Raw genomic sequence first — 144,179 nt, forward strand, 5'->3', positions numbered from 1 at the left:
TCTGATTTGTGGAAGATGTTACGGCACCAATCAACAACCAGTGCTTGGCCCGCACACAAGCCCATAATTTTTAAAAATTTTATTCACCACATACTGGCAAAGCAAATGCTTTGGATAAGGTCAAGGGAGATCTCGACTTGAGCTTGGAAATCGACTCTGCTGATCCATCTGAACCATTCGAGTCCTTGACCAAGGCAAAGAGCCAACCATATCAACATCACAAAGAAAAAAAAGACTTCATGTGATAGATAAACATAATGAAAATATATTTTTTATTAACTAAAAATTTATTTATAGAAGTTCGTCAAGGAGAATGCGCCAAAGACAAATACAAAAAGGATGAAGAATTAGTCTTCATCTGAAAAAATGCCCTAACCTCCTCATAATGTTTCTGGGGTAGAAGCATCTCAGGTCCATCTTTCAGACCTTCAGATGCATCTTACATCCTCGAAGTCCTGGATAAACCCAGCCAAGATGCCTCGATAAGCTCTTCTTCAAAGCTCGTCAAGGTCTTGTACTCATTGATGCATATGTACCTAACCATGATGGGAACCTTCACAGTAGCCTTAATGGACACCCCACTACCCTCGAGTAAAGGAGGGCTTCCCCGAGGCCTTGCCGACCCTCCAAAGGGAGGCGGGTCCTAGTTCGATGGAAAAGGAGCTTGAAGCGACTCCAATGCAGCAACTTGTAGCCTCTTGGCCATGGCCAACTCAATCCCTGCTAGGGACTGTAACAAGCCAGTCAAGGATGAAAAGCTCCGATTGGGTACTCCTCGCCCTCTTGGATAAGGACTTCCCACCTGAGGAGCTTATCTTGTTTTTCACTGCCGACTTGATGGATGACAATGACGGCTTTATGACTACAAGATAAAAAAAAAGAATCTATCTCTAAAGACTACTGTGATAAAAGAGCGACTGACAGTTAGATGGTAGGAAACCCCACTGGGTGGATAGTCCATTTATACTAACCATTGACAGTGTGGATTTGACCAACGAATTGTAAGATCTTGCCATTTGGCCAGCCCTAAAGTGGCAAACCATGAGCCTTTCATCGCCCCCTTGTCTGATCAAGCCGCATAAGGCAACTCATGAAGTGTGCCTCAAAACTTATCATGGCTTGCCATGTGATGGGGCCTCGATGAGTCTAGGGGCAATCTCTAGATTTCTTCCCTTAAGAGTGTCATTTTATGACTTCTCGAGCTCCTTTCCTAATAAAGATAGCATGAGTGTGAAACAATGCATCATTAATCCCCAAAAAAATTTCTCAAAAGTAATAACACAAGCATGTCCAAGAGAGAACCAGGTTAGCGATTCAACTACCAAGGTAGTTACTCCCTTTGCTCGAAGCCTAAAGGCCACTTCGAACTCAGGAGTAGGGGGGCATATGTGGCAGGATGGATTCACTGACCAGGATCAATCCTCCATTAAGGTGCACTCAAGATAATGTAGTGAGGTCGCCCCAGTTGTGGCTCCAGGACCAATTCGGCTAGCCACATGGGTGAAGCCTGCACTTGATATCCACGACTAACAATCTTGATTCAGAGAAAATGAAAGATATTCCTCTATCAATGAATGGCCAGAACATGACCTAACGATTTACAATACTAGACCTAACAAACTCACAAATTTTGGCTAGTGGCCTACGGGCTCAACCTCCATACAAAAGATGTATGAAAGGGACCCTCAAGTATGGAACAAGCAAGCAAGCAAAACTAAAACATGAGAGAGCAGGGCAAGTCCTGGTGGGAGGAGGAAGGAGAACTTCCTCCACTCTCCCAAATCTATTTATCTTCTCTCTATTGTTCCCAAAGCTCCGGTTAACATAAGCATTGGAGGATCTCCATTAGAACACCCCCAGTGAGTGTGGACTTTCTTTGCAGGTACCACCCATATCAGCACCTCCCTAGAGCTCTGCGGTAATAGGGTGGTAATTATACCATGTCAGGTCACATACCATACAGATCAAATCAAATGCATGTTTAATAAAAAATTATAATTTGAACCTGAATTATTTCATAAATAGATCAATATTTGAAACCCAAACCTGTTATTCTTAATAAGTAACCTAATCCGACTTGCTTAATTTGTTTAATAAATAGGTCTTATCATTTAGCTTATCGATAAATGTATCAAAATTTCCATCCACCATCTCAAAAAAATCCCCCAAATAAATCAAGAAACCATGCAAAGAACTAAGAAACTGATCAAGTTCTTTGATTTCAGACATTTAGGGAGAAAACATGAAGAGAATAAGCAAAAGAGGAAAAAAAGCTTACAAGGAGATACAGAATATAATCCATGATGTGCATAACATCTTCAAGAATGATCCGATTTTGCTCTCCAACCATATCTTTCTTCTAGATTGGAGCTTTAAATTGTTGTTCGAGGTTGGGATCTTGATGGAAGAAAGAGAACTCCTTAGATCAGAGAAGTGGGTCAAAATAAAAAATATTAAAAAAAGAATCTCAATGGATAAGAGTGGTGAGGGCCTGCTTGACCCACTCCCCTTCCATATCCAGACCGGCATGTTGGTCATCATCAATCATCATGCATTGAGCCAATTCAATAATGACAAGGTGGCATGGTTCTAGTGGTGGGGGTGGAGCTGGAGGCCCTTGTGGAGACTACAATATTGGAAGGAGCTGAGCTGGGTAGTGTGGTAGCACATGCACATTCCGTGTTGTGAGAGGTAGTGATTGACGATGGCAAGGGAGCAGTCAAGGAAGATAGGGTGATAGCATTGGTTGAGGGAGAAGCGAATAGAGGGGATAGGAGCGGCATCCTAGAGAAATCCAATGGAGTGGAAGCTGAGGTTGATGGGCATGGAGGTGGAGGAGAGAGATCATGCTTATGCTTATGGCCAAGTGAGTGTGGGAGCAAGAGAGTTAGAGAGGATGACATGGTGGTGCTGGAGATGCCCTAATCCTAAAAACACAAAATTGAGTGAAATGGGGAGATCTGCCAAAAGGCCAAATAAAATGGGTAGTGGGGCTTAGGCATCAGTAGATATAACAGATTCACATCCAACTCAACCTCATTAACACTTAAAAGGTTAAACAGATTATATTTATGGAACAAAAATCATATGGGGTGAGCACTATAGAATATCATATGGGACAGCTTCATAATGTGCCATGTTTATCTTAATACTAATCTTAAAGAATAAGTTTAAAAGTCAAATACTTTTTTATTGACAGAGCTATTAATTTGATGATTAAAATATTTTCTTATACAGTGATATATACTATATGACCATATAATACATACTAAATATATAACTAGGTATACATACTATAAATTTTTTTGATACATACCCAGCAACAACCTAATACACACCTATGGTTAAATTAATAGATAGTTTACCAAATTTAATATTCACCAGTACACAGTATATGACTAGTTAACACATACCTAGCAAAACATTCATCTAACATCCCAATACATACTTCTAGGTAAACGATACACAATCTTCAAAATATAGCATTCATTAATATACAGTACATGCATGAGCAAATGATGCGTACTAGATAGCTTATTGATACATACCATAAGTTTTTTTGATACATACCCAGTAACGATCTAATACACACCTCGAGCCTCTCTTTCTTCTTCCAAATTCTTTTTCTTTTTAAGATCTTTGCATATAAAAGTTCACGAAAACTATATATCAATTTATTTAGAGGTGTGTATTGAAATATTGGATGAATATTTTAGTAAATATATATTAACTGACTATATACTGTATATAAATGAATACTAAATTTGGTAAACTATGTATCAATGATCTGTAGGTATGTGTTGAATCGTTATTGGGTGTGTATCAAAAAAATTTACAATATGTATCAATAAACCATCTAATGTGTATTATTTGCTCATGTGCTATGTACTGATGAACGCTATATTTTGAAAACTATATATTACTTTATCTAGAGGTGTGTATTAGGATGTTAGATAAATATTTTGTTAGATGTACATCAACTAGTCATAGACTATGTACTGATAAAACTGAGTTTGATAAACTATTTATCAATTTAGCTGTAGCGTATTGGATCGTTCTGGATGCATATCAAAAAAGTTTATAGTATGTATCACCTAGCTCTATATTTAGTGTATTATATGGTATATAATATGTATCGCTATATACTGAAAATAAGAAAGAAAGAAAATACTTTAATCATGGACTAATAACTCCGTTAATGGCAATAGTCTTTGATTTTTAAATTTATTCTTTAAGATTGATATTAAAAAAATATGGTACACTGTGAAGGCTGCCCCATATGATGTTTTATAGTGCACGCCTCATATGATTTTTGTTCATATATATGGGTTATGTTGTTGGAACCAAAATTAAATCTATTTGATAAACAGATCAAAATGGGTCAACTCGTTTAAGATCCGAATCTTGTTAGACCAAAATAAATATGTTTATTACTAGTCAAGTATGAGTCACATAGATCGGTTTAGATCGCTTTTAGCCAGCTCTGTTTTTATCCCTTACCTTTTTAAAAAAAAAATCATTATAAAAAAGATTAATATCTTATTTGGATTGAGAGAAAAGAAAATGAGAAGAAAAATCTAATATTTTTGTTTGGTTAGAAAATAAAGAAAATGCTGGAGAGAGAAGCAGAGAATTTGAGGGAAATCACCTTTTCGTCTCCTAGAATTTTTTTTTCTTTTGATCACCTCGTAGAGAATAATGAGACATCCAAAATTGACATTCCTCCTCTGCTTCAAAACCTAACGCTCCAGAATATGGTTCTTTTCGCCTCTCTTCTCTTCGTCATCCTATCCAATAATTAGAGTTTGAGACTTCACTCGCAGCGACACGTATCCACGAGATGGTGAGCTATCATTGCAGCTGCATTGCTTTCCCACTGACTGAGTTGGACCCACCAGACGCAATTATACAACCAACTCCCATCTTTGCTTCTTACCTCTCTAAATTAAAAATACCATCGTTTTCATCCTTCTTGCGCCGTCTCTTCTTGTCTCCACTATTCTTTCCGAATTTCTCCGTTTGGAGAGCGATGGGTGTCAAGGAAGACAAGAGACGGGGTCCCAGCTGCGGCAGGAGGAATCAGCCGCGGGTCGTATTATATTTATTATTCCGTTTCTTTTCTCTCTCTAGCTTGTTGAAACGCCAGCAAAAATCTCCGCCCGTTGTCCGTTTCTCGTCTTCCTTTAAGCGGAACCTCTCAATGGCTATAACCATACAATTACGAAGCCAATAAAATGACGCCATGATTTCTCTTCCTCAGTCTTTTTCATACGTGACATCTCTCTGATCTGACAAGCTCATTTTTTGATCTCCAACTGGATTACTCTCTTGTGCAGGTAGTATTGTATTCTTTCCTTATCTCATCCCTCCTCTATATCTTTTCCAGTTACACCACCCATCTCTTCTCTGCTCTACCTCCTCTCAAGATTAACTCCCCGGTTAGCCTCCTCTCTCTCTCTCTCTCTCTCTCTTTCTGGCTCTCTCGCTCACTCTTGCAGCTGACTACTATACAATAAAGTAATACTGGATACAAAACTTTGCTTTGCAGATTCAGATTCTCTACGTCTTTCTAATTCTCTATGATAAAAGAGATCATTATCTTCTCTTTTGTAAATATTTTTTGCTTAAAGCATATCATATGCTACACATGCGTGATCGCTAACTTTGTTATATAATAGTTTTTCTTGCTTTAGTAAAAATGCAATAATATAATACAGACATGTGCTGGTTGTTGGATAATATATAACAGTATCCTAGATTGTTCCTTTTTGGGGGGGGGAATAAATGAGTCTCAGCATTGAATTTACTTATATTCTATATATATTTCTCAATAATTGCTTCTTTCATTGAAAGGGAGCTATATTTCTCAATAATTGCCTCCAGGTCTTTGCAGCAAAGACATGTTATTGTGATTAGCAAGAAAGACCACTTCTTGGAAGGCATATCGTGGAGAATATCGGTTAGTGTATCACATAATTCATGTGTTTAGCTGAAGACGAAACATTATAAAGGAGGTATCATGACTGGATCTCTGTTTCTCTATGTTAACAGTAGATTTTCTGGTGGCTTGTACCAAAAAAAAAAAAAAAACAAAGACAACTTCAAGAACTAGGGTTTTTTGCTAAAAAGTAATTAAGGTTTAAAATCTTGCACTCACTATTTTTTGTTATGATTCTCTTGTTGGTAAATAGTCCAAAACTGGATTGGCTAACGACTGTAGTTAGTCTTTTGTACTAGTTAGATACTAACATGAATGATATCATTTTTAGAAAAACTAGTTAGCATGCAATTAAGAAAAAGGAATCAAGATGTTTTTAAGTCCATCAATTGAAGCTCTACCGATATCATGGTATTAAAACCAACCAGATGCAATAATTTAGGTAAGGAACAAATGATAGACACTGGGTATCTTTGTGGCCCCAGTGCAATTATGTCCACCACTGGCCAGCATAGCGATACAGGGTTGCAGGAAATCTTTGTAAGTCGGTTGATAAAATTGCAGCAGTGTAACAGCAGATCTGCAGAAGCTAAAATGACCTCCCCCGGTTACATCTGACCAATCTTAAAGATGCCACCATTTGGAAAGTATATGAATTTATAATGAAAGAATACAAAAAGGTTCCATCAAATGAGCTCACAGGAGTGTTTCAACAGGACCTTTTTGTTCCTCTACAAGAATTTCTGAGGGTGGATCCAAGCTCAAGCATTCTGATTCTTTACTCTAAAGAAAGGTATTCAGCAGCAGAGGAGGAAGGAGAAGAAACAAAAGATGGGGTTCTGGTCCCTGTTTATTGTGGCATCCATGCCAAACTTGCAGTTCTTGCTTGTAGGCCTGCTTGGAGCCTTTCTGGCATCTGGGTATATTAATATCCTGTCTACCAATGCGCTAAGGGATATGAACAAGGTTTTCAGAGGAAATAATTTGGGTTCTTTAAAACTCTTTGACATGATTTTTTTGCTTCTTGTTGTTAATATGCATTCAATATACAGATCGTGTTTGTCGTGTTCTCACCAGCCCTCGTGTTTGCGAGCCTAGCTGAAACTGTAACTCTCCAAGATATCCTTTCTTGGTAAGTCATCTGATTCTTAATCTCCCATATAACAATTTGTTCCAAATAACTCAATTTTCTGACCTTCTAAGGTGGTTCATGCCCATTAATATTGGCCTCACATTCTTGATTGGAGGAATCCTTGGATGGATAGTGGTGAAGATCTTGAAACCTGAGCATCATCTTGAAGGCCTTGTAATTGCTAGCTGCTCAGCGGGTATATAGTTATCATTTTATGACTGAAAATTTGATGATCAAGTCTGCAGTCTTGGTCATTTGCAGATAAAATCTTAGTCCTCTAGCATCCAAATGCAGGCAACCTGGGCAATCTGCCCTTGATCATTATCCCGGCAATCTGCAATGAAGATGAAAATCCATTTGGGGAGTCCAGTGAATGCAAAACCATTGGACTCTCCTACGTGTCTTTTTCCATGGCGGTAAAGTCTTCTGCACTTTGTAGCAAATAGCCATGAAATGGTACTTAGTTCAGTGATAAGATAATAACAACAATTTCAAAAACAACCAAGATTACCCAAAGACTACTATTTCCAACAATCTTTCTCTCAAGAATTGAAGACAATTTACTCTTGTTCGTGCAGCTAGCGGCTTTCTTTATATGGTCACATACCTACAGTCTTATGCGGAAATCAAGTGCTCTTTATGAACAAATCCATGGTGAAAATGCGACAATAAAACTTCCTGAAAATGATTCAGGGAGAAGTGGGGAAGCTCAAAACCAATACAAAGAAGGCTATAGGGATCAAGAAGCTTTGCTTCTGCCATCAACAAAACCTACCGATAGAGCTGCAGAACATCAAATTGTAAGTACTATGTAATAGATCTCCGTGTCCTGGATTTCATAAGTAAGATAACAATTTTAATTCATCTCTTATTAAATTTTAATTCTCTGCATAAACATAACCAGTGACTGGGATAAAAATCTTCATAGCATAAAAAGTAAATGATGGATCTTATTATGTTCAAGAGATGGTGATGATTATGATGAACAGAAAGAAACAAGCAAATCCAATTGATTGAATTATCTTTGAGATGTTTCACCATGCAGATTGCCCCACTGTTATCCAAAGGAGAGGGTAGCAAAAATAAGCCACATTTCTGGACGAGCCCAAAAGCAACGCTTACCTGGATTGCAGAGGAATTCCTAGCACCACCAACTATTGCAGCAGTAAAATGATTACATCCACAGAAAAAAGATGAAACATTATTCATCTCTTGAGAACTTAAGTAGAGGTCATTTCATCAATGTTAGTATAAAACTCGTCTTGATTAACAATATTTTTCACAGATTTTTGGCATCGTCATTGGCATTACACCCTGGTTAAAATCACTCATCATAGGAGCCACTGCTCCACTCAGGGTGATTCAGGACTCCATCTCACTACTAGGGTAAGTGCTCCCCTGTTTCATTACTATCTAAAGAATCTCAACACTTGTTCTTGGCTTCCTCTCAACTCATGCAGGCTTTCCATGCGTTCTTATCTTATATTGTGGATACTTGGTTGCAGGGATGGTTTGATACCTTGTGTCACTCTAATTCTTGGAGGCAACCTAACCCCAGGTAAGCTTTTCTTTAGTGAAGGCTCAAGAAACTTCCATCTTGCTTTTGCTTGGAAGTTAAAGAATTCTTTAATTTGTACTCCAAACATATACCGATCTTCCTTAATAAACATAAATAGGGCTCCGTGGATCAGCAGTAAAGCCTGCGGTAATTGTAGCAATTATTGGTGTGAGGTATGTGATCCTTCCCCTCTTCGGGATTGCCGTGGTAAAAGCAGCAGGTGTACTTGGGTTCCTGCCACCATCTCCCCTCTTCGAATTCGTGTTACTGATACAATTCACTCTGCCACCTGCCATGGCTATTGGTATTTTTGTTTAAATCCGCTAGTCTTCTTGCAGTAGTAAATTTTACAGCATATAAATGTTTTGACAATCTAATCAGAAGAACAGAAATGTCACTAATTTCTGATTATGAGACTAAAGATTGGAATTGGAATGCAGGTACCATGGCTCAGTTGTTTGATGTTGGTAAGGAAGAGTGCTCTGTCATCTTCCTGTGGACCTACTTGGTTGCTGCCCTTGCACTGACAATTTGGTCGACAATCTTTATGTGGATCTTGTCTTAAAGTTGATACATTGTTAACCAATGGGAACTGATAATATTATGCCCCAGCAGCTCGTGTTCCATTGAAGAATTCTTCTCCTGAAGTAATTCAGCCCTTCCTCTTTCACTATAACAATATCCCTCTCTCTCTCTCTCTCTCTCTCTCTTCTAACACACACACACACACACAGAGGGTGAGGGTAGCTTCAATCATTGAGGCATCATAATCCAGCTCTCGCAATGTCAATAGCAGTCACATCAAGTACGGTAGAAGACAAAATGATATAGATTTCTCGAAGTGGTGACCCGAAGGGCTGTCAGGGTATGGTTGTGTAGAAATTATCTCAAGAGCACAAGATGCCCTCACAACCCTAAATATTAGTGAGAGATAAAAGTTGCCAAAGTATCTAGAGAGAAGACAGCTTGAGAGCCAACAGGTCATAAAAAATTGCTAAAAGTGGTAGGACGCAACAGAATCACACTTTGAGGTACGAAGACAAAGTCAATCTAAAACTCAATATGAAACCTATGGAAAAGACACGGAAAGAGAGGACCCTTTCTCTGTTTTTCTGCCAATTCTTCCCTTTCAAAGAAGAAATACTTATATTGAGGAAAAATGAACACCTTACATTCATTCATTTATTGGTATGAATATACGTACAAGTTACATATCTAGAAAGATTAGATTACCAAATCTTGTAAACTAACTTAGGATCTCAACAAAAATTTAAAATCTGCTAAACTAACTTAGATTACAATAAGAATTTGAAATCTCCTAAACTAAAATTGAATCATAACAAATAGTCATGCTAGTTGTGTAAGCTTTAGGAATATGTGTTATCTATTAGAAAGTGCACGTGGAAGTCAACAACTCCCTATAAGATGGTGGTTTCATCAGAAACACTGATCTTGGACTACAAAAGATGAAACCGTTGTCATAGTAGTGGCTTTACAAGAGTATCTGTCAATCGATCTATGGTGGAGACATAAGAAATCCAAAGCAAATCTTTAGAAACTTTATCCCGAACAAATTGAAAATCAAGTGCGACATGCCTCATATGGGAGTGAAAAACAGGATAAGAGCATAGATAAGTGGCCCCAACATTATCACAAAAGATTACTAGAACTTTGGATAGTGAAATGTGGAGTTCATGTAGAAGAGATTGCACCCAAGCAACTTCAGTAGTGGTAGAGGCAACAGTGCGATATTCCACCTCAGTGGAAGACCGAGCAACTGATTCTTACTTCCAAGAGGACCATGAAATTGTATTACTATAGCTGTGATATCCGGCTCCAAAATCCCCCTTGCATGAATCTTAGGACATGAAAAAAAAAAAAAGAAAGAAACAAAGAAATGGAAAAAAAAGAAAAAAGATAAAAAAGACATTGAAGGCTCCCAATAGGAGCCTTCTTCCACTCGGATTCATCGGAGAGGAAGCCGATTCTGAGGAAGATTCGGCCTCCCCTCTCCTTTATAAAACTCCCCTCCCCCTCCTAAGCAAGCCACGTCGAACACCGGTCCTCCTCCCTCTTCTTTCTCCCTGTGTTCTTCTCGTTAAAGCCGTAGATACCCTCTTCATACCCATCAAAAATCGAGGCCAGAGACGCCATCGAAGTCAAGGTAAAAGCCTCTCCCCTCTTCCTCATTTTCTTCCCCTCTTCCCTGTACCATCGCACATGGCCGTCGGCTGTTGGGTTCACCGAAAAACCAACCAAGAATGGATGCTCTATTTGGTCGGACCCTATTTCTCTTTTCGGCCATCGATGCTGTCGTTTGTAGTGCCTCAGCCATGGGTCATCACCCCCACCTCCTTAGCTTCGTTCTTTGGAGGTTTGGCCATCGATGATTGGCCGATGATTGGAAAAATCAAAGAAAAGGGGGTGGTCCTCTGTTTATCTGAGTTTTCTTATTTTCTTTTGTTGCCCGGCTACTTGCCACCAGCCATCCCTTGCTCCACCACCGTCGGCCATCTATGTCACCGTTAGACTCCCAGCCACAAGTCATCGGCCTTTGTTCTCTTGATCGGTTAAGAAAAAAAGAAAGGAAAAGAAAAGAAGAAGAAGAAAAAAAGAGAGAGAAAAAGAGAGAAAATGCTTTTTCTCTCTCTTATCTCTCTCCTCTAAGGTTTTCTCTCTCTACCCTCTCTCTTTCTCTCTCTATCTGACCCATGGACCCAACTATGAATCTGATATGATCTTTTCAGAGAAATTTGGATTCGTTTTAATATTTGTGTAATTTATCGATCCAAGTCTGACCCTTATCATATATTTATAGATCTGATCACCGTTAATCCCTATGGAGTTACCATGATATGATGCTTGATGATCTTGATCATAAATTTTTTTTTTTCAGAAATATGAAGATTCTCTCTTTATTTTCTCTCTCTTTACCCACTTTCGCTCTCTAAGAATACCTATGGACCCCTATCGAGTCATGTCTTTTTTTTCTAAAAATCTATATTGACTCTGACCAGATGACCTAAAACTGCTTTGACATTTATGCCATATGTCAAACCCATGCCGGGCCTGTCTAATATCTTTGAATCCTACTATTGATGAACTCTATTGATCAATCTTGATCTTGATACAATCCATGCTCTATGATTCTTTGATCAGAGTTGCTTAGATTGGATCCTCAGCTAGGAGGTCCTGAATTGTTCTGATGTTCGAACAGCCTATCAGATCGACCATCCAATCAACAACCATTTTTATTATTTAATTTTATTAAATTTATTAAAAAAATTAATTATGATTTAATATTTTAAATAGAATTAGCTGATTCTTCTAACGAAGTCTGAAGATTTAAGACGAACAAGGTAAGTGAATCTTACACTCCTTATATATTTTTAAATAATCATATTTTCTATGCAAAAAATTATTTTTAATAAAATTATGCTTTTCATAAAATAAGGATCAACATATGTGATATGAAAAAGTATATTTTATTATAAGCATTGATTCCATGAATATGTTTTATAAAAATAGTATGGTTATGAAATATGAATTTTATGATTTTTTCACCTATATATATGTATGTTTTAAGAAAAAGATGTAAAGATGTCAAAGGCTCTCAGATAGCTATAAACGGATCTCTTTGGAAAGGTCGACATCTGGAGCTAGCATCCTCACGAAATATGACCCCGTCAATAAGTATAAAGTTGGCATACAAAATAAGAACTCTGTCGATTAAGAAATATGATCCTATCATAGATATAATAGTAATCTTAGTATGAATGTCTGTGAGCAATATTTTTAAATATGACATGAATACATGACAAGAATTATTTATGATTCATATTTATAAAATATTTATGATTTATACAAGCATGATTTGGTTTATAACTTATTTTATTATATGCTCTATGAAATATTTATTTTTATAATATTTATTATTTTTAAATATTATATTATTATGAAAAAACTTATTCTTGATCTGATAAGAAAGCATCGAATCTACTTACTGGGCTAGTATAGCTCATATTCTTTTTCTTTTCTTTTTTTTCTTGTATAGAGGAATATGGTTGGGACCAACGAAGAGAATGCAAACTTGGAGATCTGCGAAGCAAGTTTAAAAATTTTGTAGTAAAAGTTTAGTTTATTTTATAATCATAGATTTGCAGTTATTTAATTATGAATCTTGAGACTTGGATTGATATTTACTTTTAGATTTAGATGCTCTGAACCAATTTTGGTTTAATTAAGTATTTGAATTGAACTTTATTATTACTTTTATTTATGATACATCTGTTATTATATTTAAGAAGATGAATATTGGCTTCATGTTATCATGGGCTATTTTTCTTGATAGCATGGCCGTGTTATGTCCCAGATTTGGGGCATGACAATAGTAAGAAGATACACATGGTAATGGGTTAGAAACCAGAATAGTAAAAAAAGAAGGATCAAGTGCAACACATGACAAAGCAATAAAAGACTCGGGTGTAAATTGATTGAGTGAAGAGGCATGAGTAAGTGCAATCGAAGGAAAAATAGTCTCATAAAAATTAACTGTCACGTCTCAAATTCGAGACATAATACGGCCATATTATCAAGAGGTACTACCCTCAATAATATGAAGCCTATCAATCATAATCAGTCAAAATCTATTATAAATAATATATAATAAAAGATCCAATTCTATTATTTATCAAGCAAATAAACTAAAATTAGTTTAGAGCAACTAAATCTAAAATATAATGCCAAATCCATATCTCAAAATCCATCCATAGTTGACTACAAGTCCATCATTATTTAATAAACTATGATTCAACCGTCAAATCTTCAAGTTCGCTATCATAGATCCTCAAGTCTGAATAATCCTTCATTCCTAACTTTATTCATCTGGATAAAAAAAGAAAAAGAAAAAGATATGAGCTATATTAGCTCAATAAGTAAATCTTATACTATCTTATCCAGATCAGGCATAAGTTTATACATGGATCAATAAAGTATTTAGAGAAGATGATTTTACTTGAAACATAAAATTTTCATAATAACAATATATCATAAATAAATCATACTCTTACATATGCATAAATCATGCAATTTACATAAATATAGTTTTCAATATATAGCATCAATAAATTCATAAATTATATTAACTTTGTATATAAAGTCATAAATCGTTTATCATTTTATCATATCATGATTCTTAATAGTTCTCTCAGACTAAATACTAAGGTTGCTATTATATCCATGATAGGGCCATAATCATGTACCAACTACTTTATCCGTTGGTAGGATCGTATACCAACTATTATTATCTATTGACAGGATCGTATACCAACTACTATTATCTATTAGCAGGGTCATATGTCGATTATTATTATCCACTGACAAGATTATATGCCAATTATTATTATCCATTGGTAGGATCGTACATAGCTATTTAAGAACCTTTTATTATATTTCTTAAAATAAGCATTCTTAAATCATATTTTATTGAATCATATTTTCTTAAATCATGCATAAATAGGATACTAAATAATTTCATAAAATTTATAATCTATAAATAATTTTTAATAATAAAATAATCATTAAATCATTTTTTTTCATAACAAAGCATACATTTCATAAATATGGAGTTCATATTTCATAAAAAATCATTCATATTAAAATATTCATAAATTATTATTTTATGATAAATCATGAATTTTATAATACATACTCGATCTTTATTTTATAAAAATATAAAATAATTTTTTTATGATAAAATAGTTGATAATTCTAAAAATAAGTAAGAAGTGTCGGGATTACTTAGCTCTTCCGCTTTAGCCCTTCAAACTTTGCTAGATGAATTTATCGAACTTATTTAATATATTAAAAATATAATTAATTTTTATTCAATAAATTCAATCATAAAAAAAAATTGTAAATTGGGTGGTCTGTTCGATAGGTTATCCAGACAATAGGACAATTCAATATCTCCTAGTCAAGGATCAGATCTAAATGACTCGATCAAGAAATCATGAAGCATGAATTAGAATCAAGGCCAAGATCGATCAACAGATTCATCAATAGCAGATTTCAAGAGTATTCGATATGACTGTGGTGGAATCCGATATATTGCATGAATATCAAAGTAATTCTGGACTTCTTTGGGTACATCTTCTCAAGTTCATAAGATCCATAGATCAGATAGAGAGAGAAAGAGAGAGGCTGGAGAGAAAAAAATCGAGAGAGAGAAGGAGAGAAAGAGACAAGAGAGAGAGAGAGAGAGAGAATTTTTTTTTCTTTCTTTTTTCTTTTTCTCTTTTTTTTCCCTTCTTTTTCTTCTCTTCTTCTTCTTTTCTTCTTTCCTTTTCTTTGCCGAATAGAGGAGAGACATGGGGGCTGGTTGCTCGTGCTATGATGAGGTGCGGTAGCATAGTCGGAGTTCCAGCAACGATGGCAGATGATCGTGGGGCAAGGCGGCGCTACATGGGTGGTCGGCAATAAGGACCAATTAGTGAAAAATCATGAAAAAAATATCCAAAAATAAGAGATTATTTTTTATAGTATTTTTTGGCCAAATCGATGGCTGACGGGGAGACTTGGGGTCATGGGGAGAAAGGGAAGAGGGAGAGGAAGAAGGGTTGGAGCTTATCTCAAGCTCCAATGGCAACTTCGGCTCCAATTTTTGATGGACACAATAAAAGGGATCTAATAGAAATCAAGAGGAAGAGGGAGGAAAACTTAATGATCTTTGGTGGAGGCTCATAGAAGAGAGAGAGGGGTATATATATATAGATGATCTCCTAGGATTTTGGCAACCCTAGGAGCCCTATTCCATGGTGGACTCGATGGAGAAGAAGACTCCCTTTAAGAGTCTTCATCTTAGCCTTGTTTTTCTTTTTTTTTTTGTGTTTCTCTTTACTGCTTTGAGAGTCGTGTGGCCCTCCTTTTTTTTAATCAGGTTATCACATTCTATCCACTTTAAAAAAGTTTTGTCCTTAAAACTTAGCATTTCTTAACTCTTTTACAATTAAGAACACTTAATCTTCAATCGGTACTCCACCATACTTTCATTGCACTACTTCGATCTAAATCAACTCTTCTATACTCATCCTTTGCCTAATCCTATGAATCATAAATCTACGCTTAAGTTCTATCAATGATTAAACATATTGCTAGACTTTAAGTTCTATCCATGATCAAATCTATTACTCTGATACCATAAAAAGTCATGCCCCAAATCTGAAACATAACACGGTCATGCTATCAAGGGATACTATCCTTAATAACACAAAGTCTATCAATTATAAGCAACTAAAATGCATCATAAATGATGCATAATAAAAGATCCAATTCTATTATTCAACAAGCAAATAAACTCAAATTGGTTCAAAGCGATTAAATCCAAAATATAATACGAAATCCATGTCTCAAAATCCATCCGTAGTTGACTACAAGTTCAGCATTATTCAATAAACTAAGATTCAACCATCAAATCTTCAAATTCGCAATCATAGATCCTCAAGTCTGAATGATCCTTCATTCCTAACTTTATTTATCTGGATAGAAAAAGAAAAAGAGAAAAATATGATTTATTCTAGCTCAGTAAGTAAATCTTACACTAGCTTATTCAGATTAGGCATAAATTTATACATGCATCAATAAAGCATTTAGAGAAGATGATTTTATTAGAAACATAAAATTTTCATAATAACAGTATATCATAAATAAATCATGCTCTTGCATATGTATAAATCATGTAATTTACATAAATATAATTTTTAATACATAGCATAAATAAATTCATAAATCATATTAACTTTATATATAAAGTCATAAATCATCTATCATTTTGTCATATCATAATTCTTAATAGTTTTCTCAGACTAAATATTAAGGTCACTATTATATCCATGATAGGCCATAATCATATACGAACTACTTTTTTCGTTGGCAAAGAAATATACCAACTATTATTATCCATTGGCAGGGTCACATACCAACTACTATTATCCATTGACAGGAACATATGTCAATTACTATTTTTTATTGGAAGAATCATATGTTAATTACTATTATCCATTGGCAAGATCGTATATAGCTATTTGAGAGCCTTTTATCATATTTCTTAAAATAAATATTCTAAAATTATATTTCATCGAATCATATTTTTTTAAATCATGTATAAATAAGATAGATAATTTTATAAAGTTTATTATCCATAAATAATTTTTAATAGAAAAATAATCATAAAATCATTCTTTTCCTAACAAGGCATATATTTCATAAATATGGAGTTCATATTTTATAAAAAATTATTCATATTAAAATATTTATAAATTACTATTTTATAATAAATCATAAATGTTATAATGCATATGCTTGACCCTTATTTTATAAAAATATAAAATATTTTTTTTATGATAAAATAATCGATAATTTCAAAAGCAAGTAAAAAGTATCAGAATTACTTATCTCTTTCGCTTTAGCCCTTCAAACTTTACTAGATGAATTTTTCGAACTTATTTAATATATTAAAAATATAATTAATTTTTATTCAATAAATTCAATCATAAAAAAAGAAGATTATAAATTGGATGGTCGGTTCAATAGGTTGTCCGAACAGTGAGGTTATTTAATATTTTTTAGTCGAAGATCAAATCTAAATGATTCGATCAAGAAATCATGAAGCATGAATTAAAATCAAGATCAAGATCGATCAACAGGTTCATCAATAGCAGATTTCAAGGATATTCGACATGACTGGGATGGGATCCGATATCTTGCATGAATATCGAAGTGATTCTGGATTTCTTTGGATACATCATCTCAAGTTCATTAGATCCATGGATTAGATAGAGAGAGAAAGAGAGAGGGTGGAGAGAGAAAAATTGAGAGAGAGAAGGAGAGAAAGAGACAAGAGAGAGGAACCACCCTTTTTCTCTTTTTTTTTTCCTGCTTTTTCTTCTCTTCTTCTTCTTTTCTTCTTTCCTTTTCTTTGTCAAACAGAGGAGGGACATGGGGGCTGGTGGCTTGTGCTCTAGTGAGGTGGGATGGCACAGTCGGTGTTCCAACATTAGCAGTTGATGATCATGGGGCAAGGCGGTGATGCATGGGTGGCCAACAGCAAGGACCAATTACTGAAAAATCATGAAAAAAATATCCAAAAAAAGAAGATTATTCTTTGTAGTATTTTCCAGCCAAACCAGTGGCTGACGATGAGACCTGGGATCATGGGGAGAAAGGGAAGGGAGAGGGGAAGAAGGGTCGGGGCTTACCTCGAGCTTTGATGGCATCTTCGGCTCCAATTTTTGGTGGACACAATAAAAGAGATCTGACGGAAATCAAGAGGAAGAGGGAGGAAAACTTAATGATCTTTGGTGGAGGCTCATAGAAGAGGGAGAGGGGTATATATAAATGATCTCCTAGGGTTTTGGCAACCATAGGAGTCCTATTCCATGATGGACTTGATGGAGAAGAAGACTCCCTCTTCATCTTAGCCTTTTTGTCTTTTTTTCTGTGTTTCTCTTTATTGCTTTGAGATTCATGCAGCCTCCTTTTTTTCTGATCAGGTTATCACATTAACATGATGAGAAATATAAAGTTTTTGAGCAGCTGGACCATCACATTTATTGCACTTTGTGAAAGTGAGTATCTAGGAAAAATGAAAGATCTAGATCATGGTTCAGATATGTTATGATTGTAGGTCCTCAACCATGGTTAATAAAGATAGCCAGAAACTCTCAATTTGATAATTAAGTGTTTCATGAAAAAGGGCCTCAAATGATAATTTTAGATGTAGCGCTGGTGTAGCTAGCTTGTTAATTAAATATGTGGCATATTAAAATGCATGAGACCAAAAAGTAAAAGGAAGAGAAGCTTGATGCAACAAAGTGAAACCGATCTCAACAATATACCTGCGATGGCATTCTGCATTTGCGTTATGTTGACATGTATGAGGTGGTATTGTGAAATGAGTAATACCATATGAAGCAAAAAGATTTTTTAACTTTTTATTCACCAGCACCATCAGAATAAATAGAAATAATAGATGTACAAAAAAAGTTTTCAACAAGAGCCTTAAATTTTGGAAATAAAATAAAGACAACATATTTATTCTTTAGAGGGTAAAACTAAATATATTTTATGAAATGGTTTATAAAAATAATATACTAGCAAAAACCATCACTCGAAATAACTGGAGCAAGACCTTATATATCTGTATAGATTAAATCAAGAGGTCTACGACTCTTTTAAGACTCGACTTATCAAAAGGAAGCCTATGACTCTTATAACATCTGCAAGAATCATAAAAAGAAACCGAACCTAAAGATGAACATGACAATGAAAATTTATAAAATAAATATTGAAGGATACGAGAAGAGGGATAACCAAGCTGCCTATGCCAATCTTGGATAATTGCAACAATGCAGATAAATGTAGATGGAGAAGCCTGAGGAACTTGAACATGTGTAGGCAAGGGATAAACATCATTTTTACTTGGACCATAGGTGAGTATCGCTCACATGCATAGATTCTTTATCAAGAAATGAAATAAAAAAAATTCAACAGAGACCTGATTGGATTTGCAAAACTTTATAATAGAGATTAAGTTTTGTTTAATAGATATAACACAAAGGATATTATTCAAAGAAAATGACTAAGAGGATGATTGAAGTTTAGTAGAGCCAACATGGGTTTAGCCAAACCTAACCAATCACCAACTATAAGCTCATCGGGTCTATTGTAATTGGAGTGGACAAAAAAATTGGAAAGGTCTGATGTAACATGATGAGAGGCCATCAAGTCAATCAACCAGCTTTGATCACCACTATGAGAGAATAAAACATAGTTGGCTATAGGTGACAAATAAAGAAACTGCCTGAGTTTATAGCAATGCTTAGCAGTATGCTCCGATGGATGACAAAAGATTTGTGGATTAGATTGATTGAAGCGACGGTGCTATAATTGAGGAAAAGTTTTGATTAAAAAAGTCATTATGAGGATAACCTTGGTTGGTGCCACCTCTTTCTTGTGTAGAGTTCCAACCTTGGTGTGAGTTGTAATCTTTACCTGACCGATTGCCTATAGAGTTTTGGGCATAGTTGGTAGTAACAATAGCAGCATCTTTTGCGGATTCATCTTGTTTAAGGATTTCTTCAAAATCAACAAGCTTGTTATGGAGCTCCTTAAAGGTAATAGGAATTTTATGTTCTCTAATGGTAACTAAAAAAGGCTTGAACTCTGGCCCAAGACCATTCAAGACATGAATGACCAAATCATCTTCATCAATCTATGAGTTGATAATCACTAGTTCATCGGATATGGCTTTGAGGGCTTGAAGATACTCAACAACTAGTTTGCCATTATGAGTGATATTGGATAATTTGTTCTTGAGATGCATCACTCAAGATCTAGAGCGATTTGCAAACAAACATCCAAGTTTGCACCATGCTTCCTGAGATATCGTAGAGGAAGCAATGAGAGAGATGATTGACTCAGAAATTGAGACAATAATTGCATTGAATAGTAATTGATCATGATGAATCCATTGTGAATAGGCTGGATTGATAGTTTCTTTACCATCTTTGGAGATGATTTATGTGGACAAAGATAGGAGCCATAAGCATACCCCATTAGATCATAACCAATCAAGATAGAATTAATTTAGGCATGCCAACCTAGAATTTGAGGTAATAAGTTTTAGTGGAAGCTGACCAACAAGATTGATAGAAATCAAATTGGACATATTTGATGGTGAGTTAACTGGGATAAGCTGAGAGGTGGTGGTAGGTATAATTGGATAGAAAACTTTGGGATCAATGCTTGTTTAAGCAAGATGCTCTGATACCATGAAGAAAAAATAATAATACTAATATTGAGAGAAAATGAACACTTTACATTCATGCATTCATTGGTATGAGTATATATATATAAGTTACAAGTCTAGAAGGATAAAATTACAAAACCTCCTAAACTAACTTAGGATCTCAACAAAAATTTAAAATCTACTAAATTAACTTAGATTACAACCAAAATTTGAAACCTCCTAAACTAACATTAGATCATAACAAATAGTCAAGTTAGTTGCCTAAATTATAGGGATATGTGTTATCTATTAGGAAGTTCATATGGAAATCCTTGACTCCCAATACCTTCGATCCCAAACTGCCAGCCAAAAGGAAAGTCCAAAGATCTCGTAGCCTCCTTTCAAACTTTGTCAGGGGTCCCTAATTAGCTCCACCAACCTATCGGCTCGAGAAGCATGCCACCTTTTTGTCTTCTTTCTATCTCTTCCTAATTAGTCTTTCCTTTGCAAATTATCATGCCTCATCCCACTAGTATAAACAAGCACATGATAGATGGCGGCACGCCCACAAGATGTGACCCCTAGGACAAGCAAGACCAAATATATGTGTGCGTATGTATCTATGATGTAGGTAACTAAAATATTAGTCTTTTTTAAAATGATAAATATTCACATGAAATAAGGTCCTACATTATTTTCAAATTCAATCTATATTGTAGAGTATATATCATGTTATTACCAAAGAAGAATTGATTCTAAGTCCTAATCATCTTGCTCATAGCCCAAAATCCCATCCGCATTAATTATCAACATCTAAAATTTGTAAAAGAAAAAAAAAGTGAGCTTAAAAGCTTTGTAAGTCATCTCTATCTCTAGTTCAATTAAGTAAAATATGCACAGAATATCAATTCTCAAAATATAAAAGTTTCAGTTATAATTAAAAACATATAGAAGAATGTGAAATATATTTGAAATTATTTAATATATCTAATCAAAGGATAAAATTCTAAGTTAATTTATTTAACCATTCATATTCTAACCAACCTTTATGACTATGGACATAATTAGTTTGTGATAGGTTCAGAAGAGACTAGCTGTTGACTAAAATATGCCGTCCAATGATCAGCATGCACCAATGATCGCTCTACTAGAGTTTCGAAAGAAGACCAGCTTTGAAATCATATGGAAAACTATATTTTATAATAGCATGTGCCAACAATCACCCCACTCGCATGGCTCAAAAGGAAATAAGCTCCTAATTATAATATGCCAACAATTAGGATGCCCTAGTGATTGCCCCACTGGACATCCAAAAAGAAATGAGATCTCGACCCATGTGATCATAGTTTGGCTAGAGAGAAAATCATCATACAAATAAAAATGATAATATGCTGATGCAATAATAATGCAAATTAATACCTAAATTTCATATTTATGTAGACAATACGTAACATATAATATATTAATGCATGAATAATATTCAGAGTTAAATTTCAATATATATAAAGTAAATTATGTATATGATAAGATACTATAGTAGAGGTATAGCTTAACTTATAAGGGACAGGAAACTCCCTTATCAGATTATATATGGCACATACAAAAGTATTCCTCGATGGTTAGATTCTCCTTTAAAGCAAAAGATATTGTTTAAAAAAAATTTGGCATATAGATGATAGATCCTTAGGTTTGTGAACTGGTAATTGCCTTGGAGTAGGATCTAATCTACATCTACACCACCAAATCTAACCTAACATCTAAGGGGTCTTGATCCCCCCTTAGATATAATGATTAATTATAATCTATTACTAACATATGTATTTCTCAATAAGATAAAGTTTGTCATTACTTGAATATGAAGGGATTGCCCTGATCATGCCTCCTGACTATCTGGCTCCTAATTTCCATCGAATTAAATTGAGATTCTTGGATTAGATCTAATTACATAATTAAAACTAAGCTAAATAAATAGGATTAGGCTCGATCTGGATCCAAATCAGGGTTGTGTTCTCAGATGACCTCCTATGGTCACCAAGAGGGTGCGAGGAGAGATGTAGAGAGAGAAATGTGAATGAAAGGAGAGAGAATCGAAGAAGGGAAGAATGGGTTCGAATAAGAAAACTACTATTGAACTAGAGAAAAAGATGAAAGGGAAAATGAGTCTGATGGTGGTCAAATGCTAGCTTATGGGTGATAGTGTTAGATTTGTGCCCTAGAAGTCAATTGTTGGCTAACATATTTTGTAATTTGAAGATTTAAACTTATGCTTATAATCTTTTTATTATCAATAAAGAGTTTTTTCATTCCAATCATGTTTATGTGTTCATGATTTATCCTAAAAATTAACAAAGATGATTTTTATATATTCTTAAAGTGTTAAGAATTTGAGATATACATTAATTAGTGGTTAATTTCTAAATACTCCTGATCAAAGGAACGTCACAGAAGACAGTGATCAATCCATTTGAGATCGGTGCACGATTCACCTCCCTAATAGGCAGATGAGTCTTGGGTCTATAGTGTAGGGACATTGGGGTAAGGGTGCAGGTGGTTGTTAAAGAACAACTTACACTGAGTGTGATTAATATGAGAACCATATGGATGTCTACTCACTCGTCAGTGATCTTTTCGATGCTGCAGTGGTGTGAGTGATCCTTTAACCTACGGTGTCATTGGCTATTCGCAATATGGCTACTGAGTTTGACTACATATTCTTTTGATTTCTAGCCATTCGAATCCTTACTGTGTATGTTGATTTCAGTAGATTCAGATTCGCTGTTTGGAATAGGATGTACCTAGAAGGAATCTATCGACTTTGATAGAAAAAGAGAAGTCTTATGCGATTTGCGAGACTAAGTTCGGAAAATTTTTGATCAAAGTAAATATAAATACTGAAAAATAGTTTTCATAGAATTCACAAGTGAACTCGAGCTGAGCTAATCTAGCATATGACTGACAATGAGGTATGATGAGTTCTCCATAAACTCTGTCAAGTCGAAACTCACGATAGAAGGACTGAATCATATGATAACTGCATCTAGAGATTTATATTTTTATTCTATTAGATTGCCACTACACACTGCTAGGTGTCACTTATGGATTATGGGACTCATCGGACATCGTCTTGATGATCGATGATCCTCGAAGGATAGAATTAAAAATATTTCAATCCATCAAAAAGAGTTTCGATGATATTATGATGAAGATCACAATATATCTCACTGTCAGATAGAATGAAACCTATGGGATCACACATTAAGAGATTTAACCTTGAATTTATCAATTGGACTTATAAAGTTCTAATTGGGTTCAGATTTATTGAAATCTTATTAGGTTTAAAAAAATTATGCAAGCACATGATTAAACCTAATTCTTCTCAGGACTTTGATTGGATCAAGTCATAGCCTTAACCTAACCTAAATTTATTTGAATTTAATTAGACTTTTAATTGTAAGCCCAAGAGGATTGGATTGTATCAATGAGTTGGTATAAATTATCTCCTCATTATTTTTACATTATCTCCTAATTATCTCTAAGTGTGTGTGTGGAATAGATGGAAGGAATGGGTGGCACCTACCTCCCTTTTTGGTAGGACCATGGGCACCGACCCTTGGATAATGTGAGAGGGACCCCCTCTTATGGCTTGATATGGAGGAGAGAGAGAGAGAGAGAGGGGCCATGCCCCCTCTCTTGAGCAAAACCCTAGAGTGGCCCCTCTCTCTCTCTCTCCTCAACAAAACCCTAGAGTGGGGCGCCAAGGGTTGACGCCCCAACTACCTGCCTTATGTGAGATGGGGCACCCCATATACTTGCCTAAAGGGGCTGGTTACATACCAATTAAGTCTGATTTTATTAAGAAAAAATTAGATTAAAAAAGTAAAGTTTTTTATGAGATAAGGATGTACCTTTTTAAGTTAATTGGATTTCTCTTTTGAGTCAAGATAGAGCCTATATAAAGAGAAGGTCTCTTAAGATTTCTAGTTAGTTGAATTTTATGAAACAAAAACTCTCTCTCTCCCTTCTCCATGCCTCCCCTCCTCCCTGTTCTCTTTCCCACATCCATGGTTTGGGCGTCCCACTCTTCTACATGCCAAAGGTGGAGGTGATCTTCTTCCAGAGTGAAGAAGAAGGCTGCAGATCAAGGAGTTGATTCTAAAGTCTAGATCAAGGAGTTGATCAAGATTCTAAAGGCTATGATTCTATTTGAAAAAAAAGAACTACTATGAGAAGAACGATTCGAGATTGATCCTAGTGGATATCCGTAGAGACCAGACACATGTGCGGTTTGAGGACCTTCAAACGTAAGATCATCGATAACGGTGAATCTCTACCCACACTAAGATATTAAGATTTGATCTCATACTTATTTTAATTTTCAGATCATATGTATATTTTTTTCTGAGCTTGGGTAGGATTAGATAAGATCTAATACATATAGGGTTAAAAGATTTAACCAATTTCTTTTCCACTGCAATCAAAAAGAGTTTTGATATCTACACATACATCCTACCTGATTTGCTAACAGATAGTGGGTCAATGGCCAACAAATGATGAACAGCATAAAAGAGGCAAAACAAAGAAGAAAAGGTGGTGAAACAAGATTTTGGCTAGTTGAAAATCAAGGGGATAAGGCTTGAACTTAGAGATGAAAAGAAAAGGATGAGAGAGGGGCTCATCGATAGGTGATGAAGGTGGCGAATCCCAACCAATGATGGCAGATTATGGTGATTAGATCTTGGACAAGGAAAACAAAGCAAATAAGTGGTTTAAGATAGGAAATTGGGGTTTTTTATCGCAGCACTCGATTGTGGTAGTATGATGGCCATCAAAGATGAAGGAGAAGGGAGAGTTGGTGGATATGGAGAGGAAGAGTGGGGTGGCAAGTGTTCTATAGTTCAAAATAGGAAAATAAAATCAGGACATCATTCTTCCCCGTAAGTGGAGGAGGAAAAAGGGTAAGGGAGGGTGAGATCCACTCCTCGATTGGCTTCGACATGCAAGGAAGGAGGGGGCTCCTTCTCTATTGGGTTGAGCAAAATAAGAAAAATGGAGGGTGAGACTTCATCTGGAATCAGTCAATTTGGAAGGAGACCCAAGGCTTCGGTCTCCTCTCTTGCTGGCAACCAACATTGGCATGTTAGGGAGAAAATGGAAGAAAGAAATGGGAGGAAGCCTGACCCTCCACTATTTTAGGTTGTCACACCATAACCCCTTAAAGGTATATACTTTCAAAAAATTTAGGATATCTAGACTGCATCTCATCTTCAAGCTTTCAAATAGCCACTCTCTCAGTATGGTTGCTCTACTAAACTTTCATATATGGTATAGTGCACCACCTTAAAACCTTATCCTTTCTATCCACAAGCTTAATAGGTTGCTCTTCATAAGAGAGATGCTTGTTAAGCTATAGGGTTTTGATCCTGACTACATGATTAGAATCTAATATATACTTTCTCAATATAAAAATATGGAATATATTATGCATCCTTACTGAAGTTGATAGGAGAGCTAAATGATAGGCCATCTCTTTAACCTTATCTCAAACTCAATTTTTCTCGGACTCCAAATATTGTTATACCCTTCATAATAGATACTTTGAGAAACATATGATCTCTTCTTTAAAATTTTGTTCTCCCCTTTTATTATTGACATGACTCTTTTATCTACTCAAAACAATGAAGAGCTGCTTCTAGATGAGTTGGATCTTATCCACCATTTGCTAAATAATCTCTAGGCCAAAAAGTTTCTCTCACTAATAATATTCTAATAAATTAGAGATCCATATTTCATAGAACTTCAAGAGGAGCCACTGGATGCTAGCCTGAGTAAACTATATAAAAGACAAGCAACCATCCCAAGAATCCTTCAAATCGAGCACATAAGCTCTTTATATATCCTCTAGAATTTGAATTGTCTTTTTTGACTGCCCATTTATTTGAAGATGGGAGGCTGTGCTGAATTCTAATTTGGTCCTTATGGTCAAATGAAAATTTTTCTAGTATTCAAAGATGAACCTAGAATTTGATAAAATATTGTGGATAATAGAGCACCATGAATTCTCATAATCTCATTAATATATAGCTTGGCTGGCCTTTCGAGTAAGAAGCCAATCCAAATGGGCAAAAACCATAATCACCCAAATTACATCATTATGTAGGAATAAAGGAAGATAGAGTGGATAAAGTCCAAAATACAAAATTTTAATCAGGTTAAGATCTTGCGGACTGCTATGAAAGGTTTGCGAACCCTCAAGATAGCATCAGCTCGAGGAGTTGACCTCTACTTGCTTATATAGCTAAGAAAGTACTTTATCAAAGTTCCTTCTATATGCATTCACAAAAAAATATCCCCCATGTATGAAAGCTTGTCTAACAAGCATTCATAACCAGCATACCCTTAAATAGGGGCTAACAAGGGAGGTTAATGGTCTTCTAGGATCTATAGAGTTTACCATTAATCTAAGAGTACTTTGGGAGATTCCTACAAGAGTAATCAATGGGTTTTGAATGTTACTTTGTCCTCTAAAAATTTTGTCAAAAAATATTGAATATGGATATGAACTAATGGAAAGATAAAGGGAGATTTATTAAAAAGCATGTTACTGGACAAAAATCTCCATTATGGAGCACAAGGGAATTAAAACAACAACTACAAATCAAATGGTAAAGAAATTATATCAGACAATAAGTAATTTTTGAAGAATAATATGAAAAATAATAGCTAAATATTGGATTAGGTCAAATATATACTGTGGATGTGGAAAAGACCCCTGAGAGTCCCTCTTAGTTTGTTGATGTAGCTCTTCTTGCTTCTCTCATTGAAACCTACATTGGATAGTGGATGAAGTGAGAATGGGTGAAAATGAAGGTAAGGGGTACATAGGTGCTAGATCTAGAGATCTATGTGGCTTCGAAAGAAATCAAGCCTCTTAGTTTGAGGTAGAAAATGGTGAAAAAGTGTAGAAGAAGGCCATTTGATCAATGTTTTCACCTATTTCCATCAATTTGTCTGTAAGTTATAACCTATTTTTCTTGACCTTTAGCAGTTCTATAAAGGAGGGTAACAGCAAATAAGAGAGTTTTTAGTGTTCATTTGATCCAATGGTTCTGAGATGTCGCATAATCAGAACTGATTCAAGTTGAATCCAAACCACTAACAAGTGTAGACATGATGGATAGAATTAGCAAAAATCAACTTCGATGGATAAATGCCTTGAATAGCCAAGATGTCCAAAGATAGCACACTTCTACCAAAGGGTTAAAAATGGATATGGCAGTAGCTGAAGTGGTAGATGTGAGTATTCTAGTTACATTTTGTGGTGGAGTACATGATGCTACCATATGTAAGTTTTGTTGTAACCTTCCAATTAGTCCTTATTTTGATATTGTCTTTTGGCTCGAGGATAGTTAGGTTGGGATGAAATTTTAGGTGTAAGTTTCTTTATGGATTTAGGTATACCTTGAACAAGATCAAATGGAGGCCAACATAGGTGAAAATTGATCAAAACATTGGCTATATTTAGTGTCAAACAATAAAACCATATAAATAGGTTGAAATCAATGTTTGTAGGGTTCAAGTACGCCCATACAAGTTACTAATTAGAATGGTCATAGCCTTAACTAGGTTTTTCTTGGTTGGAATAGGAAGGAATGATAGGACAATGGCTATAATCGAAGAAACGGGGTTTACCTCTTTAATTGACAATAAAATTGGAAACAAGAACGAGTTCAAAGGGTAACAAGCAGGTGCATTTTGTACCTATTTTTATGTTCTACTAATGCATTTTGAGAATTATGTATCACATACAATGAGCTCCACATGCCATGAAGGAATGACATGCATTATTAATGACACCAGCGTGCAGCAAGAATTAATAGTTCTGCTACACAATTAATCAATATTGCTTCCCCACCACAGGTGAGTGTGATCATGGATGATCGTCATACTTGACAACAAGCATTTATTGTTACATCTACTCATCTTGTATCCTGCAGCTTGGATATGCAACAAGAGAATGCTTTATAATATATTTTGCTAGGCCAAAGAAGAGGAATGATGATAAGCACACAGATTGATGGTGCACATGATAATTCTTTTCTCTAACTATCAAAGCTGTAATTTTGTGTATGCAATCAATTGGTTATATTGTATATATTTATGAGATACACCTTTGTGCCAAAATATTAATAAATCATTAGCACTTTTTCGGGTAGTTAATATGTCATTAGCTCTTTAATGTATGAACCAACTTCTTTGTCTCCCTTCCACTCTTTAGATTTTCCGACACACTCCCACCCCACTTTTGCATTCAGAGAATCGTGGCTTTCTCTCTATTTATTTTACCGCTAGTCAGAAGGCAAAGCAAGCAATTCCCAACTGAAGCACCGGTGTTTCCAGCCTTGGCTGTAGCTAGCTGTATTCTATGTCTACCAACCACAATCCTCACTCCTCTTTCACAAAATTTTGAGTAACCAGCTCACTCTGGTCTTTATCTAGATGGGGAAACTTCTCTCTTAAATGCCTTTAGCACGTGATATTTTTTTTGTCTGAAAATGCCATTAGCTTTCTGACAATCCTATACTGTGGATTTTCTTCTTTTTTTTGTATTCATATAATATTCTTTTCTACTCATTTGCCTCTTCTCTCTCCATGGTAAAATTTAGTTGAATCAGATCCACTACTGAGTTGGTGGACCAGTCCACCTACAAATCAACATGCCAACCAGGTCCGCTACCAAGTTAGTGGATCAAGCCAACAATGAAGCAACATGAACGAATATGCAAATTTTTTTGTCTATCTTTGTGCGTCTTTTTCATATTTAGATTGGTCCACTAGCTTAATGGTAGACCCAATCCAACAAAAAATTTCTCCTCTCTATTCTAGACCACCACTTATTCACTCCTTTGTACCTACTTAAGATTAGCTTCTAGGTCAACCTCTCTCTCTCTCTTATACACATTTTACTGACGTTTGAATGTTATCCAAGAGTCATTTCTCGTGAGACTATCGAGATTTCTATTTCCTATTACTTTCAATGGCTAGAAACTATACATCATACAACATGCTTTCAGTGGCTAGAAACTATACATCATGCAACATGCTAAAGTCTTTCTTCCTCTTCTTCTTCTTCCTCTTCTTTACTTTTCCCTTTTTTTCCCCATCGAGAACAAAAGTTTGGAGTTTCTGTTTGGATGGTTCAGCATTAATTTTTTTTTACAGCATTGCGTTTGGCCAATGAATCCTCAAAATATGACCACTCTGGTAAATTTCTATGTAAAAAAAGTCACAAAGTCATGAAGATTGTAGAGGGAGATGACCATGTGCTGTACAATAAAATTTTTCATGTTTTAGGTTCTTTCTAAATTGACAAACCACATCAACTAACCCCATGAATATGATGGAATAACAGTTATTGTATTTGTAGAACCATTTGGACTCTAAAATATATAAGCTTGGTTGTTCAATATATCTACATGTGCTGGTCTTCTTGATTAACCCTCTTTTTATGATGTTAAAAGAGGTTCTTTTTCCTCTAAAATTATCACATGCTTTATATAGCAGTTTCCAATATTTTTATGCTATAGCTTTTCTTATTTTAATAAGAAAATCTTGGTGTAATTCAGGAATGTGCTAATTGTTAAATTCCTAGTGTTGCGGTCAAATGCACGTGGCTCGAATGGATTGGTCTTCGCTCTCGCATACATAAGCTATTGTCCGCTTCGGCCTCTAGTCACTATGGCACAGAATCTTATAATTTTGCCTTTCAAAATGCACCTTATAGGGGAGAAAAGATCGCATGAGATATAAACCAAAGTCTCTCTTGACTCACAATCAATGTAGGACTAATGATACCCTCCCTCTTACACCACAACATAGCCTCCAGTCAAAAAGGACTCTGGGTAAGATTGTCGGAGATGCATCATAGTTCATCGGAGGCACATCGACCCCTACCTGGCACACCAATGTTGGATCAAGAGCTTATGGCTTGAGCAGATCAGTCTCCACTCTTATGTACATGAGATATTATCTACTTCGGCCTCTAGCCACTATGGTACAAGGCATCACGATTTTTGTCCTTCAAAAGTACCTCACGAAGGAAAGAAGGTTTCACTCCATATAAGCTAGAGTCCCTCTTGATTCACAACTAATGTAAGACTAATGATGCTCTCCCTCCTATATCATAAAATCTAATAATTATATCTCTATTTTATTTTATTTTATTTTTATTTTATTTTATCAGTCTTACTGACCTTTTACATATTTCTCTCTATGATGGTTTCTTACGGTGAAAACATGGTATCGTCACCAAGAAGCATTCTTGGAAAGACATATCCCAAAGGATGGAGTTCTGGTCAGTGCTTGTACACTCCAATTTTCTTTCTTTCCCTAATCAATAAGGCATTATGAATTATTTTATTCCTACTATACTCTCTCTCTCCCTTTCTCTCTCTCACAAACCCTCAGCTATTTAGGTTGCAATAATTTTAATTGTTAAAGTTTTTATACAAAAAATTTTAAGTTATCAAGGACTATTTAAGCTTGAAGGATTAAATCTTAAAATCTTGTAAGCAGTAGCTTTCTTATGATTTAATCACATATCATAGTGCAAAAGATGGCTATATATTTTTTTTATTACTATATTGTTGAAAAGTACATAGCCCTAACATAATTAAGAAATGAATTGCTTGATCCATTAGTTGGTGCATTTTCATCAATATGATAGATATCAGCCATTTACCGATATGATCAAGTTATTTAGATGTGTGCAAAATCGAAGGTCATTAACTAATACTGGAGTTTAATGAAAAAAATCATTAACATTTAACATGAGGTTTGCATTTACAAACATGATTTTGTTAATATCAGCTAAGTTCTCAGTTGGCCAGCAAGTGGAGGCCAATAGCTCAAGCTTCAAATAGGTAGGTTACAGTAGATTTTGTACAGCCTAGTTGATGGCATCTAGATGGAGAGAACTTAGATTATCATATGACTCAAATGCGTACTTTAAATGAACCAGCTAGCTTGGTGTCTCAACAGGATCTTCCAGTTCCTCCATTATAATTTCTTGAGGGTGGAGAAAAACTGAAGCAATCGAGTTGTGCTTCTCACAAGCACAAGAATAGAAGAAGATAGGTTTCTAGTCATGTTGGGGTGATTCAACCGACTCTCCGATTTTGATCCTCGATCGGTCTGATAAGCATGACTTGCCGACTATCAATCAGTTGGCCGACTGACAGTCGGCTATCTGCAAAGTTGATTGGCTCCAACTATGATGACTCGACTAATTTCAGACCGATGATGTCGGCATATCAAAGTTACCGATCAATGGTCATTCAAACTTCCACAACTACCGACATATCTTGATTACCGATATATAGTCGGCTTACCTAAAATTGCTAGCATAAAAAGTGCATAATGATCAAAACATGATTAATGATGGATGTAACCACCCATTCTACGATCATATAATGCTGAAATATATGGAACCCACGTGTCTAATCGTTACAAATGGTTACCAACTACTCATCTATAAAAAGAGATAATGAACAGCATTTGGTAAGGCAATTCTGAGCTGATACTCTGCCATTCTAAATACTTATCTTCTGTTCGTCACTCTTCATCGACTTAAGCATTGAAGGGCTCCACCGAACATAATTTTGATCAGTGTGGACTTTATTTTGTAGGTGCTCTTCACCGACGATAGGTGCAACAGGAGATTGGCTACAATAGATTGGCACGCCAAGTAGAGAAAGAAATATGAGCAACCATGGCTAAGACTAGAGCTTAGCATTCAACAGGATCCATGAGGCAATCTTTCTGTCGGAAAGATATTCCTCCTCCTCTCCCATTGACAGAGCCCAGCTCTTCACCTCCTGTAATCACTACGGACACACAAATTGCTGTCTTGATGCAGCAAATGAAGGTGTTAATGGAGGCAATTCACAGCCTCCAACAGCAACAAACACAACAACAGCAGCGACCATCGATGGAGGAGCCGGTGGCTCATTCAGTGACGTCTAGGCACAGCCACCATTTCTTAGATTCTTTTTTTTATATTGCTATAAAAATACCTATTGACAGTCGCTACCCTGTCCATCCATGCCTGATGAAGCTCGACGATCTTTCGATATCCACTCTCTAAAGCATACATATCATGCGCCCACTGAAAGGAAAAGACAAGTCAGATCAAAAAAAAAAAGAGGAAAAGAACGTTGGAAACTTATCCGAAGCATCACCGGGTAAAATGATGAAAATATTTCGAACACTGTCCGATTTCTCCTATTCTCCCTATCAGTCAGGAGAAGTGCAGCTTTGATGAATTGTCTGACCAAGGACGGATTAGCCAAGGCTGACTCACCAGCAGGGATACGAATGTCAAAGAGGGTGGGGAGGCCCGCAGACGACTCATGATCAACAGAAGTAGCCGATGCCTTTCCTCGATCTCCAGTCGGCAGTCGTGCACTTGAGACCGCCATAAAATCAGTACTTGATTGCGCCCGAGACCGCTTCGCTGGAGGAACAGCTGGCATAGTAGCAAATTGTTTGGGTTCGATCGTGACTTCTGACTCAACCCGAACCCCCTTTGATGGAGCCGCTGATGGTTCTGTCGCGATATCTTCGTCTCTAGCCATCCTGACTCCAGCAAATGGCACTTCAGTCGGAGGAAGCGTTGTTGGAGCCGACAATGCAATAATCGACTCAGGAACTATCATCGATGAAATGTTGGGTTTTCTTGCCAGTACCGATTGGGAATCAACTCGACTTTTTCTCGATGGTCGGAAGAATCCAGCACCGATTGCCGCCCTCTTCTTGGCAGTATGCAAATGAATATCGACAGTCAAAACACGTGCCCTTGTCTGCATAGCTACAATCAAAAAATAAAGTTCAGTACAAAATTCAGAAATAAACAAAGAAAAAAATGATGTGACCGACTATGCTATATCTAAAGAAGTTACCGAGCTAAGTCCGACATCATAAAGAGTCTGTTCAGTCATCAGCTCTCGTTGTGGTGGAACTTTTATATCTTTTAGTCTGAGAAAGTCTTTTCGATCGATGATATTAACCCAACTATGCTCGTTGGGGCTGGTTCTCGGATCACCCCAACATAAAGCAAAGCCCCAAGGGGGTGAAAAAGAAGCAAAAAAAATTGGTTCTTCCATCCATGAATGGACGATGGAAAACTGGAGATAAAAAAAAATCCTTCCTTGGGTTGAAAAGCCATCAACCCTTGGCCTTGGGATGAGAACGAAGAACAAAGAAAATCTGAAAAAGAGAAGGACGAGGGTTGGTCGGGATAAGATGACACAATAAAGCGAAGCTGATAATCAACCGGATAGAGTTCGAAGCCAGCTAAGCAGGACAAAGTTGATAATAATCAAAAAGATTCCAGACAAACTCCGGAATCGAAAATCGAAGACCGGTCCGAAGGTCCTCGACATAGAATACAACCTAGTCCGGAGGAGGAGAATTCACCTGACCGTCCGGACCAGGAGCAGAAAGCTGATATTGCTTCAGGATACAATACTATTTTCGGAGCCATTCAATATTGGGCCCGGACAAAGAAGAGACTTCCATCTCCGGATCTGAAAGAGAATCATCGATCAAATTCTCCGACCGACAATCTCGAGAAGATGAAGCTTTCGTTTTTCTATTTGCCATTGAAAATGAAAAAGAACAAAAACCTAAGGAGTGGAAACTCAACCTGGAACTATGAATGACATGAAGAACAGAGAAACTTGAAAAGCTCCTAACACATAAAAACTCCTAACACTAGGGTAGAACCTTCTGTTGCAGAGGAGAATGACAAGTACAAAAGCAGAAAATCTAAATAAAAGTGACTTTATATATATAGGATCCCTCAACGATCCGGATAAAATCATTCAAATCAAGATTTTCTCAGATGTCGATACTTGGCTACATCAAAATCAATCATTAATCGGACAGTTCAACACACCTACTCTCAGATCACGCCACCTCACCATTATCCACGTGAATGGCACAAAGCCAATGACATTTAGATACGTGGTCAAAATCTACTAGTCATAATCAAATCGTCCAGATTCTCCGGATATTGAATTATCTTCTCAAAATGACATCTCAATGATGATCTCACAGATATCGAAACAACAAAATGGCTAGAGACTTTTCGTATTTCGAAAAATCATTAATACCTACAATCGAATCGGGGCTCGAGACAACACGTGACAACTTTTTTCGTCCAACGTGACAGACCACGTGACAACATGCATGTCAGACTACTTTAGACTTGGGAGTGGGGGGCAACTGTTGAGGCGATTCAGCCGACTCTCCGATTCTGATCCTCGATCGGCCTGATAAGCACGACTTGCCGACTATCAATCGATTGGTCGACTGACAGTCGGCTATCCGTAAAGTTGATAAGCTCCAACTATGATGACTCGACTGATTTCAGACCAATGACGTCGACATATCAGAGTTACCGACCGATGGTCATTCGGATTTCCACAACTACCGATATATCTTGATTACTGATATATAGTCGGCTTATCTAAAACTGCCAACGCAGAAAATGCATAATGATCAGAATATGATCAGTGACGGATGTAACCACCCACCCCACGATCACATAATGTCAGAACATGCGAGACCCACATGTCTAACCGTTACAAATGGTTACCAACTATTCGCCTATAAAATGAGGTAATGAACAGCATTTGGTAAGGCAATTCTGAGCTGATACTCTGCCATTTTAAATACTTATCTGCTGTTCACTACTCACCACTGACTTAAGCATTGGAGGGTCTCCATCGGACATAATTTCAGCCAGTGTGGACTTCATTTTATCAGTGCTCTTCATCGGTAACAGGAGCAATAGGGGATTGACCGCAACAGGTCCCTCTTTATGGTGGCTTCCTTGCCAATCCAGTTATCCAATGTTTGGAGAGACATGAACAAGGTTTATGAAAAATAACTTGCTTCAGCATTCGCTTTTGAACTCTGTCTCCTCTTAATAAACATTTTGATATGCAGATCGTGTTTGCTGCATTTGCTCCAGCCCTTGTGTTTGCAAGCCTACCAAAAATTGTTACCCTTCATGATATCATCTCTTGGTGAGCCATCTCATTCCTATTCTTGGTAGGGGTCACTGATTTATGGTGACATGATAGTATGATACTTTGACCTCCTAAGGTGGTTTATGCCAGTGAACGTTGGGAGTATGTTCTTAACCAGGGGATTTCTTGGGTGGGTTGCAGGGAAGATCCTGAAACCAGAAAAGCACCTCAGAGGCCTTGTTACTGCTAACTGCTCAGCCGGTAACATTGTCATCCAAAGATGTTTCAAATTTAGTAGTTGCTTCCATGGTGTGGGGTATGTCCATATAATCATTGGTTCACAACATGCCAAGTAGGTAAATTGGGCAATTTGCTTGTCATCATTTTCCCGGTGATCTGCAATGAGGATGGCAGTCCATTTGTGGAGCCAAGTGAATGAAATGCCCATGGACTCTCCTATGTGTCTTTTTCTATGGCAGGAAGTAGACATGAATATTGCACTTTAATCAATCAGTAAGACAGCAACATAAAGTGAGAGTGGGGAATTGAGCTTCCACAATTATTTCAAGATGTAGAACAAGTAAGAATAGCCAATTAGAGCTACTCTCTCTATCTACCTTTCAGAATCCGTTTTATTTTTAAATCTTGAAAATGCAGCTAGGCAGTATCTTCATATTTTAAATCTTGAAAATGCAGCTAGGCAGTATCTTCATATGGATACACACATAAAGGCTTTTTATGTAACAAAATCCTTAATAGAAATGGGTCACCAAAGATAACTAACAAGGATTCAGAGTCAAGTGGGAAAGTTAATGTCCTAGGTATGCAATGTGAAGAAGGCTTCAATGATCACAAGGCTTCACTTTTGCCATCGTTTAAACCTACTCATAGAGCTGAAGAGCATCAAATTGTAAGTGCTGGTAATCGTGGACCTCGAATTTAATATCAATACAAATCTTTTCTTCTTCTAAATCCACGATAAAAGCTGTCAATGGTAATGCATGTTCCCTCAAAGGAAAAAGAAAAAGTTAATCAATGTCATTCATAGACTTCAACTCTCTACATGATAATGACTTGTCAAAGAGACAATCATCAATATTTTAGCACAGAAGTAGTTAAATGGTTGACTGAACTTTAGAAAGATGATGATTTTTTTTTTTTTTTTTAATGATGTGCAAGGAAAAAAGATGATGATGTTAATTATAAAGAAATAGAAGGAATCCAACAAATGGTATTTGTTAGACTAACTTGTGCTGATATTTGGCAAAGCATACCATGCCACTGTTATCCAATAGAAAGCTGGAGGAGAATTTCTGGGAAAAACTGAAGCAAACTCTTACATCAAATTGCAGATGAAATACTCTCCCCCGCAACTATTGTTGCTGTAGTAGCTGTAGCATGCACAGCCATGACTGAATTTGGGTCATGAACAAAGAACAGATCATATTACATCCGTATCTATACAGATTTTCACTTGATCAATAGTGTTCCTAGTTTGTCATGGATTCGTGGCTTTCTTCTCGGTGCAATACCTTGGTCATAGGAGCAATGGTCCAACTTGGAGTGATCCAAGAATCAGTCACATTGCTAAGGTTCATCTTATCCTGTTTTTGATCTAGCTGATTTTCTTCTCAGTATATGTTACAGCTGTAAGTTACATATTGGCTAAATTTCCTCCTCTACTTATCTTTCGTGTACTTCTACTGCCGAGATGGTGCAATACAATGTGTTACACTTATTCTGGGAGGAAACCCCACACAAGGTAGGCCTTTTCTAGTAGAGCCTTATGAAACCCAGTTACAATCTTGTGGGAAGTTAAGCCCTATATCCATCTTCCTCGAGCACAAGCAGGGCTTGGCAAGTCAGTGTTAAATCCTTTGGTAATCATCGCAATCATCTGTGCTCAGTACGTACTTCTTCCAATACTGAGGATAGCAGCGAGGTTAAGGCGGCAGGTGAACTTGGATTCCTGCCAAGATCTCCATTGTATCACTACGTGCTGGTGATACAATTCACTCTTCCACCTGCCATGAGTATTGATATGGAACGCCAATATTCTTTTCATCTTTTAGTAGTGACTTGTTTTGGTCTATGGGTGCAAATGTACTATTTATATGCCTTTCCATCTAATACTTGCAACAATTATTTCTCTAATCTATGCTTGGACTAAAGATGGATCGGAATGCCGGTACAATGGCTCAGTTGTTCGAAATAGGTCAGGAAGTGTGTTTCTTTCTGTGGAGCTCCTTGGTTGCTGCCCTTGCACTTACAGTTTGGTCTCATGCAGATTTTATCCTAGCATTTTAGATCATATTTCACCAATGATATTTCATGCCGAAATTCCCTCCGACTTGATTGAAGAATTTCATCCTTGGGGTTAGCTAGCCTTTCCAACTGTTACAAGTGTTTATGGATGTCAAAGGAATAGAGGACAATCTGTTTTTCAGTTGGAATTCTGTACCAAAAACTCTGGAAAGAAGGTAAAAGGTTCAGCATGGGATGCTCGCAGAAAACTTGGCTTGATAGATAGGAACCTTTCCCACCGCAGGAGTAAATCTATAGAGACAAGGGCAACATGTAGATTTTTCTAAAAAGGATATAGGATTGAAAAACGTCGATGAGAATAAATCATTAAACCAAGATGTAGATGATGAATAAGATCTTGGTGCTTTTAAACTGCCGCTTTAAACTTCTCCGGTGATACTTTTTTCAATCAGTAACTTGATGGAGTTCTACGCTCCCACGAAGTTAGTTCTTGTTAGTGGTGGTAAGTACTGAGAATTAGAATCCTTTCCACTTTGCGGTTGATCTGGAAGATGTTAAGTCTCTATCACGGCCGCCCGTATATCACACAATAGCCATCATTGAGAGACCCACCAAAGGATACCAATATCATTAGCGTGAAGGATTTGAGTCAAACATTGTCAGACCCATACCCAATCTTGGTCATTGCAAGCCTTTTATTAAGAATCAATCCCCAATAGACCTGATCTAACCTCTAAAACCTAATAGTATAGGAAAATGAAAAACCACTTGAAATATATATACATATCCAAAATCGTTACTCAACCTAATCTTAAACCGTATCTAAAACTTTGACCCTACCCGACAATAACTAGAAAAAACTTGAACAAGGCCAGCCCAAATAAGGTCCAATCAGGATTTGACGTCCGATCAATTTTTGCCACCCATAGACCCACATCATAACCCCACAACACATGGGACGGTGGTTGCATGTTACCACTCTGATATTGAACCCCCTCCCCCTGCACAAATGGCAAGAGAAGAAATTTTATCCAATTAAGCACTCGGTGGTACGAGCTTGTATCTTAGTCTTTGACAATAAGAGTATTGCATTACATCCACCTTAACATTGATCCTCATTTCGAAACTAGCCACAAAATAGTGTAGCAAGAATTATAGTAATAAAAGAACATGCCAAATAAGAAGTTGCTCTTCTTTCTCTTCTTATATTTAATTTTATTGGCAGACTAGTAGAAGCTAATCCAAACCTTTTCCACCCTGCATCCGCCCCACCTTAGAGAGCTAACTTCAGCTGGAACTGAATCCCCGTCCCATTTCCCCAGAGGCAAGGGATCATCACATGAAGCACTCGGTAGTATGAGCTTGTATCTCTGCCCTTTCACCGTAAGGGTTTTGCATTACATCCACCTCAACAATCCTACATGTTTCTCATTTCAAAACTAGTCATAGAACGGTATCGATAAGAATAATAGGAATAGAAGAGCGTTCCAAATAGGAAGCAAAGTGCAGCATAATTCAGCGAGCATAAATCTGAACATTGACAGCAACGAGACTAGATTTCATTAATATTATGGCACATATCCTTTCTTATAAAATCAAAATCTTACAACCACCTGAACAAATACCCTTGCCAATAAATTTAAAAAAAAAAAAAAAAAAATGCTAGAACACATGCGAAAGGAGTAATGTAACATGTACCCCTACATAAGTGTGAGTTCAAGCTTTGGTCTGTTCGGGTGAGGTTCCACCACTTCCATGTGAATCCTCACGGTCTGCAAGATCCCATGACTGACGTTTGTCCCCGTCCTCGTCACTCTTTGATGCACCTCATCTACCATCCAATCACCTCCTTTCTCTCCCCTTGGCATCAAGTATACCGGCCCCTCTATACCAAACCTGGAAAATGTCACGCCAAATTTAGTACCAAATTTCGCCATATTAATCAGCTACATTTGCTTCATACGCCATATCGTACATTCGTAATTATTTTTGTCAAAGGAAACTTATGAAAGCATCAAGTGTAATATTGATTTACAGAAGGAAACTAAACTAGTACAGCGTAAACTAAGTTAAAACCACACCCAATAAGAGCAGCCTGGTCAACTTATTGGCCAAACAGCTAATCTTCATGCGACAAATAGAATATAGAGAACCTAGTTGGAATCATTTGATAAATTTCCATCTGGAAGTTGTAAAAATACATTCCACGAACAGCAATGATTTGAACTCCGTTTGCCAGGTGAACTCATGGTCGTCTTCTTCAAGTAAGATTTCTAAAAGCAATTAAAATGGAAAGAGAAACCTTTGCTGTCATATGATTTAATATTGCTCGAAAGTGGGGAAGATAAATCAGCATGAGTGTCCAGTAACAATATTTGAGTAAGATTAAGATTAATTCGATAAATAACCAAGATTAAAAGAAAATAAGAAGCAATAGCAATGACATTACTATCACAAAAAGTATAAGCCCATGAGGAACAAAACATGTACGCACAACCCAAAAAAAAAAAAAAAGAAAAGAAAAGAAAAGAAAGGAAGAAAAAAGAGAGACAGGGTACTTCTAACCATGAACAGACCAAAGTCCATGGAAATTGAAGTCAACTGAATATCAGTTATTAAGAATCTCAGAAAGTTCATCTAATTATAGCAGCATGTCATTATCATATTATGCAGTTCCTTGAACATATGGACGGATAAGAGATCCAGAAAAACATACTTGGGAATGAAAACTATAAAACCATTGGACTTTATCTTCACTATCCTGGCTTCCGTGTTGGTTGGCCTGCAACAGAAAATGTACATGTTTTATAGAAGCATTTGAAGAGGAGATAAATAGTAGTTTTGAAGCAAGAATATTACCGTTTTCTGAAATATATTAGTGTGTGGAGCTCAACTGAGGCTCGGCTTGCCATCTGGGCATTTCGGTGACGGTAATTCAAATCTAAAAATCACAATATTCAAAAATTAGGAAGCAATAAATAAATTATACAACAAGAAAGGATAGGATTAGTAATTAAATACATACCGTCAGCAATGCTTGTAAGTTGCGGACCATTCATAAAAATTGGTGGAAGCTTGGCAATTCCTAGCGCTGCAGCTAATAATCTGTGAACAATGACATCTACAAGAAATAATTTAACAGTATTAGTATATACATTTTCAAACTTTGATTATGAAAACTGTCATTCCTCAACAAAGATGGAGGTTAATCACCCAAGTATTTTATTAAGGAATAAGGGATTTTAATGGAGAAATAATCTTGCAGAATAACAAAATCAATATGCTGCCTTGTCATTGATTCAGCAGATGAGCAATGCTAACCTAAGAATTGATTTTGATGATGCCAAAATATTAAAATATGTTTAATACTAATGCAAACTTGAGAGCATGCTTGTAGGAGAAATTCTTGATGCTCATAGCTTGCACAAACAATCAAAAAAATGTCTTTCAAAACTAGTTAAGGAGAAGTTGCTTAAGATGCTCAACAAAGAACAAAGGATAAAAGTCGATCTTGATATACGAAAGCCAGCTCTGGCACACTCAAAATGAAATGTGCACAATCTAAAAGTCGACCCAAAAAATCATGAGTCGACTCCTCTAGACAAGTCCATCCCATTAGAACAAGAGTCAACTCCGAAATGGTCTCAGGATGCCAAACAGAGAGCAGTAGAAAAAGATGTCCTAAACATAAGCCGACTCCAGAAATTTACATGTCGACTCTACTAGAAGAGTTGATCCAACTAAAACATGAGTCAGCTTTAGAATGATCTAAAGCTACAGACAGAAAGTAGTGAAAATTGAGCACAACTCGAGCCGACTCCAGAAAAAATCATAAGCCAACTCCACTAGAACTTGAGTCGACCCCAATAAAAGCCAAGTCAACCTCAAGATTGATCACAGTCAAAAGATAGAGAGCTATACTTAGATACTTTACAAGTCGACCCTTGAAAAACTGAGTCGACTCTTGAAGAAACCAAGTCGACTCCTGAAGATTACTCCTCTGCATTTGACAACCATAATGGCTAGTTTTGCAAAAATTCTCCAATGGCTAGAAAAGTCCTCTCACGGCTGCTTTGAGTCCTTCAACGGTCATTTTTCCTTAGCTGGCCATTTTTGGAGATATTTAAAGTGGGAAATTAATTTGAAAAAAATAGAAAAAAAATAATAATAGAGTGAAAAAAAAAAAAGAATACTCAAGAGAGAATTCAAGTCCATCTTCCAATGACTTAATTCAATTGAAGAGAGCTTGAAAGCATTGATTGTGTGATCTACTAGCTAGAGCATCTTCTTCAAGCATTTAATCAAGCTTCTCTTAAACATTTGAAGAAGTCATTACATTCAAGAGACATCTACATCAACTTCCTTGGACTCTAAAGAGTTCATTTCTCGAACTTTAAAATTGTTACTCATTATATTCTTGAGTTTGTAACAAATTTCTTAGATATAAAAACTTAGAGATATAGACTGGTCCAAGCCCGTAATTAAATGGTTGTATTTGACTAAGTTAAAGAGGGGCTTAGTTGGAAAGATTTTGGCTAGTGAATCTATACAAAACCAATTAGGTTGTTTGTGATCCTGAGAAAATAATCAACCTGTAATCAAAAGGATTATAGTAAAATTTTTAAGTAGAGAGACTGAGTGGACATAGGTGTTGGATTTGGCACCAAACTACCATAAATCTATTGTGTTTGTGATTGTATGATTGTCTATTTTTAGTTTTTGCCACTTATCATATCTCTCTTCTTGCATTTCACAAGCACATTTTTTAATTGATAATTAGTGCGCATGTTTTAATTATGAGATTTTTGAAAAACTCAATTCACCCTCCCTCAATTCAACAGCCCCCCCCCCTCTTTGATTGTCTGTTTTTAGTTTTCACCACCTATCATCTCTCTTCTTATGCTTCACAAGCATACTTTTAAATTGATAGTTAGTACATATGTTTTAATTATGAATTTTTTTTGAAAAACCCAATTCACCCTCCCTCAATTCACACCCCCCCTCCTCTAAGGTTGCCCCTTCTAGGCAACAAGGAAAAAATTACATTCTATTTGAGTCATGTAGGAGTGCACTTCCAACAGTAGATATGCACATCCTGTAGAACTATCAAGAACTTCATAAATAAGAGACAAAAAGAGGATTCCTCAAAAATTATTATCAATATCCCTCTCTATCTGCTTCACCTATTTCTACAAAGATTCATGTCCACCATGATCTCATATCCCATTTATAACAACATAACAAAGACAAGCAGAAAGAAAAATAACATCTAAAAGCATTTGCAAAGTCGATCAAAGAAAAGGATGATATGATCAAAAAGATGCATTTAAATGAAATCTTCTTTATATCTGACAAATTCTTTTCTTAACAAGAGATCACTGGTATACATAATGAGATGTTGAAATTCTAAATATCACCATACAAAGATGATAGAATGCTGATGCCCAGAAGGAAAATTCAAGGGAATAAAAAATACCCACAGAAACATCTGCAGATTCCAACTTTTACCATTACCTAAGATTAAGAAAGAGAAACTCTAAGCAATAATTTTCCGATCTCTCCACAGGTGTTCAGGAAATACAGTCAGGAAAGGTGGCAAACCAAGGAAGTAGAAATGAATGATCTTCATTGCTCTATCATCATGAGTAAGGTAATTACACATATTAACTTCTCTGTAGACCTTTTTAATGTATAAAAACATCCTTTTCTCTTTCCACATTGGGGATTCTCTCCCATCTTTTTCTAAGAAAAATGAGGTTTCTTTTCAAGATCATTCCTTTTTTTTTTTTTTAACCAACACCATCGAGTTGATTGGTTGATAAAAAAATCTGAATACATTGACTAACTACTAGTAAAACCATAATCATTATGGATTATCTCATTATCATTGGTTATTCAGATAACGTAAGGGGAAGTTCATAAATAATTAAATATTATAATACAAAGAAGTAATAACCCCTTAACTTGCATATCTGTGAAAGGGAGGAGTCAGACGGATATAGAAAAAGCCAATAACAGCGACATACACAATCAGTTGCGGGAACATTTGTTATTATTCTTTAATCATAAACCTAATCTGCTGGCTACAAAGTACTAGAAATTTCAAGTACTCAACCGTTCATTGAGCCATAATCAACTTGTGTGCTCTGACTGTCCAAACGTGGTCATTCAAATACTTAAAAGGGAAAAGATTCATAATTTTTTAGACAGGCATAGGACAAAAAGCAAGCCATACTCAACTAACCTGCATATCTGCGAATAGGAGAAGTGAAATGAGTATAAAGAGCTGCTGCAAGTCCATAATGGTGATATTCAGAGGGGCTTAAATCTCCACTACAGAAGTAGACTGCCTATATAATTTAAGCACAATTTCATATTAAAAATTCATAGTCAAAGATAAATTTTCAGCAACAACATTACTTTTCAAAATCCAGTTAATGCACCTGAGTCATGCATCTAGTAGCTAGAATCCTGATCAGCTTATTGAAGTATGGATCATCACCCTGCAGATCAATTAACAGCAAATTTCAAGATGAACACCTAACTCAAAGCAAATAATTCTGTTTCAAAAGTTACCAACTTGCAAAGACATGCACTATAAACAATACGAATCACAAAAGAGACATACTAAGACATCACCAAAAGTACTGAATTAGGGAATCCTTACTACTGCATGATCAAGTGAATCAGCAAGTGCTTTTGAAGATGAAACATCCAAATCCAGGCCAACAGCAGCAGCTGTGCGCAATAATGGTTCAAGCATCTCTTTGGTTGGGGTAGGATGGCGCCTGATTTTGTAATCAAAAGTTAAGAAACGTAGATAATGTCAATACTTAAAATTGATTAGAAAATTGCATAAAAATATTTTGACAGTAGTTTCCTACTGTGACAAAAATGTACAGACCTTGAAGCATACAGCTAATACCATGGTTTGCCGTACCGAGCCGAACCGTCCGGTATGGGACGTACCGAGCCGGACCGATACCTTACCGGTCCGGTTCGGGCCTGTTTTTCGAAAAACGACCCCGAACCGCCCGGTTCGGTGCAGTTCGGGCCCATACCGCCTGGAACCGGACAGTATATCTCGGTTCGCCGTCGGTTCGGGGTGAACCGAACCATACCGCCCAGGGGTTCATATGGGGGAGGGGGAAAGGTGGGGGCCTTTTCACGTGGTTGGGAGGAGGGGGGAGAGAAATGGGCGTGGCCCACTTCACATGGGGGGAGGGCCTGGTGCTTTAATAAGCACTAGGCCTTCGGTGTTCTTTAAGAGTTCTCAGAGAACACCCATGGCCGTGGGCAACTTAATCGTTGAGACCTCCAAAAAATTAGAAAAGAAGGCAAAATTTTGTGAAATTGGAGTGATTTGAGAAGAGGCTGATCTTTGACCGGAGGTAAGATAATCTGTTATTTTGTTAGTAAATATTTTTTTTTTGTTTTTGTTGTTAGAAATAGGATAAAAATGAGGTAAAATAAAAATAGGAGAAAATAAATAAATATATGTTTGAAATTTTGGATCAAAAATCTTTGTACCGCAACCTAACTCCAAATTGAACCCAAATATGTCAATAATATGCAATATAATACCATATTGAGGTTGTATTTATCAATTATTAACTTCAAAAATCTAAAAAAAAAAAATTGAAAATCGAAAAAAATATTGTGTACCGGTACCGGACCGGTACGCCTAGGCATACCGTATGCCGGTACGGTATGGTACCGGTACCGTACCATACCGGTCCGGCACCGGCACGCCGTCCGGTACCGGTACAGCGAACCTTGGCTAATACAAAAGCCATCTAACAACTGGTATCTAATAATGCATCATAAGATGCAATGTAGTTTAGAGGCATTCTTCCAGCTAACTTAAATAGTTCAAGAATCACAAACTAGTGCAAATTTAAACAATGACTAGAGATGAGCACTCGATCATGAGGCATTGGGAATCAATAATAATTATGGATTATCTCACTATCAAATTAGTTATTTGGATAGTGTACCAGAAAAGTCCATAAATAATTAAATGTTATCCATATCAAGAAGTAATAACCCCTTAACTGCATATCTGCGAAGGAGAGGAGTCAGAGGAATATAGAAAGGCGTAGCAAGCCAGTAATGGTGATGTTCTCAAACAGACGCATGAACATTTTAGATATGAACATAACATTATGCGCCACTAGGACCATTTCAGGGGTGCATTTAATATTATGATACTGTTCATCTTGTGCAAACAGTTTTTTTCATGTATGATCAAAGTAAAATATTTTCAATATGTTTTTTAACTTTAACCAAGCCTTCTCCAATCTCAATGTGGTCATCCTAAAAGATCAGAGTATGATCGCTTAAGGTTGAGATCATTTCACAATCAACATACTACCTAACGCCACCTGCTACCCATTGGTGTCTGGTTCCTGGTTGAGGCAATCTTCAGAAAGACTCTAAAGGACTTGTGTGATACCTAATAGGCCTCTCAGAAGTATGGAAACCAATTATACTAGTTCAAGCTGATATTACCTTGCATTATACTAGATAAAGAGCAAAGAAGGCAAGATTTGATATTTGGAACCACATATGTTTCCTTGCAAGATAATAATAATCAAGAGACAAATAAACATCTAACATTTGACTATGCCAAAACTAACATAGTCCACAAAGAAGCATGGTTATTTCACAAGAAATCCATAACAAATGAATCCATATGATTGCAGCATGGGCTTGTCTTTGTTTCGCCTCAACATATTGTTTTGAAATTTTTAAGGATGCTATGTGAATCTAGTAAGATAGAGATAAAAATAAACTAATATATGAAATCATCAGAATTATAAGAGATTCTTTGCATAGATTCTGAGTTTTTTATTCCATAAAACTGGAATTTTTCAGTAGGCAAAGTCAAAAAGCATCATAAACAGCCAATAGGCATGCTGTTGATACATTTCCAACATTAATACCTAACTCGGGTGGAAGAATCCAGTTTCCAGGTTTATGATCTATCCACATTATGGTCTACCAGTTAAATCACCTTTTGGAAACTAATCATGGCGTAACACACATCAATATCACATCAGCTTTACCGAATTTTTCTCTATAATATAATCACTGTAGTCAATTCATGCACCTGTTTTAAAATCTTTACAGGCCATTCCTCAATCGTTCATTACTTAAATGATGTTGTGTTCTCAAGAATGCTCCAGGCCCTTGCCTAGATGCTTGGGTAATGTAAAGTACCAACATAGAAGTGCCTCAGCATACTCCAAGCAAGGAATGCTTCATAAGGCAATGCCTAGGGTAGAAGGCATAATCATACTGAACTGCCAGATTCTAGGCATACAGATGGTGGACCAAGACGGTTCCAGCAATGAAATCAAGAAACTGGTGGAGGGGGAGAGTGGGGAGGAAAGACAGGATAGAGAGAGGGGGGAGGAGGAAGAGAGAGGAAAGGTCAAACGACCAATGGAGGGTGACAAAGGATCAGGGGGCCGGGAAGCCACACAAAGGAGCGGAGGATGGGCTCCGCCTCCGATACCCTTGTTTCAAATGTCCTTCCTCCACCCCTCCACCACCATCTCCCTCTCTCCCTCCTTTCCTCCCTCTCCCTTCCTCCCTCTCTTTCCCTCTCTTTCCTTCTCTCCTCCCTCCCTTTGCTTCTCTCTCCCCCCTTCCTCCTCTCCCACTCTCTCTCTCTCTCTCCCCCTTGCTCCCTCTCGCTCTCTCTCCCTCCCTCACTCTCTCTTTTTTCCTCTCTCTTATTGTCCCACTCCCCCTCCCTTGCCGGTTTCCCTTTGTCGGCTCATGCTGGAATGGCATGGCATAATACCATACCGCCGACCTACTAGCATGAGCACTAGTTCCAATACGTGGACCAAGAAATGCCGTACCAGACCGAACCGCCCGATACGGGGGTACCGAGCCGGACCAGCGGCCAGCCGATCCGATTCGGCCCTTTTCTCCGAAAAACAGCTCCGAACCGCACCGAACCAGGTGGTTCGGCACGATTCGGCGCCATACCACCCAAAACTGGGCGGTATGGACCGGTATGGTTCGGTTCGGCATTGAACCGAACCGTACCGACACCTTCACGTGGGAGGAGTGGGCGGGTGTGGGGTGGGGCCTGAGCTATCTTTTAGTGACAGCCCAGGTGGGTTGTCTGATTGAGAGACTCGAGAGCTCTCTCAGAGAACTTCCGAGAGAGCTACCCTTGCCTGAGACTCACGAGACGCTGAAAAATTAGAAAAAAAGAATTCCGTCAAATTGCAGCACTGGCTCGAGGAGACGCTGATTTTTGATCGGAAGGTAATGTATTATTCTTTTAATAAATATTTTATTTTTATATTTTTGTTGTTAAAAAATGAATAAGAATGAAGTATGAAAATAAGAAGAAATCATGTCAAAATTTTGTGATTTTGGTATGATTTGATCATATGTGATAGATCTTTGAAAGATCTATATGATGATACTAAAATCGTTAATTTTTATTAATTATATATTTTTTAAATATTTATATATATTTATTTATAAAAAAATATTTAAAAAATAAATTAAAAAATTAAAAAATTAAAATTTCAAAATCATATTTAGAATGATTCAAGCTACTTAAATCTAACCTCGAACTTTTTTTAAAATTAAAAAATATTTTTATAATTATTTAAATAAAAAAATATGGTCAAATAAAAAATATTTAAAAATAGTGTTATATTACAGTTAATTCAAAAATATTATTTGAAGTATATAATATTTTTTTATTTATGAGTTTTAAAATTATTATTGAAATTTTTTGAATTTATATATAATATTTTTTTAATAATTATTAAGCTATCGTGTTTTGTTATACTTGCAGAAATGAGTAAGAAGAAAGATTCAGAGCATGACATTGGTTGGAATCATGATGAGATGCTCTCGACTCAGCATCATTGGAGATGCAAATGGTGCAACATAGAGTTCAAGAAAGAAAAGGTGACTAAGTTGAAGCAGCACCTGACTGGTGGTTATCCTGATATGTCCATGTGTCGAAAATACCCACAAGAGGTCTGACAGTTGATGAAAAAGCACTTCGCTGATTCGAAAGCAGCGAAAGAAAGGGCAAAGCAGAAAAAGACGGAAGTGAACCATCGAGTTGCAGAGCCACCTTATCACTCTAGAGAGTCAGAAGAGGCTTTCGCTCTAAATGATGAGAAGGCACAGATTGAGACTGCCATTCAAGCGAGCTTGACTGATCAGTACCGGTAGGAGGAAATAGTCAGGTATAAAGAGCGATTTGAACTATCATGCTACGAATCGGGATCTGGATCAGCGACCGGTGAGGGAGAATTCGAGTTCAGAAAAACTACCTCAGTCAAAGAACCCGATGGTAGAGGGAGCAAACACAGCATGTCATCTTTGTTAGAAGCTTTTGGCAGTAGAAGAAAATCCTCCAGAGATATTCCAGCAGGAACCACCATCCATGATTTGGATCCACATGCTTTTCTCAGCAAGAATTCAGAGCAGTAGAGAATTGACACTATGATAAAAAAAGATAAGAAGAAGATATGTGGCGAGCTATTGGATCATGGTTTTATTTCAGCCATATTCCAGCAGATGCAGCAGGCAATCCTTACTATCGATCTGCCATTTCAACCATAAAGGCTACGATCAGGGTGTAGATCCGTCAGAACCTAAGAACATCTATGGTCAGCTTCTTGACAGTAACAAAGAGGATCTGCAGAGATGGATTGCTTCTTACAAAAATAAATGACCTACATACGGACTGACAATGATGTGTGATGGTTGGACCGGTCCTACTAGATGGAGCATCATTAATTTTGACATACTGTGATGGAAAAATATTTTTTCACAAATCAATTGATGCTTCAGATATGATACACGATACCACATATATCCTTGGTCTGATGGAGGAGGTGATTGATTCAGTGGGTGAGCAGTATGTCATGCAGGTCATCACAGATAATGGACAACAATGTAAGACTGCCGGAGAGTAGCTGATGGAGCAGCAACCGCAGATATACTGGACCCCATATGCTGCACATTGCATTGATCTTATATTGATGAATATTGAGAAGATTCGTAGGATGCCGCAAGTAGTGGAGATTGCCCAGACTATTACTAAATTCATCTACAATCACACACGGGTTTTTTCATTGATGCGGACGTATACTGAGGGAAAGATTTTAAGACCGGATATCACACGATTTGTTACCAACTACATAGCACTTGATAGTCTTCTTCAAAAGAAAGCAGCTTTATGTCAAATGTTTGTCAGTGCCGAATGACAGAAGAACTGATATGCGAGGGCCGATACTGATGAAAGTCATGTGGAGAACTTGATGATGAGTCAGTCATTCTGGCAGCGGGCTGAGAAAGTAGTGAAGGCTATTAAGCCATTATATGAGGTGCTTTGCATCATGGATAGTGAAAGATACCCCCAGATGGGCTTCTTATATTACATGATAGAGAAAGCAAAGAAACAGATCAATAAGAATGATCCGAAGCATGCTCAAGAATTCATTAACATCATTGAGCGCCGTTGAGACTCAGATGGGTAGAGATTTGCATCTAGTCGGTAAACACGGATTCAAGAATATTTTAAAATATTTTTTTCTTATACTTGTAAAAGTGTACTTAATCAATTATGAAATTTATCTGTAACTTATTATTTGAATCTGAGATTCCAATATACCATTCTTGGGATAGATATGGATAACAAACTTCTTACTGTTTTCGTAATGTGATATATAAGATGGTGTCCGATCCAGAAATCACATTATTGTGTCTGCAAAAGATATGCTAGTTTAAAATAGATGTAATTATTCCACTGAATTCGATCTGTACTCAACGATATATTTATAAATTTAATAAATATATTTTTTTACAGACAAAATAATTTAGAAAGGGATCAGATAGCTTTGAAGTCTCATCAGCTGTCGTAAGCAAAAAACAGATGAATCCAGATAAATTACATATCAATAATGAACAGCATAGATTGATATACAATTTTGTTTAATAATATCATAAAATTTGATATATAATTTTGCTTTTACAGCTGAATGATGGATTCATTTTGAAATATCCGCAGAATATTTGAGAGGTATGGTTGTCCACATTCTTTTTCAGACGGTCTCTGCCAGTGGCTGTGAGCGCAATTGGTCAATTTTCGTCCTTATCCACAGCAAACAGAGAAATTGTTTGACACAAAAACACCTCAATGATCTTGTATATGTTCACTATAATCTAAGGTTAAGACTAAAATACATTCAGAAAGAAGTACAACTGAAGTATACTGATCCGACACTAGATGATTATGCTGACGAGGATGACGATCCGATCATCAGATGACTTACAGGTCAGCAGCAGGAGCCAGAGCTTGATGAGCCGGAGTCCCCTCCACGACCCGTCAGTGTGGTAGCTAAGGAGATCAAGGTGGATCCAGGGCAATAAGCAAAAAAAAATATTCCACATAAGGTTCCAGCTAATCAGCCACAGCCTGAGACCCAGGGAATTCATTCATCACATGACTCGATTTTCAATACATCCTCACAAAGATTGACCAACAGATGTTGAGACGAGATCGGCAGTCAGCAAGAAGACATCCATCCTCTCAATCACAAGAAACTCAGTCACAGAAGGACACAAGAGGAAAAAAGAAAAGATAGTTGCATGTGCACCACTCTCAAGAGTACAAAAGCTATCTGACTCAGATTCGGAGATCAGAGAGAGTGATGATGATACTGGTAGTGCTACTCATGGATCTGATGATCAGGAAGGAACTGAAGAACAGGAGACCATTGCTTATAAGACACAGCCGCAGGGTGATTCAATTCATCGATGAGTCCCAGTTTACACATGCCACAAAAGATAGGGACCATGGTGGACGAGTCGGTAGAGACCGTAGGGAGCTAATTTCATATAGACGATGGGCTCCTAGAGATCATCCAGCATACGATGCAGCTGTAGACGATCTTGCACGTGGAGTAGGATCCATGGATGTATCTGGATTATCTTCGCATTATGAATCCTATTATCCGCAGCCACCTTATGATCCATATGGATATGGTGCATCCGAAGCATCGTTTTATAGTGGTTACTACCCTATGCAGCCTGGAGCATCTTACGGATCAGATTTTGCTACTGGCATATTCAGATGGGCTCCTCCACAGCCATACCATCATCCCGAGGATACTTCTCAAAGCAAAAATTTGAGTAAGAGATCTGAAATATCTTACAATCCAAAGAGGATGCCTTATGGAATGAATATTCAGGAGTACAGTGCATCTTGATTAGAGGATTGGACTGATATTCCTCCAGATTATGCTAATGATCCAGATATCTACGAGTGTCACAAACACTCAAGGTGATATTAAATGCAAAGCACATCTTGAGGTTAGTATATCATTTTTTGTGCTTTGTACTTTAAAAGTTTAGATATATTTTAATGCATATTTATATATTTTTTTTTAATTTTAAGATGATATAGTTGTAATATAATGTAAATAAATATATATTTGAAATTTTGGATCAAGAGTCTCTGTACCGCTACCGAACTCAAAAATTGAACCTAAATATGTCAATAATATGCAATATAATGTAATTTTGAGGTTGTATTTATGAATTAATAACTTGAAAACCCAAAAACAAAACAAAACAAAAAAATTTATATCGGTACTAAACCGGTACACTGGAGTGTACCATATGTCGGTACGGTACGGTATCGGTACCATACCATACTGATCGGGCACCGGTACATGCTCCGATACGATACAGTGGACCTTGCCGTGGACCTTGATTTATACCATTACCATTTATGACACATTAACCTCAGTATGCTATTTGTTGATGCTTGCATTGTTTTCCAATAAAATATGCTATTTGTTTCTCAAATTTCCACATGTTAGCTTCCAAAATCTTATTTACATTATTAATCTTACAACTTTTTAAATCTGCATATCGATTCCTACTGCTGTATAACCTATTGCATATAGGTTCTTCGAGTGTAGGTAACCACAATTGGAAGAAATATTCGTAGAAAACCACTTAAACAGGCAGTTTTTAATGATCTTTGCATATGAGTCTCTAAAATCTTCTTGATTTTGTATGTTAGTCCCATATTTGTCTAGACACATAGTTATATAACTCATTGCATATTTAACTCTGGTTGCTACAGTGAATATTCCTATTCTTAATTTCTCTCCACTGCCTGATGGCCCTGATCTGATGTTTCATATTCAAATGATTGAATTTTTTTCAATTTTAAATTCTGTTAAGCAAAAACAAATCTTCCATTTGTACCTCTCTTGTTAAAATGTTCATCAGTAGGGACTAAGAGTGTAATCACTGGAGGTTTCTAGAAAGACAGAAGACAAGACAAAGGTTGAGAAAAGATAGATGGAAAACGAGGATGGGAAACCATAAGTCACAACCAGAAGTTCTCGGAGAGGACTTAACCTTGTGTTGTCTCTTCACCTAAAGGACAAGCAAGAGCATTTGGGTCGTTTGACCACCTGAATTGAGATAGATAAGAAGAAAGACTAATATGCCCAACTAGTGTAATTTTAGGGATTAATACAAAAATTTTAGGAAAAAAAGGATTAATATGCAAAGAAGGAAGATCTTAGGGATCAATACACAAAAAGCCCTTATTTGTAGAGAACAAATTAGCGCTTCATTTTCTTATGCAAGTGCCTTGCCTTAGGCCACAGAGGGTCACAGGCCTAACAGGTGCCTTTAGCCTTTGACAATCTTGACTGCATCAAATAAACCTAGATGCTAATGAATAAAATCATGTACATACCTTAACAAGGAGCACAAAGGAAAATGTTTCAAAATCTTTTCTGCAACTGAAACATTGGCAGCAAGCATAAACTCCTCGATCATTTGATTTGCCTCTCGAATTTGATACATGCCTGCCACCATAATTTAAAAATTCAGTTTAAAATTTAGCCTAGTTCTGAGGTATTTAGTAATTGTATAACAATATACCAATGTCTAGAGGATCATGAGTTTCAGTATCAATTTGGAATTTGACTTCTGCGGAAGCAAGAGTAAGAGCTCCTCTTTCAATACGCCGGTGTCTCATAACCTGTATGATTGCATGATGAATGATAAAACAAGCTTAGATGATATAGGAGGAACTTCTTATCCGCATCAAATTAGACCAAAGTTATAACACCAAAAAAAGGATGAAGGCATCATACTACGAATGCTAACCTTTGCTAACGAGTTCAAATTTCTCAGATCGGTGGTTAATGGATCCATCAAACGACTACAAGTTATATATGAGTAAATCATTTGCTTAAGCTTAAAGATAGAAATAATAGAGCATCTCACATAAAGAGAAAAACTGAAAAAGCATAAGACCACACAATAAGTTTCACAATGAAATGCAGATATAAATAGGGATGGCAATTTTTGACCCGACCAATTTACCTGATCCGAATGACTAACTGAGCTAACCCAAATAGTTGGGTTGGTGGGTCAAGTATGGGTCAGCCAATTACAACCCACTAGCAGGTCAGGTTGGGTTCAAGTCAAGATCTCTCGACCCATTATGTCAAGGGGGTATATAATAATTACTATTTTAATATATTATATATAAATTTACTTAAATTTTCAATGGTTGTGGGGTGAATGTCAATCATTGGATCTATGATTCAATGGCTTAAAACACGAGGGACTCACTTGTAAGCAGCAAATACAAACCCTCATAGAATCTTTCTTCTCCATTGCATTCTCCCCATGACTCAAGCGGCATCACAATGCCACACCACAAATGGCGCCACCTCATCTTGCCACCACAACTGACGCCGTCGGTGCCAAACCGCTGCCTCATCTCCTCAACTCCTCTCTCTCCACTCTATCCCTCTCTTCTACTGCCACCACCTCCTTCCCCACCATTCTCTTCTTCCACCACTACCTCCTCTCCCACCACCGTCACCTCTCCATCATCTTCACCATTGGCACCTTCACTCTCCCCAACCCTCCACCAAGTGAGCACTGGACAAGCCTCTCTTCCCACGCCTCCACCAAAGCAACCACTAGACAAGCCCTCTGCATATTTTGAAGAGAGGCCCCACTGTGTCACTGTCCACCAATTTTCAGGTACATGCAGTCTGCCCTCTCTGCTCTTTTTTTCATTTTTCTATACAATGATGTATGTTTTTTTCAATAGGATTGTGCATAATTATGTATTAGGGTCATGTCCATAACTATATTGGCCATTGTTTTGTTTTGATTTTATGATCTATTAATGATGTCAATATATTTTTGACATTTTTCTACCAAATAACTGATAATGTATTTTAGAATTTTTTTAAAATAGCTACTGCTGATGCTATTATTGATATTGATATCAATCACGATCATGAAATTGATGATGATGATGATGATATGGATGAAAAAAGAAGATGTTATGGAATCTGGCGTCCAATCAAGTATTGGTCGTGCACTCTGAAGCAATGAAGCATTGAAAAGATTTGTTGGTCCTGATGGAAAATGCCAAGCTAAATGTGGGAAAAAAAAATTTGTTCCCAAGTATTATATTGCCGCTTCAAGGCATGAAAAAGCAAAATTTGAAATGTCATATAGATAGTCATGAGAAACCAAACAACAAAAATGTGAGTCAAATGATTTTCTCTCAATCCATTAGTTTGGGATAAGTGACAAATAGAGAATATAAGTATGATGAAGAATCTTTTCAGAATGCAATATGGCCATGGCAATAGTGAGTCATGACTATCCATTTTCCATTGTGACCATGAGGATCTTAGACATTGTTTTGAACTGCTTAATCCCGACTTCAAACCTACTTCACATAACACTGGAAAGGCGGACGTCCCTAAAAAATATCTCAAGGGCAGGGAGAACCATTTTGGATATTTGCAAACAACTCCTCAAAGGTTCAGCCTGACCACTGGCTTATGGACTTCATTGACCAATGATAGTTATCTGTGTCACTGAACACTTTATTTGTGAAGATTGGACATTGCAAAAAAGAACCTGAATTTTTAGACACATGCCTCCACCCCCTACTGGGTCGGCCCTCATGGTTATGATTTCTAACCTATTGATAAAGTGGAAAATTGAGAATAGGTCATCTACATTGACAGTGGATAACGTTTCAAGTAATGACACTTTGAAATCTACAAGGGAGAACCAGATATAAGGAAAGCACTTCCAGTTCATAGTCAATTTTTTCATTGTCGGTGCTATGCACATATCATAATTTAATCATTCAAGAAGGTCTAAAATGAATTGATAGTAGCAATTAGAAAATTTTGAATAGTGTCAAATACTTGAAAAGAACTCAAGTCAAGTAAAATTTGCTAAACATGTGGAACAATTGAGCTTAGACATAGAATAAGGACTGTGTCAAGATGTTCCTATAGATATTCTACTTTTCTAATGCTCGACAGTTCACATACTTATTAAAATACCTTCAATAATTTGATGATACATGGTTTTAATTACGAAGACTGTCCAAATGATGGTGAATGGGCCAAGACTGCAAGATGTCAAAATTCTTTTGAAGTCTTTTATGGTGCTTCAAATGTTTTCTTGGGTAAATCTTATCCCACATCCAGTTTGTATTTTCATGGGATGGTGATTGGGCCAAGACTGCAAGATGTCATAAATTTTTTAAAGTCTTTTATGATGCTTCAAATGTTTTCTTGGGTAAATCTTATCCCACATCCAGTTTGTATTTTCATGGGGTGTGGAAGATATAATGATGTTTTCCAAGTGATGGTGAATGGGCCAAGACTGCAAGATGCCATAAATTTTTTAAAGTCTTTTATGATGCTTCAAATGTTTTCTTGGGTAGATCTTATCCCACATCCAGTTGGTATTTTCATGGGGTGGTGAATGGGCCAAGACTGCAAGATGCCATAAATTTTCACACACATACAGATACATACATACATACATACATACATACATACATCATGCATGCATGCATGCATGTATGTATGTGTATGTACGTACGTACGTACGTACATACATACATACATATACGTACATATATAAACATATATACATATATACATGCATAGATACATATATACAGGCATATATACATATATATACATATATACATACATAGATACATATATACATATACATATATATACATATATACATATATGTATATGTATATGTATCTGTGTGTGTATATATACATATACATATATGTATATATGTATATACATATATGTATATATGTATATACATATATACACACACACACATATACATATACATATGTATATATGTATCTATGCATGTATATATGTATATACGCATGTATATATGTATCTATGTATGTATATATGTATGTATGTATGTATGTATGTATAGATACACAAGTACACACATATATAAATATATGTATATGTGTGTGTGTGTGTGTGTGTGTGTATATATATATATATATGGGGGTAAACTTGGGTAAGGTCGACTGCATTTGGGTTCAGATCCAATCAGGTCAAAATTGAATAATGGGGATCCTACATCAATGGTCCAAGCTGTTGGATGTGATCTACTACCCTAAAACTACTTGCACACCAAAAATCATATGATTTGAAAACCTCAAGCCTATACATCAAGTAGTCAAAAATTGAATAGCCTAAATAAAATTGACTACTTGATGCATAGACTAGGGGTGTCTCCAAATCATATGATTTTTTATGTGCAAATAGTTTTGAGATAGTAGATTATATTCAACGGCTTGGATCATTGATGTAGAACCTCTATTATAGAATTTTGACCAGACTAGATCTGAGTCCAAATCTGATCGACCTGATTCTAGTCATATATATATATATATACACACACACACACATATACATGTAAATGCATGTATAATGTATGTATATATATGTACATATATATATACACACACACATACATACATACATACATGCATGCATGTATATGTGTGTACATATATATACATACATGTATGCATGTATACATACATATATGCATGTATATGTGTACGTGTATGTATGTGTGTGTGTATATATATACGTGTACACACACGTACGTACATACGTACATATTTACGTATGTACGTATATATGTACATACGTACATATTTACGTATATATGTATATATGCATATATATATATATGTGTGTGTGTGTGTGTGTGTGTACATATATATGTATGTATATGTACACACACATATATATGTATGTGTGTGTGTATCTATCTCTATATCTATATATATGTGTGTGTGTGTATACATACACATACATACATATATCTATATATATATATATATACACACATATACACACATATACATATACACACACACACACACACACACACATCATACACACACACACACACATAAATACATACACACACACACACACACACACACATATATATATATGTATGTATGTATGTATGTATGTATGTATGTATTTATGTATGTATATATCATTTTAGAAAATAGAAACCATAAGTTTTAATTTGTTAATATGCATTTAATGTAGGATATGACACTATCTCTAGTCATAGTTCTCTTGTTCAAGTAATTTAGTCTCAACTAGACATGTATTTGGACGAGACTCGTGCAGATAGAAAACAACCTCTAGATATTTTAGCTTGGTGATGAGCTAATGGATTCAAATTTTTTGAACTTGTTCAAATGGCTCTAGATATTATTGCTATCCCTGTCTCAACATTGCTTTAGAATCTGCTTTTAGTGCAACATGAAGAGTGCTGGATCAATTTAGGAGTACTCTTAAGGCAGAAATTGTTGAAGCTATTATGTGCCTTCGGGATTGGGTACTTCAGTTACAACATCAATTCATTATAATACCTCTATGTAGATCTTTTGTGGAAAGCATGTCAATTTTCTGACATTAGTTTCATCTTTATAGATAAAGTGAAGGAGGATGATAGAGGAGGAAGAATTGGTTGTTGATCTCTCTTCACTAACTATTTTGAAGACTCAAATGAAAATTGAAGTATAGGCACATTTTCATTTGTGTCATATGTCTTGGTCTCCATAGCACATCTCCTTCTTATTCTTCTTATTCTTTTCTTAAGCTTTGCTTCACAGGGAAGCATCACAAATTTTCAGATTATGTCATTCAAGGGATTATATGCGGCTTCCTTGTGTTTTGAATGGCAGATGTGTCTTCAACTAGCTGCAAATTTTCAGAGATCTACATGAGTTCTAGATTTAGTTTGGACATGTAAAATCAGACAAATAAAGAAATACTAATTTGAATACTATATCGGATCCAATATAAGAATAAATAAGCAACAAAAAAAGAAGCAGCTTTCATTTATAAAATTGAAATAGAGGTATGAACAGAAAGAAGGCAAAGTAGAGCACCAATCATCCATCCTGGCTTGAGCTTCTACATAAGATAATGCAGCACAGGATTTTATTACACTCTTGGTGTATCTTGTAGATATAATTTCTGCTTCAGGTGTCATTTCCTGTCATTCAGAGAAAACAGGATATCAACTATGAATTTTGGCAGAAAGTAATCCACCCAAATGACTCAAGTAGGTTCTGTTAGATTGTTTTGTCCACGATAAACTGCCATGACATCCCAGATTACACAAACTTCTGATATATGTGAAATAAACTGGAGACTTAAACCCCACCCCCCCACCCCCCACAAAAAAAAAAAAAAAAGGAAGCACCAAGTATAAATTGAATGAGCCACATGCATTCCATGCTGTTAAACTGACTTACAATGATATGGTTAGTATGATAAGTATCCCATAGTGACTTTGTATACAGGTGTCAAACACTACAAATCCCTAAAATCTGGACATTTACACACATGGTGTGTACATCTACATGCATGGAGATGTATGTTTTGTATGTGGTTAATATATTTAGAATCAAATGTCCTAGCATTGCTGGACAAATGGATTTGTTAGAAATGCATCTCAGACATTGCAACAAAAACATACATGCCCACCAAATCACAGCATTTCATTAGCATTAATTGCTAATATAGTGTAAATAGTATAGCAATAATGCAAAAAATTAGTGAAGTTGACAGTGAAATATGTTTCATGAGTTCTATTATTTCATGAACATTTTTTTTGAATTTCTTATTTCTGAACTTCAAATATATTTTCTTGTTTCTGCTTCTCTGCATAGAACCAGATGAAAGCTTCTTTAAATCCTAATAATGAACCTACAACATTACGAGAAATTACAACAATCAAAAATCAAACAAATCTAATGGAGGCGCAGAGGTACCCAAATGTGTTTAATCAAATATAATCTAAGCAATGATTAATTTTTTTTCCATATGAAAGAATAAACTCTACAACAATATTGTATTGGAACATATGAGGCTTCTTATAATAATGGAATGTTTGTGGTGTGCCTGTCAACTTAGACCTGAAACACAAAAGGTTGACCTTAATGTATTACACGTACTGCAATCTTAATATATATATATATATATAAACTGACATCTGAGTTTCAAATTGATGCATTTTAAGATTTCCAGACAGCTGGGCAGAAGAAAATTCAATTCATTGATGCAAAAGCTACATAATTCTGCATTTAAGGCCACTTTGCTAAGAATTATGATTGCAGAGAGGTCATTAAATCAAAAATTTATTTTAAGAAGGAAACATACTCACCCAGATGACAGAAAATGCCAGCCTTTCCACATCAGAACGAAGAGAACAAATGTCTGCAAACAACAGAATACAGGAGAACAACTTTGTCTTATCACAATAAAGTCAACAAACAATTAATGTGTATCTTTAAGCATCCACTTGACCATGAAAAGACTTTTGAGTCGTACTACGTGATGGACACGTGGAGAAACTTTAGCAAAAGGTGTACCTTCAGTAAGAGGCTTGGGAAGCATGTCAATCCGCCGCTCAACAAGATAAACGGATGTACCCCTCTGTGAAGCCTCATCATCAAGAGGAGTACCAGGAAGAACAAAATTTGTAACATCAGCAATATCTGATGCAAAATTATTAAGGGTTTGCACTTCAAGAAGATCATAGCCTCAAACCATGGTACAGAAGAACCAAAAATACAATTTCAACACGATAAAAGATCACATACATGCATCTCAAAAGGAAGATGCAAGCACAAATGTTCCTTTGGAATTATGTATCAGAAAGAAGATAATAATGTTGCCGAAAGTCACAACAAGAATATAAACTTTTATGCAATAAATTGTCTGAACTCAGGCAGACACATAAAACTTCCTGATATTTATAGATGATCCAAGCTGGAAGGTCAGAAGTCACACAGCAGACTTCATAATTCCTTCTGATGGAATTTCTGGTGAAAAATTTGGAAGACACAGAGAACATGACATGAATAATGCATTCCAGATAAGCAGACAAATATAATTTACAAAATTCCTACTGATTTTAGTGGTAAAATTTCAGGAGTGCATCCCATGTTGTGCTCATTCCACACTACAGTAGCACCAGGCATCATATTTAGGGAAGATGACTGTTTGTAAGAAAGCAAAGCTTAAATGATTCAATCTCCTCACGAACATAGAGAGAAGCAATTGCTGTTACATTTTTGGTATTTATCCAACATTTGATTTTGCATGCAAGTAGGTGGTTACCTGAAGTCACAATGCCACATGACTAAAGGCAATCATGGAAAGGCTCAGTTAACAAAAATGTGACCCAGAGCAACAGAAACCAATGAACATGTCAACCCATCAAATGTCCAATCTAACGAACAGTGGATACAACCTTAGTCACATGATCATATCAACGTCAACAGAACAACCAGAACTTGTTATGTAAGTACTCCTATATGGGCAAGCTGCTATCGAAAATAAAGCAGCAAGACATCACAAAATATGACACATTCAACCACAAAAGCTTAGGATAAATTTACTGGCTCTGCCAAGATGTCATTAGTGTTAACAACAGTTCAAAGATGGAGACAAGACGTCTGTCATCCCTTGAAGTTCTAACTCCCCATTGACATTCAGAGATATGGACTGGCATTCATACCCATATCTGTTATAATGTCTATAATAAAACTTTGCATGAAGATTTTAAAATGCTATTTGTACCTGACCTGGCAGTCGTGGTAGAGGAAACAAGATTGAACATGTCTAGATGCTAAGAACTGCAATATATGAAGCATGGACACCAATATGACTTATGAACCCAACACAATATGGACACGATAATGCATCCAATCTTGAGAAAATAGAATAAGATGAAGTTGGGATATGGCAACAAATTATATAATAGATGTGTCTGCACATGCATATGTGCGTGTGCGTGTGTTTGTGTGCATGGGTGCATGTCTTTATGTATACAAAACCATAAATCATGATGGTTTGTCACAATTACATAGGTCATACTTCAAACAATAACATCAGCATCCACAAACTCCATCATCTAATCATCGTTCAAAATTATAGACTAGAATTCATATTCCACATAATAACATCAGCATATCCATTACTAGAAGGTCAACATTCATCATAAGGAAAAAAGAAAGCCTTCTAAGACATCTTTAGAGGTATCTGGCACATATCCCTAGTATATTGGGAAGCATCTGGAGCATATGATAGAGAACTCAGAATAAATATCTAACACATATTGGGAAGCATCTGGAGCATATGATAGAGAACTTAGAATAAATATCTAACACATATCCTAGCTATCCATAAGTATCCAGTATCAGAAATGGTGATAGAAGAAAACTTGAAGTATCTATGCTTACTAGGTTCCATCAGAAAGTCTTCAAAACTTTTGCAAAGTAATGTCTTTTTTTTTTTTTTGGTGAAAATGCAAAGCAATGTCATTTAAGTAACTTCAATTGCTTCAACATTATTACTTTGAAGAGCAGGTGAGCAAAGTTCTTATGCTACAGCAGACCAACATCAAGTTTGTGCTAGGGGAGAAGGAATCCTTCATGGGAAAGCCATGTACAAATCATTCAGTCCCTTATAAAGCAAGAAGGAAGAGACACCGGATTGTTGACCGATCCAACAACCGACTTGCCAGCTCACCACAAAAAAAAAAATTCTTTTCTTGGAATTAAAAAACTGCACAAATTTTGAGAGCCTCAAGAACTGGACTGTAGAACTTCAGCAACTCCCAGAAAAGATTATGGCAACACCATCTCAGCAGGGCAAGCCAGCAAAAACAAATCAGGCCTATCATGGTTTCAAATTCACTGAAGTGCATACAACCTTGTTGCGTCAAAGAAAAAAAATTGTTGTTTCTGACAACAGATTCTATATGTATATACTGCCACCAAAATGCAAAGCAGCATTATTATCCGAACAATTAAATGACCACTTAGACAGCCAACCACAGATATATTTACTGACCTCAAAAATATGTCAATAGTCTTGTATTATATCACAGCAACGTAAAAAGATCTCTACAGTCCTTAATCTAGTGAGCGAGATAGTCTTCGAGCCATGATCTCAAAGTACCAAATAACCTTGATTCCTTGTCGATCATCTAATATATGCACCAGATCAGGTACTGGCAGCCTTTAAGAAAAAATGTCTTCCAGTTAGGCTTTTCAAAATGTATCTGTTAAAACTATGGGGAACATTGAATAATGTAAATGACTTTAGTAAAACAGCAGAAAAACAAATATGACTTAAAGTATCTATTTATGAAGACTGATGAGTTGCATTCATATTTCAATTCCATGTTTCATGCAGACTTTTCTCATTCAGGTAATTCCAACTAGATTCAGCAGCAGCACCTGATGCAATGTGCTCATGCAGCATCATATTAAAGGGGAGGTTAAGCCCTTTACAAGGAACCAACATATAAACTGAGCTATTCTTTTACAGAGATCTTTTAGACTATCTGTCTCATCAACATCCAATTTTACATGTCAACATCTACAAAAAGGTGGTTAACCTAAGACGGAAAGCCAATAATGACCTAAGACCTTAAAATCCAGAACAGTAATGTTTATATGATCACTCACCTAATTAATTTTGCAGTTGTAAACAATTAGAGCAAATCAAGCCTATCAGGTAACCAAAACCAACTGCATGGACAGTCTGGGTTTACCATGAAACAATTTGAAACATTTTATTATCATATTGCTACTTCTATGTTGGTAAGTGAAACCTGAAGCAAAGCAGCATGATCATATCAGATGTAAGACCCTGCTTGATCAGTCAGACACAGAATGTCTAGGATTCAACAGGCTACACATAAAAGCATTACTCACAGCATAGACTAGTCCCAGCAAGGATATTAAAGATATAAGGTTTACTAAATTGGTTTTGGAGCATCTTCACCAAACGATAGAGGGAAAAGTGTTCATCATTTTGTTTTTGTTTCAGAAGGCTCGGGATGGAAAGCCAGCCAAAACCGGAAAGATGATATATGGATATTTCAAAGAAAAGGGAATCATCACAGGGTTCATACCCATCAAGTGATAGTTAGTACAATCTACTTTCTGGGTCAACTTCTGTATTCCTTCAAAATACTTGTGCACAAAAAGAGCTGAAATAGGCCAAATGCAGGTGGGCATTTCATCTTTGCCTCTCATTTCAGTAGAGCAAATTTCAAAACATATCAGATGAAACACATTCAGCCAAACCATGATAAGACGAAGCAAGTCCCAAATAAAATGAAACAAAAAAGCAGCTTTAGAAAACAATAAAGATCATTCGTACAGCATGCATAGGTATATCACAATGAACAATTTTTCTTTTTTTTTGCGCAGCTCAGAAATTTAGGCATAAGCAGTGAAGGACGGAACTTCACGGGTCACATGACAGCAACAACAACAGCGATGTGGTGAAGATGGAGAAGTTACAAAATACAAAAAAACATTTGGACTTAACAAATCCTCTCTTGAATTACCAAAGCTCAGAAAATATTCTAACAAGTTGTTTTACTCACATTGCAAAATGCCACCAAGCCAACTTAAAATCATAAGCATAAGGCCAGGGCAGCACTGTAATGCCTACAACTAGATCAAATCTAGCTTAGACAAGTGCCGTTCAGAAACAAGCAAACCCAGGACTTTTAAAACTTGAATTACCTTTTAGCTTGTTCTAATTTTAGTTGAGTTGACAAGTAATAATTAGGGAAAGCTAAGAACATAATGTCAATAGTTTTTTCAGGGCATGCAAACTCGCAAAGATAAACTTCTTTCACTCATGAAGTTACAAAAAGCAGATCAAGGATACGAACTCCCACTTCAAAATTTCCATTTGGAAGAGATGTGCAATGTAATGCATCATCAATATCCTTGCATCCTGAAACAATCACAGGACCATAAAAACCATATGACTATCTGAGTTTGACAGGTAACATAGAATTATCTGAGTTCAGTAACATACCAGGAGGGTCCACACTAAAGACCCTTACATGCCGCAAATCCTGTCTATTAGGATTAGCCAAATCTTCAGACGATAATGTCCATGGTAAAGGCGGTAAGCAAGCAAGAACTTGTGCAGAAAAAGGTCTTGAATTTATGTCATTCTCAATCAACAACACCTGTTTCATGCATGAAAATTATTGTCAATAAAACTAAAAGTCATGCATAATTGTTCTATCATCTGCATGACATATGATAGTGGCAGCCCAATCCATAAAAGGAACAATGAGCACATATTGCAGACTAATCTTAAAAATGATGTAAAATTGAAATTGCTATTATTTAATATAAGTCCAAAAGCCTCACATCACTTTCAGTATCTCGATCACCAATCTCTCCTATGGTCCGCACATAGTGTCCTGATGGATATCGAGACAAACAATCCCAAGAATCAACAGCAACAACAATCCTTTTATCCAGAAGATTCCCAAGCTGTCTAGTCTGAATCCGAATCTTCGGAATTCTGCGATCTTTGGAAACAAATAAAGCATGGGCTATACCACCATTACCCGCAGGCATCGGCATTGGCTCCAAGGATCCACAATAACTGCAAAGGGTGTAAGGTTAGGTAGAAGAGAGAAACCATAATGACAGGTAATGTGAACGCGCATGCACACGCATATATATACACATGCACAATCCAACAAAGTCTTGATAGATGTCACTACAACTGAATGAAAGAAGAAATCAGATAAATCAAGTTCATTGACACATAAACCTACTCATTTTTTGGCTCCACAATTTCCATTGCAATTGGCTCTACTATGTAACTATGTAGATTAACACCACACAAACCACCTCTCCATGGAGAAATGTAACCTGTTACAATTTTAACCTCTTCACCATAGAATTATTGTGAAGACTTTTTCATTCCATGTACGCTAGGAAAGAGAGCCCCGCCTCTTCCTCTTCATAAGCTGGCTTGACGTCATGCACCACCATCTTCTATTGTCAAGACAGGCTCTTATGTGTCTAGAGAACGGGCCTTCTTCCTACTTGTTACGGTGGTACCGTGGATACCTCAGATCAGTGTGTTATCATGGATATCTTAGGCCAGCAAGCTATTTTCATGATTGCCGACCCAACCATCGAGCTGAGATATGTGAAGCTGAGCTATTTATATCCAGTCTGATGTGCGGCCCATCAAACATGTGAGCTTCCTACATTATCTCGGACAGCCAGTTTCCTAACACGTGCAGTAGCTGTTCATCCTGAGTGGATAAGTCCGGACGTAACTAACTCCCCACATCTCCCGAGAGCAGATAAGGGCTAGAATATCTCGCTCACTAACAGCATGTCCAACAGCTCGACAACCTCGAAACCGCACGTTCCCACTGTTGTTCAACCATATCCTTTATAAATAACTAAAAGCCCCAAGGACCAAAGTAAGTAACTCCTCTCAGAGAACCAGTTGCTGCTTCCATTGTTCTCTAATTCCTGACTTGAGCATCGGAGGGCCCTCTTGAAGCAAAAACCTCCGGTCCGGACTTTATTTTGCAGGTCACTCCATTACCACTACGCAAGGCCTAGTTGCTCGTCTTCCGACCTCGGCAGAAACAAACAGTAACAGATAGAGAAGTAACAGATAGAGAAAGGACATGATCTTCACATCATGCCACTAAAGCGAGTCTCGTCCCGTCTCACCAATGCCACCACCTCTCGCCAGGCGGGGAACCAGGCCAACAGCCAGGTGCAGCCATCGATGATAGAGACACCTCTGCTAACCCATCCCGTGCTGGTCATGGCAGATCAATTCAACCTGCTCTTCCAACAGGTCTAAACTTTGACAGCCGCCGTTCCTACGGTCCAAACTATTCTTGCACCTCCGCTAACGATGCCGCAGCCTGATCAGGCTGCTCCTGCACCCCCTTCAGCGATGCCATTAGTACTTCCCTCGGCGGCGCCACCAGCGCCTCCTGCGGCAGCACCCCCACTAAATCCGGCTTTCCGCCCACCACCACAACCTGAGCAGCCACGGATGCTTCCTCAAAGTCCAGAGAGGAGGCAGACCCACCAGAGCCATCTTAGAGCCCAACAACTAGCAAGGTGGCGATCTCCTAGCCCGCAATCAGGACATGATTCAACTCCTAATTGCCATTCTCCCCAGCATTCAAAAGCCTGCGCCGTCCGGGATCTTGCCATAGAGAGAAGGTTCCAGGCACTCGATAAAAAGATCAAAAATGCTCTCAATAATACCTCCTCGATGCAGCCTTATGAAAGGTTCAACAGCGAGCCGCCCTTTGCGCCGAGGATAATGCAAGAGCCACTCCCTCGGCACTTTAAGGTGCCCCGATTTGAGACCTACGATGGGACTGCCGATCCCGTCGATCATCTGGAGACTTTTAAGGCGGCACTGCTCTTTCAAGGAGCGACAGATGGCATCCTCTATCAAGCGTTCCCTACAACCCTCAAAGGGGCAGCTCGGAAGTGGTACTCAAGTTTGAAACTAGCCCCAATCCACTCTTTTGAAAAGCTACGCCGGTCTTTTGTTGGCCACTTTGTCAGTAGCCGGCGACAGCAGAAGCAGTCCGACTATCTCCACACCATCAAGCAGAAGGGGAAGAGTTGATCCACGCTTTTGTCAGCATTTTAATGCGGCGACCCTGGAGGTTTGCGACCTGGACTAGTTGGTCGCAATGTCCACTATGATAGGCGGACTATTGAAGAACGACCTTAAAAACTCATTGATAAAGACTTTTCCTTAGGATTATCCTGATATGCCTGCCCATGCAAAGAAGTATGCCCGTACAGAGGAGGTTTTCGCAGAAGAGACCCCTGCCAGTTCTGTTGTGGTAGAACAGAATAAGGAACACTCTCCAAGGTGGGAGGGGAGAACCCGTTAGCGCTCCCGATCCCCATTCCAAAGATGAAAAAATGAGGACTCTTGAAATCGTCGATCTCGGAGTCCTTAGAGAAGGGATTGACAACTCTTGCCTCCGAGGCATTATACTAATTATATGCCTTTGAATGTTTTCAAGGATGAGGTATTGATGGAGGTGCGAGCCGAACTGCCTCAGCCTCCGAGGATGCGGACAAAACCTGAGCACCGCGATCCAAATAAGTACTGCTTCTATCATCATGACCACGATCACGATACCGAAGATTGCCTCCAACTCTGAGACGAGATTGAGAGGCTCATCACGCAGGGGAGATTGAACCGTTTCATCCGAGAGAGAGCATCTCTGCGATGACCCCCTCCAAGGGCTCAGTAGCCACTCTTTTGCCTCATAGCCATTCCCTTTGCCTCAGCCGCAGCCAGCACCAGCACAGCCAGAGAGACAAGGAGGATAGGTGATAGCAAAAAATCGACCCATATAAAAAGAAATCCATATGATAACTGGAGGGTCGTCTGGATCGATGGAGCTTCCAGAGACGTAGAGGCCAAAGAGGCCGAGGCTTGAGGATGGACTCGAGGATGCCATTCTATTCACCGAGCAAGACGCAGAGGGTGTGCAAGCCCCGCACAATGATGCGGTGGTTGTAACTACTAATACTGCTGATTATAATATACACCACGTATTTATTGATAATGGAAGCTCGATCGATGTTTTGTGTTACTGTCTTCTCCCAAATGAGATTTACTCTAGATCAATTGAGTAGGTTCGATACCCCAATTCAAGGTTTCTCCGGAGGCTCGATGATTTCGGAGGGGATGATTAGGCTACCTGTTACAGTGGGCACTCCACCGCAACGAACGACAATCCAAATCGATTTTTTGATGGTTAAACTTCCTTCAGCCTACAATGCAATCTTTGGCCGTCCGAGTATATGGACTTTAAAAGCCACAATGTCGAGCTATCACTTGATGGTGAAGTTTCCAACAAAAAATGGAGTAGGACAAATCCGAGGCAACCAGGCTCTGGCTCGACAATATTTTGCTGTCAAGCTTTGAGCAGAACGCCAGCCATCCCAAGCAGAGGCCCAATCCAAACTTTCAATAGGGCTGGATGCCCAAGATGATCTAGTCGACGAACGTGCCAAGCCATCTGAGGACCTCCTAGAGGTCCCGCTGAGGAAAGAGAATCCCAACCAGATGGTGAAAATCGGCTTACACCTTGACGAGGTAACAAAAGATCGACTAACTGCTCTTTTGCAGAAAAATACGGATCTCTTTGCCTAGTTGGCTGCAGACATGCCAGGCATAGACCCGAAGATGATGTCCCACTACTTGAAAATGGACTCAACTTGTCGTCCGATAAAGCAATAGAAGTGAAGCTTCACCACGGAGCACCAGAAAGCTATAGCCTAGGAGGTGGACAAGCTAGTTAAGACTGGCTTTATCAGAGAAGCAAAGTACCCAGACTGGTTGGCGAACGTCGTCTTAGTCAAGAAGGCAAATGAGAAATGGTGCATGTGCATTGACTTCACCGACTTGAATAAAGCCTGTCCCAAGAACAGCTATCCCTTGCCTCAGATCGACCAGCTGGTGGATGCAACTTCAGGACATAAGCTCCTCATCTTTATGAATACCTTCTCCAGTTACAATCAAATCCAGATGGCGCCTGAAGATGAGGAGAAAACAGCCTTTATTACTGATCGTGGACTTTTTTGTTATAGAATGATGCCTTTTAGCTTAAAGAATGCAGAGGCTACCTATCAACGATTGGTGAACAAGATGTTCAAAGATCAAATCAGCCGCAACATGGAGGTATATATAAATGACATGTTGGTCAAGAGCCGAGCTACTCCAGATCATATTGTTGACCTCCAAAAAACTTTCAACATCCTCCACCGATTCCAGATGAAGCTGAATCCAGCAAAGTGCGCCTTCGGAGTTACCTCAAGCAAGTTTCTCAGATTTATGATCTCGCGAAAAGACATTGAGGCAAATCTCGAGAAGATCAAGACAATCCTTGAGATGACAACCAAGAACTGTTAAACAAATGCAGCGTCTGACTAGCAAGATTGCTTCGCTCAATCGTTTCGTCTCCAGATCGGTCGAGAGATATCTTCCTTTTTTCCAGATCCTCAAGCAGCCAAAAGACTTCCAGTAGACTACTGAGTGCCAGAAAGCGTTTGAGGAGTTGAAACAATATCTCAACTTTCCACCATTGCTCACTAAGCCTCAGCCTAGTGAGGAGCTACTGCTATATGCCACTGTTTCTTCAGTGGTAATTAGCTCAGTCCTTGTACGAGAAGAAGGATGGATTCAAAAGCCCATAAACTACACCAACAAAATCCTTCATGATGCAGAGACCAAATACTCCAAGCTGGAGAAGCTGATTTTTGCGCTAGTCGTCATGGCGAGGAAACTTCAGCCTTATTTCCAGGCTTATACCATTGTGTTGCTTACTGATCAACCGATCAAGATCGTTCTCCATCATCCGAATACCTCGGGAACGATTGCAAAGTGGGCTCTAGAACTCTCAGAGTTAGATGTACAGTATCGTCCGAGGCCTTCCATTAAAGTCCAAGTGTTAGCGGACTTCATCCTTGAATGCACCATTCCGAACGAACAGAACTCAGAGTGGAGAGGGCTCAAAAAATGGAGAGCTCAAAAACTGGGAAAAGCTCGAGAAATAAAGTAGTGCGGGAGCTAACCTTGAGGAGTTATGGATCCTGCATGTCGATGGCTCGTCAAATTCATTAGGGTCAGGGGCCGGGCTTATCTAACCAGTCTTGAAGGTGATATGGTGGAGTATGCTCTACGCTTCGAATTCTCAGTCACCAACAATGAAGTGGAGTATGAAGCTCTGATTGCTGGCATAAAAGTCGTGAAAGAAGCAGGGGCTCAACACCTGAAGGTCTTCAGCGACTCCCAATTGGTAGTTGGACAAATCAAAGGCGGATACGAGGCCCGAGAGGAAAACATGAAGAGATACCTTCAAAAGGTAAAGGATTTAACCTTATTCTTTTTGAGTTTTGATATTCAACGGATCCCCAGAACGAAAAATGCCAGAGCAGACGCATTATCAAAGCTAGCGGCCCTATTACCCACTGACTTAGAAAAAGGGACCTATTTCGAGGTATTAAAGACCTCAGCCTCGAAAAGCCTCTTATTGTCCAGCAAGTTAATAGGAATCCAGCTGGATTGATCCTCTGCTCAAGTATTTAAAGTCGGATGAGTTACCGTTTGATCCCAAGAAGGCTCAGAAGATAAGGAAGCAGGCCGCTCGCTATATTTTGTATGATGATAAGCTGTACAAGCAATCATTTTCTCTGCCTCTCCTAAAATGCTTGCGCCCGTCTGAGGCTGATTACGTGCTATGGGAGGTTCACGAAGGGATCTGCGGAAGTCACTTAGGGGGCAGATCCCTATCTTATAAGATCCTTCGGTAGGACTACTATTGGTCCACCATGCAACAAAATGCAAACAGTTTCGTCAGAAAGTGCGATTGGTACCAGAGAAATTCCAATATTCAGCATCAGCCAACAGCACTTCTAACTCCCATCAGCGCTCCTTGGTCATTTGCTCAATGGAAAATGGACATTCTTAATCCTTTTCCTCAAGCATCGGATCAGCACAAGTTTCTTTTAATGGCTATCGATTATTTTACAGTGGGTCGAAGCCGAGCCTCTGGCCCGTATAATCGAGGCCAGAGTAAAGGATTTTATTTGAAAATCTATTATCCGCCGGGATGATCTTCCCAAAGTGCTGATCACAGACAACGACAGACAATTCAACGGTGCTCGACTCTGCGAATTTTGTGAAAGCCATGGAATAGAACATCGCTTCACACCGGTAGGCCACCCACAGGCAAATGAAGAGATGGAAGTGACCAATAGAACTCTCCTACAGGACTTAAAGGCCAGATTAGATCGGACAGAAGAGGTCACGGACGGATGAGCTTCATCATGTATTGTAGGCTTACCGGACCACCCAGAGGATCCCAACTGGCGAGACTCCTTTCAATCTCGCATTTGGGACTGAAGCGATCATACCTATAGAATTTGGACTCCCATTCCTCAGAGTTGAGGAGTACAATGAAGATACCAACTTAGTGTGGCTCCGAGCTAACCTCGACTTGATCGAAGAAAGCAGGGAACGTACTGCCGTGAGAATGGCTGCCTATCGATACTAAGTGGCTCAGTATTATAACATCCGGATCAAGGCCAAAGAATTTCGAGCTGACGACCTGGTGTTGCGGTGAGTTGAAGTTTCGCAGCCCACTGAGCAAAGGAAGCTACACCCAACTGGGAGGGTCCCTATCAGGTGGATGAAGTGGTACGTTCGGAGACCTATCAGCTGAAGCAACTCGATGGTACTCCACTCCCCAGGCCATGGAATTCGACCAACCTGCATATGAATTATCAATGATGTTGTAACATCATGTTATTATATATATGAATTTGTAGATTCATCAACTCATGTTTGCATATAAAAGTGGCATGAAAAATTGAAACTCCTGTCCGACGAGCTCTATAAAGATTCCTTTGATCGGAATCGTCTCAACAAAAGTTCTTTTGATCGAAACTGACTTTTCAAAGATTCTTCTGATTGGAATCATCTCAACAAAAATTCCTTTGATCGGAACTGACCTTACAGAAGTTTCTTTGATCAAAACTAACTTTTCAAGGATTCTTCTGATCGAAATCGTCTCACAAAAGTTCTTTTGATCGAAACCGATCTCACAAAAGTTTCTTTGATCGGAACTGACCTCACAGAAGTTCCTTTGATCGAAATTGACTTTTTAAGGATTCCTCTGATTGAAATCGTCTCAACATAAGTTTCTTTGATCAAAACTGACCTTACAGAAGTTTCTTTAATCGGAACTGACTTTTCAAAGATTCCTTTGATCGGAATCATCTCAACGGAAGTTTCTTTGATGGAAACTGACCTCACAAAAATTTCTTTGATCGGAACTGACCTTTCAAGGATTTCTTTGATCCGAATCATCTCAACAGAAATTTCTTTGATCGGAACTAACCTTTTAGAGGTTCCTTTGATCAAAATTGACCTCACAGAGGTTTTTTTTATCAGAACTGACCTTATAGAAGTTCCTTTGATCGGAACTGACTTTACAAAGATTCTTTTGATCAAAATCGTCTCTATAGAAGTTCCTTTGATTGGAACAGACCCTATAGAAGTTTCTTTGTTCAAAACCAGAGTTCCTTTGGTCAGAACTGTTTTTATCAAAGTTCCTTCATTCGGAACAGTTCTATCTCCCTTAAGTTGGAACAGATTCATCTATATTTCTAAGATCAAAATTGAATCAGGTTGCGATAATTCTAAGTTCCTTAGATCGAAGCTAGTCTCTACATGCTGAATAAAAATATGCGAGCATAAATGAAATGCGGAGGGTATGAAGAAAAATAAGCTTCATTCATTTTTTCAAAATTTTTACAATAACCTTGAAAGATCCAAGTACAAAAAAAAAAAGAAACGGAAAGCCTAAGGGGCAGCATCTAGTGCGAAAATATCCATCGTGGGTGCGTCGACTGCAGTGGGTTCCCAAACTTCATCCAAAAAATTCAGATTTAATTCTGGATACTTGGCAGCAACCCTATCCCGGACCAACTGCTTCCCACCGATATAAGCGTCAGCGGCAAACTCGATTTTCTTGTCATGGTACTTCTCTAATGCTCGAAAATCTTCAACGGCCTTTGAGATAGCCTCTGCTATCTTCTCCTCTGCTGCCTCGGCCGCAGCTTTATTCTTTTCCAACATAGCCTCAAGCTTCTTTATTCGCACTACCTGTGCCTCTTAGATGCCTAACAGTCGGGAGTTTTTCTCAATAGCTCCTCTCAAGGCCGCTTCGGCATCTTCAACTCGTCTTGTAGCAGCATCGGCCCTCATGGAGGCTTCTCCAGCCTCCTCAGCCTTATCCTTCGTCACTTTGAGCATCTCGGTATCGGTCTTGTGTTTCCTTGCCTCCGCCGAAAGCTCGCGGGAGTGCTCCATGTATCCATTCAAATAATGGGCGAGCTGTTGAAAAACCTCTTATCAGTAAATAAGCGTATTCTTAGAATAAATAAAATATTGCAGGAGCTTCAGCTTATCCGAATGAAGCATTCCATAGCTCCTTTCCTCACCTCCCCACATGATGTAGGCAGCAGCTCGTTTGCATCGGTCGGAAGGAGCATCCCGGTAAACAGCTTGTGCGCCAACTTGTAATCCTTCAAGGCCGAAGCCTGGAGCTTTAGACCGGCCAGCACAGTTCCAGAAGTCCCGACCGCCTCGACTGGCATGTCTTTTAGGGAAAAATCAATTTGAGGGGTCGGCAAGCTCAGAATTACTTCTTCGAAAACTCGACCTGTTTGGCTTCTTCGATCCCCATCAGAAGCCGACGCAGACGAGCCGGATTGAACTCTCACAACTCTAAAGTCCTCAACGCGAAGAGATTCAGATCCTTCTAACCCAGAAGCCAATGGCGCGGAGGGGGTTTTAATCCTGATGCGGGTGCTCTGGCCACCCGCAGGCTCTGCTGCCCTTTTTTGGTGGGCCTTCTGCTCCAATTTTTTCAGCAAATTCGGATCCATCTCTGCAACCAAAGCAATCAAGTGGTTGACATAAAGGTAAAGTAAAAATCGGAGAACACAAAGCTCTAAGGTAGGCGACCCATGCACACCTTGGGGACCGGCCTAGCTGATGCCGACATTAAATGTTTGCGCCGATAGGAGCTCCTTCAGCGTCAGGATCTTAAAGCTACGCAAGATTTTCGCCTCCTGCCTCAAGTGCTGATCCAATGACGGCTCCTTCAACACGACCTCTTGAGGTTCATCCTAGGCGACAAGCCCCTAATCCTCGCCTGACGTCTGAGAGACAAAAAGAAAACACTCTTTCCAGTCGTAGACAGTGGAAGGAGCATCCTGGATCAACGGGCGAATATTCTTCTTCTTTTGTGGTGTTCATACCACCACCCGCGTAATCCAGGATGCCTCTTGAGCTGAAAAAAGAATGAAAAAATGTGATGCTGGGATCAGCGTTCTCAGAACCATCCCAATTCGGGGCATGCCGAACCGGACCGATGGGAAATCGAGATGGTTTCGGCATAAAAAACGGCAAACATCGATGCTGGAAAAGAAAGAGAGAGAAAGAGAGGGAGAGAAAGAGAGGGGGAGTGTCGACGTCGTGTCGGGGGCTATCGATGGCCTATTGTGGCCGTCGGAGGGCCGCGGAAGCATCCGCATGGCTCATTGGTTCACCTGATAGGGCTTTGAAATGAGCGAGAAAGAGAGCAGAGATCATCAGAGATGGGAGCGGCGACGTCGCGGTCACGGATGCGGGCTTCGTCGGGGACGGGAGAGGGGGTGGCGGAAGCGACGCGGATGACATCGCGGTCGTGGAACCAGGGCTGTCGCCTCCGTTCACGCAACCCCTTTTTTTAAAATCAAAAAACTTAAGTGAAGCTGGCAAACCATTTACCGACTTCACTGTTTAAAATATTTTTTAAAAAAAAATTAAATCAATGAAGTCAACAATCCGATTGTCGACTTCATTGATTTTAATTTTTTTTTTAAAAGCTTTTAAATAGTGAAGCCGATAAATAGTTTGCCAGCTTCACTTAACTTTTAGTTTTAAAAAAGAAAAACCGTGAAACAGGGGCGCCACCTCTGTTTCACACCTGCGAAGCTGCGCACATGGACTGTGCCATCCAACAGCCACGACGATCCGCTGGAGGCCGTTCGTCGGCCCCACCGACCCCTTCCCCTCCCTCCTTTTCTTTCTTCCTTCCTCTCTCTCTATCTCTCTTTTCCTTCTCTCGATTTGGGTGCGCTTGCTTTCGTCGGTTTGCCACGATTCAGTATGGTTCGAAACCATACCGAACCATACCACCGACCGACCGATACGACCGCCGGTATCAGTTCCGCAATCCTTGGTTGGAATTAATCCCAACCAATATGCACACTGCGGTAAAATCAAAGATACGCCGCCATGAATTCGAAACTATCGAACTCGACGACATCTCAAGAAATTGAAAAAGAGCTACAAAAAAAGGATGAAGGGAAAGCCTCAGTCCAGCCCGAAAATATTCCTCATAGAGGCTCATCCAACCTGGGGGTGGTTGATAGAATCAATCGTTCGACCTCAGGATTTTCAGTTGGAACGTCGGAGGGATCTGAAACTGCTCATAGAGCAGTACCACATCCCTCTCCATTAGCTCGAACTGAAATTCCAGCGAGACAAAGTCGGAGTCTCCAGAACTCATTCCCTTCGTAGTAAAAGAAAGCTCTAAAGTGAAAGACAAAGAAGAGGAACCTACGGCAAAAGAAAAGAATGGTTGAAAACCCTAGAAGCCTGTCTCGTCTGGGGTTTAAATAAATCCAAACTCAGAAGATCTCCAAACGACACTCTCTCAGAGCATTAATGACAGGAGGCGTGACCGACAAGATTTGAACGGATGCTTGATGCATGACAGTCACCAATTGGGTATAGTTCCTGCCGTCGATATGGAAGTTAATGCCAGTGGCAGGCAAATCATGCCCTGCACTATTTTCGAAGGGGCATGAAGAGACATGCGATGGTACCTGCCACGTGGAAGTGATTTGAATTCCTATCCTTTCAAAACTTACATGACAGGTATAAGTCATATAGCTCGGATTATAGCTTAGATTATGGCTTATGATTTAAACCATAACTAAATTCTTAGTATGGATTGGAATTCAGCCAATATAGCTCGGAATATGATTTGCACTCATCTATTCAAACATAGTGAACATTAATGACAAAAATGAATTTTATTCATTTGCATCAAAATGATTACAAAGTTCATATTACAAAAAAAAAATACATCATTGCCTCAGAGTGCTATCATGGTGATTCACTTCAGCACAGCCCTCCTCAATGCCAGCAATCTCTTCTGTCTGGGCAGCCGCATCGACTTTGTTTGTCTCAATAATGCATCGAGATATTTTTGCGAACCTCACTGTACTGTCTTCTGTCACGACTTTCAGACTTTCATCTAGGAAGCTGACTTGCGGAAGCTCGACACTGCCAGCAGGAAGGTGCACCAGAGCTATTATCTTACACCTCTCGAAGCCTGTGGAGAATACTGTCTTGCAAGTCTGGTTTATAATCTCGACTCCTCTTCTCGCCAACCGATCTATCCTCTTAAGAGCGTTCACAGTTAAAAACTCCTGATCCAAGAGTCGGCGATGGAGGAAAGTCTGGCCCTCTCTCCTCCTTCAGCTTCTCCTTCAGGCACTCTACATTTGTCAGGGCCTTCTGAAGTTCACTCCGAGGTGCAGACGGCTCCCGAGTCATCCGAATCCCCTTGGAGGTGGAGCCTTCATCCCTCTGAGGTATTTTTCCTTTGCAGCTTGCTCTATCCGATGTTCTGGCCCTTTTAGCTGAGCTCCTGCTGGGGCTCCTTTGGGAACGAACCTTGGGAGGGGTAGAGTCTCGACCCCTTCTTCCTTCGAGCGTCTCCTTATGTGCTTTATATCGTTGCGGGCTCGACGGCAGTCTCTCTCAGCTCCAGATATTTGCCTCTCGAGATCTTCAATCTTCATCTCAACCTTCCTTAACTCGTCATCTCAACGATTGATCATTTTTCAGGCTTCTCGGAGGGCATCCTTAGAAGAGTTGACTTTCTTAGTCAACTCGGTTGACTTCCTTAGTCAACTCGACGGTAGCCGATTGTTCCTACTCCAAAAGATACTTCAACCAGTCTATTTCTTCCTTTGCTGCTGTAAGCTCTAATGCTGAGCTTCAAAGATGGAGCCGACGAAGCTGGCCAGATAATGCCCAACCTATATACCAAAACTATTAAATACAGCAAACTGCAGGAGATCAAAAGGAAAGATCCAAAGACTCCTTACCTGAGCAAGAGATCTAAAGGCACCCATCATCCGCTGTTGAGCCCCTTGTTCGTCCAGATACTGTTTTTCAGCAGGAGAAAGAAAATTTCTCAAAAATTCCACCACGATCTTGAGATTCCCCATCGCGGACAGAACAGAGGGCACCGATTGTGAAGGACTTGCTTGGAAAATGATCGGAGGAAGGTATTTGATAGGAGCCATATGCTCCAAAGACTCCCTAATCTCCACCGCCACCGTCGGAACTTCTTCAAGATGACTGACTGCGTTCGTCGCCTGTGCCTTCTCCGTCGGAGTCTCCTTTGTCAAAATCCCCTCTGGTAAAGCTTTCACCACAGCCTCCAATGGGGAAACCACGGACTCAGCAATCAAAAAGGAATTTTCATCTCCCACAGCCATGGTAATTGATTCAATGGCTGGAACCTTGACATCCCCACCCACTGGGGCCAGAGGATCAGCGGACTAAACTTTGGCCTACCTTTTTCGGGCCGATACCAGTTCGAGCTTTCTCAAGAACTCTAGATTCATCCCGTCTCTGAGAGTCGCAGCGAGAATCTAGAACGAAGGGGGATTGCAATCGCCTCAATATACTCGAAAAGCATATTTAAAAGAGGACGAAGAAGAAGACAGAGCCACCGTCAGAAAAATTAAATTCTCGAGAAAATCGCCATATGAGTGGTTCCATCAATCGCGACCATTCACAACAGATAGCCCTACCCATCAGGCTAACGTCATCAATTTTAAATGCTAGGGACACATGTAAAAGCATGAGAGCACGCCTCCCCAGATCCGAGGTACGACTTTAGAAGTACTCCTTTCGTCTGATTCTCAGACTCAGAAATAGGGAGTAGTGTTACGATGGTACCGTGGATACCTTGGATCGGTGTGTTATCATGGATATCTCATGCCAGCGAGCTATCTTCGTGGTCGTCAACCCAACCATCGAGCTAAGATATGTGGAGTTGAGCTATTTATATCTAGTTTGATATGCGGCCTATCTAGCACGTGAGCTTCCTCCGTTACCTCGGACAGTCAGTTTCCTAGCACGTGTAGTAGCTGTTCACCCTGAGTGGATAAGTCCGGACGTAACTAACTCCCCACATCTCGTGGGAGCAAATAAGAGCTTAGAATATCTCGCTCACTAACAGCATGTCCAACAGTCCGACAACTTTGGAACCACACGTTCCCACAATTGTTTAGCCATATCCTTTATAAATAACTAAAGTCCCGAGGACCAAAGTAACTCCTCTCAGAGAATCAGTTGCTGCTTCCATTATTCTCTGATTCCTGACTTGAGCATCGGAGTCCCTCGCCAGAGCGAAAACCTCCGACCTGGACATTGTTTTGCAGGTCACTCCAGCACCACTGCGCAAGGTCCAGTTGCTCGTCTTCCGACCTCAGCCGAAACAAGCAGCAACACTCCTTATTCTTCATTGCTGCATATCCTCTTCCTTGCTTTTTCTGTGATCGTTTGTTTAATACATCCTATCAGATTTCCAGCTTTACTATTCAATAATTTCCTTTTCTTCAGAAATTGTAGCATCAACTGTCATTTTCATTTTGCATCTTTAATGTTTTTATTATTCTAAGATTTACAGGGTTTTTTTCCTCTTTCCAAGTGTAACAAAGGATTATAAGGTTTTCTATACTTGAAAACTATAACATGATTAATATAACATGCTTATGAGCACATCCTAATCTCCTATTAAAAACTATTTTTTGGGTCCCTCAAAGCCTAGAGTAGGATTTTGCTTTCCACACAGCTTTCTACCCATGTACCTTCTATCAAGTACCTAACTTGCTTCCTATGAATACACACTGCTTTTCATTCATTACATAATTCACTATTGAAGTATTAATAATTTAAATGTTGAAGCAACAATATTCCTTCTCCTCCACTTATTCTCTAATTCATTCACTCATAATCTGCTTCAAACTTTTGATTTTATTAGGCATATATAACAGTTATTATTTCCTCCTTGTCCTCCAGGACTGTGTGACTGCTTTAGTATGCATTTCTAAAGCAATGCAATGCAATAATGTGCATACTCCCACCACCGGACATTCTGGTGCTGCTGGCAAACATAGACTACGATTATGGTTACTTCAGTCCTCATCCCAATCACAATATGCAGTTCTGTCATAGCATTTGACAGCTTATCACAAAAAAATATATGATAAATATACTTCCATAATCTTAAAAAAACATGTAGATTTTGTAATGGGAAATATCAATCTTTTCTCATAAAGGGAAATCACAACAAGAAAGAATTTTCAGAAAGGTAGAACGCTAAAATGGAATACTTTTGTATCATGGCACAAGCATATTGTCAGCCTTGATGCAACAGTCTGTCCAACTAAACAAAGGAGAAACTTTTTCAGCTCGTTTCCAGTGACCTTTTGGTTATTTCCCTCTAAATCAAGCAAGGGCATCAGAGGTCAGAACAAGTTAAATATAACACAGAAAGTAACAGCTTCCCTATGCTAGTCTTGGCAAAGTTATTTTGTCACATCCAAAGCCACCAGGCTAAATCTTAGAATATCTCAAACAACATTTCAACCGTCCAACATATGCTAGCAATTATGTGGTTGTGACCTTTAAACTACTCACTTGTCGCATGATGCAAGACATGTACCAAGAACAGACTTGCCAAGGAATACCCCTCTTCGCAGTAAAACTTGGACAATACTTTATCATTTGAACAATGTATTCCTTCAAAAGATCATCTCAACCATGCATTTTACATATCCAGTATCCAGATTGCTTGTAGCATTAATTAAGCCCTAAATAGACAGCATCCCAACTAATGAAGCTATATAGTCCAACAGTGCAATTGAAGGACATAAAACAAGAACTATTCCAGCACTTTTTGAACAAAAAAAGGACAAGGAAAAGCATTAAGCATGTAAGAACATCAAGGATAATATGCTTGTTTTGACTTACGAGTGCCAATTGCGCTTTATAATGCCAACAACACGGCCAGCTGGACGACTAGAACTAGAAGCTGTGGATGCACCAGCAGCAGGCTGTACTAGATTTGTATTCCGTGGAGCATCGTCGGCACTACTTGGAACCAAGTGGACATCTTCTTCCTCATCATCTTCTGAAAGGAAGATATTCAAATAAATTACATAATAGCACATGTATTTATTTAAAAAAAAAGGATTAAGTCCCATGAAGCAAACCATCATCAGCAAGGATCAAGGACTTCTGCCCATGCCACTGGACTTGAGGCAAGAGCTCCACAGCAACTATGTCTCCATCAAAAGCCCTATTCATGTTTGCCCGGCCATGTACAACTATTTCATCACCAATGCTCTCACTCCCCACATAAGCCTCAAAAGGATTGTATCTATTAACCCGAAGTTTTCCTTGATGGTATATCCCACGAAGCAGACCAGAAGTAATTTCTGACATAGGTTTGTGCTGCATCAAAGTGAAAAGTATGTTATAATTAAAACTATATACTAATGATGCAGAATAAAGGAGAAAGAATATTGAATATGCCAGATATTTTCAATGTTAACATATAATTTGTAGAAGGTTAACAAACCTCACTGTAGATAACTTTTCTCTTAGATGGTCTCAGATCCTCAACCTCCATACCAACATCTTCAGAGGTTGGAAGAGCAACCAAGTCAAGCAAATTTGGTTGTCCGAGTGATTTTACATATGATTCAACTGAAACCAGACACATCTCCATCACTAAACTCCAAGAAAAATTGCAAAAGTTTTATCAACTAGATGTTGATTTTCTCTGGTAAAAAAAAGAGTACCTGTCTCTGCAGAAAGACCCTCCTCAATGGCTTTTCTCTTATTCTCTTTGTCATTGGTAATAAGTAAAACCTGTATGCTTCCACCCAAATGACTTTGATACCAACGTGCAGCCACTCGAATTGCTGAATCAATAAAAAGAGTTAGCAGTAAAAACATGAGTAGGTTAAAATCAAAGAGCTTTTAGCTAAAAGAAAGCTGGATTACAAAAACATTCATGTTCATTATGGACAAAATGGGTCATATACCAGTAAATTGATTAGAATATATGTAACTTCATATCATAAACAACAGTAATTGGCTTGGTAAGGAAGAAAGCAAAAGGGCATACCAGATACAAAACTCTAACATGTCTAAAATATGTGGCACAAACCATAAATATCCACTACACAATACTCACCAATTTGATAACAAGACTGATAATCAAGGTCATAAATGATATTACAAGAAAGTGATAGATTAGGAGGTCAGGAATGATATTTCGTACACAAGAAAGTGACAGACTAGATGCATAAGATATTTGATAACTGGATTGATTATGGAGGTCAGGAATGATATTAGGTACATCAGAAACTAATAGATTATGTATTAAAAGATAACCATTCTTCAATGAGAGAAGATGAGGATTGCTAACGGCTAACCTACTCAGTGCTCACCCAAGTAGGTGAACATGGCATTCAACTAGGAAAATCACTCCAAGCAGCAAAAAATCTAATTCTAACTAGTCAATTGAAGAGAATCATTAAAATTGTTCTCTCCTCTTTCCCCCACCATGTGCCATTCCCTTTCTCACCTCAATTAGCTTCCATGCCATTATCACCATCTGGCCAACTTCCTCAACCAGACAAAGTTTTCTTACCTCTTCTCTCTTTCTCTCTATCTCCCCCCCCCCCCTCTCCTTTTAAAGTTGTCATGTTAGAAGTGGAAAGCTTGACCCCAACCTCGCACAAAAAAGCATTATGTGCATCCTATTGCACTGTATCCCATTGAATTTGTGTCTGGTCCAACATAAGGATGAGATAAATATCCCCAGCCATCCACCTTCCTTCTTTTCCATCTTCCCATTGTCACATCTTGGCTCCATTCCTCTCTACTTCTCTCCTCTATCCTTCTTTTCATTCATAGCCTCCATTCCCAGACCCACTGGACATAGACTGCCTCACTTGTCCCATTGCTTGCACATACAAAGAAAAAGAAAGAAAGATAACCTCCACTCCCACACCCAACGAACATAGCCCTTCTCACCTTCTCTATTCTTCTTTTCATTCGTAGCCTCCACTTCCTCCACTCCTGGATCCAAGGAACATGGCCCTTAGATAGATAGATAGCCTCCACTCCTAGAACCAAGGAAAATAGCCCTTCTCTCTATCCTTCTTTTCATTCATAGCCCTCCACTTCCAAACCCAAGGAACATAGCCCTAACACGCTTATCCTATTGCTTGCACATACACACAGAGAAAGATAGCCTCCACTCCCAGACCCAGGGAACATAGCCCTCCTCTCCTTCTCTATCCTTCTTTTCTTTCATAACTTCCACTCCCAGACCCAAGGAACATAGACTGAAGGAAGGGAGGAAGATACATAGACAGATAGATGGATAGACAGAATCACATAAGAACCAAGACCAAGATACCCACCACTGACCTAACCATTGCTACCTCCTGCCACAAAGGTGTGCTTCTGTCAAGCACTCACCATCAACTGACCCAACAATTACTACTTCCTACACAAAGATCTGATTCCGTCAAGCGCGCACCATTGGTAGCTCCACGCAGCCAGCCAAATACTACTTTCTATGCACTGCCACTGCTATTCACCATTCATAACTAACTTGTATGGTCACCTTTATTCCCTCTCTCACAAGGAACTGCACTCATGCACATGCAGCCACATACGTGGATGCTGCCCATGATTGCACCGCATCGCCTACATGCAGTTATTACGTAAATCAGACCATATATGAGCTGAAAGGGTGATCCACTTGGCCTTGTGCAGCTGCATATGAGGCTTGCTTAGCATCATCCTGCTGCATGTGCATCTCATTTGGCATTGAGTGTCATATATATGGCCCACTGTTGTGTGAGCCCATGTAGATGGAGTTGGTTCGGTTTTTAATGGTTAGGGTGGCTGTGGATTTTGAACGAGCTGGATACAGGCATTATCAATATGTTAAATATGCTATAACTATAGCTGTTAGGTATTATGTACTTAGTAGGAATTACTAATTGTTAGCTATCATGTTACTAATCTTGCTATTATTTATCCCAAAAATAGGTAAGAAGCATCATTGTTTTTTCTATTTTATTTATTTTTACATGGTTAAAAAACTTATGCACTATGAGTATACAGTCCCTTGACCACCACACTAGGACGTTGCTCACAATAACAGTAGAACATTCAAGAATTTGCATCACCCATTGACTGGTCAAGGGCATTGGCCAAACGAAGGGCAGGAGTGAGGTTGGGCAGAGCAAGGGCAAAGCAACAGATTTAAGAGTTAAATGAAACTCCATCATTAATTGATTGGAATAAATGCACACTTCACCAATAATGATATCCTATTTTTGTGCCACATGCAGGACCTAAAGCATATTTTGGTGGATCTCACCTATGCAAGAAAGCAGGACTAGCACCACTTGAAGAATAGCAATTTAGGGTAATATTTCATATGCAATTTGATTACTTTAGAGAAAGAGAAGTGCAAAATGAAGAAAAATCATGACCACACAGATATTTCTTTAATTTTTTGACTTTAACTCTTCGAGTATTAGCAAATGAGAAATCAATACTTGTTTTCTAAGTGAGGACTTTGAATATAGAAGAACTTTAAAATATAAAGAAGTAGCAACCCTCATTTTTTGGTGCGTGTGGGGCGTCAATCTTGCAGCGGCTACCACCCTAAGCAGCTGGGAAAACCTTACGAGTTGAATTTTGCTACTAACATATTCGGATGGGCCCCTTTACAAAAGTATTATCAGACAGGCGATATTTCGCAGAGCTAAAGCTTCAGTGAGAAATTTGAGACCAATTATAACCTTGAGCAAATACCAAGGATCGCTGTGCCTGTATCGGTGCCTGCACCAATTGCCCGACGACACTATTTGGTATGCCCCTGTATCGTTCCATGCTAGGCCATACCAACTGAGCAAAGAGGATGAGGGAGAGTGACTATGAGAGAGAGGAAGAGAGAGAGATAGAGAGGGAGAAGGCCAGCAAAGTGCGGCTCAATAAGACAAAGAGGGCAGGGGGAAGGAGAATGGGCGAGGAAAAGAGAGAGAGGGAGGAGGAGAGGGAGAGAGAAGGAGGTTGGACGATGGCCGATGGAGGGGCAAAAGGAGGCTCCGCCCTTCAATTCCTATGTTTCACTCGAAATAAGGGTCCCATGGGACGGGGAGCTTTTTTATTTTGAAGAATTTAATTGATGTCAGCAACCCCCATGCCAACTTCACTTAATTTTTTTCAAAGCTCTTCAAAATAAAAAAGGGCCCCTCCCCCCTCCAAGACCCTTGTTTCAAACGAAATAGGAAAACCAGATATTGGAGCCCCTCCTCCGCCCTGGCCCTCCACCAACCGTCTACCACCCTCCCTCTCCCTACCTCCCCCTCTCTCTTCTTCCTCTCTTTCCTTCTCCCTCTTCCGTTCCTCCACTGGTTTCTCAATTATGGTCTATTTAGCATCAAGAAGCATCATTTAAAGTGTACCAGATGATAAATTCATCAAATTAGGACTTTAACCTTAATAAAAACATCGAAAGACATCAAAAAACATCAAATTAGAATAAAATAATTCAAAAATCTAAAAAAACTTGATTACATTTCATTTAATGTTAAAAAATTGAAAAAAAATAAAAAAACTCCATCTGTTGATACGGTATTGAACTGATAACATACTAAATCGGTGGCTGATTAGTACAGATACCAGTATCAAATTCAACCTACCCTGGTTTAGATATATATTTACATGAATGCATGCATGTATATGTGTATCTACAAAAGCATAAATGTTGGCCACATTAGATGAATGAGTGTAAACCACATGTCAATTACTTGATTTCGTTCATTTACATTTCTTATGGGCTTGGATGACTTGTGCCAGAATTATTCCAATTATACTAGAAAGAGTCCAAGCATCCCAAGAAGTATGTGGCATCTAAAGAACACAAGTGATCTAGACTCAACCTGAAAAATATAAAAGTTATTAAAATAAAAAAATATGACAAGAATGGAATAGAAGGCTGAAGACTATGGGCTATTCAACAAGGTTACCAAAAGTAAAAGCCCTTAAGGTGACAGGATCTCTGGATCACTAATGTGCTAGGTGCCAAAAAGGTGCTTGTCTGAAGAAAGCAAGGAATGATTTCAACAAAAAAAAAAAAGCATCAGAAATAAATACCACATATAGCTAAAAACAAGAGGGCATGCTTCGGTACCACGTTAAGATTGCCCCATGGTGACCTTGGTATCACAAGCTCAAAGCATGGAAATAGCCTCAACGCATGCAAGCGTAAGGCTACACACATTTGACCCTCCCTAAACCCCACAGTGGCAGGGGCCTTATGCAATAGGATATCTATTTTTTTTAATCTAAAAAAATATAAAAAATTATAATACTATGATCTAAGAGGATTACCAGATTCGATATGAACCACTTTGGCCACTATAGATAGGACTAAACAGAGTTCAAGAGTGAAATCTGCCATATCAAAAAGCTGAATCACATGTCAAACTTCTAAAATCTAAAACTTGATCAAATGACGCCTAATTGAGATAATTTTTTAAAAAAATTGGATAACTTTTCGAGATCTACGGTATGGCGTTGCCCTCTAAAAGGAGTAAAATAGCTAGCAATCAGGCACAAATTTCATCATTTGAATCCTGAAAAGGCCAGTCAAACTGCAACTTTCCTTTTTGAAAAAGATTTTGATCGGATGTATCTCCCAATCCAAGAAGAATTAAGCAGAGTGACAAAAGGCAAAGTAATGTAAGAATAGAGATCTATACTATAGAATTTTAACTTTTTTATGTTTATTTCTATTACATATGTTAATTTTTAGAAAGACGATCCTATTCAAACTGGGAGAGAAATCTGACACAAATTATGTAGGGACGAACCACACTATTATAAATAGAGGTAATATATCTCAGTTTATTAATCATCAATGAAAGAAAAAGGAACCTAAATCCTACTTTTATCAATTTTTTCATCTTTTTCTAAATTTCTTTCGAGAGATTCGAGTTGAGCAGGTTGAAGAAATTCGCCCTTCTCCCCGATTGGATCCGACTAATTATTCATCTTTTAACACCAAAAATCATAATTGTCTTGTACATTAGATATCATGTTTCACATCTTTCAAACATCAAATCAAAATGCCACTTCCCGTATATTGCATTTAAATAAAAGTCGGCAACTAAATCACTAAATATTCTTTAATAACTTCAAAATCCAAACATGATAGCAAAATACAACTCCCAAAAAGGACTTTTCTAAACAAAATAGAACATTCTAGAGTAACCCCAAATACACCAACATAACTCTCAAAATAAGGCTAATAAAGCTCTTAAAAAAGGGCCAAAAAAGAGATAGAAAGAAAGCCATTGGACATTGGAGAAGTGCTTGCTTGAATGCCTCTTGCTTTGTCCCAGGTGTTTGCCTAGATGTCACCTTAGTAAACTTGCCTTGCCTAGAGACTATAGAGGCACTCGGTGGGTTCCTCATCTGAGCACCTAGGTTAGCCCCAAAAGCACCTTTGACAACACTACTATTTGGATGGCTTGGATCCAATGAGCATATAAAGCAAAAGAGGGATATACATTTGCAAAGAAGGAATATTGATGATTGGAACCATCCAAAGCGCATAAACCCTCCGAAATTAGGAATATGTATTCCATTTGGGAGGTGATTTTGCTTATGCTGACTATTGACAAAATGAAGTTTTCCATCAGTGTTAGTATGCCCTTGTTGTTCTCTTCAAACTCAATTTTTTTCAGCCATATATTGATTGAAACATATTTTATCACCAGATGAGAAGCTCGGACTCAAATTTGATGGAAGCAATCATGCGTAAGGACAGAAAAAACTTTTTTAAGCAAAATGGCCCATGTCACGTATGTCTAACCCACAATATGAGATAATAGATAGGCTCGCAATAGATAAAATAGAGTTAACAAAAAAAATTTAGGTTCAACTTTGAAAATTGATAAGCATACCTCTGTCATTTCGGTCATTTGGGCTTTCTCCAACCATCTCTTTAACATAGGTATCTCTGTTTTAAATTATTTTTAGAAAAAAGAGAAATTTAATTAGTTAAAAAGCAACTCACCAATCACACTATATGACATACATAAAGGCTACTCAACAAAGAAGGAAAAAAGCAATGGCAAAGCATTAAATTAAAAATTACTGATTTTATCAAAGTGGTAAGAAACAAAGCCTAACCCAAAAATAAAAGCTCAAAATTAGTTAACTTCCCACCAAATGCTACAGTACCAAGAAAATGCCCACATTATACCTAAACTCGACAAGATGTAAACATTTCACTTCTCTTTCACATATTCTAGGCAAAAAAGCAAAAAACAGTTCTTTTTTTCTTACTTATGCTATCAAAATCAGGAAAAATTCCATTAAAAAATAATAGGGAAAGAGAGGGGTGCTAACCTGTGGTGCTCATTGGAGAATACAAAGAATCTCCTCAGCGAATTGGTGCAGAGAGCTTTAACCCTATTGTAGACAGCAAGGTTCTTGTTCCTGACCTCTTCCAACACCACCGACAGCACCACCACATCATCTATTGCCGGATTCTCGAGCAAATCGATCTGGAAACCCCTCAGAGCTTCAGAAGGAGTTCAAATACAAGAAGAACAAGCAGCAGAAGGAATCGAAGAGAACAAAGCCAACCTGATTCAGTACAACATTGGTGTCGACGATGAGAATAGTGGAAGTGGACGAGCTCAGGCGCGCGGCCGACGTGTCGCAGACCTTGCACGACAGCGCGCCGCAGTAGATGTCGTCCCTCAGGTAGTGCTCCCTCACGACCTAGAAGAACAAGAGAATATCAGAATCGAAAGTGGGGAGCTAGTGTTAGGGTTAGGGTTCGGGTGGCAGACCTTGACCACTCGCCCTTGCTTCGTCTTCTTGACGAAGGATTTGCTTTGCAACATCTCGACGAAGTGGTTACTTTTCCCCCTCTCTCGTGGTATTGGCGAGCCGAAGGAGGGGAACGGCGGTGGCTGAGATTGGTGTTTATCGTAGGGCTGACTGGTGCAGCGCGCGTGTTCACGAAGATCAGCGTGCACGGCCCGAGCGACGTCGGAGTTCTTTTCTTTTTCTTCTTCTTCGGCCAAAGAATCTCTATTCGATTAGGATTCAAAGTGTTTTTGACTTCTAACTCTTCTGCTGGCATTTATTTAAGGGTTCAAACACTTCTTTAAGATCAATCCCCAATCTTGATTGAATTCAGTGTTCTCACCGTAAAAACATCCTCGGAAAGCCAGAGAATGGCTCGCAATCTTCGATTGACCCTCCTTTTTCCAGTTTCTCCGTGATTATTTTGGATTTTCCGACGCAGATCGTCGTCATCATCCGCCGATTAGACAGCTTCGGCCGGCGCCACCATGGTCCACATCGTCGCCCATGGCTGCTGCCGACAAGGTGCCCTCCTCTATTCGGGGGAAAACAGGGAGCAAGAGTTCTCCGTTCCAGAAAGAAGAAAATAAGAAGAAAAAATGAAGGAAACGAGACGAAAAACAAAAGAGACTCTCCCTCCACTTTTTTTCTCTATTTCTTCTTAAAAAATTTCAATTTCTTTCTACGAATTTCTCCCTCCAAAATTATTTCTATCTATAAAATTTATCTGTTTTGGATTGATTCAGAAATATACTTTCTTCCAATGAATTTGATCGGTCTCGATGAAAAATTTTAATCCATGATCAATGGACAGTGTGCCGACAATGATCTTAACTAAATTCGATACCACTAAATTTGATTATCATGATTTTATTGGATCATTCGTACACTAGTTCAATCATAATTTAATTAAATCATTTTGATCGGAATGATTGAATATCGATCGCTATTATTTGGCCCTTATAAAATATCACTAGATTTGATCATTTTTAATCTCTATAAAATCATTAAAATCTTAATCCAATTTTGATTAAATGAAGTTATTTGATCAAATTAATCTTTGATCATCGTCTGTCATACAATCTCTACCTTGACTCTTATCAGTCTATGAATTTCATCACCCTCAATATCTGTTGAACCATCAATATCCTAGCTAGTCTGACCTTCATCGGATAAAGTTAGATTATCAACCTTTAGATGTAACTATCCATCAATTATATCTTTCTTAATTATCCATACCCATTCTAATTATAGGATTTACTTTTATACAAGGGTGTAGCCGTCTAGACAAAAAGATGTCTAATGATGGGATACCCCAAAATGATTTATGAGAATTATAAGACAAAAAATTTATGAAATTATGTAAATTTATTGAAGTGCATGTGAGATAAATAATGCTGCGCTTTTGCCAGATTATCGATAAATTATAAAATATTTTTTGTATTGAATTATGCATGATTTATGAATCTAATATATGTATTTTGGATTGTCAAATATGTCCTTTTCTGATATATCAAATGGTTTATAATTGAACATATTGAATTCACTATGAATTATGTTGATTGATTTCGATGTCACTTAGTTTATAACTTTTCGAATTGAAATATGAAAAAGTATTTCAATTTGAGATAGATTTTAACTCGTAGCCTAACTAAATATCGAATCTTATCAGTGGGGGTTGTGCATTGGTACTTCGATACCCTATCAATGGAGATTGTGCATTGGTATATTGATATCCTATCAGTGAAGATTATGTGTTGGTATTTCAATACTCTATAACAAAAATTGTGCGCCGTTATTTTGATACCCTATCAATAGGGGTTATGCATTGATACTTTGATCCCCTATCATTGAAGGTTATATAGTAGCATCTTGGTTTAGTTCATGGTTGTTGAGGCGAACATGATATTTTGCAAGAAATCAATTTATGAACGAAAATTACTTTGCATGGATCTTATTTTAATTAATGTTGTATATTTTGAATTTATGTCCCTTGTATGCTTATTTTTGGTATTATTATTATTAAATTTATCTAGTTAAAATATACATTATTTACTGGACTATCTAACTCATTACTCTATATTTTATTATTTTTACAGATTCAGATGACTAGTTTAACTTGAGGATTTAATATGAGAGAGTGAATTAGAAGTAGAATTTGATACCTTTATTTATATTAAGATTTATTAAGTTCATGAAAAACTATGGAATATTATTTTATAAAATATTTGATTTAGTTATTTAAATTAAAGTTAAACATTAATTATTTAAATTTTATTTTATTATTGCTTTATGATATCATGACGAGTTATCTTGCATGCTTGCTGAAAGAGTTCTCGATGAGTATATGGTAATTACCATGACCCTAGCTCGTAATCTTTAGTCCGGGGTATGACAATTAATATGATATCAAGCACAAGTAGATGAATTATGATATGTGGAATCAAATATTAGATGAGTATAGGTAGGTAAACACTAGGGACACCAAACTAAATTCATTATAGTATAAGTTATCATAATGAATTTTCTAGTTTTGCAATTATGTATGAAGAGATCATCAAAGAACTAAGATGAAATTGATTTGTAATGTTAACATATGATAGAAAGCTAGACAATTATGGAATCATGCTATGTTTACTTATATTTTGATCTAAAATAATTACAAAAGAATTAATTATAAAATTTTATTATGCATTATGATTATTAATTTGATCATTAGTTATTTAAGTGAATTACAAGCTTAAATTTAATATGAGAAGAATACCATAATATTACCTAGTTTGAAATTTATTATTTAGCGGTAAGATAATTTTCATTTATAATAATGTGTTAAATATAGGGATTAAGAAAATTTTTATGATATTTGATTGAAATATTCCTCGAGATTGAACTTGGAATATGGATCATGTATGAAGTTTACATATAGAAGAAAATTATATTTGGGGACATTGCTAATAGGTCTATTTTCTTACTAAAGGAACTGATTTTATTTTGAGATTTGAAAGTATCCATCTTAGTGGAATTTTCAATAAGTTTGATTACCATAATTGGATCAAAATAATATATTTTATTTATATTTGTCAGAGACTATGAGGTGCATATGAACTTCAATTCAAAAATTTGAGTTTATGAGTTGATCTAAGGTTGTATTTGGTGCATCGTCAGACAATCTTAGAAGGTAATATGAATTGCCTTCAAGATAGATTATCATCATTAAATTGCCAATAATATTGATTACTATCACGCTTTTGATCCGAGATCATGAGTCGAGGATCATGGCAACCACCATATACTTATAAAGAACTCTTTCCATAAATATGTAAGGTATTTTAAACAGATATCACAATGACATAATGGTATTTATTAAAATACTAAAATCAAAGATTTAAATTTTATTAACCAAGCCAAACAATGTTCAAATTCAAATGTCTTACATCAAATAAAGTTTCACTAAAAACAAAAATTATATCTAAGTTTAATGAAGTTGATAGTGTTAATCTCACCTCTATAGTTCTCTCCCAAAAGTAATGCCCATGCTCAAAAAGTTAATTATCTGAATCTAAAAAATAAGAAAAAAGTGATGAACTTGATAGTCAATAAGTAATGAATATCTCAACTACATATTTCAGATATTATATAATATTTGAAAACAATGCAATGAATAATATAAAAATATATTTCATACTTATTTAAAAAATAAATAATTTTATTATTCATACATATACATGATCATAAATTTGATTCAAGTCAAAACACACATATAACTCAGCAGCCTGAACTCCCACCACACTTATCCTGATGGTAAGGCCCAAAACAGAGTGTCAATATATAACCCCTGTTGATAGGATCCAAAAATCAATGCATAACCTTTATTGGCAAAATCCAAAAATCATTACACAACCACATTGGTAGGGTCCAAAAACCAACATATAACCTCCATTGGCGGGGTCTAAAATATAGTTAGGCTAAGAGCACAATTTCAATCCGTATCAAATCACTTTTGTAATATAATATATAGATATCATAATTTCACTGAATATATGCATATTCCGTAATAAATCAATAGGTCATAATATTTCATAAATCACTTTTCGTTCAAAACATGGTTTCACAAATCATGCATAACTTAAAGACCGATTAATTGATTTCAAAATAATTATAAAATATTTTGAGAAGATAGTTCATTACTTACTTTTTTGCAGAACACTGAATGAATGGATTGATTAACCTTGAAGAAATTCTTCAGAACCTAATATTTAAAATTATATTTTTATATTAATTCTAATTCATAACTGAATCAAAATAAATCCTAAATCAAAATTTTACTTTGGATCAGACCCTTCACTAAACTCGATCAAAATCGTCAAAAAGAAGTTCTTCACTGGGCTAATCTTAGAAAGATAATCTCAAAAGAAAGAAATCCATCAAGAGAGAGAAACAATCTAGAGAGAGAAAATTTTAGAGAGAGAAATTAAAATTTTAGAGAGAGAAAGTGGGGACTCAAACTTAGAAAGAACAAAGAGAGGGAAGAGAGAGAAATTTTCTCATCTTTTTTTTTCTTTCTTTTCTTTCTTTTTTTTTTCTTCTTCTTCATAGGACAGAGGACCCGTGCGATCCTCTTTCTTCTTTCTATGGAACAGGGAACTCCTTATTCTCTTGATCCCAATGCCAAGGAGGTCCACCTCCTAGCTGGCAATGCTCATGGTTGGAGGAGCAGGCCATGGTAGCAACCAGCGACCCTAGTTCGGTGACCAGTGACAGCAACCGATGGTAGAAAAACTAAAAGTGAAGCGGAGAAAAATGAGAGACTAAAACTCAGCTTTTCAAGCAAAAATCTGGAGAGAGACTGATCGAAATTTAGGACTAAGGACATACAGAAGAAGGAGAGGAGATAAGTCAAATAAATGCTAGGTTCTTACCTAATTTTTTGACAACCTATGGCAATGATTTCCCATGGCCACAGTGCCAGTGGCGACCGACGATTGGGAAGAAATATGGAGACTTTAACGGCTTGATGGGCTTAGGATCATTGATAAAGAGAATTAGAGGAAGGTAAGGGCTTTAAATAGTACTAGGATGGTGTTGGATTCTGGCTCAAATTCTTCTTCCATGGAAGAAGAGAAGAAGAGTCCTATTCAACTCGAATCTTTCAGCATGATATCTTTCGGACTAAATTTTTATTTTGATCAATCTGAGAACAATTCAAACCACTATGCTTCCGCTATGCATTCTAATTCAAATCTAACAATGTACTTGTGTCAATTTTAAGTTTCTAGATTATGTCATAATCAGTATACGTCATTGTCTCAATATCCTTAGTGTCTACCCACCTATACTCATGTCTGATTCTATATATCATAGTTTGTTCACTTATGCTCTGATACCATATTAATTGCTCTAATATCATATTAATTGTCACACCTCCGATTTGAGATCGTGAGTAGAGGATCATGGCAACCGTTGCATACTTATAAAGAACTCTCTCCATAAGTAAGCAAGACATTTCAAACAGATATCAAAACAATATAGTGGTATTTATTAAAATACTAAAATCAAAGATTTAAATTTTATTAATCAAGCCAAACGATATCCAAATTCAAATGTCTTCCATCAAATAAAGTTTCACTAAAAATAAAAATTATATCTAAATTCAATGAAGTTGATAGTGTCAACCTCACCTCTATAGCTCTCTCCTACAAGTAATGCCCACGCTCGAAAAGTTAATTATTTGGATATGAAAAAAATAAGAAAGAGGTGATAAGCTTGATAGTCCAATAAGTAATAAATATCTCAACTAGATATTTTGGATATTATATAATATTTGAAAACAATGCCATAAACAATATAAGAACATATTTCATACTTATTTAAATAAAACAAATAATTTTAATTATTTATGCATATACATGATCATAAATCTGATTCGAGTCAAAACACATATATAACTCAACAGTCTGAACTACGACCACACTTATCCCTGTGGCAGGGCCCAAAATAGAGTGCTAATATATAATTTTCATTGATAGAGTCCAAATATCAATGTATAACCCCCATTGATAGGGTCCAAAAATCAATGCACAACCCTATTGGTAGGGTCCACAAACTAACGTATAACCCTCATTGGTGGGGTCCAAAACATAGTTAGGTCGAGAGCATAATTTCAATCCGTATCAAACCACTTTTATAATATAACATATAGATATCATAATTTCATTAAATATATGCATATTGCATAATAAATTAATTAATCATAATATTTCATAAATCATTTTTCATTCAAAATATATTTTCATAAATCATATATAACTTAAAAACTGATTAATTAATTTCAAAATAATTATGAAATATCTTGAGAAGATGGTTCATTACTTATTTTTTTCATAGAATACCGAATGAATGGATTGATTAACCCTACAGAGATTCTTTAGAATCTAATATTCAAAATTATATTTTTATATTAATTCTAATTCATAACTGGATCGAAATAAATCCTCAATCAAAATTCCACTTAGGATCTGTTCCTTCACTAAACTCGAACAAAATCATCAAAAGAAAGTACTTCACTAGGCTAATCTTAGAAAGATAACTTCAAGAGAGAGAAATTCATTAAGAGAGAAACAATCTAGAGAGAAAAATTTTAGAGAGAGAAAATAAAACTTTTAGAGAGAGAAAGTGGGTATTGAAACTCAAAGAGAAGGGAGAGAGGGAAGAGAGAGAAAAATTCCCTCATCTTTTTTTTTCTTTTTTTTTTGTTCTTTTTTTTCTTCTTCTTCACGGGGCAGAAAACCCGCACGGTCCTCTTTCTTCTTTCCATAGAATAGGGAACTCTTTGTTCCCAATACCAAGGAGGTCCACCTCCTGGCTGGCGATGCTCATTGCTAGAGGAGCAGGCCATGGTGACAACCGACGACCCCAGTTCGGTGATCAGCAACGGCAATTGACAGTAGAAAAACTAAAAATGAAGTGGAGAAAAATAGGAACCAAAACTCGGCTTTTCAAGCAAAAATTCAGAGAGAGACGATCAAAATTCAGGACTTAGGGCATATAGAATATGGAGAGGAGATAAGTCAAATAAATGTTGGGTTCTTACCTAATTTTTTGACGACCTATGGTGATGATTTCTCATGGCCACGAGCTGGGGACGGCTGGCGATTAGGAAGAAATATAGAGATTTTGGTGGCTTGATGGGCTTATGATCATAGGTAAGGAGAATTAGAGGAAGGTGAGCACTCTAAATAGTGCTAGGATGGCATTGGATTCTAGCTCAAATTTTTTTTCCGTGGAAGAAGAGAAGAAGAGTCCTACTCTGACTCGCCTCCCTCCCATCCACTGTATTTTGAGCACGTGCTGAAATTTTTTTTCCGTGGGAAGAAGAGTCCTACTCGGACTCGCCTCCCTCCCATCCACTGTATTTTGAGCACATGCACAGCACGTGCTAGCTATTCTTTTTTTTTTTTGTATCAACTGGGTTCTGGGTATTACAATTACTGTGTTTGGTATACGTAGATAATGTTACAGTAAAATTATTGAAAATCTTGATTGACATGTTTAGTATGATAATCAGATTATCAATAATATAAAATCAAAATTTCAAAATATCCCTAGTAATTTTGCCTCAGTGCTCTTTTTTCTCTCTGGTGACAAACAGTGAGAGTGGTGTGGATATGGTAGTAGCGTAGAGAAGCGACGGGGTCGAGAGTTTGAAAAACTGCGGGCACGAGGGGGGAGGGGGTGGGCACGCACAAAGGAGTCATGGGGGTGGTGCGGACGAGCACAGAGGAGCTATGGCGGGTGTAGAGTAGGGGGTATGGGGAACCACGAGCATCGAATGGAGGATTGAGGAGTCACGGGCAGATGATATGGTGGAGGAGCCGCAGGCAGGGGGGCGGAGCCGCAGACAGGCAGAGGGAGATGGAGAAGCCATGAGCGGGGGGTGCACGTGGAGGAGCTGCAAGGGAGGGGGGAGGGTTGGGCGACGGATTTTGTGTGATTTTTTTGAGAGATAATTTTATCTAAAATTTTTATTGCAATGTTGTCAAAAAAATGATAATCTAGGTACCACCCCTCTCTAAGGCTATCTAGATTGTCTCATAGGAGACAATGTAGATTATCAAGACAATTCGGATTGCCATCCAAAAAGCATATCAAATGCAGCAATCCTGTGGGTCTGCTTTAAATTGTCGGTAATCTGGATAGATTGTCAGCTACCAAACATAACCTAACATCTTTGCCATTCTTGTTGAGGTCATTGGTGAAATCAATATAGCATGGAGAATTCGATCTTGGAAGGTTTGCATGACACCTATAGAAATTATTTGATAGATGTTGAAGGTCCTAAGAAAAGAAACTCTAAAAAAGATGATTGAGTTGGTTTTACTTATATGTTTTGATTTAAGTCGTAACTTGGTGAAGCATTAGAAGATTTTTCTTATTGGTTTACTATAGAATTTTGATTTGAAATTGACTAATTGAATGGATATAAGAATTAAAATTTAATTTATATTAAATTATAGTAAACTTATATGATGGTTTTGAATATGGCAATTGACTTAAAGATTGATTTAGATGGATGTACTCAAGGTGTATTGGGGATGAGACTTGAAAGTTTCTTTTGATCCATTTGAAAAAAGTTAAATTTTGGATCTTTTCCATACAAAATAATATTTTGATTGAAAGTTATTTATTGCATTTAGAGAATTTTGATAGTTCAAATCAGAGTGTGCAATGGAAGTATGATGGTTTAAAAGATTTTAAGCTGATCAGTAATATCAACTCTTTGAATTAAAAAGTTTGTGATAGATGATTTGATTTAATTTTCTTTATAGAAAAATTTATTGATAATAAAAAGTATAATATTTTTGATTCTAAATTATTTTGAATGTCACTATGTGATTTTTCACAAGTAGCTCTCCTATCTACTATGCTAAAAAAAAATTTAGCATCTTGAGTTTAGGACTAATGGAATATCGGTTCTTGATTTTAGATCTAGAATATTTTGGTATAGATTTTTCTCCTAAAATTGAAGCTTATACTTCTCTATCTATTAAAAAGAAATGAGATTGTTTATCAATCCTATATTTTACTAAACAGTATGTTGGAATTTGATAGATTATTTAATCAAGAGTAGTCAATATTTTTGGTAAGAAACTTGATATTCTTTTCTAAAAGTAAGACATTGATTTTAATTATAAGAAATGAATGGTTTTGATACATATCAAATCTTATGGTATGGACCTTTCTCTTATGAAATAATTTAATAATGAAATTACATCCAACATTCAAATATTAAAAAAAAAATCGAAGATGATTAGAACTATGAATTTCAGGTAATAAATTTTGAGGATGATTTTTTTTTTAGGGGATGTGGGGGGGGCGCAAATGTAATACCCAAATCCCCAGCCCAAATTCCAAATAGCCCAAACAAAAAATAAAGAATGAGGGAAAAGAATATGATGGAAGGAGTTTGGGAGTTCTCTTCCTTTTCTTCTTCTTCAACTAAAGAGATCCCAATTCAATTAGGGTTCAAAGTGTTTTGATTTCTAACTCTTCACCTAGCATCTATTTAAGGCCTCAAACACTCCTTTGAGATCAATCCCTAATCCTGGTCTTTTTGTTTCCCAATCCCTAATCCTGGTCTTTTTGTTTCCCTTTTTTCTCTAGAAGCTATGGACTGAATTCACTATTCTTGCCAAAACAACATCACTAGAAAGCTAGGTAATGATCAGCAATTTTTGATTGACCCTCTTCTGCTTTTTTCTTAGTCGTTGGACCTTGGATTCCATCCAGCAATCAACAAATTTTTCTTAGAAAAGATCAAACCCTAAATCTCTCCTATTTTTTCATGATTATTTTGGGTTTCCAATGTTGATCATCATCATCATTCGTCAACTAGACAACTTCCACCTGCACCGTCATGGTCCCTGTCATTGGCCATGGCCACAACTGACAAGGTGCCCTCCTTTATTCGAGATAGGGAGCAAGAATCTTCTATTTCAAAAAGAAGAAAACAAGAAGAAGAAAAGAAGAGAGAAAGAAGAAGGAAAAAGAAAAGAAAAAGAAAGATGGAAAAAAGAAAAAAGAAAAAAAAAGACAAGATTCTTTATCTTCCCTCTTCCTCTCACCTTTCTCTCTCCTCCCACTTTCTCTCTCCACCCTCTCTATCCACTTTCTTTTTGGACAATCTCATTTTCTCTCTAAAATTGTTTCTTTGTCTATAAAGTTTATCTCTCTAGAACTGATCTAGTAAAAAACTTTTTTTCAATGTATTTGATCGATCTTGGTGAAGAGATCCTGATTCATAATCACCGGACAATATGCTAGCACTAATCCTGGCTAGACCAGATACCACTAAATTTGATCATCATGATTTCTATTGGGTCATTTGTACATTGGTTCAATCATGATTTGATTCAATCACCTTGATCAAACTAATTGAGACATTAGTCGCTACTGCTTGGCCCTTGTCAAAAGCCACTAAATTTGGTCGCCTTTGATCTCTATGAAGCCAATTGTATCATAAATCAATCTTAAGTAAATGAAGTTATTTGATCAAATTGATCTCTAATCGTCAATCTCCACTTTGACTCTTATCAAACACTATGGATTTGATCACCCCCGATATATGTTGAATAATCTATATCTTAGTCTGATTTTGATCGAATGAAATTAGATAATTAGATTGTTTGATGCAACTATTCATCCATTATTGGACTTAGTTCTATATAGAGGTAGTTGTCTAGACAAGAAGATGTCCAATAATAGAATACCCTGACATGATTTATGAAAATTATAAGAGAAGAAATTTCTAAAATCATGTGAATTTGTTGGAGTACGTGTGAGGTAATCAATGCTGCATCTTTGTAGATTTATCAAAAAATCATAAAATATTTTTTTATATTGAATTATGCATGATTTATGAATCTAATGCATATATGGGATTATTGAATGTCCTTTCTAGATATGTCAAATGATTTATAATCGAACATATTGAATTCACTATGGATTACATTGATTGATTTCAATATCATCTTATTTATGACATTTTGAATTAGAATATAAAAAAGTATTTCAATTTGAGATAAATTTTTACTCATAGCCTAATGAAGTATCGAACTTTGCAAGTGGGGGTTAAATACTAGTATTTCGATATCTTACCAGAAGGGATTGTACGTTAGTGTTTAGACATCCTATTAATAAGGATTATACACTGATATTTCGATAACCTACAAGTGAGAGTTGTATGCTAGTATTTTGATATCCTATCAGTGGATGTTGTGCACCGATATCCTACTAATGAGGGTTATGCATTGATACTTTGGTACCATACCATTGAGGATTATGTATCGATACTTTGATTTAGTTTATGGTTGTCGAGATGAACATGATGTTTTAAAAGAAAAAAAAATCGATTTATGAATGAAAATAAATTTGCATGGATCTTATTTTGATTAGAATTGTATATTTTGAATTTATACATCTTGTATGCTTATTTTTAGTATATTATTATTGTTGAATTTATCCAACTAAAGTATACATTTCTTATTGGGCTGTCTAGGTCATTACTCTATATTTTACTATTTTTATATATTCAGAAGATTAGCTTGACTTAAGAATTCAACATAGAAGAACGAATTAAAAGTATAATTTAATATTTTTATTTTAGATTAGGATTTATTGAAGTTGATAAAAAAATATGAAATATTATTTTGTAAAATATTTAGTTTAGTTATTTAGGCTAAACTTAAACATAAATTATTTGAATTTTGTTCTGTTGCTGCTTTATAATATTATGATGAGATGACTTGCCTACTTGTGGGGGAGTTCTCTTTGAGTAGTGGTGGTTGCCATGACTTCTGACTTGTGATCTCGGATTGGGGGCATGATATATATATACATATGCTAAAGTTCATAAAAATCTAAATTTTATGATCTAATTTAACTTAAAAATTTTGAACTTCAATTTCTTATAATACAACTTTTGATCTTTTAATCCATTAACAATGAGATGCCTTGATCACTCAAACATTACATAAGTAAAAAAAAAGGCATATATCAGGTGCGTACCCTTTTAGTCTACCAACATGGCACTTTTGGAACAAAGTTTATGTTCTTCTGTATGACAAGTGCCCTTTATTTGCTACCATAATCAATTTATTTTCCTTTAAAATTGATTTCTTGGCCTTGTTAGAGGATTTGTTTCACAAAGCCAAAAATGAAGTAGGAGAAAGAGAAGAAAAAAAAAAATAAAGAGTGTGGAAGGAGATTCCTTCTTAAGGAGTGGTGGCTCTCAAGTATGGTCTGAAAGAAGTGAGGAAGTTGGTCATTAGCTCCATGAAATGCCACCATAGGATCTCATTATTGACAACCGATATGAATTCCTTAATGCTTGAAGATGTCCCCGCATCGATGAGCCTGTTCAAAATTGTAGTGTCCAGCTTCATCATCACCGTGACTAGGTGCTTCAAACAGCTTCCTAGTGCTCCATCATGAGGCAAAGAGAGCCGTCTCTCCTCTACTTCATGGCATTTAGAAAGATCGAAGAAGAAAACTTGTTTAGCAAGAGTTGCTCGAGGTTAAGCCTTCCAAGCCTAGTGTTTTGGTACCATTGGAGGAGTGAGAGGCCATGGGGAGCATGTGGGTGGAATTAGGATTTGGGATAGGGCATGTTGTTAAGGGATTTCAAGAGATTGGTGATGCCAAGGAATGTGGAAAAGAAAGTATCACCCTCATGAAGGGAATTGAGGTGGCTAAAGTTAGGGCCATGGATGTTGAAATAGGGGCAGAAGTTGATGCCAAGAGGGGCAACAGCCTTGAAGCACTGGGGAGGGTGGGAGCAATGATGAGAATGGGTATGCAGAGGAGCACGAGCTCTAGAGAATAGGGGAGGTGGCTGTAAGCATGCCCAACAAAGAGGTCAACAGGAGGAAAGGAGTGGTAGAAAAGTCATCAATGGAGGAAGGAAGTGGATGCAAAGGGCGATGGTGCCAATGGAGAGGTCCATAAGCAAGCCCGATAAGGGGGGAGGCCAGGTGGTAATGTGGAAGGAGAGGAGATCGAGGGTAGGGTGGCTGATGTCAAAGAAGATAGGGTTGAGGATCTAGAGGAGCTAGAAGATGGGGAAGTAGGATAAGTAGGAGAGCACCACGATCGACTTCCACTCACCATCACAAGGGAGGCACTCATCTTGGCATTATTGATTGAAAACATTATCATGGATAAAAGCATTGCTGGTGGGGAAGCGGAAAGAGAAAATGGAGTTGTGGATGGAGGAGTGGTGGTGGGACATGGAGAATGAGAATAAGGAGACAAGGAGCTACTAGTCGGAGGGGAGAGAGTTTGAGGGTTAGAGCTTGATCAATATATGAATTAGGACTTAGAAGCATTAAATTCCTTATTAATTGATTCAGTTTATTTCTAATTGATACTTCTTTGTCTATTTTGCAGGTAATTGAAAGATTGGACTGATCACAATTTAAATAGGTTCAAACCCAGTTCAAAATAAAAAATCAGGGGATATGCATGGTATAGACAAAAGATGAGGGTTTGTTTTGGAAGAAAGTGTGGGCTTTGACTTTAGATATTAAATATGATGGGGCCCATACATTTAAAGCAATAGGAAGGAAGGAAATGACTGTTTACTAGAGGTGAAGCGGCTTGTTTTGGATTGGGCATGAATCCAACAGAAACAAAAGAAGGCTTAAGGTCTTTTTGGCTGAATGTAGGATTGGACTAACAAGTGCAACGTGGCATGGCTATGACCAAGTGTGGATTGCTAGTTTTGACTTTTGAATTGAAAAGACTTTATGCGGGATCGCAAGTGATGGCATGGCGGGTTTCAAAGGACACACATGGCATTTAATCAAATGAAGAAATATTTTAAGAAAAAGTAAGATGCTGGATTCATGCGGTCTTTTGAGCGTGGACGCAGCTGAGATGTGCAAGATGCATCATGCACACAGAAACAGAGCTACAACTAGCCCTATTTAAGGAGAATGCCGCAGGCCATAGAGAGGGCACCTTCAAAATTTTTATTTTTTTTATTTTTAGCTTTTTATTTTAGAGTTGAGAGAGGGATTTGTAGTGAGATCTAATTGGTGTAGAGAAGAGGTCTAATGCCTAGTGGATGCACTTTGGGCATACCACACAGCTTATAAGACCAATTTAGGAATGTCACCATTTAGGATTGTGTTTCGCAAGATATGTCACTTGTCCGTAGAACTCGAACATAAGGCAATGTGGGCAATCAAGAAATTGAACATAGATTTGGATGCAGCTAGAGAATAAAGGAAATTATGGATGAACGAACTTGAGGAAATTAGGAATGAAGCTTATGAAAATACTAAAATCTACAAAGAAAGAACTAAAGCTTTCCATGACCAAGCAATTAGTAGAAGATCTTTTACACCTGGACAAAATTTTTTTTTATATAATTCTAGGCTACACCTACTCCCAGAAAAACTATGATCTAGATGGATAGGGTCCTATTTAGTGAAAGAAGTCATCTCACATGGGGCTATAAAAATTGAAAAGCCAAGCAATGATGCCCCCTTTAAGGTAAATGGACAACGCTTGAAATCATTCTTGGAACTGGCCACTGAAGAAGAAAGGCCACAATTTTACATGATCCAGAGTAAAATAAGAACGTTTGGCTGAAGACGTTAAACTTAGCATTTTTGGGAGGCAATCCAATTTCTTTAAACTAATATCTTTTTTATTGAATAAATAGAGATACCTATCTTAGGACTTCGGACTTTCAAGCCAACATCATACTAGATCACCTTCAACATAGAGCATATATTTACCAGGTGACATCTTTCTTTTTCTTTCTTGCATTATATTTTCTTTTTTCCTCCATTAGGATAATGATATTTAAGTTGGAGGCTAAGAAAAATCTTTTAAAATAAAAAAAAATATATTTTTGAAAAATTTTAAAAAATATATCTTTTAAAATATTTTTAAAAATTTTAAAAATCTTTTCAAAAATCTCTTAAATCTTTTAAAAGAAAATTTTGAATAAATCATGTGTCAAGAAAGAAAATCTTGAGCAAAATAGATTAGGAAAATAATAATAAGAGTTGGAGAGTATTTGTTAACGACTATAGCGAGTTGAAGAGTATATTAGTTGAGTAGACTTTTAGCAGCTTATTAAGGTCACCTAAAGACTATCAGCACTTCTAATTGCACATACACACTATTAGCACTTTTAATTGCACATACACACTGACAAGGCAAAATAAGTGTTGATTGTATGGTCAATTGAGGATTCAATTATCACTTAAAATTGATAATTGATATATACCCCAATCAAAAATTTGAATTTGAGAAAAGAACTACCTACCTAAAATAAAAGTGTAAAACACAGAGTATATGTAGATTGCCCTAAGCTTAGTAACTGGATCTTTGCACCTAAGTCAAGTATAGATGTTCATGTCAAACGATGAAGGGAATGCCAGGATGCTCAGCACTATTCTAAAAAAAAAAAAGAAAGAAAAAGAAGGCAGTGTGAAAGCTACCTTAGTTCATGAGCTTAATTTGAGGGTGTATAGAAAATTAATCGAAATAAGATGATAAGAGAAGATACATTTATCCTTTACAAGCCAGCACTCAAATACTAAGTTAGTCATCACAAACACAAGTATTGTAGATCTTTAGATATATTTCAAAAAAGTTTCTAATTATATTGACTATGAAATTTACTTCTGAAACTCAATACTTAGTTGGTGAGACTTGTTAAATTTTTTGACTTTCAATCCTAGGTCTACTTTTGTAAGAGAGGATCTTAATGAAACATGGTGAGAAAAAAACTTATATTTTTATTGCATTGCTAAGGGAGTAGTAATGAATAAGTTGGGTGGTGTGATCAGTATATGAATTAGAACTTAGAAGTATTAAATTTCTTATTAAAATTGATTCAGTTTATTTCAAATTTGATACTTCTTTGTCTATTTTGCAGGTAATTGAAAGATTGGGTTAATCACAATTCAAATGGGTTTAAACCTAGTTCAAAATCAAAAGCCATGGGATATGCATGGTATTAAACAAAAGATGAGGGCTTGTTTTGAAAGAAAGTGTGGGTTTTGACTTTAGACATTAAATGTGATGGGGCCCATGCATTTAAAGCAATAGGAAGGAAGGAAAAGGCTGTTTGTTGGAGGTGAAGCGGCTTGTTTTAGTTTGGGCATGAACCCAGCAGAAACAAAAGAAGCATTGAGGTCTTTTTGACTGAACATGAGATGGGACCAACAAGTGCAATGTGGCATAGCTGTGACCAAGTGTGGATTGCTGGTTTTTACTTTTGAATGGAGAAAACTTTATGTGGGAATGCAAGTGATAGCATGGAGGGCTTCAAAGAACATGCATGGCATTTAATCAAATGAAGAAATACTTTAAAAAAAAGCAAGATGACGGATTCATGCAGTCTTCTGAGCATGGATGCGACTGAGATGCGCAGGTTGCATGACGCACGTGAAAATAGAGCCACAACTAGCCCTATTTAAGGGGAATGCCGCAGGCCATAGAGAGGACAGCCTTCAAAATTTTTATTTTTTTTATTTCAGCTTTTTATTTTAGAGTTGAAAGAGAGATTTGTAGTGAAATTTAAGTGCTGTAGGGAAGAGATCCTGATGCCAACAGTGAGAAGAACCGAAACCATGCTAGGCTAAAGGTCTCTGGTCTTTGGAAAGTAAGAGAAGTCTTCAGTATGAGAGTTTATATTCTGAATTTTATTTTATCTTTTTATTGAGCAATAAAGTTTATTTATTTTTTGTCTACATGCTTCTCTTATTATGCATTGATGTTCATTTTTTTGCAATTTATAACTAAAGAGATAGATCGTGATTGCAGAAAGATACGATCTGTGCTCAAGTTAGAATAAATTGTAAAATTTATTAAATTTATGTTTATGTTCTTTGATTGCACCATCTAAATAATCTATATCTATGGGATGGGCTATGATCATGATAAATATGACTCATACTCGATAGAATATGTTACAATAGAATTGGATCAAGGGAATAGACATCTCATAAGATTGCATGTTGACAATGGAAAGATTGTATGAATCAAATATTGACTTAAACACTGAAAGATAGAACTAAAACCTGAGATAAATTTCTCTTCTTGATAATTTGACAGTTTATTAAAGTTGCATTTATTATTCTCCGATTTTTTTGAATTCTACTACTTTAAAAACTTTGAATTAATCAAATAACTCTTTTTTTCTTTCTAATCAACTACCTTAGGTCCCTGAGGATTCGACCAGATTCATCCTATTCTATGAAGCAGTAGTTGGTTAATTTTTATCTTTGATCGCTCTCGCGACAGGAGCGCATCAAATTTTGGCACTGTTGTCGTAGATCTTGACATAATTGATTTAAAATATATATATATATGTATATATATATTTTTTTCTTTATTATTTGCTTGTTATTATTGTAGGTCTAAAAAAAAAAGAATATATTTTATTGCTTTTCAATTTTATTTCTTGCTTTAAATTACTTTTTATATGGCAGATCTTTATGCTTTCTAGCTAGATTACCTTAATTGCATAGTTAAATAGTTACCTTATTTTGCATGACTAACTTACTGCTTATTATTTTTAACGATTTCTCGCTTTCTATAGTTTAAAATAATTTACTTCTTTTTATAGGTTGTGATTTAACTTTCTGACTTAATCACTTAAATTTACTTTTTTCTGCAAAACCCAAAAAAGTCAGAAACCAAAAAAATATCTATAAAAGACAAAACCTTAATCCCTAAAAAAAATCTTTGACATTTCATAATACTTAACTAATATAGCGTAACCAAAAATATAAAAATTTCTAACTTGATTGGACACCTTGTTTCTTTGTATTGCATCTCCATAATTAACTTTAAGGGCACTTAATCCATTAATCAGATAAAATGAAAATTTGATCATCCTTTCTTTATCCAAAAATTATATCCTTCATCATGCATGATCTAGACCTTAATCTAAATCAATTAGATATTGGTCTTAGGATATTCGAGCTCAATAGGACAAGAAAGTCCTAGAGTTAGACCAAGTTCGGATTGGTTAATTGTTTGATGTCTAAGACAAGTGGTTTAAGAAGGTGATTTTTAATTGATTCCATTATTTGACTTGGCCAACTCAGTTAGTATCTAAGAAAAGCAACAAGTAGAGGACCTCCTATCTCTTACGCTTATTTGGCTGAGTCAGTTAGTCAGTTTTGGGCTTAGAGTGCTTGAAGGCGGTCTTGGAACAGTTAGAAGCTATCTAAATCTAGATTTACCCTAGGATAAAGAGTTCATTTCATGCTAACTTGTTTGCCATTATAATTTAACCCTAATTAAAATACTCTTCTCTATCGTTTATAGATTTAGGACCCCTTAGGATCCTTCTTTAGAAATCTCCTCTTATCTATCTCTCCTACCTCTTCTTTCTTCCTAAAAAAAATTTAAAAAAAATCAAATCAATAAAAATCAAAAAAAAATTGCAACTTGGAAAAGAGAATCAGGTCAACTTGTGAGAATTGAATTAAAACCCATTTCAAGTCAAGATATTATCGAGTCCATCATGGGTGAACCCAACCAAGAACCTAGATACCTTAAAGACCTATGCTACCTTGTGGGTTCAGCTCAACCATCTTATATTAGACTCTTCAAGGTTACGATTGGTAATTTTGAAATTAAGCCTCAAATAATTAATAGGCTCTCCAAATTTATCAAAATTGAGGATGCATACATTTTTATTAGAGAATTTGAGGAAGTTTGTGAAACCATGAGAATACATCAAATATCAGAAGATGCCATAAAACTTAGGCTGATCAACTTTACACTTAAAGACAATGCAAAGAAATAATTATATAGCTTGCCTAACCAGTCAATCATGATAGGGGAAGGCTTTGTAAAGATATTCTTCAAAAGAAATTTTTCTCCATCACAAGACAGTCGAGTTTAGAAACGAGATTAACCAGTTCTACCAATTAGAGGGAGAGTCTTTTTGGAAGTGCCTAAAATGATTTAAGAACCTCCTAAGTCAATATCTACATCATAGTATAGAGACTTGGAGGGTGTGCCAAATCATCTACGAAGGTCTAGACCCAAGTTTCAGAACAATGCTGGAATCAATGTACCAGGGCCAATTCATGTATAAAGAATCCAATGAGGCCTAGCAATTTTTGAAAGATCTAGCAGAAAAGAGTTTGTAGTGAGAATTGACTAGGAAAACCAAAAAACCCACACCAGCAAGAGGTGGGATACATCAAGTCCAAACATCTCTAGCTATGGAGGCTAGAATTGCGACCTTGATCTGGAGGATCAAAGTCCTAGAACTTTAAGGACACCCTCAAGCAAACCAAATCGCCACACCCATGTGCAATGGATGCGATGCACCAGACCACATCTTGGAAGAATATCCTTCACTAGGAAATCCAATCGAAAATGGGTTTGCACAAGAAAATATAGCTTATCAAAGACCTACAAATGATCCTTACGCACCAATATATAATTTGGGATGGAGGAACTATCCAAATTTTTCATGGTCACAAGGTTCCAATTCAGGTAGTCATGTCCCGAACCAGCCCCATCTAAGGACCAACCAAGCTCTAACCAATCCACTAGGATTTGGCCAAGAGAAAAGGTTGAGCACTTTAGAAAAGAGGTTGGAGGTCTTGCTCAAATCAACCTCCAAAAGCGTAAGTACACCAAACAATTTCATACAGACTATGGGCCAACTATTAAACTCAAATACCTAAGCAATTGTCTATCTAGAAATGCAGTTAGGTCAATTAGCCACCATAGTTAGTGAAAGAGAAAAGAGTAGATTGCCGAGTCAACCCGAGGCTAATCCTAAGATACAGAACAATCAAGGATCGCAACAAAGAGCCCAGATAAATCAATTGAATACCATTCACACACTAAGATCTGAAAAACAAATAGACAACCATGTGGGTGCACCTAAAATAGAAGAAGACATAGAAAACCACTATCTAAACCACTGTCTGACCAGGGCTAGCCTGAAAAATTCAAGACACTACAACTTGATGCAGCACCAAATTTGCCAGCAGAGCTCTTACTAGGAGTTGATGGACCAACTACTAAGGTTGTAGCATCCTTTCCTAACAGACTTAGGCCCAACCGGAACTCAGCCCAATTGGACAAGATCTTGGAGGTTTTCAAGCAAGTAAAAGTGAGCATCCCTTTACTAGATATGATCCAACAGGTCCCATCCTATGCTAAATTCCTTAAGGATCTGTGCACCAAAAAGAAGACCACCAATGTACCTAAAAGGGCCTTCCTAGCAACAAGTATAAGTTCTTATTTGTCAAATCACATGCTAGTAAAATACAAAGACCCAGGATTCCCCACCATCTCATGCATTGTGGTAGAAACTTTAATCGATAAGGCTCTACTAGACTTAGGGGTGAGTGTTAACATACTACCATATTTTATTTATGAGAAATTAGGATTGGAAGAACTTAAGCCATTAGGGATGACTCTACAATTAGCAGACCGGTCCTTAAAAGTCCCAAGGGGAATAGTTGAGGATGTGCTAATCAAAATTAGTGATTTTATCTACCCGATGGATTTCATGATTTTAGAAATTGAACCTGTAGCAAACCTAAAGAGTTACATCCAGGTCATACTTGGAAGACCATTTCTGGCCACAGCCATTGCTCAAATCAACTACTGAAATAGGCTAATGAAACTTTTCTTTAGTAACATGTTTGTAGATCTGAACATTTTTTATCTAACTAAAATGAATCAAACGAGTGACCTAAACTAGATATAGGACAATGTTTATAAGCCCATTGACCTTAGTGATGAAGAATTCGACATAGAACGATGGATGAACCAAGACTGCAAAAAATTTGAGGAGATCAAAGAAGTAGCTGTAGTCAGTATGAAACATAGTTGGAAACCTTTAGTTGAACCATTGTCCAGACCGTTAGTGGAGGAAACACCCAAGATAGAACTAAAACCACTACCCAGGCACCTGAAATATGTCTATCTAGGTCTATCAAAAATTCTATCAATAATTATTTCAGCACACCTAGACCCCACACAAGAGGAAGAATTGTTGATCGTTCTTAGAGAAAATCAAAAGGCATTAGGTGGGATCATGACTGACATCAAGGGGATTAGCCCTTCAATTGTCCAACATCAAATTCATCTAGGGGAGGATGCCAAGCCAACTAGAGATCCCCAAAGAAGGCTAAACTCAGCTATGAAGGAGGTAGTAAAGAAAAAATCTTCAAGCTGTTAGACAATGAAATTATCTACCCCATCTCGGATAGCTCATGGGTTAGCCCAATCCAAGTGGTTTCTAAAAAGTTTGGGGTCACAATGGTTCAAAATGACACAAATGAACTTGTGCCAACCAAAGTTCAAACTAGATGGAGAGTCTGTATTGATTACAGAAATTTGAATGCAACCATAAGAAAGGACTACTTTCTCCTGCCATTTATCAATTAGATGTTAGAGAGGTTAGCAGAACATGAGTTTTATTGCTTTTTGGATGGGTACTTTAGCTACAATTAAATTTCCATAGCACCAGAGGACCAAGAGAAGACCATGTTCACGTGCCCATTTAGAACCTTCGCCTATAGACGCATGTCCTTTGGTTTGTGTAATGCTCCATCTACTTTCCAAAGGTGTATGGTCAGCATCTTTTTGAACATGATCGAGTGGTTTCTTGAAATCTTTATGGATGATTTTTTTATTTTTGACTCTACTTTTGTTGAATGCTTACACCATTTAAGACTAGTCTTACAAAGATGTAAAGAAAAGTACTTAGTACTTAACTAAAAAAAATGCCACTTTATGGTCAAAGAAGGTAAAGTACTTGCCCATGTGATTTCAAAGAAAAGCATTGAAGTAGACAAAGCCAAGATAGATCTAATTGCAAATCTTCCACAACCTAAATGAGTCAAGAAAGTTCATTCATTTTTAGGACATGCTAGTTTCTATAGAAGATTCATCAAGAATTTTAGCCAGATAACCCATCTACTGATGAATCTCTTAGCGAAGGAAGTCAAGTTCGAGTTTACTCCTGAATTTTTCGAATCCTTTGAGCATCTAAAAAAGGAACTGACTTCAGCCCCAATTATGTATCCATCCAACTAGACTCAGTCCTTCGAACTCATATGTGATGCATTTGACCACTCCATCGGAGCCATTCTAGGGCAAAGAATCAATAAGCTGCCGTGAGTCATCTATTATACTAGTAGGACCCTCAATGATGTGAAGCTTAATTATTCAACAACTGAAAAGGAGTTCTTGGCCATTGTCTTTGTCCTAAAATAATTCAGATCTTATTTAGTTGGGTCGCACATCATTGTCTACACCAATCACTCAGCCATTAGACATCACTTAACAAAAAAGGATGCCAAGGCGCACCTAATCCAATGAATTTTGCTGCTCCCAAAATTTGACATAGAGATCAAGGATAGGAAAGGTACTGAAAATATAGTGGCTGATCATCTATCTCGACTAGCAATCGCACCAACTAAGGAACTACCTATTAATGAGTCCTTTTCTGATGAGCAACTTATGTCAGTGACCATAGAACCATGGTATGCTGACATAGTGAATTATTTGGCCATCGGTGAGATCCCCGCACATCGGACCACTCAGGACAAAAATAAATTCTCTTCCCAAGTGAAGTACTTCATTTGTGATGATCCTTATTTGTTCAAACAATGTCTTGATCAAATTATTAGAAGATGTGTCCTAGACCATGAGGTTAGAAGTATTTTGTTATTCTATCATGACCAAGCATATGGTGGTTATTTTGGAGCCAAAAAGATAGCCACCAAGGTGCTCCAGAACAGATTCTATTGGCCTAATCTGTTTAAAGATACCTATTACTACTATAAGAGTTGTGTTAGGTGCCAACAAATAGGCCAGATCATGAAGAGAGATATGATGCGTGTGAATCTGATTTTAATTATGAAAATTCTTGATGTGTGGGGAGTAGATTTCATGGGACCATTTCCAAAATCTTTTGGGGCTAAGTATATTCTTGTAGCCGTGGATTACATGTCCAAGTGGGTAGAGACCGTTCCATGCAAGACCAATGATACCAAGATTATTATCAAATTTCTTAAGGAGAATATTCTCTCCAGATTTGAAACCCCAAGGGCTATCATCAGTGATCATAAAACACACTTCTACGATCGAACCTTTGCATCATTGATAAAGAAGTATAATATTACTCACAAATTGACCACACCATATCACCCTCAGACCAGTGGACAAGTTGAGGTCTCAGATCGACAAATCAAATAGATCCTAGAAAAGATGGTGAGCACAAGCCGAAAAGATTGGTCATTGAGGCTAGTGAATGTACTTTGGGCATACCGCACATCTTATAAGACCAATTTAGGAATGTCACCATTTAGAATTGTATTTAGCAAGGTATGTCACTTGCCCGCAGAACTCGAACATAGGACGATGTGAGCAATCAAGAAATTGAACATGGATTTGGATGCACTGGAGAACAAAGAAAATTATAGATGAATGAACTTGAGAAAATTAGGAATGAAACTTATGAAAATGCTAAAATCTACAAAGAAAGAACTAAAGCTTTCAATGACCAAGCAATTAATAGAAGATCTTTTACACCTGAACAAAAAGTTTTTTTATATAATTCTAGGCTACACCTATTCCCAGAAAAACTGCGATCTAGATGGATAGAACCTATTTAGAGAAAAAAGTCTTCTCACATAAGGCTATAGAAATTGAAAACCCAAGTAATAGTGCCACCTTTAAGGTAAATGGACAATGCTTGAAACCATTCTTGGAACTGGCCACTGAAGAAGTAGGGGAGGCCACAATTTTACATAACCTAGAGTAAAATAAGAACATTTGGGTGAAGACGTTAAACTTAGCGCTTCCAGGAGGTAATCTAATTTTTTTAAACTAATATCTTTTCTATTGAATAAATAGAGATATCTATTTTCAGGCTTCAGACTTTCAAGCTAACATCATATTAGATCACCTTTAACATAAAGCACATATTCATCAGATGATATCTTTTTTTTTTTCTTGCATTGCATTTTTTTCCTCCTCCATTAGAGATAATGGTATTTAAGTTAAGGAGTAGAAAAAATCTTTTGAAATTTAAAAAAAAATATTTTTGAAAAATTTTGAAAAATATATCTTCTAAAATATTTTTGAAATTTTTGAAAATCTTTTAAATCTTTTAAAAGAAAACTTCGAATAAACTATGTGTCAAGAAAGAGAATCTTGAGTAAAATAGATTAGGAAAAGAATAATAACGGTTAGAGAGTATTTGCTAATGACTGTAGCGAGTTAAGGAGTAGATTAGATGATCTTAGTAGCTTACTTAGGTCACCTAAAGGTTATTAGCACTTCTAACTGCACATGCACACTAACAAGGCAATATAGGTGTTGATTATAAGGTCAACTAAGGATTCAATTATCACTTAAAATTAGTGATTGATATACACTCCAATCAAAAATTTGAAATTGAGGAAAGAGCTACCTGCCTAGAATAAAAGTATAAAATATAGAGTATATGTGGATTGTTCTAAACTTATTAATCGGGTCTTTACACCTAAGTTAAGTGTAGAGGTTCGTATCAAACAGTGAAGGGAAGGTCAGGATGCTCAGCACTATTCTAAAAAAAAAAAAAAAAGAAGGTAGTATGAAAGTTACCTTAGTTTATGAGCTTAATTTGGGGGTGTATAAAAAATTAACTGAAATAAGATGATAAGAGAAGATACATTTATCCTTTGTAAGTCAGCACTCAAATGCTAAGTTAGTTATCACAAACACAAGTACTGTAGATCTTTAGATGTATTCTAAGGAAGTTTCTAATTGTATTGACTATGAAATTTACTTCTGAAACTTAATACTTAGTTAGTGAGACTTGTTAAACTCTTTGACTTTCAATCCTAGGTCTACTTTTGTAAGGAAGGATCTTAATGAAATGTGGTGAGAAAAAAAAACTTATATTTTTATTGCATTGCTAAGGGACTAGCAATGAATAAGTTGGGGGGTGTAATTAGTACATGAATTAGGATTTAGAAGCATTAAATTCCTTATTAATTGATTTAGTTTATTTCAAATTTGATACTTCTTTGTCTATTTTGTAGGTAATTGAAAGATTGGACTGATCACAATTCAAATAGATTCAAACCCAGTTCAAAATCAAAAACCAGGGGATATGCATGGTATTAGACCAAAGATGAGGGTTTGTTTTGAAAGAAAGTGTGGGATTTGGCCTTAGACATTAAATGTGATGGGGCCTATGCATTTAAAGCAATGAGAAGGAAGGAAATAGCTATTTGCGGCTTGCTTTGGTTTGGGCATGAATCCAGCAGAAACAAAAGAAGGCTTAAGGTCTTTTTGGCTAAATGCAGGATGGGACCAACAAGTGCAACATGGCATGGCTGGACCAAGTGTGGACTGTTGGTTTTGACTTTTGAATGGAGAAGACTTCATACAGGAGCGCAAGTGATGGCATGACGAGCTTCAAAAGATATACACAGCATTTAATGAAATGAAAAAATATTTTAGGAAAAAACAAGATATTGGATTCACATGGTCTTCTGAGCTTGGATGTGGCTGAGATATGCAAGACACGTAATGCATATGGAAACAGAGCCACAACTAGTCCTATTTAAGGAGAATGCTGCAGGCCGTAGAGAGGGTAGCCTTCAAAATTTTTATTTTTTTTTATTTTTAACTTTTTATTTTAGAGTTGAGAGAAGAATTTGTAGTGAGATCTAAGTACTATAGGGAAGAGGTCCTGATGCCAACGATGAGAAGGACTGAAATCATGCAAGGCTAAAATTCCTTAGTCTTTGGGAAGTAGGAAAAGTCTTCAGTATGAGAATTTATATTATGGATCTTTTTTTATCTTTTTATTGAGCAATAAAGTTTATTTATTTATTATTTACATGCTTCTCTTATTATGCATTGATGCTCATTTTTTTTGCAATTTATAACTAAAGAGATAGATCGTGATTGCAGAAAGATATGATCTGTGCTCAAGTTAGAATAAATTATAAAATTTATTAAATTTATGTTTATGTTCTTTGATTGCGCCATCTAAATAATCTATATCTATGGGATGGGCCATGATCATGATAGATATGGCTCATACTTGATAGAATAGGTTACATTTGAATTAGATCAAGGGAATAGACATCTCATAAGATTGCATGTTGACAATAGAAAGGTTGCATAAATCAAATATTGACTTAAATATTGAAAGATGAAACTAAAATATGGGACAAATTTCTCTTCTTAACAATTTGACTGTTTATTAAGGTTGCATTTATTATTCTCCTGCTTTCCAGAATTCTACTGCTTCAAAAATTTTGAATTAATCAACTCTTTTTTTTCTTTCTAATCAACTGCCTTAGGTCTCCGAGGATTCGATCCAACTCATCCTATTCTATGGAGTAATAGTTGGTTAGTTTTTATCTTTGATCGCTCTCACGATAGGAGTACATCAGAGCTCCTCCATCGTTTGCCCTTGCTCTAGGTCGAATCGGATCACACATAAGGCCAGCACCCATTGCCTGGGGCAAGGGGGTGGGGGTGAGGGTAGGGGATGCTTGAGTTTGCCTCGCACTTTCTCGATAAAGATAGTAACTGATTTATGGATTAGATCTCTTTTCCTCCTTTCCTCTTTCTCCCTTCCTCCCCCATTACCAAAAGAGAATGCCAAGATCAATCTATTTACTAATTATCCATGCAATGTTAATTTTGATGTTGGCCTTTCTCCATCGATTTTCCTTCTTTTGCTCTGAAATACTTAACAAAAAAGTTAACCTTTCCTCTCGATTTCATAAAAAGAATATAGGCTTTATTCCAGAAGTGCCACGTAGATAAGTTGAAAGGGCGCAAGTGAGGTATATGCCTTATCTAGTTTTAACATCCAAGTGATGAAGGAATCATGTTGTTAATGGATTAAAAGGTCAAGAGCCAAATTATAAGAAACTAAAGTTCAGGGTTTAAGTTAAATTTGGTCATATAGTTTGGGAGTTTTTATGAGATTTGGCCCCATATATACATATATATATATATCCATCAACCTCAGAACCATAGAACATCGAAAGAGGTAAAAATGCTTCATTACCAAAAGCTCATTTTCAAAATTGCCAGAAGTGAGTACAAAGACAGAATGACAAATTGGAGGAGATCAGAACTCATCGAACCATGCCTCAACATCAATGATCGGCTCAGTTGCCTAGGCTTCTACTGAAGTCGACAGATGATCGGCTCTGCCATGGCACCTGACCCATCTGGCGTAGGCTCAATGATGGAAGAGGGTTCAGTCGCAATAGGATCCATGGTTAGCTCAATGACAGGAAAGACCCCACCATGATAGGATCCATGGTAGGCTCAACCGATCGCTCAGCTTGCTGCCCATTTTCTTCCCCAGCATCAACATACAGATCAAGTTGGCTAACGTCAACCTCTAGAAAAAAGTATCTTACTTGAGCCTTGCAGGCATCGAACCCATAGCCGAAGGTGGCAAAAGATTTCTCTATGACTTCTACATCAAATTTTATCGAAGCCTTATATTCTTCAACATCCTTTAGTGTGGCTTTGGTGATTGTTGTAGCTTTGTCAGCTTCAGCCTGAGCTTCCACCGACCTGACATTCTCCACAGTTGATCTCAACTTCCACTGAAGTTCCTCCTCGAGCTTGGTGATCCTTTTCTGTCGCTCTTTCATGACTCCATACTCTATAGCGAGAAGACCCTCAAGTTGCATGACTCATCCCTCGGTGACTTGAACCATGAACTGGGCTCGAGAAGCATCATGCTCAGAAGATTTTCTCCTGGCTTCCATGGCCTTGAGATCTCTCTCTAGCTTTCCCTTTAGTTGGCCTAGCCTAGCAGTAATCTCATCGATTTGGACCATGTCGTGCATCATCTGTGAAAAGATATTGAGGTTAGAGAGGACATCGAAATAAGAGACAAGGAGGAAGAAATAAGTTCGAGACTTACCTTCATGATGTCCTCGAATGAAGAAGCCAAGGCCTCACTGAGAGGTTGGGCCCTGGTCTTTTCCCAATCAATAGGCAACAACGACTTCTTGACAACCTCCTAAGCAATCTGTTGGTTATCAAAAGTGGAAGCGCCCCTTCAAAATCTCCTCATCATGGCAAAGGATTCCTCCTCAGAAACCAGCAAAGAAGACCCTACTCTCTGATAAGCTAAAGGAGTCGGAATCGTCGATGGTGCTGGAAGTCATCTAGATTGGATTAGTGATGAAGGTTGAGGAGGAGGAAGTGGGATGTTGCCCAGATAGGCTCCATAGGGACCGAAAGTGCTGCCACTGATAGCATCACGATGATCACTTGCTGTGTGTCATCTACGCTGGGAGTCCCTATCGATCCTGAAGAAACATGTGGGGCATGCATAGGTAAAATTGTCGGTCTCACCTTCTTTGATGAACCCTCCTTCGGGGTGGAGCTCGACCTTCTTTTCATGAAGGAGAGCCGGATCGATTCAACGATGGGCCTCATTATTGCAATGCCAAGAATAATGAGTTAGTAGCTGATCGACTAAAAATAAGAATTGAGTGATCGATGAAAATGAGATAAAAAACTCAGATATATCTAGGGGTGGCAAAAATTGATCTGACCCGCATTTGACCCATGTTAAACAGGTTTGGATTTGGATTAAATGGGTTCAGATCGTAAATGGGTCGACCTATTTAACCCATTTAATAATCGGGTCGGGTTCAGGTTTTAGGTTACTGACCCGTTTAATCCGTTTAATAAATGGGTTGAATCAGATTGGGTCAGATCAGGTTATAACCTGTTTAACTCATTATTTATAACCTTAAGGTCCTGACTCCTTAACCGGCTTAACTCTTAAGTGTTATCAGATTATATTCTTTCATTCGATCAGACGAAACGTTGCTTCCTATCCCAGGCTCGCCGCTCGCATCTATTCCCCTTTCCTCCTCTAGGATTTTCATTCCATCCCCTCTAGGATTTCCATTCCATCCCTCCTCTCGGCCGACGATCCCCCACCGTCTTCCCCACCATCAGCAATAGGTGACCGTCTACTATCGGCTCCTCTCTGTTCGCGATCGTGTTGAAGGAAACTCAGAGAAAGTTCAAGTATTCTCCTCCTCCTCAACCTCCTCCCTTAGATGGTGCTTCTCCCTGGTCTTTCCTCATCATGGGAGCACCAGTCGGGACCTGACCTCCATCTTTACCCTTTAACCGTCGTGACACCCGACATCACGATGATGGCAAACTCGAAGAAATCATGAGGATTTTTGCTCCGACCTCTAGGGTTGGTGTTTCCCTTCGATCTCTATGGTTGGTGTTCGATCTAGATCCAAAATTTTTTTTGTTGAATTTACATTAGGATTTTTGAGATTTCATAGTGATCTGATCTATTATTCTGGGATTTCATAGTCATTTATGTATTATCTCATTTATGCAATCGATTTACTAGTTTTTTTCTTGGATTTATGTTGGGAGGTTTGTGTGATCTGGTCTTTGCTCGTTGGCAGTAAGTTGATTGCTTATTATTATCAGTTTTCTCCTCTCAAAAGTGGACGATGGATATAGGCATTCTTTGATTTAGATATTATTCTTATTGTAATTATTCTCATTCTTGTTGATGTAAGTCTTAGGACAAACAGTTTTGTAGAAATCAAGTTGCCCAAATTTTTGTTCATTTAATGTTTGTAAATACCAGTTAATTGATGTATGTAATGGTCCAAGTATGGAAGATTAATTAGCTTTCCTATTTCTGTTAATTATCTAAATTTTGTGGTCTTCGCCTGTCTGCGTGCGCATATAATTTTCTATTTCACTCTATATCTATGTTAATTTTGATTATCTCTGTATCTAAACAGGTTAAACAGGTTGGGTCAGGTCAGGTAAACAGGTTAGCTATTCATTAAACAGATTAAATGTTAAATGGGTTAAATGGATCAAGTTGGGTCAGATAAACAGATTAACTATTTAATAAATAAGTTAAATGGGTCGGGTCGGGTCGGGTGACCTATTTATTAAATGGGTCAGGTTCAAGTTTGAAAATCTGACCTATTTAATAAACAGGTCGGGTTCAGATTTGATATTTTCTGATCCGACCTGTATCTGACCCGACCCATATCCGATCTGATCTGATCCGATTGCCACCCCTAGATATATCCCAAAGAAGAGCTGGACTAAAGCCAGCATCGTAGAGCACCTGCTCATCTAAGAGTTCGCCTAACTTTAGCACCTCTACACCCATGAACTTTCGAAAATCCTCCTCTTTTTTTGGAAGGATAGATGTCTTCTTCTTTGGAGAAATTCTTAGATCATCTAGATCCAGTCAAAACCTCAAGGGAGATCGGAAGAGACAAAAAAAAAATCTCTTCTTCCAATTGTGAATGGAGGAGGGGAGACCTTCAATGAACTTACACCCCTGGTAAAGACTGAAGTACCATTATCTTTTATCATAAGGATGAGTTTTCAGGGAAAGTAGCATGCTAAAGAGTAAAGTCCTCGAACGGGTGTGGAGTAGACATAAAAAAACCAACGAAGATAGAAATCACCCGAATGGAATTTGGGGTGACCTGACTTGGTAAAATTCTATAGTAATCAAAAAGGTTGGAGGCAAAGGAATGAAGAGGCAACCGAAGACTCGCTCAGAGAGTTTCTTCATAAAACATAATGTGACCTTTCGAGGCCAATGAAATGCAGCCTCTTTGAACTGGGACTTCAAGCCAGAAATTGGAAGGAATATAGTACCAAAACTGAAGCTCTTGGAGGTCGGCCTCGATGATGGATGACTCCTCTCCTTCGGGCTTGGAAGAACTCTGACACCCAGAAGTAGAAGCCCCAATGGTAGTGGCCCAAAGATTTCTCTCAGACCCAGATTGATGAGGAGGCGATCGAGACCCCTGACTACCTCAACGGTTTTCATCCCAATCTTCACCATTGGAAGACATCATCAAAAAAGAAGAAAAAAAAGGGGAAACTGATAGAAGGGAATGAGGTAAAAGAACCAACAAAAGAGTAGGGCTCCAAATAGGGAAAGCTCCTCCAGACAACCATAGTATTTGTCAGAGTTGTGAAAGAAGGTAAAGGATGCGGTGGCAAAAAGGATACCTAACGAGAGAGTAGGAAATAGCTTGCAACCAAAGAAAATGGGAACTGAATGGAGGTAGACTCTATCTCTCCCCCAATCCATCAAATCCTCGCCGCATGTCTCTAATCAAGGCTGCTCAACTTTGCGACTCCTTGACACACCGCCATCCTGATTCGACCATTCCAACTGATCTGCATAAAATAGCATCTGACTAGTCGATATTCGATAAATGGGTTTTATAGTTTGTAGGTCTGTAATCACCAAAAGATAGCTTTCGAGACCAAAATAATGATCCCCCTCAAGCTGTCTAGACCTCATTATCACATCGAAATCTTTGAGGTGACAAATCCCATCGGAAGCATAAAGAGGTGATTTGTGAAGTGATTTGTCAAATCAGAGTCAGATCCCTCAGAGTGATGCGACTATCTGGTTGCTCGAATTCATCCACTTGATCAGGCCTTGAGGACACATCATCCCCGAAAATTAGTTCCTTAGCTTGGAGCCATCACTTTGGACTCGAAAGTGTGGGCCAGTGTTAGGGGTTGGGCCACCTGAGCTGTGATTTTTGGACTCATTCTTCAACACCCTAGGATGGTGGGAACCTTGAAATGATGACAAGAACCATCAAGTTCGCCAAAGATGTTGTGGCAAAATGATCACACCACCTCAGTAACACATGGGAATGAAGCCTGCAAGCTTCACCGACCTCTAGATCAGGATATTACCAATCATCAAGTATAAAGTCTTGAGGACCATGCTGATGCAGAACAGAACAGGATGATACTTCATCTACATACCGACCTCATCCTATCAGCTCTACTTGCCACCCGAGAAAGCAATTGGAATCTCCTAACAAATTTTGAAATGTGGTCACATGGGTATAATAGATATTCACGGCTAACAACTTACAGGCTCAGACCTAACAACCTGTGGATTAGGGTATAACAAACTTTGGCACCTCTCCATATAAAAAGGTAAAAGGAGAACCCTCAAAAAGGACTAGGGTATGCTAATTTGAGCTACACCATACTCTCTCTATCTCTCATTTTCTTTCTGTGCTCGAAGCTCTGGCTGACTTAAGCATCGAAGGGTCTTTCATCGGAGGCCCCCACCATCTCCTTCAGCATGAGTGGACTTTTCTTTCTTGTAGGTCTGATCCGATGTCCCGGCACTACGATCCTTGCCTCCATCACTAGGCACATCAGCATCTCGGAGACTTGACACAATACTACTTTTTGAATATGTATCATTATGATTTGATTTCATGTTGCACATTTTGTTTTCCTGTCAAACTTCCAACTCAAGTTTGTAGCTAGCCAACACAATGCCTGATGCCAAGGTAATTGAGGTGGTTGCCATTTTGTTTTATACTAGATTTTTTGTTTATCCAAACTATCATCATCACCTTTCTTATCATTCTTATTCATTCTCACCAACCAATCACCATCCCATGAATTTTCATATGAATTACTTGCCAAAAAAAAAAACCAAAAAACATAGATTGGATTATGTTTCATTGAAACCTTGTCGAGAAATTACTATCATTTTGACAAAACCTTACTTCCCAAGCCACACAATTTTTGACACTCTAGTCAAGCTTTGTATCTAAGTGATTTATGACTCATGATGCTCGATTGGACTCAACAACCAATATGAGCAAGATAATGATTCTATAAGTAAAATGATATTTCATTATGTTTTTACATCTCTACATCAGGAAAATTAAAAAACCACTGAAACAGTTCGTCTATCTTCCACTAACCCTAGCTAGACATGGTTGCCCAATATTATCTCCTATTTTGCTTCTCAGTTGTCCCAATATCGAGTGAAAAGGAAAATGTTATAGACACCCTCAGACATCAATTCTCTAGCTTTTAAGCTTAAAAGCAATGGGGATTATGCTCCTCACAAGGACCACCTAGTAGGTCATTTCTATTACAACTTGATCAATTATGTTTGTAAAGCATGAATCCCCAATTACCCAAATTAGATTGATCCTTTGTGTTTATGTTTCCTCAATTTCCCTTGCCCATAGAGGCTTCATGAGTTTTCTACATCTCATGAGTTGGGTATGTTTGAGAGATTTTAATTTGGATGCCGTACATCTTAAGTTAGGTTCTATGCATACTATATCGCAATAATCTAGCTGGCAATCAAAAGCAAGCACTCCATGGATTAAGTTTGATCGAATCAAAGCTAGTCAAAATCACTTGATTTTTGCTAAGATTGGATAGAGTTCAGCTATGAAAATCATACGAAGGATTGAGATCCAGACCAAACAAATAGAATTTGGTCATAATGTATAAGTAAGCATGTTGAAAAGAATGAGTTTGAGTTATGAAAGATTGTCAATAGAGGACCAAGGTGATTATGCTGGTCTTAGATTTCTAATAACAAAGGACTACATTATAGCCGAATAAAGAGCGAGATGGCCAATATATGCTATGGTAAAGGTTGATAAGGAAAGACCATTAATTTGGTAGTTGTAGAATGATTGTGCTTGATCATGTACATAGTGGGAAGATGGTTGGCAACATTATCAAAACCACAAGAAATAAAGATCGGATGTGGGAAGCAATAGTCGGAGTGGACGATTATTGTGTTTAAGGGTAGTTGTTATCAATTAGTATAAGTAAGCAAAATTGTACTCCATAGAGCATGCTTTGACAAGCAATCAAATCAATTTATTTCCATCATTATCTTCTCCTTAGTTATTTACCATAGGAATAGGCATGACCTAGATTAGTTGATGTGGTCTAATGCTGCACCTTAATGTAGCCCAATGCTATACCTCCATCGTAGTCTAGTGCTGTACCATTATGTCGTAGCTTAGCACTACACCCCTATCTATTTCCATCTTCTTCTAATGGTGGTGGAAGTCCTTGAACATTAAGATATCTGGACAAATGCTATTTTCTATCATCTTTTCAGCCCATATTTTTTTGATTAGACCAATGCCAATGGTATACCTGGATACGTATCCAAGCCTTCCCTAAGATTAGAGGCCCACCTTCTGCCTCAACGAAATGAGTTCTTCGGGGATTCCAAATTTCTTGGCTCATCTAGAATAGGATGAAAAGGGCAGCAACAGTTCTGAGTGCAAGTTGTAGTACTTAGACTAACGAAGTCGCACTTCCATTACAATGTGATCTAACAAAAACTTGAGGTGAAGGACTTATGGTAGCATTTTTTTGATAACCTTCAAGCATAATGACTTTGTCAACAACAGATCTTTGGTCTAATACATAGCCCCTGTGGTGTTCATTGTAGTTTACTTACTTTTGAGAGTATTTGAAAACTGACATTCTTGATTAGAGTTACAATTGCCTTTCTTCCACCTCCTGTGTTTTTATGGAGGAACCAACATTGACCGCATAATGTTTCAATATATATAACATCACTTTTGTGTATTGATATTAGCTAGTATGAAAATAATTTTTTGAAGCACCTGTTTGGGTATTACTATAGGAATATCCAGCAAGAATCAGGCCTGTTGGCTTATCCAATCCACTGTCTTCTAAGGATCTATCCAAGTCATGATCTTTCTCAACCTATAGGCCTGCTGGTTTGTGAGAACTGAGAAAAAAATATATCTATGGAGGTCTTGTTCTTCTCCTGTAGGATTCAAGCTAGCTAGGAGTGTGTTGGCTTGACATAGACCATGCTCAAATGGACTCTCCAATCCATGAATCCAATAAAAAATCTGGTCCAATCCTATTGGATTGTGTAAACAAGCCCAAAGAACCCCAAACCAGCCAAAAAAAAAAAAAAATTGAGGAAGAACAATTTAACCTTTTATGTATACTCATGCGTGTGCACACGGAGGCTTCCTAGGAGTCACCGTTTTAGTAACTTGCCTTAATTGTGGGGTTTTGAGGTCTGATTGTAAGGATTGTTTTTTTGAAATTCCTTCAAGTATTTATGTCAATCAATGCAAGCAAATATCTGAATTCTCCATGACCTCATTTGTCGACCAAAAAGTCAGACCATTATCTCTTAGAAACTTAGCATTCAGTTAGTCTATGATGGGTGTCACACCCTAGATAAATAAACAAGATGACTTTGCTTGGTAACCTACCCTGCACTAAAATTTTTTATGTAAACTTTTGTAGAAAAAGATATAATGAGTGGGTATTTTAATTATTTTCAATATATCTATTGCTGCTCGTTACCACTGGATCATAAGGTGGATGCCTGGTCCTCACGCAGAGAGTGCTGGAGTGACCTGTAAAAGAAGTTCGAATAGGAAGTTTTTGCTTCTATGAGGATCCTTCGATGCTCGAGTCAGATTTAGAGAATAAAGGAAGCAGCAACGACTTCTCTGAGAGGGATTGCTTAATTTGCTTCAGTCCTCGAGACTTCGATGATTTATAAAGAATATCGTCGAATAGCTAGTTGAATAGCTGTGAGATCGTGCAATCTCAAAATTGCAGGGCCGTTCAACATGCCATAGTAGGTGAGATATTTCAGCCCTCAATTGTTCCTACGAAATCAGGGGAGTTGGTTATGTTTGAGCCCATCCACTCGAGATGGACGGCTGTAGCACATGCCCGGGAGCTGATCAGCTAAGGCTATGGAGGGCTAGCCGAGGCAAATAGCCCGTGCAATAGACCAGAGATAAATAGCTCTGCTCTACATACCTCAGTTCTGTGCTTAGGCTAGCAACTACGTGGACAGCCCACTGATTTGAGGTATCAATGACAATATGTCAGATCCAAGGCATTCAGGATACTACCGTAACACTACCCTCTACTCCTGAGTTTGAGAATTAGGCAAAAGGAGTATCTCAAGTGATTTCTCGAATCTGGGGATGTATGCACTCATGCTTCCATGTGCCCCCAGCATTTAAGTTTGATGACGTTAACCTGATGAAAAACTATCGCGAATGACCACAGTTGATGGGACCACTCAGCTGGTGGTTTTCTTGAGGGTTTAATTCCTTAAACAGTGGCTCTTTATCTTCTCTTCCATTCTCTTTTTAAAATTTGGCCTATAGATGCACCAAAAGACAATCACAACTTCTTTTCTACTCCAGATTTTTGTCAAGACTCCCAGCGATAGAATGAAGAATCCAAAGTTTATGAAAAAACTTAAACTGAGATTGGCCCGAAAAAGGCAAATCAAGGCTCCACCGACTGGTCCTTCGGGTTCGATGGGTGACGATGTCAGGGCTCCAACCATCGAATCGACTTCTATGACCATGGGGGATGTGAATTTCCCTTTAGTTATTGAATTTGTAGTCCCCCCTCTGGAGGTTGCGATGGAAGCCTTATTGGAGGAGATTTTGGTGAGGGAGATCTTGATGGAGGAGACTCCAGCAGAGGAGATCTCGATGAAGGAGGCTCCAACAGAGGGTACACGGGTGAAGGAGACAGTCGGTCATCCGAGAGAGGCTCCAGTAGCCGTAATAGAAGCTGAGAATCCTTCAGAGCAAACAGTGCCCACTGCATATTTTCTTCTTCTAGTCGCTTCTCAAGTAGGTCCCTTACAGTTTGTGCCCACTGCTCCGCCTGCGGCAAAGAATCTCAAGTCTACAATGAAGTTTCTGAGAAATTTTTTTTCTTTTGTCAAGAAATTGTTTCTTAAAGAACAAGGGGCTCAGCAACGGATGGCGAGCACCCTCAGGTCCCTTGCCCAGATAAGGGATTTTTCAAATCTATCCTTCCTATCTCCTGCGACTTGCGACATATAATAGCTTTGATGTTAATTTTGTGCCGGTTGGACATCATCTGGTCAGCTTCATTGGCTCTACTTCTGATGCATCTACACTAAAATTTACCGCAGCGAGAGAGGAGATTGACTTGCTGAAGTATCAGTTGGAGCAAACAGAAAGGATCAACACCGAGCAGCCCAAAGAGCTCAACTCTTCTGAGGAGGCCCTTCAAAAAGCCCAAGAAATAATCAACCATCGTGATGATGAGATTAGAAGGGCTAAAAGGAGGATTGCAGATCTCGAGAAGTAGAGGTCTAGGGTCGAAAGGGATTGGCGCCAAGCTCACGATGATGTAGAGCGCTTGAGGAGAACATTTGAAGGGAAGAGAGGCCGTGACTACACCTCCTTTGAGGTCCATTCTCAAGGGAGCCTCAGCAGAGGCTCGGCCAAAAGGATCAAGATCTCGGATAGGGTCAGCCACAAAGAGAAAACACTACATAGGGGCGGAGGCTCTGCCTCCAAAGAGACTCAAGTATCTTTGGAGCCATCTGCACCTTAGGTCGAGCTTTAGGCGGCTCTCTTAAAAATGGAGCGCTTGAAAAAGAAAATTAAGGATAAAAAGGGAAATGGAGGCTCTTCTTTAGTGTAGAGTGGATCGACCGGCAAAGAGAGGAGTTGAGATTGTAAATCAAGCCTGCAAGTCAGCATTTTTCAGAGGCTTCGAGAGATGCAAAGCAATGGCTAAGCCGCATCTTCTTGCCACACACGCAGAGCTTCTGAAGGCTAATCTTCTAGATGAAAGTTTGAAGGCCATAATAGTAGGCAATATCGAAAGATTTGCAAGAGCATCCCAATATCTTGTTGAGTCGAGCAAAGTTGATGCAGCCATCTAGACTGAAGAGGTTGTTGATAGCAAAATATGTCGCTCCAAAGCGAGTCGTGTCGATGGTGCTCCGAAGAAGTGATGTGTTTTCTTTTTTTTTTTTTTTTTTAAACCTGAACTTTGTAATCATCTTGGATGCAAATGAATAAAGTTCGTCTTTATTAGTGGCATTCGGTATTTGAATAGATGCGTAAACCATATTTCGAGAGATATAAGCCATATTCCGAGCTAAACTAAGTTTAACTGTAATAATAAAATATGATCTGAGCCATACCACTCATATCTGTTACACAGGTTCTGGAGGGAATTGAAATTCAAACCATATCCACATGGTGGATATCGCCACACATCCATGCACATCTTTTCGAAAGTGGTGCAGAGTATGCTTTACCTGCTGCTAGCATTGATTGTCATATCGACGATAGGAGTCACATCCCGTCAAGAACTGCCATGTGTCGAGCATCCACTTACGCTTCGTCGATTCACACTTTCAATTACTAGTTTTGAAGATATGGATTGCCTGGAGATGATTTGATCTTTGGATCTATGTAAACTCCAGACGAGATAGCATTTTAGGGTTATCGACTGTCTTTTCCTTCCTTAGTTGCTTATTTTCTTCTATCATCTTCTGCTTTAGAATCTCCTTATTTTTCTTGTGAGGGGAATGGCTTCTAGGAACTCTGACTTTGCACCACTGGGATTCTGGTCTGAGCTGATGGAGAGAGACATGATTTTGCTCCACGAGTAGTACCAGATTTCTTCGGAGTTTCAATTGAAAATTTCAAGGCCGGACGATTGAGTCTACCAACCTTCAGTGGGCTGGATGAGCCTCTATGAAGAGTGCTTTCGAGTCAGGCAGAGGTTCCCCCTTCACCTCTTCTTTGTTGTTTTTCTCTGATTTTTCGAGATATCACCGCATTCGGTGGTACCCAATTCATGGTGGCACATTTGTGGTTTCATCGTGTTGTGCGTGCTGGTCAGGATCGAGTCCAGCATTGTACTTTTTCATCTCTTTTTTAGCCTCAAGAGGCATCCAGAATCCTGTAGATGATGGTATGTGCCACCATGGAGGAAGAAAAATATCCGACTGTTGATCCAAGATGCCCCAACCACTATCCATGGCTGGAAGGAATGTTTTCTCTTTGTCTCCCAAACATCCAGGGAAGACTGAGGGTTCATCGCCTGGGGCGAACCTCAAGAAGCTGTGCTGAAAGAGCATGTCTTGGACTAGCACCTGAGGTAAGAAACAGAGACCCTATGTAGCTTTAAAGTTTCAAAGCTAAAGGAGCTGCTTTCTGCTAAGACGTTATTCAACATCGATATTAGTCGGACCGGCCCCCAAGGTGCGCACAGGTTGCCTACCTTAGAGCCTCGTGTCCTAGCTCCTTTTACGCTAACTATCCAGTTGCTTTGGTTGCAGAGATGGAACTAAGCCCCCTCCCAAAAGTTGGAAAAGACCAAAAAGTTGGAGAAGACAGCCCGTCAAAAAAGGGTGGCCGAGCCTGTGGGTGGTCAGAGCACCACAGTAGGATTGCAAGTTCCCCCATGCCCCAACTTTTGGGTCAGAAGATCTTGAGCCTCTTTATGTGGACAACTTCAGAATTGTGAGGATCAGCTCGTCGGCTGCCTTAGCTTTTGATAGGGATCGAGGAGCCACACAGACTGTGGCTTTGAGGAGATAGCTCTGAGCCTACCAGCCCCTCCGAGCCAGCCAGCTTTGCCAAGCCCCCCAGTCATTGACTCTTTCTTTGAGGAAGTATCGGTCAAGATAGCTAGGACTTCTAGGGCAGTGCTAGCTGGAGTTTCTGAAATCGTGCCAGTCGAACTAGAGCTAGTTAGAGGATTACAAACTGATGTATCAGCTATTCACCAGAATGCTCCTCCCAGCTAACGCGACTAAGCTGCTAGCCATGCCATGCATAGAGATGAGAAAAGCGGTCATGGAGACTGTCATCTGGATAAGCCAATACTTCTGTAGTTTTATTCAGTTTAAACATGTACTCACCAAGCCTTACTGATAAGAGTTATCTTTTGGCAGCTCATCCATTACCTAAATGGGTATATGGAGAGTGCCCATGAGCATTTGGCCGAGGTAAGAAAATACCAAATTGCTACTAAAACACTCTAAATGACAAAAGATCAAGCCTTGAGGGAAGCTGGAGAGGCAGCTATGAGGGCTGACGAGGCCATCAAGAGGGCTGGGGACATCGAGAAGGCCTTGAGAAAAGCTATCAAGAGGAACTACCAGCTAATAAGCATCCAAAAAGCTTAGGCGATGAAAATAAAAGAGCTTGAAACTCTCTTAAAGGAGAGCAAGGCTGCGATCGAGATAGCAAAGAAGAAGGCAGCAGAGGCTGCTTCAAAGGTTGTCGCAGACTTTCAGACATCAGTTGAGTATGAGGATGAGAAGGTTGAATTTTTTATTGACGTCTATGATGCTGGGAAGCAGTTGGTCTGGGATGGAGTCACTGCCAAGTATCTAGAGCTCAATCTAGACTTTTTAGATGAAGTCTGAGATCCTACTGTAACTGACGCACCTGCAGCGGATGCCTCTACTCCGGATGCCACCTCTTAGGCTTAAGTTTTTTATCTCTTCTTTTTTTTGTATTCAGGACCTTTTAAATTATTGTAAAAACTTTCAAAAAAAATGCATGAGATTCACTTGTCTTCATATCCTCTTTCTATTTGCGATTGCATACTTTTATTCAGCATACCAATCTGAGGTAGTTACTCACACTTGCCGATCTGAGGCAATCATTCATGAAGATTAATTTAAGGCAATTATTCGAGCGATGTTCTCGCTCTACTTTCAATATGGGTGGTCAAGAGAAATGATGGTTGTTGACTTCTCCGATAGAATAACACCTGAAAAAGAATGTAAGACTTATAGGAGTACACCACGTCTGTAGGGAAATGCCACATAGCTAGGCCCTGATTCATAAGGCGTCACTTGGATTTATTTTTGGCTATGGGAAGAAATGCTATTTATTGCTCGATGGATAGCTATGTTCCTTCGAGCTTATCAACTGACGGTTGAAGTGGGCACTGGTGCCTTTAAATAGGGATCAAAGGCCAGTTGAACCCTCCAACTTTCATCTTTGTCCCCTCCGACGCCATGGCACCAACTTTAGTACAAATTGAGGCTAGAGTGAAGGAGAGGAGGGCCTTCATAAGAGCAGTCCGGGAGCAAGCGAGAGCCAGGCATGTAGGTTCGTCCTCTTCTCATAGGGTGCCCTCGGTCACATGGTCCCCACCGACTCCTGGGGATGGATGCACCCCTCAGTTTGTCCAGATTCCTCCTGACATTCGGGCTTGTTGTATTCAGGAGTTTCGAGCCTCCATGGAGTTCGCAAAGGAGGCTCTCGACATTGCTGCTGCTGTCTTTATCAATGATTTCAAAGATTGCAAGGCCCACTTGTTGCAGATGATGCCATATCTGGAGCTCTGATTCTTTCAGCCTGAAAATAGTGATGAGGAGGAGGAGGTCTTTTCATCAGACGAGGACTGAGCTTCCTCATCGCTTCTTTCACTCTTTGTTTTCCCTCTTTTTGGGTGCTACAAACGCTATCTTCTTGTAAATATTTGATCGAAAATAAATGAAAAGGAGTTATCCTATCTTCATGATGTCTGCATCTTCTTTATTTATGCTTGTGTATTTTCATTTAGTATACAGAGGCATCATAGAGGTCTGTTTCGATCTAAAAAACTTAGAATTGCTTCAATTTGACTTAATTTTGACCCTAAGAATTTTAGTTGAATCCACTCTGATTTAGGAGACAACTCCATCATGAAAGCATAGGGGATACGGTTGGATCTGAATAGAGAAAATCTACTCTATTCATCTTATGAGTAGTAGTGTATGCTCTGCTCATCTTGTGAGCAGTAGCTTGTGCTCTACTTGTAACGCGAGAGGCAGAGTGTGCTTTGCTCATCCTATGAGCGGCAGCTTGTGCTCTACTCGTAACGTGAGAGGCAGCGTGTGTTCTGCTCATCAATTATGAGCAGCAGCTTGTGCTCTGCTCGTAATATGAGAGGCAGCATGTGCTCTACTCATCTTGTAAGCGGCAGCTTATGCTCTGCTCATAATTATAGATTAAGGGTCTTGTATGTTAGCCCTCCGAAGGTCCCTTTGGGTTTTCCTTCGCTTCTCACATGACTTAGACTCTGCAGGGGTCTTATAAGTTAGCTCCACCTCTAAGTCACCAAGGTATTATCATCCATTGAGGATTTTATAAGTTAGCCCTCCAGAGATCTCTTTGGGTCTCCCTTTATTTCTTGTGCGACTTAGGCTCTGCAGGGGTCTTATAAGTTAGCCCCACTTCTAAGTCATCGAGGTATTGGTCAGTTTTTCAGATCACTCTAATGTGCAAACAAGAATTGATAAATCTAAAACTTCATGTATGCGATAATAAGATGTTACAACATCCTCATTGATAATACACATGGAGGTTGGCCGAATTCTATGGCCTAGGAAGTGGAGTGCCATCAAGCTGCTTCAGTTGAGAGGTCCCAGGGTGAACTACTTCATCCACCTAATAAGAATCTTCCCAATTAAGTGATAACTTTTTTTGCTCCATGGATTGTGATAGCTCAGCTCGCCGCAATACCAGGTCGCTAACTTGAAACTCCTTAGTCTTGACTTGGGCAATATAGTTGTTGCCCAGCTATGCAACCCAAGAGGGGGGGTGAATTGGATTTCTAACAATTTTAAGTTTAACTTATGACTTGTGAGAAATATTTGACAAAGCTTAATAGATAGAGTGAGTAGAATTAATTCAAGACTAATAGCAAGAGCAAGAATGCAAGAGAATAATGAAGAGATAAAGAAGAGCAATTAGACACACACCAAACAAAAGGATTTATAGTGGTTCGGTGCCAACCTTGCACCTACGTCCACTCTTCAAGCTCCTACTTGGGAATTTCAATCCACTAATCTTGTATTCAACCCGAATACAAACATCAAAAACTCCGACTCTAGCTATCCCAAGCTAGACCACTTGTTTCTCGGGTACAAGCCAACCTAATACACTCCGATTCTAGGTTCGGATCAACCTTCCCTTATTTTGGAACCCCTCCAAAATAAAATCAATCACTCAAACTGAGTATAACAATTTATAGCATAAATAAGTACAAAGAAAGCTCCTTCAATGAGCGAATATAACTTTAAATACACTTTACTCAAGAGAAGAAGATCCTTTTTGGATTTCCTCAAGGTGGATGGAGACTTGAATGTGCACTTGAGGAGTTGGTGAGCTTGGATTAAAGGCTTCTTGAAAGCTTTGAATGAGCTCTTGCTTAGGACTGAAAAGTTGGTTTAAAATCCCTTTTTCAAAATCTCTCTACTTGAATCCTCTTTGATTCCCACCTTTTTGTTCCTTTTTATAGCTTTTAGAAATAGAGAAAATCATTCTAGACTGAAAAAAGAGCCATTAGACTGCATTAAATGAGCATTAAAAGTATTTAAAACGGGTTAAAAACTAGCCATTGTAGAAAAATTCCATCACAGAGATCGACTCATGAGTCGACTCATGCCTGGGGGTCGACTCATGGGTCGACCTCTGTGGAAAATCGTCACAGAAGTGAACGAGATCCATGGTTCTGTAAAACTGGCAAAAGGACCTGCAGAGGTCGACTCATGAGTCGACTCATGCCTTGGGGGTCGACTCATGGGTCGACTCACAGGTTGTGCCAAGTCTGTGCCGGCCAAGAAAATCAGCATGCCAGTCATCTCATGTGCCATGAGTCGACTCATGGGTCGACTCATGATTTTCAATCATGCATATCTTTCAAAATACAAGTTCAAAATTAATAAAATTTTTACAATTGGATCACAAATCTTTTGTTCTATCATTTGGTACTATCAAATCAGAGTTTTGATAAAATTATAATTTTACCCCTGAAGAGCAATAAGACTTTTTCAAGTGAGAAATATTAGTATCCCTTCAACTGCTTTGTAATCATCAAAATCAATCTAAGGAGCAACAATAGTACTCAGCCACTCTCTGGCGATAGGTGGCCATCCTCATAGTAGCGTGCTCCCTACTTTCTTTGATCAAATCATAGTTAGCCGAAAGCCACACTGAGTTGGTGTCTTCATTATATTCCTCCACTCTAAGGGACTAGAGCTCAAACTCTACAGGAATGACTGCCTCAATCCCAAATGCAAGATTAAAAGAGGTCTTACTAGTTGGGAGTCTCTGAGTACTTTGGTAAGCCCATAGTACATGATAGAGCTTATTTACCCAGGATCCCCCAGTCCGCTCTATCCTAGCCTTTAAGCCTTGCAAAAAAGTTCTATTGGTCACATCCATCTCTCCGTTTGCTTGTAGGTGATCCACTGAGGTGAAGCGGTGCTCTATTCCATATTTTCTGTAAAAATTGTGGAGTCGAGTGCCACTGAATTGTCTATAACTATCTGTAATTAGTACTTTGAAAAGACCATAGCGATAGATGATTGACTTCTAAACAAAGTTTTTTATTCTTGCCTTGGTGTTGTCAGCAAGAGGCTCGGCCTCGATCCATTTTGTGAAATAGTCGATGGCCATCAAGAGGAACTTATGTTGACCCGATGTGAGAGGAAAAGAGTCAAGAATATCCATACCCCATTGAGTAAATGGCCATGGGGTGCTGATTGGAGTTAGAAGTGCTGTCAGTTGGTGTTGGATGTTGGAGTTTCTCTGGCACCGGTCGCACTTCCTGACAAAAGCACCCACATCTTGCTGCATTGTAGATCAGTAGTATCTTTGTCGAAGGATCTTGTAGGATAAGGATCTATCATCCAAGTGACTTCTGCAAATTCCTTTATGGACCTCCTACAATGCATAATCAGCCTCAGATGGACGTAAGCACTTAGCAGAGGCAAAAAAAATGACCGTTTGTAGAGCTTGTCATCATACAAGTCGTAGCGAGCGGCTTGCTTCATTATCTTTCAAGCCTCCTTGCGATCAGGCGGTAGTTCTCCTGTCCGTAGATACTTTAGCAGGAGGTCGATCCAATAGTATTCTTCATCAACTTGCTGGATGACAAGAGGCTCCTCGAGGCTTAAGATTTTCAATACTTCAAAGTAGGTCTTTTTTTTTAGATCAGCCGGTCGTAAGGTTGCTAACTTCGATAGTGCATCTGTCCTAGCATTTTTCATTCTAGGGACCTGTCGAATGTCACAACTCAAAAAGACTAAGGTTAAATCCTTTATCTTTTGAAGATATCTCTTCATATTCTTCTCTCATGCCTTGTATTTGCCCTTTATTTGCCCCACCATCAGTTGGGAATCGCTGAAGACCTTTAAGTGCTATACTTTCGCTTCTCTCGCCACCTTGAGTCCAGCAAGTAGAGCTTCATATTCTGCATTATTATTGGTGACTGAAAATTTAAAGTGCAATGTGTATTCTGCAACATCACCTTTAGGATCGGTTAAGATCAGCCCGACCCTAGCTCTAGAAGCATTTGATGAGCAATCGACGTGCAGTGTCCATAACTCTTCAAGATTAAATCCTACGTCTGCCTCCTCATTTTTTGAGTTTCACCAGCTTCTGAGCCCTTGCTAGCTCTTAAGCCTTCTCCATCTTGTGAACTCTATCTATTTGAGATGGTACATTCCAGGATCAAATCCGCCAGCACTTGGGCTTTGATGGAAAGTCTCGGATGGTACTGCATGTCCAACTTGATAAATTCAAGAGCCCACTTTGCAATTCATTCCAAGGTATCCGGACAGTGGAGAACGACTTTGATTGGCTGGTCAGTGAGCAGTATAATAGTATGGACCTGAAAATAAGGTCTAAGTTTTCTTGCCATGAGGACCAATGCAAAAATCAACTTTTTCAGCTTTGAATATCTAGTCTCGACATCATGAAAGACTTTGCTGGTGTAATATATTAGCTTTTGAATCCATCCTTCTTCCCGAATGAGAACTGCGCTAATCGCCACTAGAGAGATAGTGAGGTATAGCAGTAGCTCCTCATTAGGTTGAGACTTCGTAAGCAATGGTGGAGAGCTAAGGTATTACTTTAACCCCTCAAATACCTTTTGACATTCAATAGTCCATTGGAAGTCCTTTGGCTGTTTGAGGGTCTGGAAGAATGGGAGACACTTCTCGATCGATTTGGAGATAAAACGGTTGAGCGAAGTAATCCTGCTATTGAGATGCTGCATCTTCCCAACTATTCTCGATGGAGTCATCTCAAGAATTGTCCTAATCTTCTCGAGATTCACCTCGATGCCTCTTCATGGGATCATGAATCCAAAAAACTTTTTAGTGGTAACTCCAAAGGCACAATTCATTGGGTTCAGCCTCATCTGGAATCGACGAAAGGTGTCGAAAGTCTCTTGGAGATCAGCAATGTGGTTTGGGACTGCACAGCTTTTGACCAACATATCATCTATGTATACCTCCATATTATGGTCGAGTTGATCTTTAAAGATTTTATCCACCAATCATTGATAGATAGCCCCTGTATTTTTCAAGCTGAAGGGTATCATCCTGTAATAATAAAGCCCATGGTCAGTAATAAAGGTCATTTTTTCCTTATTTTTAGATGCCATCCGGATCTAATTATAGTCAAAAAAGACATCCAAGAAGTTGAGGAGCTCATACCCAGAAGTTGCATCCACCATCCGGTCTATCCAAGGCAATAGATAGCTATTCTTGGGATAGATCTTGTTAAGATCGATGAAGTCGGTGCACATGCATCACTTTCTGTTCGTCTTTTTGATCATGATAATATTCGTCAGCCAATCTGGATACATTGCTTCTCTGATGAAGCTAGCTTTGAGTAGTGTATCCACTTCCTCAGATATGACCTTCTGGCACTTAGGGGTGAAGCTTTGCTTCTTCTGCTTCACCGATCGACAGGTTGGATCTACCTTCAGATGATGGGACATCACCTTCGGATCAATACCGGGCGTGTCTGCAGTCGATTTGGTAAAGAGATCTATATTTTTTGTAAAAGAACAGTTAATCAGTCATTTATTATCTCATCTAGGTGTCAGTCGATCTTCACTGTTTGCTGAAGATTCTCTTTCCTCAGTGGAATCTTCAGAAGATCCTCGGATGGCTGGGCTTGTTCCTCAGATCATCTCGGGCATCCAACCCAATAGAAAGTTCAGATTGGATCTCTGTCTGGGATGACTGGTTTTTTGCTTGAAGTTTGATAGCAAAACACTATCGAGCCATGGCCTGGTTGCCTCTGATTTGTCCTACTTCATTCAGGATTGAAAACTTCACCATCAAGTAGTAGCTCAATACCATGACCTTTAGAATCCACAAGCTTGGACAGCCAATGATTGCATTATAAAATGAAGAAAGCTTGACCATCAGAAAATTGACTTGAATCGTCATTTATTTTGATATAGTACCCACTGTAACGGATAGCCTAATCATTCTCTCTGGAATTATGGAACCATCGAAGAAACCTTGAATTGGTGTATCAAATCTACCTAACTGATTTGGTGTAAAGTCCATTTGGGTAAAGATAGAGAACTATAAAATATCAATCGAGCTTTCATTATCAATAAATATACGGTGCATATTAAAGTCAGTGATATTCACTGTTACAACCATCGCATCATTGTGCGGGGCTAGCACACCCTCTGCATCCTGCTCAGTGAAGGTAATGGCATCTTTGTGCTCATCTTCAAGCCTCGATCTCTTCACCTCTAGAAGCTCTATCGGTCTGATCGACCCCTTAGTTATCATATGGATTTCACCTCAGATGGGTTGGTCTTCTACTACCATCGGTCCCTTGCTTTTTGTCTCACCGACTGCACTAGTGCTAGCTATGACTGAGGCAAAGAAAATAGCTGCTGAGGTAAAGGAGGTGGTTGCTAAGCTCTTGGAGGAGGTCATCGTGGAGGCACTCTCCCCCAGATGAAATGGTTTAGTCTCTCCTACCTGATGAACCTCTTAATCTTATCATGGAGCTATATGCAGTCTTTAGTATCGTGATCGTGGTCGCGATGGTAGAGACAATATTTATTTGGATTGTGTTGATGCCCTGACTTCATCTGCATCATTGGAGGCTCAGACAGCTCAACTCGAATCTCCATCAACACCTCCCCCTGAAAACATTCAAAGGCGTGTAGTTAGTATAACACCTAAAAGGAGAAGGTCGTTGAGCTCCTCTTGGAGGGCTCTGAGATCGATGGCTTCGGCTGCTATTTTTTTGCCTCCGGAATGAAGACTGGGAGCATTGGTGGGTTCTCCCCTCCCATCTTGGAGAGCCCTCCTTGTTCCGACCTACTACACCAAAACTGACAGGGGTTTCTTCTGCGAAAGCCTCCTCCATGCAGACATACTTCTCCACATGGGCAAGTATGTCCGAAAAGTTTCGAGGATAAGTCTTAATCAATGATTTTTTCAAGTCATTCTTCAGTAGGCCACCCATCATCGTGGCCATCACGGTCGACTAGTCCAAGTCATAGACCTCCAGAGTTGCCGCATTGAAATGGTTGACAAAAGCATGAATTGACTCATCCTCCCTCTGCTTGATGGTGTGAAGGTAGTTAGACCGCTTCTGCTATCATCGACTGCTAACAAAGTGACCGACAAATGATCGACACAAATCTTTGAAAGAATAGATGGAGGTCGGCTTCAGGTTTGAATATCACTATCGAGCGGCCCCTTTAAGAGTAGTAGAGAATGCTGGATAGAGGATGAGATCTGCTGCTTCTTGAAGGAGCATTGCCACCTTGAAGGTCTCCAAATGATTGACAGGATCGATGGTCCTGGTGTAGACCTCAAACTGGGGTGCTTTAAAGTGCTGGGGGAGTGGCTCTCATATTATCTCCGATGTAAAAGGTGGCTTGCTGTTGAACCCATCATAAGGCCGTATTGAGGAATCGTTATTGAAAGCATGGTTGATTTTTTCTTTGAGCACTTGGAACTACTTCTCTATAGCAAGATCTCGGATGGTGCAAGCCTCAGATTGCTGAGGAGAGTAGCGGTCGAGGGTTGAGTCATGCTCTAATTGTGGGCTAGGAGATCACCGCCTGGCTAGTTGCTGGGCCTTCAGACAGTTCTGATGGGTTTGCCTCCTCTCTGGACTCTAAAGAAGCACCCATGGTTGCTCTGGTTGTGATGGTGGTTGGGAGGCTAGATTTGATAGGGATGCCACCGCAGGAGGTGCGGATGGTGCTATTGAAAGAATCGATTGCACCACTGGAAGGGATGCAGGAGTAGCCTTAGTAGGCTATGTTTCCATCGGTGGAGGTGCCAGAATAGTCTGGACTGCTTGAATAGTGGCCGTCAGATTTTTAACCTGCTGAAAGAGCAGATTGAATTGGTTCGTCGTGGTCAGTGCTGACTGGGCTAGTGGAGGAGTCATCATCATCGGTGGCTACGCTTGGTTGGTAGCCTAGCTCCCCACCTGGTGGGAGACGGTGACATTGGAGAGACGAGATGATACTCATTTTGGTGCTATGATGATGCAAAAAATTAGCCCTTCCTCTATCTGTTGTTGCTCGTGCTCGTTACTGCTGGATCAGAAGGTGGATGCCTAGTCCTCATGTAGGGAGTGCTGGAGTGACTGCAAAAGAAGTCTGAACTGGAGGTTTTCACTCCTGCGAGGACCTAGTCAGATTTAGAGAATAAAGGGAGCAGCAACAGATTCTCTGAGAGAGATTGCTTAACTTCGATCCTCGATGCTTTAGTAATTTATAAAGGATGTCATCGAACAGTTGTTGAATAGCTATGAGATCATGCAATGTGGAAATTGCAGGGATGTTCAATATGCCATAGTGGGTGAGATATTTCAGCCCTCAATCGCTCTCGCAAAATCAAGAAAGTTGGTTACACTTGAGCCCATCCACTTAGGGTGGACAGCTGTAGCACATGCCTGGGAGCTGATCGACGAGGCTATGGAAAGCTGACCGAGACAAATAGCCCGTGCAACAAACCAGAGGTAAATAGCTTCACTCTACGTACCTCAATTCTACACTTGGGCTGGTGACTACGTAGATAGCTCACTGGTCTGAGATATCAATGACAACATGCCAGATTCGAGGTATTCAGGATACCACCGTAACATTAGTATAGAAATTAATATTTTGGATCCACCTTATTGCTATCAAGGTCCACTCCTCATAAAATGCACAAGATTCTCATCAAAGCTGGGATCCCTTATGAGTGCTAACTTGGCAATAGAGAGTCCAATATTTGGATTGTGGCTACATCCCAACTCTTGGATGAATGAGCTCCTAGCAAGGTGGATGATGACTTAGAAATGCTGAGTTAAAGAATTTGCTTGTTTGTCTCATGGAATGATTAATACCATATTTTGTTAATCAATGTAAGTAGATATCTGAATTCTCCATGACCTCATTTGTCGACCAAAAGGTCAGACTATTATCTCTTAGAAACTTAGCATTCAGTTAGTCTATGATGGGCGTCACACCCTAGATAAATAAACAAGATGACTTTGCTTGGTAACCTACCTTGCACTGAAATTTTTTATGTAAACTTTCGTAGAAAAAGATATAATGAGTGGGTATTTTAAGTATTTGCAATATATTGGTATAGAAATTAATATTTTAGCTCCACCTTATTGCTATCAAGGTCCACTCCTCATAAAATGCACAAGATTCTCATCAAAGCTGGGATCCCTTATGGGTGCTAATTTAGCAATAGAGAGTCTAGTATTTGGATTGTGGCTACATCTCAACTCTTGGATGAATGAGCTCCTAGCAAGGTGGATAATGACTTAGAAATGTTGAGTTAAAGAATTTGCTTGTTTGTCTCATGGAATGAGTAATACTATAGGATCCTCTTTTTCATGCGCAAGTTCACTATACCATGTGGCAGAAGGGAACTGATACAACTCACAGGAACCACTACCAAAGAGTATTAGGTTTCCAGTTTTAACTTGAAGCTTGCATACCATGAACAAGCCCTCACCCTAGAGCTTAAGACATTGCCATGTTAGTGGGCTAGCAAATGAGCTTGGGCTCCCTCTACTCCTCGTACCCACCATTCCCTCTACTCCCTCCTCCCCTTCATCCTGCTCCACCCCCACCTCCTTCTCCCTCTTTCTCATATCCTTTCTTCCTTTGTCCATCACCCTAATCTTTTACTACCTTCCCATGCCCCTTGCCTACTCTCCTTTTATCAAATCCCTAATTCTAATCTTCTCCATTCTTTTTCTCTGGCTCTTCACCCTGTATTCCACTATTTCTAAGCCCTACTGCTCAGATTCTTGACTCGGGCATTGCTAGATTTTGGGCTTGACTTGGGTTGGCCCTACTCTAGCCTTACTCTGGTTGAGTTGATCTAGGATTCGGCATAGGCCTGAGCCCAACCAAGTATAATTATTTGGGCCTAGGCTTGGCTGACTATAAATTATTTTTAGGCTCGAGAAATTCTTTGTGCACTGCAGGCAGTGTAGAAAATCTGATGTGGAGCACACCACTTTATGTGATTGGTCTACATTACTATCTCTTTTCAATGCATATTTAATATCTACAGTTTCATTTTTTTATTTAAAAATTTTATATGATGAAAATACCTCTATCCTTTGTAAAAAATTATGACATCCTGTGGTATATTATGACTTCCTACACCTAGGATATCATAATATGGCTTAAGAAATTATGATATCTTATGGCATATTATGACATCCTACGTCAAATTATGATTTTATGCATGCAGGATATCATAGTATAGCTCAGGATGTCATAATATGGCCCAGAATGTTATAATATAGAAGGAACATTTTTGTTCAATCATCTTTGACTGTGCATTTAATGTTTGTAGTTTTACTTTTTTGTTTGAAAATTTTGAATGACGAAAATGCTCCTACTCTTTGAAAAAAATTATGACATCTTATGGCATATTATGATATCCTGCGTCAAAATTATGACTTCCTACAAGCATGATGTCATAATATGGACATAAGATGTCATAATATTTTTTTAAAAAATAGAAATATTTTCATCATTTATAATTTTTAAACGAAAATACAGAATCACAGACATAAATTTGTATTGAAAAGTGATGGGTACATGGACCAATCACGTAAAACGATGCACTCCACATCGGATTTTCTACATTGCCTGTGATGCACAAAGAATTTCTCTTTTAGACCAAGCTCGATCAAGGAGGTGGCTCAACCTATTTTTATCCCTAATGTTAGTTGGAAATTCTATGCAAGTTCTCAATATGCTCCTAGAGCTAAGTTAGCTAGGCAGCATTTTTCCATCTTTGTGATGGATTATTAGCCTTTTTTTTGAAAATAATCATTTTATCTTCTCAATCTTTATTGTTTGGTAAACCCTAATCTTTATTGTTTGATATCATTTGATTGAATTTGTCCAATTTTACATTCAACTAGATGCTTAGTAGCTTTTCGGTCCACTAGCCTCTAACAAAATTTGATTCCAAAAGATGGACAAGGAATTCTAGTGCTTGTACATAGATCGGGAATAATAGCTTTTATTATTAGGAGATTAGGGCATGTTTGGTGCTGCTTCAAAAAAGTAGAGTTTTTTTGAGCTTTTAAAGAAAAAACTAGAAAACTAGCTTCTATTTTTTCCTCCATTTAAAAGCAAAGCAACACCAAACACATCCAAGGACTCAAAAATAACAAATGCTAAAAGTAGCTAATTCTTTTTATTTTTTCTTGGAGCGCCCATAAGTTCTTGGAACTAACCAGTGCCCATTGGATGTATTAAGATCAAAGCCTTGGTAGGTATAATTTTCAGTTAATTCACTTATTTACTTTTGCTGGAGGACTATCTAAAGAAATTTAGGTGTACCACTGTTAGACATAAATATGAAAATTAGAAAATTCTATTTTATTATAGAAATAGGGAGTTATATTTTTATTTGGATTATAGGGCTAAAATTTTATGGGTTTTAGAATTAGAATTTTATGATAATTTTAGTATTTTATTTTTATATGGACTCTTTCTAGACTTTTGGGTTATCCATGTAAACCAATTACTATATTAGTTGAGATACAATTTGCATTATTGAGATTTGAGAATACAAAATATTAAGTTGCCCTCCCTCTCTGTCTTCTCCTCCACATCTTCTTTTCTCTCCTCTCTCTTCTTTCTCTTCTTCACTCCTTCTATGTCCTATGTTAGTTGGTATTAGAGCTTGCTCTAACTTGCATCAATTTGGTATCAAAGCTTATTCTGTCTTACGTCGGTTTAGTATTAGAATAAAACTCAATCCACCGTGACTGTTATAGCATTTTTGCTGATCCATTAGCACTAACTTAAAATTTGCATCCGTCCATCTATAGCACCATCTCGAGATTTATTCCCTAGACCCAGATCTTTTTAAGTGATACTTATAATCAAACTCTTTGGAATTGAATTTTTTCCAACTAATGGCGTACGATGGATGACCATCCAATAAGAATTATAGGCATATATATAAAAATTAGAATATTTTATTTTATTTAGGAATTAGATAGTTTTATTTTTATATGGACTTTTAGGATTAAAATTTTATGAGGACTTTAATATTTTATTTTTATGTGGACTGTTATTAGGATTTTGGATAGTCTATCTAAGCTTATGATTATATTAGTTGAGATACAAGTTGCATTATTGAAATTTGATAATATAAAATATTGAGTTGTCCTTTCTCTCTGTCTTCTTCTTCTTTTTTTTCTTCTCTTTTCTCCTATTTCTCTTCTTTTTTCTCTCTCCTACTTCTTCTATCTAGTGTCAGTAGGCATCAAAGCTTGTTCTGTCCTATGTTAATTTGGTATCAGAGCTTGTTTCTGTGTCAACTTTAGACTTTTACATTTTATAGAATAGCCTAACATCACTGTAACATGAGCCTTCATCTATACTTAGTAAGTTTGAGTTATGAATGATCTAATGCATGCCTAATGACAACTTGACAAGGGAAAAAGAACAAAATAAAATTAGTTTGCTAATTGGTGATTTGGCTAACAACAATGTTTGTGTTTGCTAGCAATAATTTTAAAACATTATAAAAATCACATAAAAATCTAGGCTGAATCTATGATAAATTCTAGATTCAATTGAAATCTTGTACAACCCAAGATCTCATTTAAAAAAACGGATCGAAAAGTATTATTTGGGTTCCTTGATCCTATATAAGTATCCAAGATCTTCCCAATGAATAATCGATGTGGGATTAAATACATGTCTTATGGGTACTCATATAATCTCCTTGTTTAGGCCCATTGTCCTCGCTAGGCTATATGTCCAAATCTATACAAATCTATTTATAAACATCACGATGGTCAGTCTCAATGAACTAATACTGCAGTATCTCCTAATTCACATAGGCTATGTACTGGTCCAACTTTCATTTATGACAATATGGGATCTCACCTAAAAAGGCTAGCTAAAAGGTATCATTTAGGTGAGATCTTGGGTTGTTATAAAGATTTTTCCAACGAATAATTGATTTGGGCCTAAATAGCATGGTTCCTCGTAGATCTAACCTATACCATATAACATCCACATTATCTCTGATTCGTGGCAAGATATCATTTGCAGATCAAATAACTCGCACAACAAGATGGATGTATGCTATATAATTGTGCTCCAATTGACATCTTGCCATGAATAACATGTATGGTGGATGCTTTATGTTAAAGGCCAATCTAGATCATGTCAAGAATATCTCATTTAGTCTTGCCATATATGGTATGGTATTAGTTGCATTGTTTCACTCTTATCAATCCAACTTTCCTAACTAAACCTTTCCTTGACATTAGAGAATTTATCTTGGTACATCTCATAAAATGGGTCGATTTTGGGTGGCATTTCATGCCATGTGGAACCTCACCAACTGAATGTGATGGGAATTTAGATGGCTCAGTAAATTTTAGAGCTAGTGCATCATAGTAAGCAGTCACTGGATATAGCCCACAACTAATCCTATTCCTAGCTCCCTCCTGTAGCCACATCTATGTTTTTCGGTAAGCCTAACTCTCAATTCAAATAACCATCTTAGCTTAATTCCCAATTCACATTGCCATATATCTTGTCGTCGAATTTGTTCACTTTTTTTTTCTTTTTTTTTTTTTTTTTTTTTGTGTTCCAGTGGGGGGGAGGTTGAATTTGCCCAGTCCTATGATTGATTAGATGGATCTTCAACTAAACTAGAGTTGTCAATTAAGGCCTCAATTACCAAAGTTCGTTTAGGATTCAAAATTTATGTTCTTGAAATTGATTAGTGGTCTCTTAAGGTATAAACAGAAAAATGATTAGTAAGGACATCCTTTAGTTGATTCCCTTGTGTGCTTGAATTTTCATTTCTATAGGAAAGAATACTTAAGATCAACATCAATTAGTCCATCTTTTAAGTTGATTCAACCCTAGGACCCATCCAAAAGGCTAGCTAGAAGGTTTTATTTGAGTGCCTTGGCCCTACATAAGTATCTAAGATCTTCTCAATATATAGCCAATTAATGTGGGATTAAATACATGCTCGCATGAGTGCTTGTATACTTTCCTATTGTTGAAGTCTTGGCATCTTCACTAGATTAAAATCAAAATCCATTCAAATCTAATCATAGGTTCTATAAATCTAATTACAAATACAATAATCAACTTGTGGTCAACCCAAATAGGCCTAGGTTGTAATTTTCCCTAGTCTGCATGGGTTATTGGTTAGATCCACTGATATTATTTGTTATAATGCAAGACCTCACTCAAATCCAGAAAACACTATTTAGATTTCTTAGCCTTATATAAATATCCAAATTCTATTCAGTGTATAGTGGATGTGGGACTTAACATACATTTGCATGAGTGAGGAATGTAAATTGATGATAATTGGACCAGGAAAACTAAACCAAAATAAAAATATATCAGTTAGTAATACCTTATATCTAGTATAAAGCTATTTTTTACACTTAAAAATTTTGGTATATTTGGTACAAAGAAAACTTACTATGGATCTCCCATTCTTTCATTGTCTATCTTGTCCTACTTCTATACATTATCGAA

At 37.8% G+C, this 144,179-nt stretch overlaps 2 protein-coding genes and 1 pseudogene across 8 annotated transcripts; 2 read left to right on the forward strand and 1 right to left on the reverse strand.

Annotated features, from left to right (window-relative positions):
- Positions 1 to 5,338: 5,338 nt before the first annotated feature.
- LOC105042744 (protein PIN-LIKES 7) lies at positions 5,339 to 9,307 on the forward strand. 5 transcript variants are annotated; one of them, XM_010920046.4, is made up of 12 exons: positions 5,339 to 5,438; positions 5,884 to 6,014; positions 6,655 to 6,904; positions 6,991 to 7,070; positions 7,142 to 7,266; positions 7,365 to 7,486; positions 7,649 to 7,870; positions 8,116 to 8,235; positions 8,356 to 8,456; positions 8,576 to 8,628; positions 8,747 to 8,932; positions 9,069 to 9,307. In XM_010920046.4, exons 3-12 carry the CDS (start codon positions 6,770 to 6,772, stop codon positions 9,191 to 9,193), a joined length of 1,269 nt encoding a protein of 422 aa, XP_010918348.1. In that variant the 5' UTR covers positions 5,339 to 5,438; positions 5,884 to 6,014; positions 6,655 to 6,769; the 3' UTR covers positions 9,194 to 9,307. The 5 variants fall into 5 exon arrangements, with proteins under 5 accessions (XP_010918348.1, XP_010918345.1, XP_073112839.1 ...); XM_073256738.1 differs by having other exon boundaries at positions 5,357 to 5,438; positions 5,884 to 5,959; XM_010920043.4 differs by having other exon boundaries at positions 5,884 to 6,904.
- A 25,987-nt stretch (positions 9,308 to 35,294) lies between these two features.
- Positions 35,295 to 37,752, forward strand: LOC105042753 (protein PIN-LIKES 5-like; annotated as a pseudogene).
- Positions 37,753 to 39,237: 1,485 nt separating this feature from the next.
- LOC105042745 (exosome complex exonuclease RRP44 homolog A) lies at positions 39,238 to 89,239 on the reverse strand. 3 transcript variants are annotated; one of them, XM_029263892.2, is made up of 25 exons: positions 88,990 to 89,239; positions 88,628 to 88,913; positions 88,419 to 88,556; positions 88,179 to 88,336; positions 87,731 to 87,786; positions 81,527 to 81,649; positions 81,304 to 81,431; positions 80,936 to 81,176; positions 80,694 to 80,853; positions 65,357 to 65,597; positions 65,013 to 65,169; positions 64,860 to 64,928; positions 60,533 to 60,658; positions 60,325 to 60,377; positions 59,045 to 59,151; positions 53,902 to 53,956; positions 53,674 to 53,773; positions 53,486 to 53,597; positions 44,378 to 44,498; positions 44,154 to 44,213; positions 43,955 to 44,060; positions 40,736 to 40,831; positions 40,570 to 40,651; positions 40,427 to 40,492; positions 39,238 to 39,606 (listed from the first exon to the last, which is right to left on the reverse strand). In XM_029263892.2, the coding sequence occupies exons 2-25, from the start codon at positions 88,679 to 88,681 to the stop codon at positions 39,411 to 39,413; spliced, it is 2,805 nt and encodes a 934-aa protein (XP_029119725.1). In that variant the 5' UTR covers positions 88,682 to 88,913; positions 88,990 to 89,239; the 3' UTR covers positions 39,238 to 39,410. The 3 variants fall into 3 exon arrangements, with proteins under 3 accessions (XP_029119725.1, XP_010918352.1, XP_010918351.1); XM_010920050.4 differs by having other exon boundaries at positions 80,694 to 80,850; positions 88,628 to 89,239; XM_010920049.4 differs by having other exon boundaries at positions 88,628 to 89,239.
- Between the last annotated feature and the right edge of the window lie 54,940 nt (positions 89,240 to 144,179).

The sequence above is a fragment of the Elaeis guineensis genome, chromosome 4 (genome assembly GCF_000442705.2).
Source record: "Elaeis guineensis isolate ETL-2024a chromosome 4, EG11, whole genome shotgun sequence".
NCBI lineage: Eukaryota > Viridiplantae > Streptophyta > Magnoliopsida > Arecales > Arecaceae > Elaeis > Elaeis guineensis.

Bases quoted from the DNA above. Each gene is read 5' to 3' on its own strand.
- LOC105042744 (XM_010920043.4), top strand. From the start codon at position 6,770: ATGGGGTTCTGGTCCCTGTTTATTGTGGCATCCATGCCAAACTTGCAG. The intron at 6,905-6,990 runs GTTTTCAGAGGA...TTCAATATACAG, and splicing joins CGCTAAGGGATATGAACAAG to ATCGTGTTTGTCGTGTTCTC. The intron at 7,487-7,648 runs GTAAAGTCTTCT...TTGTTCGTGCAG, and splicing joins ACGTGTCTTTTTCCATGGCG to CTAGCGGCTTTCTTTATATG.
- LOC105042745 (XM_029263892.2), bottom strand. From the start codon at position 88,681: ATGTTGCAAAGCAAATCCTTCGTCAAGAAGACGAAGCAAGGGCGAGTG. The intron at 65,598-80,693 runs GTAAGTCAAAAC...CACCCTTTGCAG, and splicing joins ATAAAGCGCAATTGGCACTC to TTATTGTGGATCCTTGGAGC. The intron at 53,598-53,673 runs GTATATTGTTAT...TTATGGTGGCAG, and splicing joins TCATGATCCTCTAGACATTG to GCATGTATCAAATTCGAGAG.